Below are 121,896 nucleotides of genomic sequence, written 5' to 3'. Positions count from 1 at the left end.
AACTCAGCTTCTTCAGTCTTGTCTTCACTGCTGCTACATCTTCATCTAAATTTAGCCTAATGTTCAGAATGACCTACACAGCAAGAAAATAAACTGTTTGAAAAAATATAGGACAAAGCTTATGTCTAAGGAAAAGCTTCCCACAATGTTCTATTTGCGGCACACGATCATACATTTGTGTCACATCATCTTATCCTTTCCTTGATTGAAAAAGAGGCTTTTTAACCTACTGAAAATTCTTCCTCGTACATCTTCACGGCGGAGGGTCACGGTCCCAGTCAGAAACAAGGGCAAGCACCTGCCCGGTGGAGACCAGCACTAACCTCACCCAGCCCGCAGCGCTCCATTAATTTCCATTCCCGCACCTGGGAGGGAGCGGAGCTGTGCGGACCCTCCGGGCTGCGCTAGCCCTGCTGGGGCTCCCCACACGTGTGGGCCCTCACGGCCCGCGCAGCTGCGGCGGGTTCCGCGCGCCATAAGAGCGCGGCCCGCGCCGCCCGCGGAGCCCCTGCGCCGGAGACCCCGCGCCGGAGACCCCGTAGGCGCCCGCGCCACGTGCGGCCGCGCGCCCCCCTCGTGGCGGTCCCGCGGCGGCGGAAGATGCGCGGCCGGAGCGCGGTGAGCGGGGCGGCCTCGCCGCCTTCTCCTTTCTCTATTCTCCTTTCTTCATTCTCCCTTCTCCTTTCTCCCTTCTCCTGGCGGCGAGCGCTCCCGGGGCGCCGAGCTTCAACCCCCTCCCCTCCTTTTCTTCCCCCTTCAGGCGGTGAATCCGCCCCCATGGCGTTGAGCGCCGCCGGGAGTGGGGCCGAGCTTGGGCTGATTTGGGTGGTGCTGCCTGGGTTCGTTCCGCTCTAAACAAAAGGCCTATTTTTTTAAAAAAAAGCAACAAAAAAGTAATTTTGCATTGCATTTCCTGAATTAGGGTTTTTAGAATGAAAACTTATCCATCGGGGGCTTGCGGGCAGCGGGACCGGAGGGGTCGGGCCGCTCCCGGTGGCCGAGGCCGGGCGCTGCCGCTGTCCCTGCCCGGCGGCTGGCTTCTCCCGGTGTCCCTGCCCGTTCCCTTTCCAGGGGCTTCTCCCGCTGTCCCTGCCCGTTCCCCTTCCAGGGGCTTCTCCCGGTGTCCCTGCCCGTTCCCCTTCCAGGGGCTTCTCCCGCTGTCCCTGCCCGTTCCCCTTCCAGGGGCTTCTCCCGCTGTCCCTGCCCGTTCCCCTTCCAGGGGCTTCTCCCGCTGTCCCTGCCCGTTCCCCTTCCAGGGGCTTCTCCCGCTGTCCCTGCCCGTTTCCCTTCCAGGGGCTTCTCCCGCTGTCCCTGCCCGTTCCCCTTCCAGGGGCTTCTCCCGCTGTCCCTGCCCGTTTCCCTTCCAGGGGCTTCTCCCGCTGTCCCTGCCCGTTCCCCTTCCAGGGGCTTCTCCCGCTGTCCCTGCCCGTGAATGACTTCTCCCGGTGTCCCCACCTGATCACCTTCCAGCGTCTTCTTGTTTCTCCACCTGTGTGACGCATATGCGAGTTCCAGGCTCGGTCCCGTTTACTGTGATGAGTACAATTAAGGCGTTTTTAATTAAAGTCATTACCCATGACTGTAGTTTTAATTGCCTAATAGTTATTCTGGAAGTTAGTGCTGTTTTTATGCTGATAGCATTTTTTTTTCCTGCAGCAGGCTGATGGTGTATGAAGTATTCCCAGGTGTTAAAAGGTTGGCATGGATAGAGTTTAGACTTCTGTTCACTTGTTATGCCATGTATAAAGAAAAAAATCCAAAAGAAAATTCTATCATGAACATTTGTGTTAAAGAATATAGATTTCCGTAAATATTTTCTGAGTTCTTTTTCAGTGTGATGGCATGCTTTGAGTAAGACTCACTGGTTGTAGAGGCTGGCTGGCGGTAAGGCTGCCTATGGTGATAAATCATCCTTTAAATTTCACCAAAGCAAGAGCAGGACAGCTCATATTGCATCACTTGCCCAGTTTGTTTATTGGTTCTTAAGTAGGTCTCCCACTGGCGTCATTGGAAGGTCGTTGTAACCAGTGGCACCCTCAGTGCTATTTAAGACTTTTATTATCTCCTTGTATTAATAGAGGACCACTGAATATTATTTAACGGGTCTATTGGAGGTTTGGTTTTGTGCCAGCACTCTGAAGGGCCAGGGAGAGCTGTTGAGAATTATTTTAATAAAAACAAAGCAGTAGTTCCTCTGTTTTTTAATTCAAAAATTCTAGAACAGTATTGGAAACCTTAAACAAGGAAGTTCTAGTGGTTGAGAAGTGGAGCCTGCAGCACATTCAAAGCAAAAATGAAACTGATAGTCTAATTTTACTATCCACACTGAGTGACATCCGAAAGAGTAAGGAAGCCCAAATGATGGAAAGCAAATTAGATTTTTAAATTAGATAATGTTTGAAGATGTTGGAGTATTACTACATTTATTTCCTTGTTAATATTCTGTTTTAGGAAAAAGTAAGAAAAGATAAATCATACCAAAATAATTTAAATGACACTTTAAAAAAATCAATTACAGTGTGAGGCTTATTGCTATGCAGAGGAAGAAGCCTTTGCACAGAAATAAGCCTTTTACTTTATTTCACCTATTGAACAGAAAAGTGTAGACTAGGGAGAAAGTGCTTGTCTAGCTTTGGCAGTAGAGAAGCCTGGAAATAGTCTGAGGAAATGGAGATTGCATTCCATTTCAGCACTGCTGGTGAGTTACCTGGCACAGGCATGTGTATTTTAATCTAAAATTTAAAGGGCTTTTGAAACACAAATAACTTTTTTTAGCCATATGTGGGAAGGACTTGTTCTTTTTGTCTCAATATGGAGGAAACACCTGAAGTTTATAAATTTAAAATTAATGACTTTCAAGGAAGATGTGTACTGTGTCATTAGTTAAGAGTTAGTCATTAGTTAATTAGTTTATGTTTACTGGTTTTGTGAAAGGAGGAAAAGGTGACACCCTACAGCTTTAAGTCAGAACGCTACAGGCAGGACAGCAGTTGTCTGGAACTTTAAATGTGGAATGAGAAAGGTGCTGTTGTGGGCAGCTAATTCTTCCTGGATAGTTAAAGATCACCTGATTAGTGTATTTTAGGAGGCTATAGAATTATCTTAAATGTAAGGGTATATTTTAAAAAAAGTGAAATTTGGCTTCTATGTGGATGCAGAAATAACATGGAAGATGGTCATCACAAAGAGTTAACATACATGTATCCCAATGGAGTGCTGGGTTTTGTGCCAACACTGTAGGGGAGAGGCAAAAGTTGTTAATTGCAAGTCACTTTGCTGTTCATATTCTGGGCTGGGGGGTGGGAATTCCTTTTTTACCCAGGTTTTTTTTTTTTTTTTTTTTTTTTTTTGCCTAGGTATACTTGGGGTTTTTACAGTTGGGAGTCAGCAACTTTTTATTAATTTTCTGGAAATAGATGTGTAGCAAATAAGTTCTTAAATAAGTCCAGGTTGTGTCAGCATTTTTTCTTTGCTTGTTTCTATCCACATTAACTGTTACTGTTCAAATCATCCTAGTAACAATTTTGAAGAATGGCAAAAGTAATGAGAATGGATGTATTTCATGAAAGGGTAGTATATAAGAGGAGAGAAGTAAAACCTTAATATTGCCAGTTAGATTCCTATTATGTGTAACTGCTTTCTGGCTCTAAGGGAAGTAGATACCTCTAACAGTAAAATCTGTGTGAAACAGCATCATATTCTTATACTGGTCTAGCTGCTGGATAAAAGGAAAACATGTGGAGTGTAGCATTATTGATGTGGCAGTTTTATCAGGTTCCATTTGTAGTAACTGTGGATTTGTTCAGGATTAATGGGGGGAGTGTATAATAATTATAATTCTGGCCCTGCAAGAATGATACTGTCTAGGAAGAGAAGAGTGTCTCAAAACTAATGACAAAACATGCCTGCCATACAGAGTTAAAACTCTGTGGTATTTTTGTCACTTTTGCTTAGTTTTTGGATAAATTGATGGAAGAATCCTGCATTCAAACAACAGAGGAGTTCAAACAAGGTGTAGGATTAAAGACCAAGCTGAAAAATCATGACTAAACTCAGTAACAGTGGCAAAATAATGGTGGTCACTTCTAATTAGCCTGTTTACTTCATGGTACCAATTCACATTTTTCTAAGAAAGTATATGTGCTGGTGTTTTTTTTAATTAGCTCTCCTTGATTTTTCTTACATATCTTAATTAAAAGTTTGGTGGTAGTTGTTAATTATGATGTACTTGTTTAGCCTTTTGTTTAGTCTTTGTTCTGTTTATGAATGCTGCTTTCGAACAGCATTGCTCTTACTCAAACATCTTGCACGATAGTTTTCCTTGGGGGTTATGGAAATGATAATCAGCCTTATGCTTGCTCTGTTTCCAGGTGCCAGAAAGACTCTCTGGAAACAGGAGCTCAACAAACAGACATTTTGTGTTGTACCATCACCTAGTCCAGTTTGTCAAAGGTGGAATTTTAAAATCTTAGATTGGGCTATGATGATAAGCAATCTGCTAGTGGATTTTCATGTTTCTGCCTTGGTTGGACTTCAAAGTTTTGGTTTCAGTCACCTTCTTTGTTCCGTTTTGTGTGAAAAGAGGGTTGTAGTGGAGAATCTAAAAGTGTGTTGTCCTTCCTGCAGCCTTTGGATTCTGTTGGGCTTTTTTCCTCTCCAGACTCTGCAATAAGTGTAGCATAGAAGCACAGAAAACTCTTAACCTCTTGCAAAAAGAAATAACATGTCCAATCTTACAGTATATAACTGGATTCAGAAAGCAATTGACTTGTGAACCAGGCTTGGTGAACCATTTTATTCACAATGTCTTTTCATTACTTATTCAGATAATTGATGCAATGTTTGAAGTCCCTGAAGTGCACAGAAGCATCTGCAATTTTCATTGACATAGTAAACTATTTTAGAAAAAAAGTACTTCAGTATCCTTACAATAGACAAAATATGCAGCCTTTGTTTCTGTAAAGATTTAAAGTTAATGCATGGGAGATTTGGTTTAGGATTTCCATAAATTAAGGGGAGTTCTCACCTTTCAACAGTTGGGTTTTTAGTACTGAAAAACAAGTGTAGTTTCTCTGTGGGTTTTGTGTGACTTCATTAAAAATAAGCATTGTGGTGCTTCCCCCTGGTTATAAAAACTACTAATAATAAATGGTGGTATTTGTAAAACTGCTGACACTTCAGCAATCGAAGAACACATTGAACAGATGCCTCCTGTTGCCCTCCACTTCAGTGTGTTTACTGGTGCTTCATTCAGCCTAGGTCATATTCTTGTTTTCGTGTTTCTGAGTGCTCCTGTAGCCTCTTCCCTCTGAATGCAGTCAGCTGCTCCCTGATTTGGTTTACATGCTCTTAGTGTCTCCCTCGGGTTCTCTCCATTCACCCGTCTTTCACAGCAGGCTCTGCAAGCTTTGTTAATCAGCTCATCCATTTGCATTAGAAGGTGGGGGTTTTTTTCCTGCACAAGAAAAATGGTTTTCACCCCTCACTGCTTGCTGTCATTTCTTAGTTTGGAGCTTCCTAGTTTATCATCAAATTTATCACTTGCTGTACTTAGAGCAACTTTTCTGTGGTGTTTTTTTGCATGTGTGTCCATCTATGTTACCTGGCCCCCTTGCCTGCCTTTATAAAAACTTATTTTTTCTTCTTGATTGATTCCTTCCACTTGGTTCCTTTCATTTTCTTCACTGACTAGTAGTTCTATCACTTCTGGGATTTCATGCACTATTTCCAACACAGTTGACTTTATTTGAACCATTGTCCTCCATATTTTCATGCAATATATAGCTAAAGAGTCTTTCTGAAGCTGTTGTTAGTTTGTTTTCCTTTGTTTTTTAGGTCTTTTTCAGTTGGGCACAGGCACTTGCCATAAAATACCTACACGGCAATGTTTTCTTATGTCCAATATATAAGCAGTGGATTTCTTGAGCTTCTCTACTATCATGTCTCCTATATATCCTTTTGTAGTTACTTATGACAAATGCATAATTCTAAATGTCTTTTAATAAGTTGATATCTCAATTCATGCATTTTTTGACACCCTTGCTAGTTTATTTAGTTGCAGTAGCCCATGTAAAGTCACCTTTTGCCAAGCTGTTGCTCATTGCTTATGCAGAACCCCCATTTGTCAAAGGTATAGAAAAGTGGATATTGTATAAAAGAAATAACTTTTATTGGAGGAGCTTTGTATGTCAAAAGAGGAGCTTTCCTATTAAGTTGATGTGATACAAAGGTGATCTGATACAGGCTCTGGTATCCAGGTCTGTCACTTGCCAACAGTTTTAATTGTTCTTCTTCATTCAAGTATTTCTGGTTTTGAATAACTTCTGGTTTGTTAGGCTCCTAGTTTTTCAAGAGAAGTTATTTCTCTACCCTGCTTGTCTGTTGTTCATGTATACCCTGTTTAATAGATTTCTAACCCACTGGCAAGTCTTCAATAGATAGCAGGAAGGTGGAATTATCAAGGATGCTAAACTACCACGGGTTTTGCAAAGTCAAATGTGCTCTCACCTCTTAGGGAATTGCACAGCAAAACTGGATGTTGAAGCCTTAGAAAAGCAGTGTTTCCACAGGACAAGGTTTCTGCTAGCAGCCTTAATGTGTGGGAGATTATTTCTGCCATGCCATGATGAGACGAGATAAAGCATTTTGTGTACCCTTCCTGGCATCCTAGGTAACATCTCACAATCCAGACAATTTACTTTTGCTTAAAGTGAGATGCTTGTTGGTGTTCACAATACCAAGATTTCTGTTAATTTACTCATTGCTGAATTCTACTGCTCTAAAGAAATCAGCTTTAATTATGTCTTGGAAGAGTTGTTCAAACTGCTGTCACTCAGGGCTGCACACTGTGGTTTGTGGAGCTCTTCTTGGGCTCTCTCAGCAGCAGAGAGCATGCAATAGCACCAGGATTGCTCTCTGCAGCTCTCCTTGGATGTGGCACCAGCCAGAGGAAGTTAATAAACACAACAGATGAAAGTGGGGGAGGAGTCAAAGATGAAAAGAGATTGGTAGAGAAGGTAAAAATGGCATGTCCAGAAGTAAGTAGCACATTAAGTAGGCTGGGTCTGATTGGTTTGTTTTGCCTTTTTTCTGTGCTGAGGAGGAAACATGATATTTGTTGGCCACAAAGCAGATTCTGGAAGAATGATGTGCCTAGAAGGAGGACTGAACCTCAGCATGCTTCAAGATGGCTGCTTCATGTTTCACTCAGGGTTGGGATGTATCCTTATTGTCCTGTACTCCTTCTGATCTGCATCAATTTTCTGTGTAGGTTGCTCAAGGATCTGACTTTTGTGAAGGTGGGAAGAACCTCCAGGAATGTCCACCAGGCAGCTTGTCTTAGCAGATAATGTGATAAAGAGGAAGGAGCAGGAAGCAACAAATATTTATATTTGGAATGTAATTCCATGTGATGCTGGGTGCTTTTCAGTCCATGAGATAATTTACACTGACTGAATAATGTCAGGAGATTTAACTGTTTCATGTGATCTGTGAAGTTTCTCTTTCCTAATAAGTCACAGTCCTGTGATACCTAAATTGGGCTTATCCTGTCATAATAGGACAGCCAAATTTCCCACTTCACCGGTGGGACCTTAGGAGGAAGAGCTGTTGCCACTTTGCATTTGCCACAGCTGGCAGAGTGACTGGAGAGGTGAGAAACTTCCTCTCCAGCCCAGATATTTTCCTCTGTCAGCAGTAAAGACAAACTGATGCCAGATTCCTTTCCACTTGTCCTCTGCTGGTATGTGGGGGAAGATATGAAGGTCAGCCCCAGGCTCCGTGTGCTGTGACAGCGTAGGTTGTTCCCTTTACACAGATGGTCTGGCTAATGAGAGTACATTGCTGAACAGTTCTGAATCAGGGTTATTAACACCCAGAACTAACTACACTTCATGGAACCATGGAGTTAAGTCATCTGTAGTACTGGGATGGTCTGTGTGGTATAGACACTCGCTTCTTGTGTGCCTCTCCATTCATCTTGCTAGTCTTACCCTGCAAATGTCTGACTGATGGAAATCCCAGCCTTAGCTACAGTATTGGAGATAAGAGCTGAGGCTATACTACCTATTGTCTGTTTTTCCCATCCACTTCCTCAACGGGGAAAATGGTCTACTTAGAAACTGAAAACCCTCTGTGCCCTAGCCCTGAGCTTAAATGGAGCACCTGGACTGGGGTGGTGGTGGTGGAGGCTGCAAGTGGAACCCATCAAGGCACTCCACCCTTGGAGTACCTGGCAGTGCCATGCTCCCAGCTCTTCTTCCTTGCCTGACCCCCAGAATCTCATGTTGCTCTCTGCAGGTCACTCTACTGGAAACCTGTTTGAAATTTTGCCAGGTTATGTTTGTAGTGTTGAGCAACACATTTGGCATCTTCTTGCAGTATGGGAATGTCAATGGCTGATGTGCTTTTTTTTTCTCCGTCCTGTTAACCTGTCAACTCTGATGCTCAGCAGTTGCAGTCCTCTCACAGAATGGTGAGGCTGAGTTGGTGGGCAGGACAGGAAAATGCTGAGGACCAAATGTGGTACACTGGAGCATCTGGCCTGTTCATCTTAATCTGAATCTTACAAGCAGTCTCTTGTGTAGAAATTGTGAGGGTTTTTTTTTCTGGATTCTTAAATAGATGAATCAAGTGAAGCCTCCATTAAGCTTGATTGCAGTGTTTTTAAAATTATTTCTATCTGGGTCTTGTGGAAGCATTTGGAGCAAGATTTTACTGTATACACTTACATGTTGTTTTTTTCCCAACATTCATTTTTAGTATCTGGTCTTATTTTGGTTTGCATAGTTGATGCGACTGTATCTGTGAGATGTTTTTTTTCCTTCATTCATTACTTAAAAGCTTATGAAATGTGCAATAGCATCTAGTTTTGACAGATTTTTTTAATAAATTACTGTTATGATCCTAATGATACAGAAGGAGAGGTTGGCTCTGCTTTCCACATGGAACAGCAAGTGATGAAATTCAGGGAGTTCATTACTGGAGGGAATTCTGCATCTGTCAGCAGCATGTGCAGAGCTGCAGTCCTTATCACGGCAGTGTTCATACCTGGTGCTGTGGGCACAGGCCCTATGTATGAGGGAATCTTGAACATACTAAGACCTGACGGATGCCAGTGGAAAGAGAAAAGAAAACCTTTGTGTGTGTCAAGTCATCCAGGTTGCTGAGGAATGTTGTGTTAGTAGGAGTTTCATAAGGATCCAAGTCTTTGTGCCCATGTGGCAGCTGAGAAGTGACAACAGCAGAAATGGGTAAAGCCATGTCATCATCCTCCAGCCTGGGATAATCTCCCAACCAGCTGAAGAGGGTGGCTTCCTAAATAGATGATAGCTCCTAAATAATTGGCCTCATTTTCTGTGTTGACAGTCTTCCAGTTAACAGTGAGGTCAGTGGGAGTAATTGGTTAATAGCTTCATTGTGTCTTAAATTTAAATAGCACCATTAACCTCGAAGGTCATGAGCTGAAATTTCCACTACCAAACCACAGAATTTTATTGTGTGCACCTATAGTGCCCTGCTACTTTGGCAGGAAGCAAAAAATTATGGAAGTAGTCTGGAGAAAGACACAGCACCAATATGCTGGAGGGATTTTGCCATTTGTGGCCAGCCGTTGGAATTCTTTGTCAAGTGTTCCACAGCATTGCTGATACCTGGGTTTCCTTTACACACAGAAGTGGGAGCCTCTACCACAGCAGAATAAAATCTTTTCCTTTATTTGGCACCTTTAAAAAAACCAATTTTTTTTTGCACACTAGGTCTATGTTGGTTATCTGTGCTTGCTTGGAACATTTTTTTAAGTGAATTTTTGTAGACATTTGGGCTATGGAAAATGTTAAAAATAGAGGACTGTTTTGTTTATTATGTGAGTATAAAGTTCCTTCATTGTACGATGTCAGAAGAACAATTAAGTTTTATCTGAGCAGAGCAGGGTGTCCCTAGGTGCAGGTTACAACACATCCAGTGATACTATTAAAAGAAAGATTGTTTGTTGTTGCATTAGGGAATCCTTATAAAACATCAGGAAAACTGCCTGGAAGAATATAAATGTGTTCAGGCAATGGAGTGAAATATTCTTAAACTGCAGGGTGATGGCCTGTAGCTGGATAGGTTTTCAGAGCAGCTGTTTTGATGTGATTGTTGCTTTTCCCAACAGTCATAAATTGGATGTACTAGAACCCTTTTTTTTCTTAAGGCTTTGCTGTTTGGAGGTCCAGAATCAAAGCTTCCGTTATGAAAGGGAGATTATCTAGCCTAGAGTTCATGAAATAAACTTTGCTGGTTTTTTTTTTTCCTTTTGATGAGTTGTTTACATGCTTCCAAAGATGTTAGGCTTTTTCTATGTACAGACCAATGTTGTCTTGAAAGATCTGCTTTGTGTAGCTGTTATGGGTGCATTGGGTGTTGGCCTTGGGTGTGGGTCTGTCTGTGCTGAACTTGCCTTGCTTGAATCGCTATTCTCCGAGTACTTATTTGTCTGTATGAACAGCTATCTGAGTTAAATTGAGGATTGCACTGTGGTGTTAAGAGACCCTAGTGTGGCCAAAGTCATTTAGGTGAGGGTCAGCTGGAGACCCATGGTGGGATTGGGCTGACCAAAGGTGGACTTTCTGCCTGGACTTCCCCTGGTGATCATTGGAGAACTCCTTAGTGTGCAACCAGTGAAGAAGAGCATGATTTGTCTTCCTCTCGGAGATTTGTAGAGCAGGACAGATGAACTGTGCCTTGGAAGTGCCCATTTGGTAGAACTTCTGTACAGAGGGCTGGAGAGAGTCGCTGCCCAGCAGATGGGTAACCTCAGTGAGGTAAACTCATCCACATTGGCCTTTAGGACTGGTGAAGCTCATCCTCTCTCACATGCAGCTTTTCTCAACAGACTGGAGAAACCACAAGCAGCCTGGCTGCTGCCTCACCTTTTACCTGCCTGTTCAATGAAAAAACAAATCGGTTGTGGCTGTGGAAGAGGCAGTTCAGCATGGCAGTAAACTCACTTTTGGGTGCCAACCTGCCAGCTTCTCCAGCTGGGCTGTACAAATTCCTTGAAGCCCAAGCACCCAGTATCTATTGCTACTTAATTGTAACATAAAGTTATTTATTAGGAAGGCTAGGCTGCAGAGCAACTTTATACCTACTAGCATATTTTTTTTTTTTTGAAGGACAGTATTAAAAATACCCATTGTTCATCTGCCCTGCTTTAAAGGAAGCTAAAAATCATCTGCTGAGGTATGTCACACTTTGCAAAGAGAAGTTTAAAGAAAACCATAGCTCTGCATGAAAATCTGGGAACTGGGTAGGAAAGCTAGTCATCCTGATCCCAAGAGATGAGCTCCGGGAACTCTAGAGGCAAGAGGAGGAGCTGCAGATAACTTTCAGTTGTGTTTCTTTAGCCTCTCCCTGCTTTTGTGTCAGTATGGAAAGTTCAGTGTTGGCATTGCTCTTCTCTTAAATACTGCATCAGTTCTGGTTTTTATACCCAATACCTTCTCTGTATTTTACCTTGTCTTCCTTGTTATAAAAGTGTAATTTCTGTTGTCTAAATTATACACCAAAGACTTGTGTGAGCCATATTCATGAGGGAGCTGTTTATCCCTGAGATTTGGGTACCTTATTTAGGCTGCTTACCTAACCTTTATTTCTTAAAGGGTAAAATAAAACAGATGTACACAGAAAGCATCTTGCAAGTCCTGGCACTTTTACATACAGGTGTAAGCTTTGGAGCATGAGGTAAGCTTGGTTTCTGTAGTTAAAGCCACTTAAAACTTTTTCTCCTTTCCAGCATCCTTGGTTTGGGGATAGGTTGCATGAAGGGGTTTACCCGGAAATTACTGAGGATTGGTTTTTTTTTAAATGTATGAAATTGTAATACTTATTTACCTTCTGCCTGCTGCTACTAAAATACTCTGTGGAAGTGCCAGCTGCTCTAACGAGAGGTAATTTGTACAATTAATAGCTCTTGATGCTTTCTGTTGTCTTCGTTCTCTTTTGTATCTTCCCTGGTTCTGCATCCTTCCTGTGTAATTGCAAGTTGCAGGAGACATAACCCCTTCTGCATGCTGCTCACAGGTCTCCTTTGATTCCTCCTGTACTTCTGTTCTGATCCAGCCACCTCACACTCGTCCCCAGATCTCTTTCTGATCACTGTCTCAAAGCTTGGAAACATCAGCACATTAATCCCCTTTCAGGTTTTCATCTTTGTTCTTGTTATTGATATTATTTGGCCTGAGTGCAAGGTGTATAGCACACTGTATTACAGATGTGCTTAAAGCAAATCCATCAACTGTTCTAAAATTAGGCAATGCTGGTTGAAAGACCCTGTTCACATTTTTTATGAATGTTTTTGTGCTTATACATAGGCACATTAAAAATGGCTGAACTCATGTAAATCTCCCTGGTAAGTCTGGAGTTCTTCAGTGTCTAGGTCCTTTCATTATTTACAAGTAAATACATTTTAAAAATGCAGTCATAAATCTTTGAAAACATCTTCATTTGTGCTCAGTTGAAACTTTGCTAACTGTATTATACAAAATTGACAGCAATGTAGAAATGTTTTAACTCTCCCTGTAGGTAGGATTGAGTTCTGCTTGTAGTGATAGGAAAGCAAGCTGTAGGATTTAGGATGTCTGTCGCATGCAACTTTTAGTATCTCTGAATTTAAAAGAAGGAAAACAAAATCAGGGGACTGAAGGCATTAAAATCTCTATTCCTGAGGCAAAAGTAAAAGAACTGGAGAGGGGAGAAAGAATTACTGGTACTTCACTGCTGTGTTAACACATTTACCTGCAGTGTATGCTGCCTTTTGTTTTTCAGTCTTGCAGTGCTGACAGTGGGTTCTTTAAAATGTGTTGAAAATTGGCCAGGCAGGACATAACGGGACCAAGTAGATGCTCTGTGTTGCAGAGCAGCAGTTCAGAGCTGGGAGAGGAGTTGTGGGGCCAAGGACGTTGCTGGCCTTCGGACTTGCTGGAAAGGTGCTGAATCATCTTCTCCAAACCCTTCTTGCACTGCAGCAGAGCTGCTGGCCCCCTTCCCTGTCTGGCCTGTGCCCTGACAGTCACAGGAATCCTTTGCTGAGGTTATTCACTGGCACCCATGCATGCCTAAATCTGTGTGGCTGCCCAGCTTCCAGTTGTGGCATTGAGGATGTGGTTTCTATCACTACTAAGGCTTCTCTCACCATCAGAGCTATTTACATCTATTCATTTTGTTACCTCTATGCTCTGCTGTGCCCTGGAGAGTTTTGTTCCAGTCTCCTGGCGTTCAGACATAAGTATCCACAGTGGGGTTTGCAAATACACACATCTTTGGAAAATTGGCATGTGATACTTAGAGCAGCTATGCAGCATCCAAATTACACATCTCATAAGGCATGAAAAAGAAAGTGGGCAAGCAGCATTAAATAGCATATTTGTGCAAAAGCAGCTGAAGTGTGATTTCTGTGGGAACTGTGACTACTTGCCTAAGCTTTGTGCATCTAAATTCCTCACTTAGGGTTGTAAGTATTTAGGAAGACTTTCCATCTTTTGTATCTAGTGTCTAGCTCTTTAAGATAGAGCTTTGACTGCTCTTGATTCTTCTTCTGGGTTGCTTTGGTTTTTTTTTCCCTCCTTTGTTTTTTGGGTTCAGATCCAAAAGGTGATAGTTTTTCCAGGTAGCTGTGTGTTATTTCATCTCCTTGGCATCAGGAGGAATTTCATTGCACCACACAGAACATTGCATCGGCAGCAGAGCTTGTACAGCTTGTCAATGGGTTCCACAGCAGGGGCAGGGTAGGAGGCAGGGACAGGTTCCTGTGTTTCTGAGTGGATCATCAAATAAGCTAATGAAAGCTCAGGACCATGTCAGTTACCTTTTTCAACCAGTGTTTTCTCAGAAATTGTATGGTGTTTCTTTTTTATCATGACTTACATATTTTGCAGTGAAACCTTAGAAATTTGACTCTGTTTCATGAAATACATTAATTCACTAGCCTTTAAGAGCCTGAAAAACATTTTTAGTGACATGCAAGGTTAGTCTCAGTCACCCACTCCTGCTTCATTTCCACAGGGCGGTTGATAAGGTGTTTTATTTTGCTGGTTCTTCTTTAAATTACTGAGTAGATAAACAAATTATGTACATATACACTTAATTGTAAGCTGTTCAAGTAACAGTGGAAAAAAAACCCTTGTTGTGTGAGTAAATAACCTCTTTAGCCATTGTTTTTCCCTCTACCCCCCCAGTCCCTGCCACTTCCTGCACACATGTACAGCAAAGGGCAGTCAGCTTAATTGGGCTGGTTTCTTTTTTCTTTCCTGTTCTTTGCTGAAATCTGGCTTTGGGTTAGATGCCATGAACAATTCAGCTCTGGCTTTCTCATCTGAGTTTGTGACTGTCAGCATCACATGAATTACATGTTTAGCTTTTTAGGTTCTTGTAACTTCATGGCTGGTTTTAAAATAGTTAATTTCTTCTCTGTGTATATTTATAAGGGGTTTGCACACCTTTGTGTTCCCGTTTTCTCCTAGAGCTCTTTTTTAGTTATCATGGGGTTATAGGTGGTGGAGGATATTTTGAATTATTATGAAAACACTGTGTGAGCTCAGTGTTGCTGAAGATGGTGTTGATGTGGTATCTTGAACTGGAGGCTGTTTCCACAGAGGTTCTTGAATTACTGCATAGGACAAACCCGGGTGCTTGCATTGTGTAATGTCCTTTCCCTGCCCGTTATCTTTATTAAATCATTTTGTACACAAGATCCATCTCTTGCTCACACATGCCTCTCCTTGGTTCCTCATCCACCTGCACCCTCCCATCTGTCAAACAACAAAATAACTCTTTGATAAGAATTAAATATTAATTTTATGAGAGGAATGTCTTGGAAAAGAGTAAAAGTGTTCCAGAGATAAATGCTTAGTTCTCCAGAAGAGTAGAAAATGAGGTGATGGAAAATGCCAGGTTGTAGTTCACAGGCAGCAGCATTTAAATGGTTTGCTTTAATCATATTAGGATAGAATTAGATTGAGTTCTTTATTTTGTGCTGCAGTGGAATAGGACTGTTACTGATCATTTTTCCCTCCCTCTTGCTTTGATGATTAGTGTGAAAATTCAAGCAGCAAAAATTACTGGAATTCTGCAGCAGTGCAGGGAGACAGTGGTGTGAGGAGGTCTGACTTGGAGTGTTGTGTCCTTGCACATGAGAGCTCTGGTACTTCCCTAATAGACTGAAAATGAGACCACTGCTGCTTTTTAAGAGGTCTGTTCCAGCCACATTGCTCTACAGCTTGGCAGATGGTGGCATGTGGATGGTTTCATATTGATTGGATGGATTTGCCTCGGGGTAATAGGAGTATGGGTCCTTAAAGATGTAACTCAAGATAGTTCTTTTTATTTGAAAAAAAAAAAAAAAATCCAGGAAAATGTGCATTTGTGAGACACTTCTCTTTGCATGAACAGAGTGTGTGGTAATCAAAGCACTGAAGTTGCGTGGAAATAAAAAGTCCTTAAATAGATTATCACAAAGACCAAAAAGCCAAGAATACTTATTTACTAAGTGATTACGTTTTTACATTAGAAGAAAGTGACACTTTTAATTAGTGTTCAAGGCATATGGTGAATGAGAAAATAAGCTTATTTCATGCAAACAGAAATCGATGCAAATAACCTTTCTCGTATAAAAAGGGATGACTTGAAACTCAATACATATTCAAGAAGGTTAAGTCATTACTGCATCACTTTAATATTAGTTAAAGGCCAGCAAAGAAAATCACTACTCTGCATATACTTACTCAGCATGGATTGCTATAAATGAAAGGAAATATATGGTTCTTTTAGGTGGTAAACCTAAAGAAGCCCTTGTCCATCTAATGCATTTATTCTTTAACCTCAGTAAATAACCTTATGGGCTCTGCCTTAGCACAGGTAGTTGCCATAGATGCCCTGGTTCCTCCAGCGATTTGTCCCAGCTGGCAAAGACATTTTGTGAAGCTCTTTTATTGTTCTTTCTCACACCTCTGCTTTGTGCTTTCAGTATTGTAAATGTTGTTTGTAAATCCTTCAGTATGAAATGACTTTTCAAATGTGTTTGTACAGCACCTAACACAAAGATCCCAGTCTCATTCATGCCTCTGGGTGTTGCTGTAGAGCATTGAGTGAATTGGTATTTTTTTATAGTAATGGAAGTATTTCTTGAGGTATTTGACCTTAAATAAAGTGGAGAAAAAATACTTAAATAGCTTGCAGACATGATGGAATAGGGACAGTTTGATACCTTGGGAGACTTAGGTGCTATTGAACACTGGATCCTTTCCATGTATTTCAATCTTGTGCTCTGATGCATGCAGCAGTGGTTTTCATAAACGAATTTAAGCCTCAGTAAGTCATAGCAGTAGCTCATCAAGTTGTCTTCAATTTGCTTGAAGGTATAGTTCATATTTTTTGCAGAATTATTTGCATGCTGAATTTTGCCTTTCTGTGAAGGAACCCTCTTGTGAACATAATCCTGATTTTTGTTCTTCTGTAGTATAAACCACTTAGTTGGGTGTGTTTTCCCTTATAATTGTACTTTTTTCTCAAAACTGATTGGATTTTACCACTTTTGCTGAATAAAAAACTCCTGTATAAATTTTAAGGTCCCTTTAAAAAAAAAAATCTGTGCTAAAAGCTAAGTGATTTTAGGGTTTTGTTCATGGACTTGCTGCTTGGGAGGAAAGGGCATAAAACAGTGACAATTTTTTTTCCTCCTGCTTGATAAGTGTAGGGGGGATTTACGTTGTATATCAAAACCAGCAGCTATTCCAAGAAAAATCTTTAAGATGGTTACTTGGATCTGTGTACACTGCCCACCTGGTGGTTATGGAGTGAACTGTTACTTTAAAGAATAGTTTAAACAACAGCCATGTTTGGGGCAGGCTAATCTTGCAAAGAGAGCAGTACATATAACAGGAGTCTACAGTGTGATAAGGGGAAAATTCAGCTCACTGACTAGATATTTTAATGTGCGAACTCTAGGGAAATAACATATTGACTATTCTGTTGTGCGCAAGAAAATTGAAGAACCCTTTGCAGACAGAGGGCTTGCAAAGGATTCTTTCTGTTTCTCTTAACCAAAATCTGTGGCAAGATGTTTGAAATCAGCAGGACGCTTAATGCTGCTTTGTTAAATAATGAGGTAATATTTTGTCACTTTTTCTGGGCAGCATCTGTTTTTTCTCCTTTTTCATATGTTGGTGAAGGATTCAGTTTAATCTTATATAAGTAAGATTTTTTTTTTAAAAAAAATATTCTTCAATTTATTATTTTTTTCCTTTTGATGCTTTTGGAGAATTGGGTTGTCTTTTATTTGCGGTTTCAATCGGCTGCTGTTGCCTAGGACATTATGCCACGTAAGGCTTCTAAACTGCACAGAGTAGGTAGTTATTAACGCTGAATTGGCTTCTGGTATAGTCCATCTGGGCTCTGTATGAGAGAGCTTGCTAGCGGCTACTGATGCTAAGATACCCGCAACCTTTGGGATGTATGCGTGGTGGAGAGGGGCTCAGTGATATGAGATCACTTCTTTTAAGGGAAACTGTCATTAATGAGTCAAGAAACTGCTCATTTATGGTAAGGAGAGGGAGGGGGGGGCTGGGAAACAACCCTGTGATTTCATTTTGATATTGGATTAGCTGTTTAAGACAAGTTTCTTTTTGTGGGGATGGAAGATTGCACTAAAAATATGCTTTGCGCTCAGGGGCTTGCTGGCTGATGCTGGAGAGACTGTATAGAGAATCTGATGCTTTACAAATGTCACCACCGTGATGCGGTGGTCAGTCCCTTTCCCCGAAAGATAAATGGTACTATTGGAAACACGAGAATAAGGTTGACTTTTTCAACAATAGGATTCTGCCTTTGTCTTTCCAGAGAGAGGCCTCTGAGGATGTTTGAGCGTTTGTTGTAGTGTTTCTCGGAAAGGCTGCGTGTGTGGGGTGCTTTTTGGGAAAGCGGTCAGTGTGCAGAGTACCTGGATTTATAGATGGATAAGATTAGCAAATTTTTGAGAGAAGCAGTGTGCGATTATTGTTTCAGAAAAATGGCTGAATCTTGATATGCATAACGAATTTATAGTAACAAAGTAGGCTGAAGTTGAAAAGACTTAAAAATAATTTCTGGATGCCTTCTCTAGTGTTATTAACCCCTGAAGAGACCTTAAGCAAAAAATATGCATTACGGATCCAACTTTAATATTAGATGTATGTTTGCACAAGAATCTGTGGTAATATACTAGCTGTTGTAGCATTTTGATGTCTGTGTGTTCAGTCTAATGGTCCACCTAAATTTGAGTTAGGAAATGTATCTTACAGGGTACTTTAATCTATGCTGGTTTTTACTAAGCTACAAATGTGCTCAGAAAGATGTGTGGTGAGAGAAATCCTCTGCAGCCTTTCACATTGTTCATATTTTAATTGAATTCAGTGCTCATTCCACAAATAGATGGTATTATGTTTTTTAAATGTGATTTTTCTCCTTGCTTGGTTTGTGTATAGCTAGATTTTATGATCTTTACTACATTTCCTACATTTTATTGGTGTGTTTAGTCTCTGTGTGTGTTTGAGCGTGTCTATGGTTTAAAGAAATTTAAAATGTACTGAATGTCTGTCCCCAGCTTTAGCAGTGTGTAGGGAATATTTATACTTTTTATAAGATGAAACTTGTAGAACAATGATGATTTGATTTATGTGTTTTGAAAATGGTTTTGGTGGTTTGTAGTCAGATTTTCTTTCTCTAGGAAAGAGCTAAGTGAGCTTATAATGTGGCCCATCCTAGCTTTCTCGGTTTTCAGCTCTTACATTTAAAAATGCTTGCAATGTTTCTTTTCTTTAAAAATAAGAAAAAATTATTTAGTTGTTGAAATGAATCTGTGGATGGTAAAACTAAACGATCCGATGTGTTTTAATAGAGTAATACTCAGTTGCTGTAGTTGAGATTAATGTAAATCCAAGGTTTGTTGTAATTACAGAGTGCTATGCCTTGTTACTTAGTACAGAATATGCTTTAGGAAAATACCGCTCAAGTAAAGAGGAAGAAATGAATGCTTCATAACTTGTGAGAATTCTTACAAAACTTGCTGTGGTCAGAAGGGGGTAAAATATTGCTGTTTGGAAGTGAAGTTTTGTTAGTTTGTCAGTGGCAGCGAGCGGAGGATTAATGAGTGTGCATTGTTAAGTTAAGCACGTTTCTCTAAGGCTGAAAAAGAAAATTCTTTTAAATGCCCAAAGTTCGCTGTTGTTTTATTTCCTGTCGAGCTGAAGAATAATGAAGCGAGGTGGCAAAATAATTCTGAAATACTACTGTTGTTCGGGGGAGTGCCCGATAAAGAGGTCTGCTGTGCCTTAGACATTGTCAAGTGGCAGCAACATCAAATCCACTCCTTTAAAAATACGCATTTTAAAAAACCTCATCGGGCGGAAGGAAGGAGAGATGGGTTGATTATTAAAATCAATAGTACCTGAAAATAAATGCAGCTTTAAATGCACGTCAAAGTGCTTTTGTTGTGCCTTTAAGCCTAGAGGCAGATCATTAAATATGCATTTCTCCGGAAAGCAACTGTCGAAAAAGATAAGGTGGTTAAAATACGCCGGACCTGGGAGCGGGGCGCGCAGGAGGTAAGGAGATGTAGGCACTGGAGCATGGCCGAGGTATGGCACCGCCGGGCCCAGGGGTGGGAACGGGGAACCAAAAAAAAAAAAAAAAAAAAAAAAATTTAAAAAAAAAATAGGGGGCTGCGTGTTGTTTCTTCAACCGGGCCTTAATTACTAGACACAAGCAGCAGTTCAGAAATCTGGTCTCTGTTGTTGTAGAGGTCACCGCATCATTAACATTGTCAATCTGGCAGCGGCTAATTTCAATAGCACCTGATGTCGCAACGCCTCCCCCCCCACACACCACACACACCCTCCCTCCCCCCTCCCCCCGCGCGCGCCGCGCGCTCGGCCAATCAGCGCGCGGCGCCGCTGACAGATGGTCCCATAAATGGCGGTAAAGGGGCGACGGCGGCCGCCAGTCGCAGCAGGGCCCGCGCCGCTCCGCGCGCTCCGCTCCGCGCGTCCCGCCCCGCGCCGCTCCGCGCTCCGCCCGCCGCCGGCGCCGCCGCCCTCCCGCCGCAGCACCACACTGAGACAACGAGATAATATACTTAGCTATTATTATTTATTATTATTATTATCGCTGCCGCTATTATTATTATTATTATTATCGATAATAATTTCTCGCCGCACAAACGTCTAGCAGTGTGCTTTGTGGCTCTTCAAAAAAAAAAAAAGAGAGAATAATAATAATAAAATAATTCCCTGAAACCTTAGCAAAACCGTTAGAAGAGTTGAAGCCTTTCAAGACACCCAATATTTGCCATTAAGAATGGTTATGGTAGGTATTAGTAGTTTTAAAATCTGATTGTAGCGGGTTTATATAGAGGTAGTTATAGAAGCTAACATACAGGTTTTCCCCGAATCTGCATCATTCTCAGTCTGTGTTTTCCCATGAATTTAGTTTTCTGCTACTGATCTGTTTGTACATGATCTCTCCCTTTCCCCCCCTCCCTTTCTCTTTCCCCCTCTCTCTCGCTCGCTCTCTTTCATATTTAATGTCTGCGTATCCTTTAATAAAGGATGTACTTTGTCATTTTAAGGTAATTGCGATTTCTCTCAGAATAAAGAGAAAAGCTCATTTCTAATGCAAGGCTGGTATGTGGCTAACTGAAATGCGAAAGGAAGAAGAGGCTTTTTTTCTTTTAAGGGTGGGGGAGAGTTAATTTCCACATTGACATTTTGGAGATACAAATGCAGAGCAAAATCCTTGGGGAGGGGGGGTGAAATGTTTAAAAAAAAAAAAGCCTCGAGATTGGTAATTTTGTATTTGGTGGACTGCGCAATAGGTATGGTAATTTTAAAAGAGGGTGATTTATATGAGCTTCAGTAAATGCTGCATATTGTATTTCAAAGAGTTTCCTGTCGTGACCTCATAAAAAGAGGAGGAGGCTTGTATGTGTTGCAGTGCCTAGTATATGTCGATTTTGTTGCATCGTTGGGCAGCAGCGCTGTAAGAAGGAATGTCAGCTTTTACATAACGCTCTTTTTGCTTTTGACTCTGTGAGGGGCTGTAAGGGTCCATCTTTGTGATCACAGATGGAGTGGAATGGCTTGAAAATGGTAAGTGAACGGGGAGAGCCTGCTCGTGGGGTTTTGTCTCGTTTCTCGTGTGCCTCGCGAATTTCTTTTGTTCAGGGCGGTGGATCGTGAGTCATAAAATAAAATTAGAGAGCCTTGTTTATTTTCTTTTTTTTTTTTTTGTTTCGGTGGGCTATGTCTGCCTGTGTGTGTGCATATGTATCTGTACATCCATTTACCGTGCCTAGCTGCGATGGCACTCCACAGCGTTTCCATTGAACGTTGCGTTTCAGTTGAGCGCGGATGGTCTCTGCTGACAGTCACGGTGTCATGGTACCGCGTGTGCCTGGCGGAGCGGGCGGCCGATGATGCCTTTTCATCTCCGTTCCTATTACACCAGCCTTAAATACAAACCTAATAATCGCCTCTAAAAATCCAGGTATCGCGTTTCCCATGGAGCCGGTGCTGTCGAGGATGGATGGGTGGATGGATGGATGGAAGCAAGGGTGTGTTTTTTTTGTGTCGGGGTGGGGGCTGGGGTTGGGGGGGTTGGGGGAGAACCGTGTTGTTTTGTGCCTTTTTTTTTAAATGCCGGGAGAAGTCAAAGCCATTTATGTGAAAAATAGTATTTCTATTTTTAGCCCGTATTCTCCTGGCAGAGGAGCCCCGGACGTGCTCATCTCGTCCCCTCTTTTGTGCTTTTCCTTACAGATTGTGCAAAATGGCATGATCAGACACACAACTGCGGGCACCGGGGCTGCGCCGAGCGGGGCGACCCGGGTGGGGGCTGGGGCCGCACAATACCCGGCCCTCCTGCCAGCCCCGGGATGGGGGGCGCCGGGGACCCCCCCTTCCCCCCAATTTAACGTTTTGCAGACTTTTGCCGCGGATATTTATTATAACCGGGGAAACAAAGCGACGGTCTTTTCCCATTCTTACAGGATTGTCTTTGTCTAGCTGCTTGTTTTGATGGGTGTAAAACAAATAAGATTAGACTGAGCAGCCGAACTGAAAGCGATAGCTGGGAGGAAAAGCCAATGAAAGGTTGCCGGGGAAACGAGCATAGGGGAAGCTGAGTGGGGGAGCAGGTGGCAATCATGTGGGAATACTGCAAACAGTGTAAAAAAAAAACTAAAAAAAAAAAAAAAGAAGCAGGGGCTACCTCGATTATCTCTGCTCTTCTTTGTGGCAGTCACAACTTTAATTATTCTTTATAAATAGGTGTTAATTACATTTCTGGCTCAGGCTTACAGTGATTTCTAGAAATCTGGTTTTAAGCATCTGTTCTTTCTCCTTTGCAAAGAGGGTTATCTTTTTTTTTTCTTTCCCCCTCCCTGCTGTGAAATTGTACGTGCAAAAAATTGCAAGGAATCCTGTGAGGCAGTATAAAAAAAAATGTAAATTATATTGAATGAAGTTGACAGAGGTATAATAGTGAACTCCCACAGCTGATAGCTTCTGCAAATCATTTCTTAGAATTTTCCAGCAAATGTCCCTATGAGAACAGTAGGTAGAATGAATTTACCCTAAGCAGTGATTTTGTGTTAAGTGATATTGGTATTTTTACAAAATCAGATGGTTATATGGCAGAATAATCAGTTCAGGGGAGTTCACCATATTTTAGGGTTTAGGCACTGAGAGGAATTTACAAAAATACTGAAATTATTCTCCTCTTCTTCTCCGGCCCCACCTTTAGTCAGTCTGTTTTATATCTGCTGGAGTAACATCCACTTCCAGTGTCTCGGGCTCCTTGTAGCAACTCTTACTTTTTAAACCACAGCTGAATATTTTGTTAATTGTGATGGTCTCTAAATTGTAGTGGCAAACAATAATGGGAAAGAAATGGTGGTGCTAGAAGTGTTAAAAAAGCATAGTAGACTAGTAAGTGATAGACGGTAGCGTAAAAGATATAAAAATGTGGTTGCCCAGAAAATGTTCATCTATCACACATCAGGAGGCATAAGAAGCAAAGCAAGAATATAGAACACGCCTTTCTTTCTGTCTTTGGATTTGCAGATATTTTTACTTTATTCCTTTCTCGGGAGCAGGGTTACTTGGAATGTGAATTCAAGCAGGGATAGTAGTGCTTGGTTGAAATAGGAATAAAAAATTAAATGCCCTTTTAATTTGCTTTTTAAGCATTGCTTCTGCTGCAGTCCTTTCTGCGAAAAAGTGATTGAATGACCCTCTGAAAACTGCACTGCTTTACAATGTAGAGGGGGAGAAAAAAATCCTGAGGGGGTGTGTGCGTGTGTAAAATTCCGTATTTTACAGTCTGTGCATGTGCAGAGATGCATTCTGACATGCATTGTAGTTGTACGTGAGAGTAAAATAATTTTTCTTCTGTCCAAAACAGAGATACTGTGTTCTAGATCTGTTAACTTAGTCATGACAATAAATAAGGGTGTCTTTTATTATACACAGCTGCATTGTTTGTTTTAAGAGTCATCAGCTAGTAGTTACATTTTCATTTTCTGTTCAGTTTCGTGTTTCTACAAAGATTTAAAAATAATGAAATCCTTGTTTTACGGTGCACGTGTTCCTGCCCTGATCTTCCTCTTTTCTTTGTTTTAAGATTATATTAATGAATGCAGCCTGCATGTACATAGTGACATTTTCTTTCTGCATGTAAAAGATTGCATTGTAAATCTTCCTATAGAAAAATAGTTATTAAGTTAGTGAAATAGAATTAAGATTGCTAGTGATACTAAATTATGAAAACGTAAAACCTTTCTGTTGAGACAAAAAGATACAGAAAATGTAGTTGCCCTTAGACATGACATTTTTCTTTTTTAAAAAAACTGTTGTCTTAGTCTACTAGTCAGAAAGAAGGCAATCTTACAATTGGATATTGATGCAATGTGAATACCAGCCATCAGTTGAAAATCCTGTCCCCATGTACTCTGCTAATCAAGTTCCCATGTTAGATAGAGGGATGCCTCTGCACTGGTGACTGGCTTGGTTGCCTTCTTTGCTTTCTTCCTCTATATTAATTTTACCTTTTTGAGTTCTCTCAAAGTGAGCCCAAGCTGTTGTGACAAAGGATGGTTACAATGAGCTAGAAAGGGTATACTTAAAAATCCCATTTGAATGGGTTTGAAACAGTCTTCATCATCTTTATTTGGTCCTGTTAAATATTGTGACTCTATTGAGAGAAAATCTAGTTGCAATAATCTTACATATATTTAAGGGATTATTTTTTTTTTAATAATATCTTCTAACTTACAGGGAATGTTTTTTTCCTCAGCCTTCCTACTTGGTATGCTGGGAGTGTACTAATTAAATGAAGGTTATTTTCTGTGAATAATTGTCGTACTGTTGGTACATAATCTAGAGCCACTCTACACCCTGAGGTTTTTCAAAAGAAATAAGGTATGATTGCGTCCCATATTCTGACATTGGAATTTGTTGTCTTCTTTAGGAGCTTGGACTTTGAAAATAATTTCAGCAAACAGCCCAGGCAAGAAATGGACAGTGGAAGGGAATATTATGGTGAGAGGGAGAGAGATGCAGATAACTTGACAAATCCACTTGTCCATTTTGGCAATCTGTGTTCTCTGGACACCTCATTTACATGCCTGGACACATTAAAATGTACATTTGTTTGTCTGTGGGACAGCTAACTGGATACACTCCGATGCACTGGCAAATACTGCAATGCAGTATTTTTTCAATGTCATTGGGGTTTTGGGGGAGAAGTGGGCGCAAACAGTTTTCTTGCAAGTGAGGTGATGTTAAAAAGCATGGTACCTCTGTAAGGGATAGGCCAGATTTTGCAAAATTTGCTAATCTGTGATGGAAAGTCACCCCTCCCCCTTGCACTCCTCTCTGTCTCTTGCTCTTTTCCTTTCTGTGTAGGGTGGAGAAGGAGATGGGTACGCATGTATTTGTGTGTGTGCATGTGTATCTTCCCTTGCCATTTAAATGGATGTTAAGGAAAACACTGGGATTTGGATGAGGAGGGAAAGGGTGTTTGTGTAATGTAACACTTCCCAACTGTTTCTGTAAATGTCCAGTTACCAGCAGTGTAGGACTTGGAGCAACTTTAAAAGAAGGAACATTTTAATTTTCTAAGGAACTTTTTGAAGAGGAGGGCAGTATTGCAATTCAACAAGTATGATAGATTAAATCCTAATAAAACATGTTTAAAGGGTAACTGTACCTTGCTTTAGCCTTTGGATATGTTTAACCATTTGAGATCATGTGAAGGGAAGATGTTGGAGAAACTGATACTTAGAGACTGCTTGCTTGCTTTTTCCCTTAAATGATCAGTCTTTACTTTTTAAATACTGGACTATTTTAGGTGCAAGGGGCTTTTGTAGGTCACTAGCTTTACAGCAAGAAGAATAAAGGGGGAGAAAAGGTCTCAGTGTGTCAGAGGCAGTAATTGTATAAAATTAGCCATCTAGAAAAGACAGGAAAGGCTCGGAGGAAAGAAGGAGGCACTAATATGTGAAACGGCACTGTGCTAGTCGGGGAGATAATGAGTGATAAATTTGAACTGGTGCAGTGGTGTGATGCCCATTAATTTCTCAGAACCTTGACTTTGCAGGTTTGTTACTCTGTTGTTCACACCTTTAATTATAACTAGTTTTGGATGATAGCTTGGGGCACTGAAGATGAGACCTTTTGTTTGTTGTTTACTCATTTAAATATTCAGAGTTTGCAATAGCCTTGTAACATCAGTATTAGAAATTAAACACTCTCAGATGAGATTATAGTAAGAATGCAGTTCTTGGAATTGCCGAACATTGTCTTATTTGTAGCATTTACATTGCTTGCATGAATTCATTAAGAATTAGCTCAGCAATGTTAGGTTGAGCTTTATTTTCTGTAGTGAAAATCCATGTTCCCTAATGGAGCTCCTGCTGCATTATTGCTTCTTTATAGCCCCAAAAAAGTAGGGAGGAAGCGGGGAGCACATCTTACCTATTGTTCTACCCTTGATAATATCTTGCATGAGGACTTTCACCTCCATGGCTAAGAAAATCTGTACAAGTCAGGAAATGTTGAGAACCAGTTAGGAATTGTTCATTAAATGGGGAGAAAAGACAGAATATTAAGAAAATAATTAAAATGAAGGATAGCTAAATCTTTGTGTGTCCTCTGGAAATGAGATGTAGTTGCACAGTGTAAGATACAAACCTGGCTTTGACAGTATTTAGAGGCATGATGTATAGAAAATGCTGTAGTATGCCTTCGTTGCTAAGGCACGCACAGTTGCGTCAGCAGCGCTGTTGTGATGGGAAATTATTTGTCCTTGAATTCTGGGGGAAAAATAAGCTTTCATTTATTTTATTCATTTAAAAATTAAACTTCTCTAATTGCCATAAAATTCCGTGTACGTTGCTGCTGGTAGTTTTCCCAGTCTGGAGACATGCGCCAGTATTTTTCGGCATTAGGGCGGTGACGCTTGGTGGCTTTGGAGCATTGGGAGCCCTTGGAGGTGAAGGCGGTGCGATAACGTGTGTTTGTTTCAAAGCAGACGCCCGTGACTATGGGAGGTGGCTCTCGCTTGCAGTGCTTCGAGAAGGTTCCACATGTAACGCGGCTGTGCCCACGTAAGTGATGTTGGTGTTGGCAGAGGGCAGCAACGCCACTGGAGCCTTTCCAGTAGCGCCAGTCCTTCAGATCCAGCTGCTCCGCCGTGCACCTGGCGGCGCTCGCCGAGCCGCGGATGAAAACCTAAACCGCTTCCCCGGGTTTTTGCTTCCTGAGGGACGCTTGGTGAGAAGGTCCCACCTGATCTCCATGTAGAGGCCCCAAAAGGTTGCTGCTGGAGCAGGTAACTGTGCCTCGGATCTACCTGTTGGCCTGTAGTTGCATGCGCTCCCCTTTGGAGGGGCTGAGTGGTTTCCTGAGCACTTCCAAGTGTTTTCTCCCAGGCTGAGTGCTGTTGAAAAGCCTTTGTAGAGACATGAGGGATGAAGGACGCGTGTCCTTCTTGCTTTTCTTCCTCTTAAGAATCTCTTGTGGTTGCATTCTAGAAAACTAGCAAAGACAACAATTTACTCTCAATTTATAATTGAAGGCAGAACTGCCTTCTCTTTTAATGTTATGTCTAATTGCCTAGCAAGGACATGGAATTTCTGCTACTCCTGGTCAAGACAGTTGCCAGAAGTCCTTGTTTCCCTACTGTTCTTAACAGCAAAACTGGTATTTGTGAGTTTAAGAATTATTATTGCTAGACTGATCGTTGTTGTAAGGTTTGACGTTGAGGATTTTTTTTTTTTTGTTTAATACATGGATTGAGATCCTTGATGTCTATGAAGTGTTTGGTGTGTGTGGAAGTCAACCTGGTTCTTGTAGTTCTGATTAGAGAGGGCCATAAACTACATGGGCAAAATACTAACAAAGATTTTTAAGGAGTTGAATGCTAATCTGGAGGGGAGGCCAGGCCTTTTTTCAGTCCCCTTCAGCTGATACGTAGATGCCTGTAGTCAGCAGCAGTTGAATGTTAGATAATGTGAAATTCATGACTCAACGGCATGAAATAACCTATATTTAAGTCACTACACTGTGGTGGAGTGTTAACGCGTTCTGCTTTGGGGATCAGAGGTATTTGGGGTGTTTGGCTTTCCTGCCTGCTTGAAGGGTTTATAAATGTGACTGTTCATTGCAGTACTTGTAGTATGAATCTTCTGTTGGTCCTTCTTGATCTTCAAATGGTGATCAGTGACTTTTTGCTTTACTATGTGCAGAAGATCTTGTGGGCAAAGATGTTATTTCTGTAAAGCAGAAGGCACAGTCACGACTCTGTAGAAGTAATAATGTATGTAAATAAATGCTTCTTAAATAAAAATAGTTCTAATATATCTTTGTTCCAAATGAAGTTACTGGCAGTAGATGAGTAGGGGGAAGTTGTTTTTTAGCAGAAAGCATGAATGCTGGAAATTCTTCCTAATATGCCTGTGCCAGCTATACTGTGACAATGTTGCTGTCGATTCCCTTCCTGTGAGAGCAGCTGTTCAGGGAATTAAACTCTTTGCCTGATGCGGAGGGTCCTGAAAAATTCAGTATGCAGCTACAGTGGTGGCTGTGGCCATTTTTAGTGTGGCCGTTGATAGGAACTAACTCTGTGATCCAGCACAGTAGCATATTGTTCTTTAGCCTAACTGGGCCAGGACAGAATTATCATTCTGTATTTTGTGTGCTCTGTGAGAGATTCCGGAGAGCACTTCAGAATTTGACATTGTGTTTGATAATTTATAGAGCACAGTTTATATTTAACTGTAGACATACTAATCCAGGGAAAAAGAGTAGTGTATTTTTAGAATCCTTTTTTTATTGTCTGTGCTTGTCATCACCCAACTACTGAAAGAAGCGCTTGCAAATGTAAATGCTCGGATAGAAATTGAGTTTAATTTCCATCGTTAGTCTTTGCTAAGTGCAAAAGTGAATATTACTTGTGTGATGTTCTATGTGGTGATCAAGGAGCTTTGCAGCTGTATGTAGCCATAGCGAATGTGGCTGCTGGAGGAGCCACGTTGTCCTCCAGCATTTCAGCACCAGGCTGGACCAGGACACTTGGGCTGAGTGCCTCCATGGGCAAGGTGCTTAGGTGATGTCGTTTTAATAGAGACAGCATCACTTCTGTCACCAACCTGTTTACAGTGAAATGGGTGGAAGTGGATCCAGCTCCAGGTTTAAAGCGCCTGCCTGTGGCTGCTGTGCGTTTTAAGGAAAGCATAGCCAATAGAGGACAGTAACTTGGTTGGTTTGACTTTTTTAATACTCAGGCATTAGTTTGTGTGTTTAGGCTCTTAAGACATGTCTCCCTGCTGATGTCTAGTAGTGGCTGTTCTATTGCCAGTTGCCTTTTTACATCTGAGTGAAATGTAATTTGTGGGGCTTGGAATCAGGACAGCTGGGGTGGTCTGTGTTCCCCCTTGTCCCCAAGCACCTGAACAGGCACTGAGCTTGGCAGGACTCCCATTGAGTGCTTGAGTAGAATTGTTTTAACCAGAGAATTGTTATCCGTGAGATCTGTTCACCTTTTTAAGAGGTGTTTTGGTGCATTTTTAATTTCTTGCTGCTCAGGGTATGTTTGTTAATTTACATTTATTAAGGGAGGTGTTTAGTTTGGCCCGTGGCATGCTTCTCTTCTGTAGTACAGAGATTAATAGTTAGTCTAGGATAAAACATAAGGATCTATTAGCCTGATGTATGACTGATATTTTGTCCTTTATTGATGGATAATGCATTCCTAATCTCTAATATGTGACTGAATTTAGCATAGATGCTTTCATGCATGAGATTGTTTGAATTTAGGCATTACTGAGATTTGTCCCATGCAGTACTTTAAGACTTGGCCTCATTTAAGCCATTTTGTTAGTACTTTTGTGAGACTATCAGAGTAAACAGGTACTTCTGTTCTTTCAAAGGTGATTTCTGATTATTTTGCTCCCAGAAGTTTCTCAAGTTTAGAATTTCTATTATCTGCTTGCTGCTTTTAAGATGGTAATGGCATCTTATTTTCAGTAATTCATTGTAGCTTTGTCTACCATAGGTATGCTACAGAAGTTAAGAATGCTTATGTTCTATGAGAAGGTTATTTCTATAAGCAATGCTAGTGTGGTACAGAGTTAGAGACTAGCAGGTGAATTGTGGAAAAGATGTAAACTTTTTGTTTTTAATCTAGTTAAGTTTTAAGAGAAATACTGATAGCTTGCAGCAGGCAAACATTTCTAATGATGGAGATAGGACTTAGCTGAACATCATAGTTTCTATTTTGGGGTCTGTTTCACTTAGACCTGCAAGCTGCAGTATCCATAGAGATGCTGTTGCCAGCAGTTGAGATGTACACATGTTGATTAGTGTTTCCTAATTGCATTTAGCAGTGTGTCTTCATTAACATCCTGTTGTGGACAGAGCCTTAAAACATCTTGGTTGGGTCTTGTGTTTCATTAAGCCATCCATTCCTGCCTAATGTAAGCCTGGCTTTGCATGAAAAATATATGGGCAACATTTTCAGAAGAGCTTAGGGCTTAGGAGCTGAAATCCTATTGCAGTGAACTTTAATGAATATTAAATTGCTGAAGGGCTACTAAAAATTGTAGCTTTTTGTTTCTAGAATTTCAGTAGAAATAACAGTAGTGGGGGGTCGGATGGTCCTAGGCTTCACAGAGAGCCTGCACTGGCCTTGCTTTGCCTTCTGGTAAGTAGATGTTTTTAGGTTTCAGTATGGCTTGTAACACAGGTTTCACTGTCTAAACTCTGGGGTTGCAGATGATTCTAGATTATTTTCTTAAAGCGGGGGGAAAAAAAAACCATAAAGTGGAATTGTGACAGGTCTACAGCAGCTGAAGACTTGCAGCTGTCTACTTCTTTCATGAACATGTACGTCCCCGTGGGAATCTGTGCGTCAGTACACAGTGCTACATACATATTCCTAAGTCAGTAATAGAATTCAGTTACTGATTAGCAATATATAACTGAGTAATGGAGTCAGTAAACCAAACAAGTAAGTAGTGATTAGGAAACAAAACTGAGCTAAAAATAAAATTCAGAAAGTAACCAGAAATATAAAAAGACTCAATTTCCTTTGCTTTCATTTCAGTGTATTTTTAGGCTGCATGTCCTTTAGACTGAGGATCTGTCTTAAATGCTGATCTCTGCCATGTTCTTACTGTCTAATATGTAGGCTTTTGAGAGAACCTCTTCAGTCTTTCAGAGTTTTCCTCATGTACTTAATGTTTTTGGTCATATACCTGTTTTTTTTTAATCACCCTGTTAATACAGATTTCAAATATGGTTTCTGTTAGTCAGTCTCTTTTTCCAAGAGGGACAATGCAGTCACTGGGAGACCTCTTGCCTTTGTGGTATCTTAATAAGCTGCAGCCCATGGAGAAAGAAGATGGTTTCATCAAATTTTGGCTTGGAATGTCAATCAAGGAGTTCTTTTTGCTGAGACTTGATTTTTTTTTTTTTATTATTCCTTTAGCCTTCGTATGCATCTTGAGAAAGCAAGTAGTAACCTCGGCGAAAAGACAGGAGGGAATAAGAAGCAATCTGGAATGATGAAATTACTAAAATAAAGCCCTTGTAAAATTTTAGGCACAAGGTTGCCTGATATGAATTTGGCAGAAGTAGAAGTGTGATTAAAGAAGAAATAGATGTTCCTTCAGAACTGATGTCTGACCATGTTGTCTTTATTTCAGTTCAAAAATAGTGCAGACCTTTGAGCAGAGGCGGTGGGTGACCCCAGAGACGCAGGTGGGCAGAAGCCACTGATGGCCGTGTCCCAGGACAGAAGTAGGACACATCCCTGCCACCAGCCTCTGTTGCAGTCTGTGGTCTGTGGGTTCCAAGTGGTTGGAAGGGTTTTTTAACCCAAGCTGGTTGGGTTCCCCCATCTAGTAGACGGGACATATCCATTTTCCTCTCCTGGTGTTTTTGGTGATGCCTTTTTCCAAAGCTGTGTTCCAGAGTGGTGTTTGAATGCTGTGAAATCAAGGCTGTGTTTTCCCATCTCTTCGTGTAGGAATTGCGTTTAATGGTAGAAATTATAATAAATTTGGGTGAAACCACTCTATATAAAGTAGGGGATAACTGGCTGGCATTCCAGAAGTCATTTTGTCTTAATGAAGAGGACAACTCTGATCACCTATTGCACCGCTTTCTTCTTTACCATTTCCCAAGTGCTGTTGCTGTAGACTTCATTAAGATACCAGGAGGACACTGAAGAATAGAGCCAAACACCTTTGAGGTTTCCAACAGGCATAGTTACTTGATAATCTTCGCAAGAGACAAAAGAAAAGCTGGAAATAGTTGAAAGTAAAGCTCAGTAGAAGATGATAAAGCATCTCACATTTTGTGAGCTGAGGTAATACACAACAGAGAACTAGAACTATATTCTGCTTGTGGACAAACGTTGTTGTCCTTACGAATGTGCCGTGCTTCCCAGAAACTGCTGTACATGGAGTGCTTGTCGTGCACCTGCTCCCCAGTCCTGTGTGCCTCCTCTGAGCTTTGCAGAGTGCTGAGCTGTATGAATGATAATTGTAGTTCTCCTCCTCCAATTCCTTACCCCCAGAGTACCTGCAGCAAGAGTAAGAGATTATGCAAAGCATGTGATATGGTGCCTTTGTTCCTATCTTTAGTGTAGTTATTGGATGTGTAGTTCCAAGAGTGTCTTCCCCTACTGCTCAACTAGTAGCTATTGATGTTGAAATAGTTGCGACTTGTTTTGGCGTCTACTTTTTTCCCCCCTACTTGTTCCCTTTTGTCCTTAAAATCAAATGCAAACCTGTAGAGCCTATACTTTGTGGGAACAGAAGACATCTATCTGAAACCCTCAAAAAGCCTTCTGTTTGGTGTATCATTATTATACTGGCTTTCTTTTTGGTAAGGTTGTTCGGAGTTGTGCCTTATCAGTGGGCCAGGTTTAAGGGTAGGGTGGTACATTACAGGGCTGTCACAACTTCCTTCATAACTTCAGCAATTTGCCTAGATACTTTCATCTGGTTTGACTTTTTTTTTTTTAATTTCACTTCTGTGAAATCTGGAATAAAAAGTAACAGGTTTTGCCTGCTTTTTGTCACTGGTAGTAGAGCAGCAGTCCCTGCTTTACTGCCTATTCGGACAGCACGAGTTGGTGCTGTCATGGGTTATGTCCTTCAGGCACTGCTATGATAACAAGTAATATTGCCAATAAACTTTGCATTTGTTTCACTGCTAGACCGGGGACAGAATATTTTGGTTTAGCATATTCATGCAAAAGCTTATAATGGACTGGTTCAGAATAAATTTAGCTATTAAAGAAAATAATTTTCTCCTTTATTTGAACTGAGGCTTGCATCTTAAAATGAATGCATTTGTTGTCTTCTCTGTTTGGATCATTTGTGTGCTCTGTGCAATTATTGTGGCACCCATAAATGTGAAATTGCTGGAAATGCTTGAAGGCCATTTCAACCTGAATGCAGCACACTCTGAAAGCAAGTTAAGACTGCTGTATCTGTGCCATGAGAGCCAGAGATTGCCAGTTTTCTGAGCTGAGACTTTGAGCTATATCTATATTTAAAATATTAAATGTGACTTTTACTCCAAGGAAGGTAAAGATGTAACATGTAGAAGTGTGTGTGAGTGGGGAACATGTCAAAATATGGAGGGTTAGATAATGATTTCTTTCTGAGGTATTGGATTTGCCTCCAGGCAGATAGACTAAAAAGCTTAATTTTCCTCCTTTATTTCATGTTCATGTTGTATTTATTAGATAAATAATAGCAAAGTCTAGTTGTGCAGTGCGTAAGCTTTAATAAAAATGTAATTGACAGTGAAATTTGACATTTGTTACAGTTTAGGGAGTCTGTACTGGAGCTGCACACAGAGCATCATTTCCTGCTCCTGAGGTCACTTTAGAAAAGCCCACGTGTGGTCTAGGTGCACCTGCTTCTTGCTCTGGCTGCAGTTGTGATTTTGAACCAAGGAAGGCTTCAAATCACTTTGTTCTTTTCCTTTAATGCTCCGAGGGGAAGGTGGCATGGTGTGTCCTGAACGTTCTGTGATCCAGTGCCTCAATCTGCAGAAATGCTAAATCCCCATGGAGCGAGCAGCAGTGGGTACATTTTAAACTGGGGTGGGTTCCTGGGCTGGAGCAGGGCTGAGGGACCTGGATGTGTTTGTGTGTTCTGCTCCCTGCCCATGGACCGACCTCCTGGCTTTGGCATGGCTCAGCAGATGGCAAGGCTGTGCATGGACTGGTCAGGCAGCCCCTGTAAATGGGATTTTCTCACCCACATTGAAGTTCTAGGGGAACAGAGACTTGTACTGTGTTGACTTCCATTCATAAGAGCAGATATGCAGGGAGTTAAAGCCTGTTCCTCATTGTATGAGGGAAACCTTTGTGAATCTACATTTATTTTCTTTGAGATTTTTTTTTTTGTTTCTTCTTTTGTCATCATTTTTCACGAGATGGCTGTGGGACCTCTGCCATGGCACCATTTGTTTTCACTTGTAAAAGCAAACAACTTGCAATGCTAATTAAAGAGCTTTTTTAGATAAAGTAAGAGCTTTGCATTATTTATCTAAACTCTTTTTTTTATGGGAGAATGTTCTGAGTTTGTTCATTAATGAACACTTAGAAATAATATAAAATTAGACCTCATGAATTCTTCATGAGGTGTAATTTGCCATGATCTTTTTTCTTGGCATTTAGGTGCTGTGAACAGTTCATTATTCATAGCTAACTTTTTTGACTTCTGAGTACTCAAAATGGATAGGACTGCATGAATTTTTCCAGAGTTTAGAATTTTTTTCAGATTTTGATTTTAGGAGAGGTTTGTTTCTAGTATGTTTAAAACCACTTCTCTTTTGTGTCTATAAATAGCACTTAAGATTCTTAATTGTGATTTTTTTTATACATACCAAATTAGTTTCTGTTTATTGTGGATTATGGTCAGTGGAGAATATATAATTCAGATAACAGGAATGGGTGCTGAATACTTGCTAAATGCAAGCTTCTTTCACTGTGCATATGTGGCAGCCTCAGTTCAACATGCAGACCTTCTTTTAGACTGCTGAGAACAAATTTTGTAAATATAAAATGTATATTTACATTTATTGAGCCATTGGCTATTGCTTATGCATGCAATAGGGAGATAAGGCTGTCTTAGTCTGTGGGTAGTTTTCCAAATGATTCATTAACTGTGCTTTGTAATGGTAGATGGATGTCATACATTTACTGTAATAAGTGAAGATTAGTGTCAGTTACTCCAGCTTGTAATAGTTGGTAATTGTAATAGTTCTGTTTATACATACAGGTATTTTTTGCTTTATTGTTGGAGCTAATATTTTAGCAGGAATAAATTGAAATTAGTTGATTTAATTGAAAAAACAATGAAGATGTGATGGAAGTATTTCTGAAACATTACTAATGTAGGAGTAGCTCTAATGGGTATTTGTGGCAGATACTCTGTAGGAGAAGTTTATACCAAGCCTTTTGGTAAGCAGTGTTTTGCAAAACACTGGCAAAGCTTATGTTGTCTTCCTCAAAGCATTTATTTGTGGAATCTGTCAAACAAAAATACCTCATACTTTGCTGATGCATTACCATAGTGAGAAAAGTAGTACACCAGGAAATGGTCATTTTTTTAAAAGCAGCAGTCTGATTAAATGCATGCACAATTTGAAACATGTAACTTACAAAATCAGTGAAATTCTATCAGTATTTGCCAGGGTTAGAATGTTCAGATTATTAGTGGCTAAGTGATCAAATGTCTATTAGCAGAAACTGCAATTTATGCTTCAAAGATGCTATTACCCTATATACAGAGTATCATATTGCTGTATTGGGAATTTGGCAAGTTACTGCCCCCAAAAAATTAAAATGTATAAAATGTCAGCATGCATGACATTTGCACTGTAATATTTCAGGACCGGTAGTAACTGCCTAAATTGGGTCAGAAAAAGTCTACAAAAAGATGTTGCTTGGAGCACAGATATTGCTAAATTTACTTGCTTATGGAGGTTTAAGAACACCTTCAGGGATAGCAGTATATTTTGTTTTTAAAAAATTAACATAGGTGTTAAGTCACTCTTGAGTTTTCGACATTTGTTTCGCCTATATCCAGATAAGCCCTTGATGAGTTAGGCAGACTAGAGCTTTCTTTGATATTTTGGTAGAATTTAATTTCCGCCCTATACTTTTCTGTATTTAAAAAGGTTATTACCAGTAATTAAAACACAGTAAGTTAACTGTGTTCCCTGGGAATTGGAGTATTGATTTTAAAAATATTCATATTGTGTTACAGGTATTGAATTAAAAATTTAAATCTTAGTGTTGTGGATAGAGAGGAAAAAAAACATACAGCGACTGTCATGTTGAAATCTATTTGAATAAATAATGTTCCTCTTATGTAATGTGCTGACTGATGTGGAATCAACAGCTACTTAATATTAAAAACAATGCTTGACAATAAACATCCCAGTACATGCATGCTGAACTCTGCCCGGGGTTTGAGCTTCAGGCATGCCAGAGACAGGACCAAATGTCTGGGAAGGAGAGCCAGGGCTTACCTTTTGGTTACCATTAATAATGTGAGTTTCTGCTCATGGCAGGAGTCAGTATGCACACCTAAAGTAAGTGTTATTCCTTTGTGCCTGTGAGAACTTCAAATGCAAGCTCTGCTACAGAACTGCTTTTGCACCGAAATCACTCTGTAAATTGAAGCTTAAAATTATGCAGTAAAAGAAATAAATCTAAAGTCCTTTATTAGAAATGCTTTTAATAATTCTTCAACCTTTCTCTATCCATTATCTCTTTTTTAATATGTATATAGCAAATGGATTTTCAGTAACCTATGACTTGGCAATAATTTGAAGGGCAAGTAAGTGCCTTGGTTTTCCCTTCTACTATTAAAAAATCAGAAAAACCTAAATGGATTTGAGAGTAACTAGGAAGAAAACCTGGCACCTGGTGCAAAATTAGTTAATGCCAAGATACTTTGAAGTATATGAGGAAATGTACTTGTTCAGGAACAGATTTTTACTCTTAATGTTCTGAATGTGTTAAATGTCTTGGGTTGAATTCTGTTCCTTTGCTTGGTGGGGAAGGTACGAATGCTGAAAATTTTAACTATAAAGCATTTGCAAAATGCCTAAGTAGGACACCAACCAGTTTGGAATTTTGTTTTCTTTCACAGATTTTAAAAGATCCAGGATTATTGTCTACTGCGGGGAACTATAGATAGCTTTTGAGTCTGTTGCTAATAATAGAGGATGTACCTTTCTCGGTGTGTTGTGCTGAAGTCCTGCTTCTGCTGAAACTGAAACCAGAGGTGTGGTATCCCTGCCGGCTCCAGAGGGGCAGGATCAGTCCCTAAAACTGCAGCTTATCTCGTGGGGTTCTGTGTTGGGAAGAATATGGTCCAGTGAGGTAAAGGCGCACGGGAAGCTGCTGTTAACCATGTCAGCTGCTTCACTCATCCTCTGACTGTGCCTTGGCGTCGGAAGTGGGATTTTTTCCCCCAAATTTCGGTCGAGTGGCTGCGGGTGCAGGCTGTAGGAGCAGGCTGTGCTGAGCTGGAGCGCGGCCGCCTTGGGGTGCGCGCCCCGGCCCCGCGGCAGCTGCTGGCGGAGCTCGGAGCCGTGGGGTCGCGGAGGTGCGGAGATCAAAGGATGATCCTCCAGCTGGAGTCTCGAGCTAAACAGATTTAGCAGCATCTGAAGCTTTTAAGTAGTACGTGTGAGTAAATACATGGATGGAATTAACTTGGAGAAGGGAAGGAAGTATGGCTGATGCCGGGTAGAAGGGGGATTCTTGAAGGGAAGAGTCTGTGGGGCTGGCACAGCTTGGCCAAGGATGCCAGCAGTACTTGGTGCCACGTGGCTGGTAAAATTGGCAGGGGGATTCTGGTTTGGATGTGCCCGTGTCTTTCAAGAAGTGACTATTTTTGTGCGGTTTATTTTCAAAATGATTCTGCTGTATGGTTTTAAGGCATTTCTGTTCAGCACAATGTGGCAAGGCTTCTTTTTATTTAAAAGCTGTTAAACCAAGAAGCTATTCCTGGGCTTGATAATAAAAATAATGGTAATTCAAAACTTATTTCCATTGATAAAAAAGAGGGTTATTTCCTAAATGAGGCATTAAACTAACACTGAAGCGTTTCAATTAAAAAAAAAGACATGACCAGAATATAACCTATTTAGACTCTGAGCCACCCTCATGCAGTTAATTTTAGAATAGAAACCCTTTTTTGGGGAGGTGTATGTCCCTATCCTCCTGAATTACAGTCCTAATTTGTCACAACATGTACCTCCCTGGATTTAAAAAAGAAAGCAGATTAAGTCTCAAGTAATTATAACAATTACAGGATCGGCAGAATACCAGGTTCAGAGTGTGTGGTGCCTTAGCCCTCTGTTCTCCTGTGTTTGTCACTGTCCCTGGACAGTGGAATCTCCTGCCTGGGGCAGCAGTTTGCATCACTGACTCTCTGGTGGAGGGAGGGTGAACCCATCTGAGGGATGATCTTCGATTCCAGTGAAGCTGCGCATCACAAACCTCACAGCAGGCAGCAAAAGCCACCATTTGTGTTGCTTTAATTTATCCAGAATTAAGACCAAGACAATGCCCTTCCTTTGGCAGCAGTGGTGACAGTGAAGACGGACTAGAAGTTGTAGTAGAGGCAAATTGCAAATCTCTAAGTACCCAGGTTTTTCTGCTTCCTTTGTCTGCCTGTGCAGTTTTGGGATGAAAACTTGTGTTTTGCAGATAAACATGCAGGCAGCTTTGCTCATGTGATGGGTGGCACTAGTGACAATGGGGCTACTGTCCTGCAGCACACTTTGCTAAGCTGGATTCTTTTATTAGTCGTTTTTTTTGGAAAGGTCTATTTAAGTCTCTTCTGTGAAAACTGGAGATTTGTGTTACAAGATAGGTGTGCTTGTTATAATTGCAGCCTTCACCTGTGCTGATAAGGCTTTCTTTGATTAAACCTTTTTTATTCTAGTAAATATCTGAAGACCTTTGTATCTGTGAAGATTGCAAATCTAGGGCTTTATTATTTAAAGAGGTGTCATTTCATTAGTGGAAAATATAGGTGGGGAATATAGGTCATCACTGGAACCAGTCAATGGTATGTCTTGGGACACCAAGTTTATTAATTGAAGGCAGGCTGAGTGATGACAGTACAGGTTGACTGTGCCTGGTTAATGTTGTTGTCATTGCACTCTGTGATACAGTTATTAAATAGGTAAAATATTTTACCTTTTCATATAGAGCCATACACTTACTTCATCTGATTTAATGGAACTATAATTTTAATTATGATTATTACCTTAAATTATAATTAAATTTGTGGTTTAAATTTACATTTGTGAAAATGGCTGCGTGATGAAAGTAGAAATCAGCTTTGCATTAACAAAAAAAGGGGTTTTTTTTAACTGCATCTTAGTATATGCTCACAGCCAAAGACTAGCATGACCTACTTTGCAACAATAACAGAGGAATCAAGCCGGGTTTTTTTGTTGAAGTATCTAAATTGGCCATGAATGCTACCTACTCATTCGTTTGTGAGTATCTTTAAAAATAGCTATTGTATCTATGAAACTTAAGGGTGTTTTTTTTTCTCCTTTCTCTTATTTTGCTATAGATAATTAGCACCATGGAGCCTCAGGTGTCGAATGGCCCTACTTCCAATACAACCAATGGACCCTCCAGCAACAGTAGAAACTGCCCTTCCCCCATGCAGACAGGGGCTGCTACAGATGACAGCAAAACCAACCTCATAGTCAACTATTTACCCCAGAACATGACCCAGGAGGAGTTCAGGAGTCTCTTCGGGAGCATTGGTGAAATTGAATCCTGCAAGCTCGTGAGAGACAAAATCACAGGTAAGCTTTGTGTTGTGGGTTTTGCCTGCGTAAGGGTCAGTTTGCGTTTGGGGTCAGCAGAACCCTGGTGCTTTTGTATTGCAAGTGCTAACACAGGGAATGCAGCAAATGAGTGCTAAACTTCAGGGGCAAGCCTTTAGTTTTAGTGCTGCACACTGTATCTAGAGCAGCCAAGATGCCCCCTGTCTCTCAGCCTCTACAGATCTGGGGGAGAAATCTGAACATTGCCAGTCTGCGTGTGTGTTACACACTGTGCAGCTTCTTGCACAAGAGCTTAGACAGTGGCCTTGCTTTCCTGCTCATTCTCATTTTTATTTAACCGTGGACTTACCTGAATGTCTTGAGCCATCTGATGGTTCTGAGTTCTGATTCTGCCGTTTGAGCTTTACCAAACCCCCATTAAATGTCAGCCTGTTTAAGAACACCATAAAGTGAGGTGGTTCTGTATGTCCATCACAGTGTATAGACCGTGGTGTTCTGGAACAGCAGTGGGCTGTAGTTGAGATATGCTGCTCTGGATTTTGTTCAGGCATCTGTAGATAATAGTTAATTAACTCTGGTCCCCAAAAACATTTTAGTTTGCAGTGATCCTTTTTCATATGAAGTAGCATCTGTTGGTAGGTGCCTTCAGAAAAAGAGGCTTCCATGGCAGATGCTGCCTCAACAAGGAGAGGTCTGCAGTCTCACTAGAGGAGGTGTGGATGGGTGCAGATGCACCTGGCCTAATCCACATCCTTGTTGCTGTAGCCAAAAATCCACTGGTGCACAAGATGGGATGAACAATCAGCTTTTATAGCTTGCTTTATAGGTTAGTTTTCTAGGTTGTGTGTCTACTCACACCGTAGGTGGGAGCAGCTGAAATTTCACTGCTGTTCAGTGCATCACCAGTGCTGTTATGTTTAGCACAGAGCAGCAGCCTTGGGAGGGAAAGGGTTCCAAAAAAGGACTCAGCTCCCCTCAGAGGCTCTCCTGGCAACTTGGGTGTGTGCTCTGTGGGAAGAGGCACCATGGGAAGATGAGGAATTAAAATGCAAATCTTCATACCTGCTTCTATAACATCCTGGAAGCCATTCTATTGGCAGTGTTAGCATGATCTGCTTAGTGCTTTTCAAACATGCAATGCTTCTTTTTTTACTTCCTGACACACAGCAATGCTGATTGAACACAAGGCACATAACAAATGGCAGTAGCTGCAGGGCAGCTTGAGTCCTCACAAGTGTAGTCCAGCAGAGCTTTCTTTAGCACGTTGACCATGATGTATCTATTGCAGTAAATCTTCTGATTTGGCCACAGCTTCAGGTGTTCTAGAAAGAAGATGGAAAAATAGAATTGACTTTTATTTACTTTTGTTTTTTCTACAGGCCTTTGTTTTTTTGCTAGGCTGAAAATAATCTGAAAAATTTAACTGCAGGTTAGTTCAGTTATTTCAGGTAGAAGTGAAGCCCTCCTCTATAGGAGTCTAGGGTGTCTAGCTTGAATTTTTATCTTTTCATGAGCTTTTACTACTTTATCCCTCAAATTCATGATGATGCACTTACAATATATTTTCAAGACTTAAGATATTCAGTGTTGTTTTCATAGGGAGTAGATTGTCTTTGGACAGTGAGCTGTTACTTCATCAGCAAGGAACAGTATTATTTTTGTTTCATTCCATCTCCAGGCTTTTGTCTTTCTGTTCGAAGATATGAGGAATATATGGTCTTCTGACATATTCTTGGGTAGTTTTTTTGCCTATGGTTTTTCTTTCCATACAAAGTGCATAAATCTTTGATCACTAAAATACTTTCAAGGAACCATTCTTTAAAAAAACTGGCACAGATGCCTTGAGGACATCACCCCTACATGTTGTTTTAAGAGGTGATACAACTGCAAAAGAGCCATATTTGCAGGAAAAAAATTATTATCCAAATTATCTCTGCTGTTTTTGAAAACAATTTCATCTGCCAAGGTTTTTAGGCCTGTTATCAAGGCATTGTGCAACATTACTGAATTTGAGGATGCATATTCATTCCTTGCATTGAATTCAGAGTTAGCAAATCAGATGCAGTCCTCCTGCTAGAAGCAGTTCATGTTTTTAAGACTCTTAGAACATGGAGAGGAACAAAATGGAAATGCACTGAGGTCATACCCAGCTCATCTTTCTGGATTATCATGTGAGCATGTTCTTAATTAGGGCCCAAGACTGGTTTTTTGGGAGGGGAGGGGTGGAGATATGCAAGTAGGCTGCAAGAGGAATGATTGTCTTTTCAGGGGTTCTTTGCTTTTTCCTTATTAAAAATCAATAGAAGTATTTTTCTGACAGTGAAAAAGCTGTATTGCAAAGAAATCCAGTGAATTCTTAAACTATTGCTGAAGCAGTGAAGGTGTGAAACAGTTTAGATTGTCACTGCTTTTGGATTCTTAATTGTTTCTGTTGAAAATTTTGTGGCTTTAATAAAAATCTAAGCTAAGCATGCTCTGTTTTGTTATGCCTTTAAATTAATGTGTTCTTTCTGTTAAAAGTCTGGTTTGTCTTCATATATTGTAAGTTTGCTTACTTCTTGCTGGGCTGAATTACTAGGCAAATAAAAAAAAATTTAGAATAGACAGCTGTAGAGAGAGCTTGCTTCAAGAAAAATAGAAAAGGTCATAAACCAAATAATGATTAAATAGTTATCCTGGCAAAACCATAGTAGAAAATCTCAAATGTGTTTCTGAAGCTAGGTAGCATTGAATTGGCTTATGTAAAAGATTGTTTTCCTTGTCAAGGAGCTGCAAAGTTGGTTTGATTTGTTTTTGGTTTTGTTTTTTTTTTTTGAATAATGGTGAGGTTTCTGAAATGTTTTTTTTTGAAGGAGTTAAAAGGTATAGAAAGTCTTTTTAAACATACAGGATCTCTCCAATAAAATTCATGACCTGGACTCTTTTATTAATTTTAAATTTGGTTAAACAATGACAGGAACAGTCATCTGCTCCGAGTTTTTTTGCAGTCTTAGAACACTAGTAGGAGTTTTTAATAAAATTGATTTATGAAGTTGCCCCCTCGCTTTGGAAAGGCACATGTTAAAACAAGCATATTCCTTTACTAAAAAACTATGCTAATTTGGTAGTACACCGCACTGAGTTGAATAGGAATGACAGCTTCTAAGACAGCCTTTAATTTGGTATTCAAAACCAAAATCGTAAACTTGGGTTTTGTTTGGTAGCTTCTCAGAAGAGGCAGGATATACAGTAGCATTTTTCAAAGATGCTAATGACTTGAAAGAGGAGATGGAAGTCAGGCATACATTTTAATTATGGGGGAGGGGATGTAATAGGAAAAATGGTTTGGGTTTTTTTCACTGCAGAGATTTTAAGGGAATGAGACAAGGAAAACCAGACTGAAGATAGCTGCCTTCATTTGGCAGGGGTGTTTAATAAAAGCAGAACTTGTGGTTGTAAAGTGTGCTTATTAAACTCTTCATTTACACTACCTAATTAATTCTAGCATTTTAAATTAACAGTGAAACTGGTCCCTGCTGTACCATTTCATAGCTACAGCATATTTCGTCCAACAACCCAGTTGTTCAGGTTTAATCAGCTGTGCTCAAAAAATGAGAAGGAACTTGGGTTAAAAAAAAACCCAGCTAAGTGGCATAAACATTTTAGAACAGCATTAGATGAGAGGAGATAACTTCGGGGAGGAAACCTATGGCTTCAGATGGTTGTAAGCGAGGCTCAGCATGAACCAGAAATGCTAAGCTAGAGAGTGTTGCCGATGCTGTTTATTTCTTTTTTTGTTTGAAGAAAACCAGTGGCAAATATCTTCATTTGAGGGGAGAGGGCTTGAATTCATGAGACTTTTGAGAGAAGAAATGCTGAACTTGTTTTGTCCTGTGTTTGCAAACAAAAGAGCCAGTCAGTGTAGCATCCGTCAGACACTGTAAGTGCTGCTGACCCTCTCAGTTGTCCTTGTTGACATAGTTTGTGTGTGGGAGAAGGGGATGTTTGTTACTAATTTTTTAATTCATTTGGTAGCTTTTTTATTTGTTTCTTTTTATCTTGACCAGGAACTTAGATCTTTGAATCTTCGGATGATTGGTATCCAAAAGTCTTTGGCTTGCAAATCTTTCGCATCTTCAAATGATCCAGGAGCACTGTAAAGCAGAATATTTATTGATACCAGCTTTCTGTGCCTCCCTTAAGTTATGGCAGGGTTTGCATAATTCTACTGTGTGGTACATTTTGATGTTCTTTGCATGTATAATCAGGAACTTTTCTGTTCCTCTACCCAGAATGTAACTTTGTTTTTGGGTTTATTTAATTGTTCCTTTTTGAATTTGCAATTCCTTTAAAATTATGTACAAAGACCAAAGCCTTCCACTTTAGTTTCAGGTATTTATAATAGCACTGATGCAAGTTTAGATTAAAACTGCAGTTCACAAATAATCATGACATTTTAAGTATAATTTAAATATCAGTGAGTGAAAAGGAGAGAAGGAAATACTGGCTGCTTTATCTGTAGCCTTCTTTAGGTATGGATTGTCCACTCCTTACTCCTTGAATGTTCAAGGATAAGATCCAAGAACCAAAACCTACCAAAATGGCAGAATCAGAACATGCAGCATTAGGAGAATACAGGAAGGTATTTTTCACATGAGAAGTGTGCAGTGCTCATTCCTCTGTGGAAACCAGTGAATTGTTGGCCTGGGAAGGCTGTTCTGCTCCTTCAGTCCTGAAGTTTGTGCACCCTAAGTTGGTATCATGTGCCCTCTAGGAAAAAATATTTTTTTCCAAATTTTCTGTAAAATGAGAAACCCAAATGGAAAATCTGCTGCTGTGAAAAGCAAAGACCCAGATTTTATTTAACCAAGTGATGGGGAGCTAGTGTGTTTCTATCTAGAACATGCTGTTCAGAGCTGCATGTTTGCAGTTTGCTGAAATTTGGAGCTTAATTAAGCAGCCTTAATTTCAGCATCTGCATTTAGAAAGCAAGGAATGGAGAAGGTCTGTATGCTCAGGAGCAGAATCTATTAATTGCACACTGGTGATGCCCAGGGAGGCAGGAGAAGAAGGCAGGGCAGGGATGCCTCCAGGAGGGAATTTCTGGGGTCTATTGGCAGATGTGCAGTAGCAGGAAAATACTGCTGAAGCTTTCTCTGGTAAGCAGACATCACCTAGTATTGGCCCACTGTTGGCAGCAGCCAAGTTTTTTGTATTAATTGGAGGTTTTGAGGCATGATAGCGTGGATAACCAGAAGGTCCCAGTGGGTCCATCTGGGCTGGAGTCAAAGGACAACTCTGGAATCTCATCATAATGTAAAGGCACAAAGCAAAAATGGGACTAATGGCTAAATTTAGTTATAGGGAACAGCCTTTGGTAAGGCAGTTCATGACAATAGGTAACTATAGCATGGTTAAGTCTGCAGGTGAAACGCTTACGCTGGAAATGGCAGAGATATTAGTAAAATTGGGCTGTTTTGTCAAGGGCAGAAAAGATTTATTTTTATTTAAGAGAAATAGTTCACAGCTATTTATGCTTAGAAGCTGCAGATAGAACCTGTATTCACTGAAAAATTCACACACAAAGGCTGGCACTGTTTTGTCTGTAAGAATTTTGTAAAGTGGTGTGCCAAATGTGTCCTGTGGAAAGAAAAATATCCATATGCAGATAAATATAGCTTACAGTGAAACCCAGCATTAGGGTACCTGATCTGAGCTGACTGAAAGTTTAACGTAAACCTAAACTACTTCTGAATTTGATGTCCAGTTCACTGATTGTGCCTTGGAAGTGCCTTCCATTTTGAGATACTACTGGTTCCAGCCATTTTCCTCACGTAAAATACATTAAACAGATAGGATTATAGAATGCAAGGATTATGTTAGATAAGACTTATAAACTCTTCAGAAAGTATGTAAACACTCATGCCTCACAGCATAAGCCCACCTAATAACAGGGTTTAAGAGAAAAATACCTTGTAGAGGTAGTTTATTCCCTTGTTGACTTGGAAGGGGCTTTTAGTAATTCTTTGAAGCAGTGGTAACTAGTCACTGATCTCTGATCCTTTATTTGGCACAGATCTTGTTGCCCTGGACTGAGTGTTAGCAGCAATTTTATTGCTCTGGTAGAAGAGGAGAATTAATACAGTCCTTCAGAACAGGAGGAGAAAAAAAAGCTTTCATGTGGTGGTATTCACCATAAATTGAATATATATTTCTGGCATTTGGCTTGATTACGTTTAAAGGCCATATTTAGTAGTGCCCCTCAAATTGACTGTATAGGGAATCTCTGTAAGAAGCAGTGGAGTTCTTGCATTTGACTTCCTTGAAAGCAAAAGACTTGGTATTTGCTGAAATATGAAAAATATTTATACAGTGAAGTACTCAGCTAGGGTTCTTTTGTCTGAAAAAATAATACCATATTAACTGAATTGCCTTAGGTTTTTCAGGAAGTGACTGTACATTGGCCTCACTGTATTTGTTAGGTAAAGGAGATCTGTGTGGAAGTTACTTCTTTGTGTTGAATAGACAAATGCAGTGAGGAAAGAGTGGTGTGAGCAGTATTAGTGCAGCTCAAAGTCAAGTGCCCAGAGAAGCAGACATCTAAGATAATGTAGTTCGAAACTGAAAAGAAAAAATTTTCTGCTCATCAGATGGAATACAGATTATACTTTATTTTTTCATTTTATGCAGAGAATGAAATATTAAAAGATACGGACAACCAGACATGTTACAAAGTCTTAAATTTGAAATCTAGAATTATTTTTAAGGGACTAAATATATGGCTCTGAATGTTATTAAAGACCTTTGATAAATTGATCTTAATTTCATAGCCTAGTTATTTTTATAGCTTATTTCCTGAAGTATATTCTGTTCTGGAGCAGAGATAAACGTAATTTCCATGTTGCATATCCTATTTTAAGGGCTGCAGATTCAAGACAATCCCCAAATATTGATTATTTTAGTGAACATTTGCATTAAGTATCTGAACTTAGCACTGTGGGGGAGGAGATGCAGAAATGTTAGCGAGTGTCTCAGTGCTGGATCTCTAAAATGTTTTTGGTGTGATTTGATGTCTGTGCTGAACGCTGAGGAAAATGGTCAAATTAGCATCCATCATTTTCTTTATCACTTCTCTGCAGTCACTTGGTGCAGACTCTGTGCCGGTGAACAAAAGAATTTTGATTTCTTGATTATTGGAAAAAAGCAATTGAAATGAGTGTTGGGGCAAATAGGCAGAAAGCAAGCAGGCATGGCCTTTGTGCTGCAAAAGAGCTTTCTAATTAACTTTACTGGTTTCAATTCTGAGCTGCTTCTGAAGTGTATTAAATGCTTCTAATGCATATTTAGAGTATTCTTCAATTTTTGCTGCTTGGTTTGAGTAAATACCATCACCTTCCAATCAAGCCCAGTGTGGAAGGACTACCAGGGCAATTTTCCTCAATAGCACAAGCATGCCTACACCTCTGAGCTCATGACCTCTGGATACAGGGTTACCTGTGAGACTTTCTGGTGTGTGTGCTGACCTTTTACTCTGAGCCTTTTTTTCCACCCTTCATATCACCTGCATTGAAGATAGCTGTCTGCCAGGCAGCAGCCTGTGAAATGGTTCTGGTGCAGCCCTCTGGTGCACTCCACCCTTCACTTCTAGTGTTCTCTCTCCTTTTTGGATCATTCTGTTTTCTCCTCAAGAAGCCCATACCCTGTGCTTCAGCACTTGTACACAGCTGCTTCTCTCCGTAACTTTTCCTTTTCTTTGCTTTTAGCCCAAGGAGAGAAGGGGAGGAAAGGAATGTGAGTGCCTGGAAAGCTGTGAGACTGTCAGCCACTAGCAAGGCACACACTCCCAGCTGAGGCAGGGTCCTGTGGGGCAGCAGCAGACAGCATACCCAGGTACCTGTCAGGGCTCCAAGGCTGACTTTCCCAGCATTTCTCCATTCCATGCTGCTCAAGGAGCTCTGTCTTTCAGCCACACCTATGAGCAGTTCTATGGCTGTCACCTCTGCCTGGTTCCCCTGTGCTTTTGCTGCACAACTTGTCTAGGAACAGAAACAACCCATGTAAAACCAGTCCAAATGCTTTGGAAAGTGCCTCCTGCTCTTCCTTTTTAGAAGGCTTAATTTTCACCAACACTGGATTTGGAGTTTCTTCTTGACTTCAGATGGTGTTCAGTAAACTTGTGACTGGGGTTACTTGACCTGCCTGTGGTAGCTGATTCTCTGAATCAGTGAGCCGAAAAGTCCTTGTCCCTTCTGTCTTACAGAGCTGATCCATCATCAGTTGACTTCCCCCTAGCAAGTTGTTTGTTTTCTCTTCAGCCAAAAGAGTTCTGCCAAGGTTATCTTCATCTTGGCTTCTGGGAGTGGTCAACATGAGACCTTTGGATGGGTATTGGGAATTGCTGCTCCCAGGAGTGTGAATGTCCTCAGCATTCCTGCCTCCCCTCTGTTTTCTGCTACCTTAGTTCATGTGCATCCCTAAACTGATCAAAGTCATCATTCAGTTTTCATCCCCTCAGAGTACGTCCTTCAGATTTTTGCTTTTGGAGTTACTCTAGCTGTGACTTGAGGAGAGACCCATTTACATGATCAAGCCAACCTCTTTTCTATTTGTCAACTGAGATGCAATTTGTCAAGAGCAAAGTTCCTTTTAAAATGTTTACTGCATGGAGGTCTTGCCTGGCCTTAAATCCTTTTTCTCTTTTGCTTCCAGAAAACTTCAAAAGTTCAGTCTCAGTGCTTGGAAACTTAGGCGATCATTTTAAACTGACTTACAGTTAAAACTTCTTAACTTCTAATTTTGCTGTTACATGCAAGGATATATGGAGAGGGTGTTTTCTACACCCTTAACACTGCTCACCACCTCTTTTCTCCTGCTTAAAGCATGGTTTCTCTTGCTGCCTGAACTGGGAGTCCAGCAGCCTTTGTGTGCAGCTCACTGGCAGTCCTGTGCTTAGAGTCAGCACAGATAACTATCTCGGGAATCTGGGCTATGGGAAGTATTGATGCACAGTCTTTGCCAGTAAATCTCTGGATTTCATCAGCATTCTCTTCATGTCCTGTGCTTCATTCCTGGAATAGTCATTGACAGGGTACTGCAGCCTCTGACTTTTCAAACCATTTGTGATGCAGCCTGAGTTTTGTTTGGGCTCTTCCAAATCTCTCCACATATATCAAGAAAGGTTTTGCTTGTGTTTCCCATTTCTATGATGCCACAATCTTGTGATCATTCTCCACGCTCATTTCTGTGAAATTCTCATTTTGTAAAAAGAGAGGGAAAGCATCATGGCCAGTTCATTTATTTGGCTTTGCTCGCTGGCAGTGCTTTGGCACTGCTGCATGTTGTTGGATTCCTGAGCAGAATCCATCACTGGCTTTGCAGATGTTGCTGCTTGTCCCTGCTAGGAATTTCAGTGCAAGTAACTGACTTGCAGGTGCTGCTGGGGGCAGGATATTGGACCAGGCAGACCTCTGCTCTGACACAGGACTGATGTTCTTATGACTCTCAGCATCTGTTTAATCAGTGGAATATATCAGCTTGAGGGGGTAAAAAGGCCGAACACGTACTACTTTTATTCACAAGAGCCTAAACAGCCTTTTTTTCCAGTTAGGTGGTTTTCAAGGGGTGTTGCAAAAGCAGATGGACAAAAAGCTGCGTCATACTCACCTGCAAGCAAACAAATGGCAGCATTGCCAGTGTGATTAATTGTTGCTATACTAGAAGGGCTGCTGTTCTGCAGTACAAGCTCTAATCTCCCTGCTGCCCTATTCAGTTAATTGTGCTCACACACATTTGGAAACACCTTAAGTTGAGTATCAACAAGCTTCTTTTTTCTTGCTGCAGAATTCTAGGACCCAAAAAAATGAGGCTGCCTCCTCCTTCCTTGGGAAGCTGTTGGCTGGATGGAGGGGGTGTATTGACTCTCCTGGCTGAGGATGGTAGGTAGGGCACAGGAAGATAGGACATGCAGCAAGAAGTATTCTCCAGCAGTTCCTTTTTTAGACTCCTCTGTTCCCCTGCTTGCTCTATCTGTGTCATTTCTATTTACCACTGCATATCTTTGCCCAGTTCTCTGTTTCTTTAAAAATTTTCCTGCTCTGGAAGCCACTTTGTGTTAACCAAAAAAACTAAAACCAAAAACCCAGCCCCAAACATGAACAGCTTGTGAGCTTGACTGGTAACATATTTTTCCCTTATGCTTTCTGCTGCATTGGAATAGCTGCTCTGGTACCTTCCTTTTGGTTGTTGGTAGTATTGTGGTACTCACTTGCTCCAGGTTAAGTATTTTGTCAAACTGGAAACAAAAGGAACAAGTTTATTTACCACTTCCCTGTTTAATATTGTGAAAAGCCTTTATGACTTGTGTATCACAGAAACTACATTGTTTTTAGTGGTGATCAGCAAAAAATGGCAGAAATCTGCCATCTTGAACAGAATTTTTATGCTGGAGAAAATTTACTGAGGAGCATATTCATGCTAATATTTTTCTCAAAAAAAAACTACCAAGTTTACATGATAGAACTAAGTAGTATTTCCACACAAAGTCGTGATATTTTTCTCCTTGAAGTTGTTTTCATTACTTTTGTTACCTGCAGGTACCTAAAAGGAATGTTACAAACATTTGAAACCCAACTTAAATTCCTGCTCTTGTGTTAAAATTCTTGCAAGTTCTGTCTTAAAGCTGAAGCAAAATTTATGGTGAGGTGCCCTGCAGTCTATATATCAGTGCATAGCAAAATTTTTATGGGTAGCATGTTTTGGAATATGATGAAGTAGCTTTACCTTTCTCAGCATCTTTCCAGATGCTGTGTAATGTCATCTACGTAAATCTAACTCTTACAGATTAACCTTCTTAGCTGTCAGGTTGCAGCTTTTATTTATGTTTCTGCTGATCAGATTAAAAATGCTGCAGTCACGAGTTGTGTTGTTAATATTAAATTTTGTATTTCAGTTTGTAATAAATTACTTTCCTCTGTGCATTGGAAAAAGTGGTTAGTAGAGCTCAGAGTTTAATTAGTAAGCCGTTGCTGAGACAGAACAGGTATTGAGAGTCATTGTTCTGAATTACTGTGAAATTTGTTAGTATTGTTGTGGCTTTTTTTTTCTATTTGACAGAGGCTGAGGTACAAAACCTTAAATGCTGCTGAATTAAATCATTTAATGACAAAATTACTAGGGCTTTTTGAGTTTGCAGTCAAACAGGTTTCAGATATTGATGCTGCAGTATAATATTATGTCCTACTTAATATACTTGTTTTACAAAACATACTCTTGTTTTTCTGCAGTTTTATGTTCATCTGCCATTTCCTTTAGACTGGAAGCATTACTGCCACCATTTCTAGAAGAAATTATTCCAAGTCTGCTGATACTCTGGCTTTTTCAGATCTTAACTGAGTCTTTCCCATGTCCTCTGCTTGCTTCCTTCTTATTGACAGAGTATGTTTTTGGCCTTTTAATAAAAAATCTCTAGCCTATGAACCAAGAGTTTTGTTGAGCCAGGACTCTTTCCACTCTGCAGTTCTCTGACACTTCATGAAAGTAGGAGCCTTCGTCTGTGTGCAGGCTCTGTCCTGGTTCTGTCCTTTTGCCTTGCTTCTACCACTTTACTGCTATCACTTTCTAGTGGAGCTTCTCATAGGCTTTGATCTGGGTGTCTGCCATTGCCCTTTTTCATACAAGTTTGGTACCAAAACTGTGTATGTGGTATGGTATGGGGTCACTGTATTCTGAACTTACTATGCCTTTGGTTGGAGCTGGACCAGTGAATAATCGCTCTGTTTCTTTTGGTGTGTCTTCAGCTTCTGGTCCACTCTTCAGTATTAAATTTTTAGTTGCATTCTACTTTTCATCTAAATTTCAAATGTGCCAGCATTTGGGATGGTGTGCAGGAGGGAAGATACATCTGCTGAAATGAAGAGTGTGCTGTGCCTCTTCTGTGACCTGCTGGCTTGTGCTCTTGGAGTGCCTTTTCTCTTTGGCTTTCTACCCTCTTGTAATTTCATCTTTTTTTGAGTAACAATATTAAAAGCAGTACACTTCTAATATTTCATCTCCAGTTACAGTCTTTATACATTTGAAATATCTGTAGGCTTTTGTATTTCACTTTGGTCATATTTTAGTGTTTTAACACTGAGCACTTCTAAGCTTGTATCTTAAGTCATTAGGTCTTATTTTTAAAATTTTGTGACTGCAGAAATTTGCCTTCAGTTTGTTGCCTTTCTTTTCTCTGGTACATACCTTCCTTGTTGGAGTTGTGTGGTCTTTACCATTCTTTCTGTACTGCTTGTCCAGTCATGCTGTGTCCTTTCTCCTCAGTGTGACATCCCCTGCTTGGGATGAGAACTGCTTCCCACAGCATAGTGCATGCTTAGTATACTGAGGTGGCTTCTTTAATTCCTTTTGCAGATATTTTTTCCACACTGCTGATAACCATTTTTATGTGCTGCTACATCCTTCAGGGTTTTTTTCCCCTGGTTCCATTTGTTTTCACTTTTTCTCACTAAATCTTGTTTTTACTTAGCCTGCTTGTTTCTAATATCTGCATGCTTGTGTTTAAGTCGTCTCTTAAGCATTGAATTTACAGTTCAGGATAGACAAGTCATAGCTGTTTCTTGTCCATTCATGCCTGTCTCCAGAACACTGGATTTTTATAGTACAGTCCCTGTTCTGTTCTGGGACAAAGCAGGGAGGAGTGCAGCCTTGCTCTTCTCAGAACAGCTGCTAATTCAGTGGCTGTGTGCTCCTTGGAGGAAGGGGGAGGAGAAGATGAAAAGAAGTGGAAGCAAGAGATGTCAACTGAGGGGAGCAAAATCCAAATATTTGTTCAGAAATGGAACTCACTTGTCTTGTGTATGTCAGGAGCAGTAGCTTTTCAAAACCTATTTAATCAGTTGCTTGCAGTAGTACGAACACACGCATGCTGAAAATCCAGTTTTGCATTTATAGAAACTTGATAAAAGCAAGCAAACAAAAAAGAAAAAAGAGGATAATATATTCTACAGAACATGAAATGTGTGTGTTTACGAGATAGCTCTATCCCAGCACAGCTCTCAATGGGCCAGTGATAAGGTTCCAGTCTTAGAGGGGGGGAGCTGCAATTTTAGCTCCCTGTTTTAGTGGCTGTGTTAGTCTGTCCAAGTTCACCCTGGAAATTGTAGTGCCTTTCAGTTTTTCTTCTGCATAACAGGAATCAAAGTGCTTTCCTCAATGGTGTTGTGAAGAAAGGTGTGTTTCAGAGGTAAAATGCTTCCATGCTATGGTAATGGGAACCACAGAAGACTCCAGCCAAGTCAGCAGCATCTGTCTCAAACTGCCACTTAAATTTGCAGGCAGATTAGTCCATGTCCTCAAGCACAGCAGTGGCACAGCTGACTTGGTTGAACTCTGTAGTCTGCAGGTAAGAGCAAAGCCTTGTTTCAGGTGACATGCAATCTCATCTGAAATGATAGAAGCCTTTAGGAGTCTGTAAGGCACGATTTTCAAGATCAGGTGTGTCTTACCTTGCTGGTGTGGTCACCACACCAGTAGTTGCATGGTTTTGGAAGCACTCTTGAAGTTTCTGTGGGAGTAGGGTTTTTGGAAGGATCTGGTGGTGCTGGGCAGCAGCAGGCTGTCAAAGGGTGCTCCATCTTCTGTGTTTGGGAGTTGGATATATGGGGCTGTCCGAAAGTGAAAATAATTATTGTATCTAATTTTGAAACATGACAGTTACTATCAATTGGTATTTAATTTAGACAAAAAACTGCTACTGCTTCAGCATCTCTGAAAATCAAGACATGAAACTACACCATCTTGCATTAAGAGATCTGTCAGAACTACAGAAAAGGACAAAACTCGTGTAATCTCTGGCACTGCTTGGCAAAGTCAAGCTTTCTAACTCAAGGTGCTGGATCAGTGATACTCCTTTCTGCTGTGGAGAGCTTGCAGATGGGTTTGGGGAGTCTTGCTTTGATTTTGAGGTCACTGTGTCCAGGTCCTCGTGGCTCCCTTACAGTGACATGTGAAGATCTTGGACTTGCAGTTACCTCACCAGCACTAATAATTTGCTTTAGGTACATTTATAGGATTTGTTTCACATTTTGGGCAACGCTTCTTTTTATTCCCCTTTTATTTTTCTAGGCTTGTTGTCATGGTATCTGGCACTTCCCATTCAGATATTAAAATTGAGTGAGTGGTGTCTGTATGTCTGCTTCATTTTCCCTCTCTTCTCCTCTCCCTGAGGGAGAGTTTTACGTGGGATGTAGCACACTGTTTGCAAGGGCTTCCTTTGGGGGATTTTTTAATCACGCAGCAGCGTCTCTGTGGGGGAAGGCCTGGTGCAAAGGAGCCCCTTCCACTTGGGCTGGAGTTTATTAAATCCAGTGTGCACAGGGCTCCCATGGGACCTCATTGTACAACTCGTGTCTCCCCTCGAGCTCCCCAAAAAAAGCCTCTCTCCTGCATGTGTGAGCTTTTAGCTGAGTCTCTCTGGCATTAAGGCAGTGATAGGAATTTTCTCTGTGCAGATACCTTGATGGGGAGTGCCATAGCTGTTTGGGTATCGGAGTTCTGATGCCTTAGGAGGGGAGTTTGCTTGAGGGATCTTGTCCCATCTGAGGATCTTTGTGTCATTGTGTAGCTTCTGTAGGTGCTCTAGCTGTGGAACGTAGAGGACTTTTCCCAGAGATTTGGCGTTAGCTTTACTTTTTTTTTTTTTTGGTGAAATTATAGGCATGTTTCTGAGGAGGGAATCTGTTAAAAACACATTTCATTGCTAGTCTGTAATAGGGCTTTGCTCTGCAGTAGTATTTTAAGAAGGATATTCTGAACTCTGGTAATGCTGGTGGCTGTTTTTAACCAAGGATAAGTCAGGCTTTTTAATTGCAGGTGCACTGCAGCATCACAACGTATCTGGGGCTCTAGATTGGATTGCATTTAAATACAAGTGACCTTTCCTAATGTAGAGAGGTGGGACCTTCTCAAAAAAACAAAGGATAATCCAAGTATAGTGATTTGATGGAAGGTTCCAAAACAAAGCTTGTACCCAGACACCTTCCTGTAAAAAGCAAAAATCAAGTGATTTATCACTCATGCTTGTCTGGTTTTTGCTTTGAGAAAGATTGTATGGTTTTCCCTTAACTCTCGCTTCTGCAAGAATTAATAGGGAGAGAATGTTTTCTTGCTGTTCATGGACAACATGTATTAAATGAATCCTAGTTTGTGCAAACATAAGGAGTCTGTATTGTAAATAAGCTATAGACTAAATGGATGCTGTGATAAAGCTGCACTAAGCACAGAACAAGTTACCCTTCATAGATGGGCTGTAGTGAATTGTGACAGTGACAGCCTTAGCTTAATTGTTTGGTCTTAGGAGCACTGTGTGCAGAAGATGCTTCCGTTCTGGTTTGGTTCTCCCGAGACTGCAGTGTGCATTGCTGGGGTGACAGCAGGTGATTCTCCTTGGTAAAGAGGTAGAGGATGAATGAGATTGACATTGCTGGTATAAAAAAAGTGTCAGACAAGGATCAGGTTTTGAACTGGTCTCATGATCAGATCTCATTTTCCCTTGATTTGAATTTTCTCTCTATAGCTTACCTCCTTTTTACAGTGAGCAGCTCTATTTGTTGGTAACTGTTGTGGAAACAACAGCAGGGAAAAAAAATGCAAGTCATTTCACTTGACCCTCTTTATACATTGTGAATATATCATCTCAATGATATTTATGTAGCCTTCTCCAAATCCTCTACTTCATCTAGCTTTTCATATGAGTTGCAGTCATTCCTTTTCATCCCAGGAGTGTGTTTTAAAAGACTTCTGAAGGCTCACAGAGTGGTGTTCTGAAATAGACCTGCCTGCTGGAGTAGGGAGTGCCTTGAATGTCAGAATTCTTTGGTTACTCTTGCTTAAAAGACAGACAGCAATCTCCCTGCCATCCATCTATAGGTTCTATTTATTGCAAACATCTCAATCTTGAGGAACGCTGGGAAAAGTGGAAGAGTATGTGCAGGCTTGCTTGGAAGAGCCACAGGTGGACAGCAAGTTGCACTGAGAAGCAACAGAGAAGCTCACCCCCTAACGAATTCCTTCCCTAAATTTCACCAAGGTTTGAACAGGCAAAAGTGGATGTGGAGAATTGGTGGTGAGCATTATTTATCTCCTGGTCCCAAAGGCAGAGTGACTGAGGGCTGTTACAGTCTGACGGCTGCTGCCTGGCTGATGCGCGCTGAGCTGTCAGACGTGCCCTACTTCCAAGGGAAGGATTGTGTATGGCTGTCAGGAGGGCAGCTTTAATTAGCTTTTACATTTGGGCAGGGGACAACAAAACCACAATTTGAGACAGTTCACATCGCTGCTGTCCCATTCTGTGCTTGTTCTCATGACTGACTACTTATAGTGGGGATCGTAGTTCTTTGATGTGGTGTTATATTCTGCAGTAATTCATTTCCAAATAAAAAGGATTTTTCTAACCATTTTTTAATTTACTTGGTCACAGGTGGACAATTAAAAGTTGTACTGATCTCTAAGTTGCTGCTAGAATAGTTTCCTGCAATAGACTTTGAGAAAGTAGTTTGCTTCTGCTTTGCTTGTGGCAATGATTGTTCTTCATAGAACCAGCAGGAATTGTGTATCTGTAGAGCTTCAGAGTAGAAGAGATTATAGAGCACTTAACACATCCTGCCAAAACGTTCCCTGGATTAATTTCCGCTTGAGCTAGAGCATAGCTTTCAGAAAAAAAAATCAAGCCTTCAGAATTTCCAGTGGTAGAACTGACAAAATGGTTGGTAGATAGATACTTAAATTTGTGTTACCTTCAATGTCAAAAACACAGAGTAAATGGCTTCCACAGGAAAACAGCATTTGCTGTATTATTTCTACTCTGGTTTCACTTGCCAAGCAGTAGGACTTGGGATACATAACTCCATGGACAGACATTAGTAAGAAAAAACAATTAAAATTGTACTTCAGGTGAATATTAATGTAGTAGTGTTCAGGTTCAGCTTCATTCAAATTACTATCACTACTTCTTTGATCATCAGGTAGGCAGAGTGACCCCTGTATATCAACTGAAGGAGTTCTTGTGCTGTCGTCAGTTCTCACAGCCCCATCACCAAGGCAATGTCTTGCTCAGAGCACTTGCACCAGGACTGGGCTCTGCCTCAGTAAAGCACAGGCAGATCAGAAGTAGCAATTTTTCTTTGTTTCTGATTCTGTGACTTTTATGGCAGCAATAGTTTTAACTCTTGTGTCAGTGTTGCAAGCTTGGTGTAGCCTGTGTCAGTCTTTCATTTCAGCATTCCTAAAGCATGGCACAGTTAAATTGGTTTGTCAGGACATAATCTTTGTGCTGTGCAAATGTGTGTATTTGTGGTTTACTGAGGAACTTGAATTGCTTTGTGCTTTCCCTCTGTCTTTTGTACTTATCCTTTCCTCCTGTCTTTCTGCAGTCAATTTTCTCAAGTGAGGAGTTTGGGTTTTTTCCATTTACTAGTGGAAATAAACAATTTAGAGCCAAGAGATAGACCTGTAGGCGAGCCTCCTGTTCACAATACCCAGTAAGATCCGTTGGCTTTTTTTATCCATTTAATGTGTCCCCTGTTAATTTTGTTTTAGTCAATTAATACAGTACCAAATCAAGTCCTTTAGAGAAGACCAAGTATATCAATGTTGATTTAATGGCATTCTTAAAATTTATAGGTCAACTTGTAATCTCATCAAGAAGGTTGTCAGTTCAGTTTGACAGAATCTAGTTTCCATAAACTTAATTTGATTGACATTGATTTTATTACCCCTCACTAATTGTTTATTATTAAAGTCCAGTATTGAATATACTGTAAATTTGCCTTGCTCACCATTAGACTGCTGGACCTCTAAGTACTTGGGCTGTCCAGTCCTCCCCTTTTGTTCCAGTGCAAACATTTTTCCTCCAGGCTCCTGGAATTTGTTGATCACAAAAGAGAGCCATTAGCCCCTTTTTTTGGAGTCTGTTTTCTGTAAGTAATCCAGATAATTTCATTTAAACATATGTAACTTCAGGAGCTCCTGTTTAGCATTCACCAGGGTATATCTTCACGTACTTGTTCAGGTGTACATAATACCTCTTGTCTCTGTACTGTTACTATTGGTATCTCCTGGTGAGTCAGGATCAGTGTTAAGAGATCTTTTTTCTGTAACTTAAAAAAAAATTATTTTGTTATTCCAGCCTTTACTAGCCACAGGGGTTTTATGCCCTTTTTTTATCGGTTTTCTGTGACATTTCTGTTCTAACTTATAAGAGTTTTTTAATGTGTTTTCCCTTTACCTCTTAATATAAATACAGAATTGGCCAATGACGACTGGCGTACAGAGGCAGGTCTTTTGACACTGCCTTTTTCACAGTTGCAAGTTTTTGGATATATGGATAAAAATGATACAGGGTGAATTGTTTTGGGTTTTTTTTCCACCTATCTTCTTTCTCGTGACTTGTTTTAAGTGTAATTTTCAGCTCTGAAATTGAACTTTCTCAAATGTGAAACATGTACACTTCCAGCTTGGGCTTGGCTTTGCGTGTTTTGTTTGGGGTTTTTTTAGGACTGTCAAGTCCTTGATAACTTTTAACCCTGTTACTGCTCATTTTTAGACCTATTCCTTGCCAGATTCTGGGAGGTCCACTATACATTTTCTGCTGCTAGAGAAAACATTCGGAAAGAGCAGTGGGAACAGCAAGATAACAAGGTGTTGTTTTAGGATCATCTAGAAATATCTCTTGCCTGACCTCCTGAATCACAGCATGTGATGAACTATTGGATTCCAAATCACAGAAAATATTTACTATTTACAGTGCTGTTCCTGGGAAGTGTAGCATGGGAATGAACTACAGTGTCTGTGTGGGATCCCACTGAGAGGTCCAGCTGCTTGCTTTGTGCTGCCAGATTGTGTCCAAAGAAGTGTTACCCTTTTGGAGTAATGCAGGAAGAGCACATGATGAAGAAAATAGGGAAGTTCATACTGTTTACTGTATTCTGGAACAAATCCTTTCCTTTCTTCACCTGTTACAGTTTTTAGTTCTTTCCTATCTGGAGTCTGTTTTGTCTGACATAAGGTACATTGCTCTTGAGAGGAATTTGAAACTCATGTTTTTAGCTGCATGTATAAATTTTTTTGGCTTCTTAACTATAAATGTTTAGCACAGTAAAACTTTATTATGTTTTCCACAGTCATCGTAAAGCTTTTCACAGACAAAAAACTAATCTGAGATTTTATTTTTCTTTTTGACGCTGGAGCGTTTGTCAATTTTTAAACACATGATTATGTTTAGTTGAGATGGTTGAAAATACAAAGTAACAAAAAAAAATACACCCCTGAAGTGGAAAGCTCTAAATGGGAAGTTTTTCTTCCCTTCAGCTTCACTGGTAGAGTAAGGTCTATGCCAGGACGCAGCAGAAGGAATTTGCTGATGGAAACAACTTCACTGAGCTTTCAATGGACTGTGAAGGGTGTGAAGTTTGAGTATTTTTAAGATAAAAGAGGTATTCATTGAATTAACAGAAATTCAGTGCTCAAAATTCTGAGTATTCACCCTTTTTTGTGAGACTACAGTACAGCTAATATAGCAATCAGTGGGATATGAATGCGTAACCAAATGCTTCTGAGTAACAGGCCTGCAGTCCTGTTACAAATCTCATCTATTTCTTGACGTCCAGGAGCATACACACTAACAAAAAGAAATCATGTTTCTTCAGACCTGTTATTTGAAAGAAGATTGGTATGACAGTGTAGTAGTTTTCATTAAGCCAAGTTCTGCAGTCCTGCATGCAGACAAGAGCAACTTTATTTGTTTTGGTATTTGTTATCCTTCACCTTAGAGAACATTTAGACATTGCCACTTGATAGTGAGAATGAGATTATGGTATCCAAATAACTAAAATGCTGCTGGGGGACTCAAAAATAAGGTTGTGTAATTGTGAACTCATTATTTTCTTGTATTGCCATTGATTTCACTTTTCCTACTGCTAGTGCAGTGGGTTTGCTGTCCATGGTCTCGCTTGTGTAAGTGCTTACAGAAGTGAGAATGTCTCCATGGGAGATTGTTGAAAAGTAGAGGTTAGTCAGTCCGTGTGCCTTGAGAATAGTGGTGGCTAGACATGGGAGCCCAGGATCAGACATTGGACATAAATCCCAATCTCATATCAGCTACTCCTGCCCTGTGTACCTCTGAAGTCCAGAGATGATTAACAGAGAAAGGATAGAAACACAGGTTATCCAAGCTCTGGTCCTTGTGTCTCCTTCCCCCCTTAAAAAGATGTTTGTTTCCTAGATAATGTCTTCCCTCTCCCTAGGATTGTTTAGGATTAAATGTATCAAAGATTTGATGTGTTCAGAGGCACAGGGATTGGGGCTGTATAAAATACCTCAGGTAGGCAAACAGAAGAAGGCATGGCAGGGAAAGTATCTTTATTTTGGCTCCAGGCTTTGTGCTCAGCCAGACTTCAGGTCATTCTTGGTTAATGTCATGTAACTTGGGTAAGAATATTTTTGCTGAGATTAGTTCAGCTCTCCAGGAAGACTGAGTATGTTTTTTATACTGTTTTGTGAGGTTAAATTGATGGGATGGAATTGCTCCCTGGCTGTATTGTATGTTAAAACAGCCATTTCTTCTTCTTCGCCTGCATGTGGGCATTTCAGGCAAGAACGGCAGTGTTTCCATGGATTTTTAGAGTCTTCCATTGCATAGTTAGCAGCTTTTAGGGCTTTGATCTGATTTCGTAAGACAGAAGCGCTCCCTGTATTTGCGTTACAGCAAACGCTGTATTTTTGGTGGTGTCTGACTTTGAGAAACACACAGATGCTTTTTTGTAGTCCAGGAGACAAAGAAACAAAGCTTTGTGCTGGGAGGCAGGATCTGTGCCTCCAGGGGACATCAAGGCACTTGGTGTGCAGCTGCCTTCCCAACCTCCCCTTCCTCCTGGTGAGCAGGAGCTGGGTCGCTGCTTGCTGCTCCCGTGGCTAGAAATCTCCACAAATGCTGCTCCTCTCCTTGGGAGGGGTTTTCACATGTTTCTTTTCTCACTGCCTGCGTGAGCAGGAGCATTTTGATTCCCTGCACATCAGTGCCGAGGGACAGGTGGTTTTGTGGCTTGCTGTGCTCCAGATACACAGAAAGGGTGTATGAGAGGGAGCCTGACAGGATGGTTCACCTGCCTGCTTAGGCTTACTGATTCTTGAAATGTGATTATCTGTGTGTTCATGATTATATGTTCCGAGTTCATGTGCCTAAAGAAAAAAAAAGCTGTGTTTTCCAAACATGCAAAATAAGTTCAGTAGGATGCTCGAAGGAAGGGATCTGGAAGCGGCTGTCTGTCACGTTGCATTAATAGAATTGGTGCTGCAAAGCTGCTGCTCGGGAGCTGGGAGAAGATCCTGAGAGTGGGTTCTCCCAGCCCTGTGCATGTCCATGATCCCTGCAGTGCCCACAGCACGGCCTCTCCAGCCCTGTGTCACTTACCCCAGTTATTAACCGTGTCTGTTCTGCTGCAGGCACACACACGGGTCTGGCTGGGCAAACAGGAGCTGTTGAAAGGCTTTTGGCTGCTGAAGTGGGCTCCTGCCATCCCGTGCACAGCAGCAGTTGTTGCACTGTTTGGGTTTGCTGTCATCTCAAATGCTCCGAGGGGAGCTCTAACACGGTTCCTCGCCCAGCTGCAATTTGGGCTGTCCCTTCTTCTGTTTACTGGCTGCTCGGTGAGCAGTAAAAAGAGATGTAAAGGTGGTTTTCTGTTCCTCAGCTCCTTCAAGGTTAGTGTAAAAATGCAATTTCCTAATTTTGCGGTTTAAATATTTCAAGACTTGTTTATAAACAGCATCAAAATTATATGTGTGTGTTTATTTAAGAGGTGGCCTTGTTACTGGCAGGTCAGGCAGTTATATTTATTAGGAGCTCAGCACAAAACTATTACACAGTTCTGTTGCTGTTAAGCCTCATGCATGCTTTGCAGTAAACTCCTGGGGAAGGCAGGGTGAGGGGTTGCAGCTTCTCGTTCTTACAGAAGGATCTTCAGAGCAGCAGTTTAAAGTTATGATGGCTCCCCCTGTATTAAGGAGATAAAGAAATGGTGAAAATAGCAGAGACTGTAAGGGAAAGCAAGGATGGAATAAGCAGTGTAAGAAAATTGTGCTTCCACTCTTGAAAGTCGTTCCTGTGCTGAAAAATACTGAGTCTTTTTTTCTTTATTTTTTGTGTTTCAACAGGGCAGAGTTTAGGGTATGGATTCGTTAACTACATTGATCCAAAGGATGCAGAGAAAGCCATTAACACTTTAAATGGACTCAGACTCCAGACCAAAACCATAAAGGTAAGACAATATAAAATGTCTTTTGCTCAATTCAGGAACAGGAGAAAGTAGTTGGAACTGTTTCTGGCAATTTCATCACTATTTTATTCTCCATTGTAAGGGGGTTAACGAGCTCCTCCTTGGAACAATGAGCGGACATGCAGAAGATGAAATCTCTCTTCTCCGAAATTGCTGCTATTGTTAAAGAGAGGGGAAAGTAACAGGAAGCTTTTTAAAGCATGACAGTGAGGCTTAAATGTAGAATAGAACAGCCAGAGTGATACCATTATCCATAAACAGGTGAAGTACGTGATGGTGTATTCACAAGATACAGGTTTCTTTATGTTTTCTTGGGAAATACTTTGTCACAGAGTTCTCCTTTAGTGGCACTCCTGTCATTATCAGGTGTTGAAAGCATGTTTCTCAAAAGTTAGAATATGTTATTGTAAAAAAAAAAAAAATCTCAATTTCCACATCCTTAATTTTATTTATTCTTTTAAAAGCTGGAGACTTCCCACCGAAGTCTCTTTATTCCATTGTTTGTAATAGACCATTAGTTATTCAATGACCTTCTTAAGTGGTCTCACAAGAAAAGCAAGCTTCTGCACTGTCACAGTTTTTGCTGCATGGCTGAAAAAGCTGTTACGGAACAGCTTACAGAAGATTTCCACATCCCAAATTCTGACAAATATACAGCTTAAGGGATGTGAATCAAAAAATTTAAGAGGAGCAAACAGCAGATCAGATTCAAATTATCCGAAACTGCTTTGATCATTTTTTTTTGAATGCTGGCTTTTGATTTGCACCATTTTCTTAATTTTTCTTCTGCAGATAATTTGTATTTCAAAGCTAAAAGTGTTAATATAAAAATAGAATTTTTACTGTACTGAATATTGGTACAAGTAATGCCAGTGATGTTGTATCTTGCAAAAAAAGGTACAGTGTAATGTGGCCAATACTGTAGGTTTTGGCATTTTGGCTAAAGATTATAGTTTAGACAAAGTGGTATTCCCTGAAGCAAAAATATTTCTTGGATTCTGGTATATTTCTGAGGATTGTGTCAAGCAAGTTTTTCCCCTTATGTTTGATCAGTGAAGAGCAGAAGAGCTGAGCTGAGGGTTATGAAAGTGGTGGAGCAGCTGCATGGATTTCATAGAAAAGGCTGCTTCCAAACCTCCCTCAGACCATCCAGATTCCATCCCACAGATAGGCATGTGGGCCATACTTCAAAATGCTCACAGCATGGTTTTGAAGAGCTAATGGAAACACTTAGAGGAATATGTAAGGCAAGGCAGCAAAATCTACCATCTTATCAACTGCTGCAGGTGGAACTGCAGGCTTGGACTCAGCAGTTTCCACTTACAGTGAAAAGTTGCTCTCCAAATTGCTTTTAAAGGCACATTATCAGGAAAAAAAATTATTTCGAAAATACTTTTTAAAAACTCAGTAGAACCTGAAGAATCTAGATCAGTTTTTCATGCAGCACATGTATATTTTGAACATTATTCAACCGTAGGAAAAAACTGGCTTTCTTGTCCTTGAGTACCTCTGTTGCTTTGCCTCTTCTTCTTTTGTGTTAACCAGAGCAATGCGATTACATTCATAATATTTCAAGGTTACAGGAAAATCATGTGGTAAAAGGAACTGGAACCCATACCAATGATTATTATATATTTCTCATGTGCAAAATTAAACCATTATGCCTTTTTTATCTTCTTAGTAAGACTTTTCTTATCTGGGAACTTCCTGTGTAAAATCTTACTCGTGGTATGTTGTTTTCTTTTTTTTTTAATTCAGTATAAATTTTAGAAATTCAGTAATTTGTTTGGTGTTTTCATGTTTATTAATAGCTCATAGACTAGCATAGAATATAAAAGGAAATTTGGGGGGTTCTTAAAAGCTGTTAAAATTTAATAATAAACAAAGGGATTGATCTAATCTACATGCACAGGAGCTGCATAAGTTCTATGACTGGGAGGAAGCATAGGATTTGGGTTTTTTTAAATAAAGTTGGGTTTATGCAGTTGCCTAAAACCAACCCAAGGGAGCCTTCTATTCCAACAGCCAAAGTTTTGGCCTCGGGGACATCTAATCAGTGGTTTCCAACCCAAATTTTCATTGCAGAATTGCATGTGATTACCTTACCTTTACCTCCTTGGGTTTTTTTGTATTTTTAATTATGTGGCACTTCTGGAAATTCTGATAAATTAGGTCTGCTTTCACTAGTACTGTGCAGTGGGGATGGAGCTTTCCCATTGTTCATGCTGAGGGATAAATCAGGTGTATTTGGTGCTGCCAGTGGCATTTGTGTTGCTGGAGAAATCTCTGGTTTTCCAAGGGTTTCAAGGTGATGATGAGGAACAGGACTCGGCGCTGCTGAATTTCCTCACTTGCCCATTGCCCCCACATACTGATTTAAAGCATCTCACTGACATTCTTTGTAAGGCTGAAGTATTTAAACTTGTTGGAAATACTATATTTAATTATCAGACCCAAATACTTTAGCTACAGATGCCCTTTACAGTTACTAAAAATGCACCATTGCTGCATTAAAAAACCTCCCCCAAGAGAACATCTCGAAAGGAATTTGGTGGCATATAGTTTTGTAGACTAAAAAATATTTAGTAGAACATGGAGCTGGAAGAGCACTGAACATTACTTTGTTCTGCTTTCTTCATGAATGTGGCTGAGTTTTTTGCTTCAGACAATCTGTAAATATCATTGATGGATGGGCTGAACCTTGGCCCCTGTCCATGTGTGTTGGGTAGCTGCAGTCCTCCAGGTAGAATTTCTCTGGCTGTCTTTTGGGAGCTGTTTTGATGGAAGGAAAGTTGAAATGAGTAATCTGTGAAAGCCCTTTTACAGTGGCAAATTACTTCTGCTTGCCAAGGTCACTGTGGTCCTGCTGGCTTTGTCCCATCTGTGTTGTGGGTTCTGCTGTTCCTTGCACCTAGACTGAACATGAGGTGGCTCTGGGGAGTTATTTGCACTCATTTTTTGACCCCACAAGGCTTAATTCCTGTTTAAAAATAATGTATGTATTTTATGCATGTGGCCTGAGATGCTGTCCTTTTCACTTCTGTAACATTTTTGTGGCAGCTTAATGTTCTCTCTCTCCTGATGCCTTGCAAAACAGCCATGCAGTCACAGAAAGAACTGGCTTAATAGCAGGATCAGCAGAACAGCCAGGCACAGTCGGCTCTGATGTGTGGACTAAAATAACTGAAGAAATGTTCTTTTTATTCTGTCATTGTTATGATAAATAATCCCTTTTCACTCTAGCAGCTAAAATATTTATGTGCATTTTATTTAAGTCAATGATGCCCTTTCAAGTCAAAGTTGAGAGGTGATGATTTACAGAATATCTGCTGGGGAAAAGCATTGGAGGGAGTGTTGTGTTTGGTGGTAATAGGTTATACACATTTTGTTCCTCCTCAGCTGATCGTAGTGCATATTTTATTTACGCCATTTCGTAGCAGCATCATCTTGTGAGAGAGAAAAGCTTCACTTTATTTTTACAGCTAAAGCTTGACATAATTCTGCAAAACAGTTTAGAGTGAGGGAAGAGACAGTGTGTGTTGAAATAAATATATATTCCAAAAATTGAATCTATTTTTAGAAATTAAATTTGCCCATCCATAAAAGCATATGAAAGGTCACTGCTGCTGTTGAAGATTGCCTGGCAATTCAGTTGCATCAAATATCAGAAGGAAAATAAGATGTGTGATGCATGGGGTACAGATTGTTTAAACTGCTACTTTGCCCTGAAAAAAGGACAATGCCTGAAAGGATGCGAAGGAAGTGTTTTACAATTTACTTGGGGATTCAGGTGACCTGGCTTCATTGGAACAAGGGCAGAACAGTTTTGAAAGGAAGTTTGAAATCTAAAAAGAGCTAGTGACCCCCTAAAGTGCAGTCTTGTGCACCCTTCCTTTTTCTCTGTTGCCTGAGAAATAGGTTTGCTTCTTCCTTCCCTCACAGGAGCAGGTACATGCTGTGACACTGCTGGAGGTAAGGGAGATGTCCCCAGAAGGGAAGCAGGAATCTGGGTTCTCTGAGCCCTTGATAACCTCCAGTTTTTAAATCCATCATATCTATCGAATGGTGAAATACCAAACGGATAAGATGATTCCTCTGTGCTCAGAGGCTTTTTCTAGTTATTTTAATTTTCAGTTAAATTTAATGAATAGCATGGAATTTTGTATTTCTGCTTTACTCTCCTGTTTTGATCAATAGGTCTGGATGGTCTTAGTTTAAAATACAGTAAATTAAGGCTGTGGGAGAAGGTAATGCTGTTTTTTCTGAAAATAAAGTAGTAACATTACTGCTGAAAGATCTTCCTATTTATCTTGGTTTCTGTGGCATTTTTCAAAATGCCAGCTATTTCCACAAAACTCAGGCTCTAAATCTGTCCATGTTAATTCTTGTAATTGTCCACAAAACTACAAACCATCCTGTCACTGTAGGGTAACCAAATAACAGCAGCCTCAGACTTCTCTGTCCTACAAAGTCATTTGTCAAAATGATTGCCTTCCAGCCGTGCTCGGCGAAGGAGGAATTGCAGCAGGGAGTGCTGGGGAAGAGATTGCATCTCCTGCACCCCATCCTAGACTCCTTGGGAGGTGTGGGTGCAGCCCAACACAGTTTGGGTGGCAGCCAAAAAGTGCTGGGTTGCTGACAGTGATGGTAGCAGAGCTCTGGTGTTGGGTGCCCTTGGTGCAGTGCTTGGCCAAAACCCAGTGTTGTCCACAGTCTCCCCAGGGCCACCAAGCCTGCTGGGCACTGCCTGCAGCCTCCTGTCCCTCGGAAGAAATGGGATGTTGTACAAGCTGGGTGGTAAGGAGAGGGTGTATAGAGAGATCAGGGCAAGGCACAGGAGAAGCTTGGATGCTCTGCAAGGAGGAAGAGATGGCGAAGTGCTGGGAGTAGCTGCATATGTTGGACTGCAACAAGGAGGGATTTGTGGGTTTGTGTCTTGTGTGCAGTTGCATTGTGCCCCCTTTTTTTCCCCTTTCCTGAAAATTCACATTATTGGCACAAACTGCAGGTTTAGGATGTAGCTATTTTATAGTTCCGTCTAAAATGAACTGCTTGTTTTTATATGTAGCTCACAGTTAGTCAAAGAGGGGTTGTCTGCTGTGGCTGCTGCTCCCCAAGACAAAGTCTTGGACCAGAAACTTGAAAGATGCTGCAGACCTGGAAAGCCTCAACTAAGTTGACTCCTGTTTTGCTCTTTAGGAGCCTCTGTCAGTGTAACCCTTTGGACTTTGTAGTGTTTGTTATCAAACCCTCCTCTGCTCTTTTTGCCTGCAGTGATACTGGTGCTCAGAGGACCTTTCAGTGCTGCATTTGAAGGTTCAGCTTTGGTTCTGCTGCTTTCAGCAGGTACCAGAGGGTCTCTGCCTCTTAATTTCATGCATCTTCTCTTAATCACAATTTCTCTTTTTACTGCCTCGGTTTTGCCAGTGAGTCCTTTCCACTCCACAGAGCCAGAGCAATTATTTCCCTTAGCCTTGCTCTTGGTCCAGCCAAGAGTGTTCCTGGTTTATTATCTATGGATGTCTTTTTTGAAACGATGGGATAGACCATTGTACCTGCAATTATAATTAATCTCTGTAAAATGGCATTGAATCGCTCAACAGTAAAGTGCATTGTCACTCCCCTCCATCCTCCAGCCAAGGGCTTAGGGAAGAGGAAGGACAGAGCAGTGAAAGTATTCCAGATCCTGGTCTTCAGCCTCTGGACCAGAGGCCTTTTGTGTTTGCTTGTTCTGACAAAGCACAGAGCTTTCACAGGAGGGTGTCCCAAATCTGGTTTTGCACAAAATGAGGACACAGTTGAAGGTTTGGAAGTGGCTGTGTGGAAATGTCTCTGCCATAGCCCGTTCAGTGGTGCTAAGCAAATTTTACTAGTTCTGAATGTGCATTAAACAAGTGAGACTGTGCTTTATTTACATGTGTGAGGCTTTTGAGTGGTTGTGTTAAAGCTCTTCCAGTTTGTACCAGTGGGATAAGGGGCAGCAAGTGAGGGAAGGGTTGTCCCCCTTTTAAACTGGACTTCAGGCAGAAAAAAGCCAAGTGACTCGCCCCAAAAATTGTACAAGAAATCCTGTATTTCAGAGAGTCTCAAAAAGACAAAGCAAAGTCTCTGTATTAAGGTCACCAAGAAGTCTGGTATTTTTGAATGTTGCACAAACTTTCTGGAAGCCCAGGGAATCACTTAACACTGACTGCCCCTTAGCTGCTTGTGGCTGGAGAGATGTCCTGGGGACTGCAGCTGCCCTGGGTGGGTGACTTGGGTGCCTGTGCTGCACCGTGATTGAAGGCTCCGGCATGCTTTCACATTCTCCAAGTGAGGAATGGTAGATGCAGAGCAAGATAGATCTCAGAGAAGGTTGGTATCTGCAAAATTAGCTGCTTGGCTGCTGCTCACATGTGTCCAGGGCAGCATGGCTATGCTGGCAGTGCATATCATTCCAGGAAAGGATGGTGTAGTTCTTCAGAGGATACCAGAGTTTAATTTTACAAGGAGCCTTCTAGAAATGGACTTGGATGTTTCAGAAGTCCATGTTAGCACAGGAGTTGCACAGGAAGGCATCTCTTACAGGGAGCAGCAGCAGAGTGGTTAAGTGGCAGAGTTCAAATGGCTGCTGCTGTTTGTTCCATAAGACAAATGGGATGCATTCATGCCTCTAGGTGCCTTTGCTGTGGGCTCTGGCTTGGGAAGGCCAAACCGATTCAATTTATGTTCTGAAGAGTCTCGAGGTTAGTAATTCTTCAGAAAGTTTTCTATATGGGAAAGCAGGTAGGAAATCAATAGGGAAGATAATTACTTTGAGATATTTTCTGTGCACCTGAAGAAAAATGTGCTTTGCCATGGAAGATATGAAATGCTGGACCTTGTGATGCTGCAGTGGTGTTGGGAAATAGTGGTGCAGCCTCTGGAGATGGCTTTTTATTATGAAGAGAAGCCCTTAACACAGGCTAATGCTCAGTGTCAGATGAGAAATGTCCTATTAAATGTTTTTCATAGTTATTATATATGTATTTATAGAAACGAACATCTGAGGCCAGCAAGCCATTAAATGAATTGTACAATATTTTATTATCTTCCTTGCAAATTTGACCGCAGAACTCCTAAATGATCTTACGCAGTGAAATCCAGCGCCGGTTCGACCTTCAGCCGTTGTACGAGTGGACAAACATTTTAATGCTGAGAAATGCCTGGGTCAAACAGTAGCTTGGTGTTCTCTAGCTCATTATTTGAATTCCTTGTGGTGGCTAGGATTCCATACTCTTTTCTATTTCAACACTGTTTCATTACAGGGTGCTAACACTGCCGTAAGCAAAGGAAGGGGAAAAAAATTTGAGTGTGAATATAAAGAATTAATGCAGCATCCTCACGCAGCGCTTTGCGGTTTGCAGGGATAAAATGGGAGCTGGTTTTTGCTCCCATTTTAACTCGCACAGCATAAGGAGCTTCTGGTGTGATGGAGGGTCAGGGTGGGCGATTTCTTCCTTTGATAGCTCACACATGGGAAGACATCCCATCCTCAGCACTAACTGAATAATAGCTTAAAAGCAGGATGGCACACTCCAACTGATCGATTTGTCATTGGCTGACCTCAGAGGGAAGATGAAAAAGATTCAAAAGCAGATAAATAATTGACATTACCAGCCTTGAGTCCATTCAGCTCCGCAACCTTTTCTCCTTGATATTAAAGACGGCTGAGTTGCTTTTGGCAGCTTCTTTCTTTGGCTCAGGCTCCCCTGCAGCCTGAATGTTTGATTGCAGGAGGAAATAAAAACTAGACCTGAGCAGCAATAGGTGTTCACATGTGCTGTGAGCAGAGGGTCGGGAGTGTGAGCAGCCTCTCCTTCCTCTGCCTGCCTGCAAGGCCCACGAGAGCAGCGAGCCTTCTGTAAGTAGAAGTGTATATATATAAAATGTCAGGCACTCATTGCTCTGGGAAGTAGTGTTTTTTGCATATCCCAGTACTTTTCATCTTCCCTATAATGTGGCATTTGGTTAATGAATGTGCCAGAGTGAGAAACCCAAAGGAAACCCCTGGCTGTTTGCCCAGGAACTTTTATTCATTTTGCTGTTCTCAGTTTTGAGAAATAGGTAAGATCCCTACCCTCACTCCAGAGAGGCTCCTAAGTGTTTTTTAAGCTGTCATTCCTAAAGTAGGTTAAACTGTAGGTGCCTTAGAGTGCCCTCTCAAGGTGAGGCATTGCAGAGTGGGGAGGGAGAATCTGCTTTTCCAAGTGCCCCAACACCAAAACAAGCTGTAGGTGAAAGCACCATGTGATTATCCCTGGTGTCCCCTAGGGTCTGGATTGAGCCTTGTTACATAAAAGCCTAGTGGTGCCATCCATGTGTCTTCTGGTCCTGGATCCATCAGAGGGGCATTCAGAACCAGCAGGGAAGCGATGGAAATGCTGCACCCCATCAAACTCGTGGGCTGTGGCACAAAATAATTTCTACCCCAATATCCTTCTTCTTTTCAGCACCTGAAGGTTTCTCTGCTCCTCATGTTTTGCTTGAGCCTTTGTGCTGTGTGCCTGAGCTTGCCTCTATTAATGCAAATGTTTTATCTAACCTCTATTTCATATTTCTTTTCCTGAATTTTCCACCTCCTCTCCCCAGCCTTCTCTGTAAATGTTAGATTTAAAAGGTTATGGACAAACATGTAAGTTATAAAGAAATTGCCAAAAACCTTAAAATCTAGAATCCTTAGTGTTTGTCTGCTATTATGCAGAGAAGATTTAGGAAGCAAATATTAGTCATTAACATAATTTTCTGTGTTGAGTCAACATCTATTTTTAGGTGTGGAGCGCACAAAGACAGCTCTTTGACACATAAAACACATAGACATCCACTTGACATCATCTGTGTTCAGGCTGAGGCTCAGGAAGAGGGGAAGACAATTGCTGAATGTATTGTGTTCGTGATGGGAACCCCCCCACTTCCTTCCTCGACACATTTTAAGACATAATGCAGGAGAGTACTGATCTGTTTATATTGAAATAAATCAAAATGAAGTGCAGAATGTTCAGCTTGGGTTCCAATATTTTTTCAGATGTGCTGCAAAGTAATTCATGATCTGTGTTGAATATTTGCCATTAGGCTTTATCCAGGAAGTGTTTTTATTATGTTAAATGTGTTTATTCTAAATGTATATATTATTTTAAAAGTGCAGAAGGCTTTTTATGCACCTATTATAATTATAAATCTGATTCATAGGTAGAAGAGCAGTTAAGAGGCTTGAATTAGTAATTTTCCAACAGCACACATGCAGTGCCACAGCTAGATTTTCTTGTTTGCTTGGTCATAATATTTTATGGTCTGGTTCTGGGCTTTATAATGCAAGGGAACTTCTCATGATAAATTGCAGATCCGACAATGAGTGTCAGTCTACAGCTCCCTGAGCAGATGTTCATTTAGTCTAATTTCACCAGTACTTTACTGTTCATCCAGAACAGATCTTGCCAGCTCAGGATGCAAACACAAAGAGAGGGAGCACAAAAGATCACTCTGCAAATAACCTGATCTGTTTCAGACACTTGGAGGGGAAAAAGAAAAACATGCAGGAACTTCAGCGTGTGGGGCTGGCTGCGGCAAATCATCCACACACCCACACCCGTGGGGGCAAATTTACAGAGCCGTGTGTGGGAAGGTGCACATTAATCCACCTCTGAACAGTGGTTATTTTATCAGTGCACTTCAGAACCCTTGTGTCTGTTTTAAGGTCTCTGCAGCTCTTCCTTTGTTCCTCCAGCCTTTCCTGGCTCTGCTGGTTTCACAGAGCAGGTTCTGTCTGAACTGCAGGGCTATGTCTTGTGAAAGAGCAGAGCATTGTCTGTCCAAAATGCCAAGGGTGGCTGTAGCTCACTAACACTGCTCTCCTTTTCTCTCCGTAGGTGTCATATGCCCGTCCAAGTTCAGCATCCATCCGGGATGCAAACTTGTATGTCAGCGGCCTTCCCAAAACCATGACCCAGAAAGAATTAGAGCAGTTATTCTCACAATATGGGCGCATCATCACCTCACGGATTCTGGTTGATCAAGTCACAGGTTAAAAGAAAACTTTTCTTGATACGTGCATGGTTTTTTTGGAAGTGGCAAAATTGCAAATGTCTGCAGCTGGGTTTTTTTGACTTTTAGTGTAAAATGCAGTGTCCGTTTCCTTATAAATGTAACTAGAGGTATAACTACTGTCTCTTTAATGAGGGACTATCAAAATACAGAATATTGTTTACTTAAAATTACTGAGATTGGGAAGAGGATTTTTTCTTTACAGGACTTTTCTTAATTTGCAAACCACCCATTGTGTGAAGTCGAACCCAACATTCAGTTTGTTCGTTGCATAAATGAGGCTGTTCCTTCGAATATTCATCTCTTTGCATGTTTTTACTTCCCAGGGGTTTCTCGAGGTGTGGGATTTATCCGTTTTGATAAGAGAATAGAGGCAGAAGAAGCCATAAAGGGACTAAATGGCCAGAAGCCTAGTGGTGCTACAGAACCAATTACTGTGAAGTTTGCCAATAACCCCAGCCAGAAAACAAGCCAGGCACTCCTTTCACAGCTGTATCAGTCTCCCAACAGACGCTACCCTGGACCACTTCACCACCAGGCTCAAAGATTCAGGTAATTACCTGGAAAAGAACTGAGTTCCACCAGCGACAACAGTGTGGGGCAGGTGCTGTGCAGGAAAATATGCTTTAGTTGCGTAGGCTGACCTGATTTTGTTTGTAAAATTAAATATTCTTTCCTGGAGAATGGGGAGGAAAATCTGCTGACAGCAGTAGTCATGTTGTATTTACTAAAACAGCTGAAGTACTGTACAATCAGATCTCATGAAGGCTCGTAGAAAAAGGAAGGACAGAATAGAGTTACTCTGGTAATCAAATGAGCAGTGACTGTCCTGTTCTCTCTCTCTTTTTGGGTAATGCTTTTATTTTCTGCTGTATTACTAGAGTTTTGATGCAGCTTAGACTTTGATGTTAATGACAGTGGATTGGTAGCAGGAAAAAAGCTGAGTCTGTCCCAGTCAGCAGGAGTATCATTAAATTTATTAGCCTGAGATATCTGCTCTTAGTATAAAGAGCCCTTGTATTAGTCTTTGGTGTGAGTCTTCAGATGCTTTTGGGGATGTTTTATGCTTTGCATTCTGAATACACTGTTTCCATCTGATGCATAAGGCAGAGTTAGCAATATGTGATGTTCCTATTACTTTCATACTTAATAGTTCTCAGGCAACCAAGCTTTCAAATAAAAAAGTCTGCCTTGAAGAAAGAAAGCTTGGACATATTTGCATAACTGAGTTGCACACTGGCTTTAGAGAATTATTCAGAAGTAATTTTAGTTTGTCAGTGATGAAAAGTGCTAATGAATTAAAGATCATAAAAAGTCAGTCATTGGATACATTAAATTTACACTTGTTTTTGTGTCTTTGGCATGCAGCTGTGTCCATTGAGGTTATCACTGAATCATTCCATGGACAGAAGGACTTTATTGTGCTGCCATGGAAAGCCGATGATTATATTCTGCAAAATTTGGTGGTCAATTTAGATTGACATGTTATAAAGGATTAATGCTAAGTGATATATAATAAAATGGGGATAATGTGTTATATTATAGCAGATTATCAGGAAGTTTTCCTGCTCCAGCAGTTTTGGACTTAATATTTTATTTTGAAGTTAACTGCAAATATAAAGCGAGCAGTTGAATTACCAAAAAAAAAAGTTGAATTATAAATTAAAAAAAAGACAAATCCTAAGCGCATTTTTTAAAACCAACCTCTGTAGGTTAAGCTTTTCTCTAAACTGTAGACAAGTTTAAAAAAGGCTTTTAAATGCTCTGGTGGACATTTAAGCACAACCTCAGACTTAACAAAGCAGGCCGGGAGTTGTTAGGCTCCTTAGATGTGTGGGAAACTTGTTGAACGTTTCTTCTTTGAAAATGGAACACTATTAATAATAGTTCCATTGAGCGATCTTGCCATCTGTGAGACATTAACCCAAAGACCCTCCTTCTCTTTTCAGGCTGGACAATTTGCTTAATATGGCCTATGGCGTAAAGAGGTAATTAGAATTCCACAGATTGCCAGATGTCCGTGTTGGCACAGATTGGTGCTACAATTTATTTTTTTTTAATTCACTAACTTTATTTTTTTTATCCCTTCTTTTCTTCCACCAGCATGTCAAATTCTTTTTAAGTTTGGACTTCAGTTGGTTTTGTTACTTTAAAGGCCTCACGCGTGAGTTCTGTGGGGTTTTTCAACCTTTTTTTATTTACAGGTGGGCTTCTCAAATGGTTTAGGTGCCACAGCTACAAGTATTGAAATTGCAGTTGCTCTGCTAAGCGGTGCTTTTTCCAGAACCAAAACTATTAACTTGAGTTTTTAACAAATCTCTGATCTGATAATGGAAAATTTAAGTCAAAAATCAGAATTAGGCTGCTGTTGTCTCTCACAATTAAGACTACTTTTCTCCCACATCTGACATCATAAGTTTGACTTGAAAATACAGCTGTGTGCACCTCAATCAGCCCAAAGTTTCTTTTGTTACAGGTTTAATACTTTGAATTTTTTTTCAGTCCTTGAAATTTATTTTTTTGTTTGTTTAAAATAGCTGTGTGTTTGTATGTGCACGCATGTATGAAAGTTCAGCTGATCTGTCAACATTTCTGCTGTTCCATGAGTATGTTTGGTAGCTAAAATGAGATTGTGTTGTTAGTGTTTCTTTTAATGGCAACATCAGAGTAAGCAATCCTTGCAGCAAAACAAAGATGTAGTCTTATTCCTGATGTTACTCTAAGATGTCCAGATTAAGATGAGAAAGTACTACTTAATCTTCTGAAATGGTCTACTCAGCACACTCGAAAATTACTTGAGCTTTTGTTTGAAGCTCATCCTCTAAAAAAGTATGGTAAGTATATCTTTACAGTAGCTAGTAGCAGACAGCAAGGTGGGGTTTAACCCCTCAGTAACTCAGCACAGATCTGAACTCTTGAGTACTCACAAGAGGAAGTCCAGATTAGAGCTTCTCCCCAGCAGCACCAGTGCTGGTGTTCATGGGCACGTTGGTTGTGTTGGGACACCCTTAGTGCTGATGGGGATACGGTGAGTCAGACTCCCCTGCCTGATTTTATCACACACCCCTTCTCCTGTGTTCTCCCACCCTATTTGTTCCTTGATATCTTGTCAGAAACATGGAAACACTCCCAGTTGAGTGTCTGTCCAGGTGCAAGTCAGTGTCAGAAGGGTGGATTTGTTCTGGGAGGTTTCCTTGGGTCTTTGCTGCTGCTCCTTTGCTGGAATTGGGCTGGCATGGGGTGCAGGATAGGCTTAGCTGAACAGAGGAAAAGAGCAATTACCTGCCTTTATGGGTTATACATCTGCTTTCTCAACATTGTCTGCAGTGTTACTCTAAAAACACAGCAGTGTTCAAAGTCATTTTTCAGGCATCTTAAATTAGTTCTTATCTCCTCTCAGCAAACCTTGGCAATTGTACCTGCACTAGCAAAACCTGAATTTATAGGTGCAGGGTCACAAAAAATACCACACTGGTAATTTCTGAAGCTGCTTCAGAAACAGGAGATTGGCTCTCCCTGTTCTAACTGTGTGGTACTGATGGAAAATGAGACATGCTGATGTGGAAAAAAGGTTTTATTGAGGCTAATTTCAGATTGCTTGCTAGAAGCAAAGCTCCTTATGCGATAGGTGATCTTGTATTTGTGTCATACACTTGCACCAGTTTTGTGCATGTTTTGTTGGATTTACAGCAGCTGCTGTGCTCATGGCACATAAATAGTTGAAAGCTGCATAGCTCCTAAAGGTTTCCAGGGAAAAGCTGCTCTCCAGTGAACTGTAGGAAACTTTAACCCTTTGCATCAGTGCAGCATTTCTTTAAAATGCAAAGCCTTGCAATGCTTTGTGACACACATAGCTTTGCATTGTGCAGGTTTTACACCATCCTTACTTAGAGCATGGTGTATCCCTCAGTGTTGTATTTCACGTTAAATGTAAACATTCCAGAAAAGCAGTGTTTGCTGGCTTATGTATGTTACTGGCACAGTCAGCACTGGCAAGTGATGGACTTGAAGTCCCATCTTCCAGATTTCAAAATGAGCTGAAGCTGTTGGCATGTACAAGCCCTGACTGTGCCTTATTTCCAATCCTTATTTCCACCTGCGATGGAAGGAGCAGTAGAAATTGGCCTTGTCCAGCCTTTCTGTGCTGAACTGTTGTGATAATGTCACTGGTTTCACTGTGCAGGAGAGAAACTAAAATGTGTTGAGATAAGAATTTGCAAAAGTGAAGTTGAGTTGGAAAATTGCCATGGATTTTTAATAGACTGTCTGCAAACCTTCCTGAGGATCTGATGCTGTGAGCATTTGTGAACTGCTCATTTACAGCACAGCTACACCCCAGTGATGATCCTCAGCTTAAGATGTATATTCCAAGTGTCTTCTTTTTCCCTGAATATACATAAAAAGTGCCGTCAGGCGTCAACAGAACAGTGAGCAACCATCAAGTGTGTAGTTCCCTTTATGGTTATTTAATATACACTGCATAATATTGTGCAGATTGTGAAATGTGGAAATTATTACAAGTGTAAAAAGTTTTAGAGAGCACAAGAACTTGCTCAGCAGCAGAGTCTCTCCCTCTGCTCCCTCAATCATTGCTCAGAAAATCCTGAGGAATTATTATTCCATTTTGGTATTGAAACTCATCATATTGAAGGTACACGTGAAACTGGATTTTTAAGACATTTCCTCTGAGCAGTTGTTATTTTAAAACATATCCCAAAGTGTAGCTTCAGAAAGCATGTCAATTTTTTTTCCACCCTGATGAAAGGAAAATTATGTTGATCCTGAGGGCTGATACTGCTTAACATCTTCATTAATAACCTGAGTCATGGGCTGCGCTGCGCCCTCCTCGCATTAGCGGGTGACACTGAATTGGTGAGGAGCAGGGGCTGTCACTGCTGCTGGCCATGGCTGCCACTGGGGAGACCTTGGAAAGCTGCAGGAACACGCTGAAGTTTGGGAAAGGCAAATGTAGAGTTTAGCCCCTGACTGCTGCTACAAGGGGCTTTAGAAAGAAGGTGAAGCCAAGTTTTTTGCAGAGATCAGATGCAGGAGGACAACAATCAGCAGTGACAGGCTGCAGCAGGGGAAATTCCACTTGAGGATAAGGGGAGCTCATTCGCAGTGAGGATGGAGCCCTGCAGCAGAGGCTGCAGGAGCGGAGTTCCTGTCCTTGGAGATTTCCTAAGCTTCCCTCTGCAGGGCCATGAGCAGCAGATCTCATTTGAGAAGTTTGCCTTGCTTTTGGAGCAGGAGGCTGATCAGATGATCGCCAAAGATCCTGCCCAGCTTTTGTTATCCTGTGATGGATCTGTGTTCAAGAACACCTGGCTTTACCTCAAATATCTGAAGACAGCAGATGAAGTCCCAAAGGACAGCAAGGGAGAGAACAGTAGGGTGCTCTATTGAATTCTGGGAGTTAGTCCCTGCACTGACTTTTTGAAGGACCTTGAAGCCTGTCGTGGAAATGAAGCCTCACAATATGAAGGTATTAGTTGATGTGCTCATTAATTATATTTATGTTCTACTTATCCTACAATTGCTGCATAAGCCTTCTTTCATATGTGGCTGGCTTTAGGATGCTTTATTACCTGGATTTTTTCTCCAGTGTATGTCAATTAAGGACCATGTTAGGAAGACAAATAAAATCTACCACTTAGAGACATCTCTCTAATAGTATTTTTAGCTGAAGAAGCTACCATTATTGCTGAATCTTGACAAAGGCATTTCTTATTAATCTTTAAAATAGGTCTTGAAGTTTGCTTGGGTTTTTTCACAGCAGACTAGTAGGAGATGAAGCATTAGATCTCTGTCCTGAAACTTATATCAGTGCTGGAAATAAGTGGCAAATTTTTGCAGGCCCTTTTTACACGAGCTGTTGTTTATCACAGTGTGTGTAGGCCCTCTCTGACTCAGATTGTCCTCAAGCATTTATTTTCTGAGGTCTTTGTACACATCTAAGTGGGGCTCATCCTCAGAGGGAGATGCATTTATGCCCAGATTTGGCAATTTTATTTAGCACAGCTCCCCTCCACTTCAGCAGGAGCTAGAGAGGAAGGGTGGCTCTGTGGTCATCTTCCAGGGACAGGATCCAGAACCTTCATTGGCTTATTGACTTTAAAGTCTTGGACCCCTATAGCTCCTGCCAAGAGATGTATTTAGAATAGACCCCTCTTTTTGCTCGGTAGGTTTTCTCCGATCACAATTGATGGTATGACGAGCCTTGTGGGAATGAACATCCCTGGTCACACCGGGACTGGATGGTGCATCTTCGTCTACAACTTGTCTCCTGACTCGGATGAGAGCGTGCTGTGGCAGTTGTTTGGTCCCTTTGGAGCGGTCAATAATGTCAAGGTGATCCGTGATTTCAACACCAACAAGTGCAAGGGATTTGGCTTTGTCACCATGACCAACTACGACGAAGCTGCCATGGCGATTGCCAGCCTTAATGGATACCGTTTAGGAGACAGAGTATTGCAAGTTTCCTTTAAAACCAATAAAACCCACAAATCCTGAATTTCATATCCTTACTTACTAAAATATATATATATAAATATATATACGAACAAAACAAAACAAAAAAAAAAACTCTTCAAGGCTTATATTCAACCATGGACTTTATAAGCCAGTGTTGCCTAAGTATTAAAACATTGGATATCCTGTGAGGAACAGGAAAGGATTTTATAATGCTTAGAAAAAAAAAAAACCTTTGATGCATTGAATGTTCTTTCATAGCTGTCGTTGTTGAATATAATATACATAGATAACAATGTGCAGGGATTTTTACCCGGCCAGCTAGTTTTACTACCTTCCTTGAAGGTGGGTCTTTTTAAGATGACCATTCACTCATTTGAAAAAATAATAAAACAAAAAACAATTTTTACGAACTAATGGGATTAAAAGCGAGAAAAAAAAGATTTTTTTGTTTTCTTTTCTGTTTTTTCAAAACATTGATTGAATCAGATTGGTAAACCCCCCACGCAAATTAAAGAGGAACAATAAAAATTGCAAAAAGAAGAACATAATTTTGCAACTTTTTTTATTTTTCCTTTTTTCTTTTGTATCATGTGAACTAAACAGTCTTCTGTTAGGGAATGGGGTAACGGGGGATACCTGATGACATAACAATTTAAATAACATTAACAATGTTGCCAAAGAGGTGGTCTCTTTGCTGAAAATGGGTTTCAAGAAAAATCTATTTTTATAAAATATAAAGAATTTTTACAAGAGAATCTGGATTTGAGAAAAAATATTTTGACTGGCTAATTTAGGGGAAATTGACAACTTTGTCATGTTCATACTGCACTGGTAACTTTTTAGAGATCAAGATGTGTGTTTTAAACTGGATTAGTAGATTGTTTTTTGAAGGATGGGCTACAAACAGATGATCTTCGTATCTTTTCATAGCATGTAATAAAAATATTAAATACAGTACGGGAGAGTGTTCTTCCCAGGCACGCAGTTACCCACAGTCAAAACCCAAAAGCAAGGAGATGAGTTGCAAGACGGTTTTTCTTTAAGTCATCAGTATGGGATATCAGCAGAACAAAAGTTAAAAAAATTAATTTTTTGATCAAAAACTTCCTTGGTTTGAGCAGTAGGTGCTACAAAATTATTTACATATCTTAGTATCATAGTTAAATGTAATGTGTTTAGAAAAAAATACATTTGCTTTAAATTTGTTAAGAATTTTCAAATTCACTTTATAGCCCAAGCTAATATAATTGGGCTGTGTTGGCACATTTGGAACACTGTTTATGTTGCTTGAAACACTTATTTATTTAATTGCCGATGTGATGCATATGGCCAAAATCAAATATAGCTAGTTTGGCTAGTCTACTTATTTGTTTACTTAAACTATGGGAAGAAGCATATTATTGTGTCATTTTGTTGTGTGTGTATGTGTATATATAATATAAATATATATATATATAAAGTTATTTTTTCTTTTGGTTAATTTATTATAAGTTGTAACACTTTGCTAGTTTTGTTTGTATATGTCTTAAAATGTTTTCTTATGATACTTAAGTGACAGAGGTATCAAGGTAACTTGTGTAGAAATATTGTTTGATATATTGTCATGTTTGTTGTGAATATTTTTTCTTACTGCACAGTAGAAAAGAAAACAACTGGGTCTTTATTTTAATGTAATTCAGATTGGGGAAAACAGAGCTAAGGGAACAAAATGACTGAGGGGGTGCTCTCCCATGTCCAGTGCACTGATCATTTTAGTATGTTTGTGCTTTGTACGGTTATATATTTAAAACAAAAAAGGGTCATGCTCTTCCCTGAGTACTAGAAACAGTTACTCGCTATGCATAATCTAGTTGATAGTTAAATTTGCTATTGCTTTTCTTGTCTTGTTATATAAAATCTTTTCAATACAAGTTTAGTCTTAATGGTAATAAAACGTTATGGTTATTTATAACTTGTGCTTATTTTGTGCATTTTTTCCATGCTATACCCACTAACTGCATGTAGACTAAGTATTGATTTTTCACACTGAAGAGGCAAACTTTTGTAGTAGACAAATAACTAAAAGCAAAGGCTGCATCATAATTTTATCAGTTTTTTACTTTAACAATGTTAGATTTTAGTTTAAAGGAACACTCATTCAATGTTCAGGGAAACCTTTATACATCATCTGCTATGAATGAGCGCAGTTTGCTGGGAAAGTTTTGATGCATTTGCTAAGCATTAGTGGGGAAGGCATGTCAGAATCTTTTCTCTACGATGTGTTTTACTATCTGAATAATAATAATAATTTAAAAAATCTTTCTTAGGACCAGGCAGTTGTATACTTTAGTTATAATGAATGACTTCATGTTAACCTTGCTAGTTTAGATCATTTCTGAGGGAAAGTATTGTAAATGTTTTTTTCATAACCTTGTTGTGTTTGAATTATTTGTACTTTAATTGTCCAGACAATAAATGAAAGTGTGTAGAATGGCTATGGACTTTCCACCTTTTTAAGTGTGTTCAGATGTTTTAGTGTTCCCAGCCGCACCTCAGCCGAGGTCGAGGTTTAGTCTCTGATTCCAGAAGCAAGGTCTTCAAGAGAGAAACGTTCTAGTCAAACCAGATTGAGCATATTCATGATTTGTTTTTCCTTCCGAAGGCCAGAAAGAATCGGCCGTTTAATTTAAGATGTTGAACACCAAATACCAAACTGTAACTTTCATTTATTTGAATGTGGAAGATGCTGAAGGGTTTCTACTATATACAGTATTTTTACACAATGAAAATATTAACTCAGTCAATAACAACACTTTAAATCATAGTGAGCAAATTTCAGTGATAATAGTTTTTAAGCCATCATTTAGTTTGACTTTTCTATGAATATGCTATGAATGTCATGCAATATGAAAGTGTACATATTGTCTGATGTACAACAGTATATATGATCACATTCCAAATTTGATTCTTTTCACCATGTGTTATAACTAGAGTTGATACTTCTTTCAGTTGACTTGTTTGAATCTCATTAATACAAATATTCACTTCATGTTTATGTTCTGTAACATTCACTAATTGAGAATATGTACCTTGTAAAACTGCAGCATTGAATTTCGTAACTGAGATTAGGAAACTATCAGAGGGCTGGATGGACTGTGTGGTTCTTCAGCTCCTTCACCTATTAATAAACTCGTGTTTTTGTGAGATTAAGTTACCATGTTGGTTATAATAATTAATTTCAAGCCACAGAATGAGTTTGTTCTTAAGTTTACAGCTTGCTTAATTCATCCTTAAATCCACCTCACCATGCCATAGTAAAAAGCAGAAATGGTTAATTTGGTCTGTTTAAAGACTCGGCTCTGAAAAACATCATCCTTCCATCTGCCTATATATGTATATACACATATTTTGATCATATACATATATATACACTTTACAACATACATCAGCCCATTTAAAAGAAAACCCTGCACTTTCCATTTAAGAAAGTGCTATTTTATAACCAGCACTATTTACTATGGTTCTAGCTGCTTTAGAGCATTTGTTAGGGTTGTCACCTAATTTTTCTGCTGTCCTTTCTTCAGAAAGTAACCAAAATCACGGCATGGTCTGGGTGCTCTTAAGTCAGAACACAACTGGCACTGGGGCCAGTTTTGATTATCTCCACACTTCCACTTACGGGTTGGCTCCTTGTCTTTACATCTCATATGGAATCCGTTTCCCCATTCAGCAGCTTGGTGAGCTCCTGTGAGCTGAAGCACACCAGTAACATGAGGGAAAGGACTCTGCTGGCTTTAGAGACCTGGGGTGCAAAGTTCATTCTCCTTTTGAGGGTATCACAAATGGGAACAGGGTAAAAACATCTCAGACATGTTGCCCATGCTGCTCCTATGGGAGCATTTTGAGAAACTTTTACTGAAACACAGTTTCTGCCCAGCTGGGATCAGAACCACATTTCACTAACACACATTCAAAGTAATCAAGGTTTATATTTCCTTCTTGAAAGGCTAATCACTCTTTCTGCAATTAGTGAGCCTGCTGCATAAATGGAAAACCACCTGGGGGAGGGTGTTTGAAGTGCACTCACTTTGTGTTCCACTTCAGCTTACCTTAGACACGGAGCTGGGCTTGGAATGCACTGAGATGGGAGTTGTGTTGGGAAATAACAGCTGACAGCTCCAAGGGAGCAGTGAGCTACCCTTAAATTCACACTGAGGCCATTCAGCTTTCCTGGAGCCCCTGAGCTTGTAGTTGCTTTGGTGTTCCTCCTTTCCAGTGGGAAGGGGGGTCTGGATGCACTGCATCAGGCAGAGGCAGCTGCCTGGGTACTTGGATCAGCTTCAGAATCATTGGGACAGGGACACCCAGGGCTGTTCCAGGGAAGCCTTTCTCCATCACCAGAAGCCAGGCAGGGTTGTTGCCTTGCATGGCTAGAGAGAGGTGAGGTCAAAGTGTGGTGACAGCAAAGGTTTGCTCCCTGCCCTGGAGATCTTGCAGATTGAGCTCCCTGCACAGAAGTAATTCATTGTGCATACAGAGCAAAATGAAAAGAGATCAAATCCAGCATAACTTCACAAAAGTTCTGACATCTCAGACTAATGCAGTGTCTCTCTTCTGAAAATACCTGACTTCCTACACCAAGGAGCCACTCCAGCTGAGCCTCAGTAGCTCACAAGGGACACATCACCTGGGCACAAACAGGGAGTGCTGCAGGAGGGAGGCACGAGGCACCACGAGCACACATGGACACAAATCCTGTGGGATGCAGCTCCAGGGCATTGCTGCAGTGCAGGGCCTGCAGCCCAGGTGCTTTGGGGGTACCTTCAGTGCCCAGGGGAGTGGTACTGCTGGTGCAAGAGGCACTTCTGAGGTGTCTCCAAGAAACACTGTGTGCCACTGGTGTGCTTGAGAAATTCCAGTGGGATCGTGTGCAGGACAGCACCAGGGTGATCAGGAGAACAGAAACTGAAGAGTCACCAAGCTTGAATTGTTTCTACCTCCTATAAACACAAAACCTGTGTTTTAAAAAGCCTGTTCCTATAAATCTGCCAGAGCTGAGCATTGGAAAGGGCAGTAAGAAGGAAAGTTCCCAAAGGGGGGGTTCATGCAAAGGGTAATTTAACTCACCCATAGTTAAAGACAAGAAATCAGACTGGTTCTTCCAGATTAACAATTTTCTGAAATACTCTTTCTCCTCACAGTAGGAATAACTGGGAAGATGGATGCACACACACACGCAACAGCTGCTTTTCAGACACAGTTGGAAGCTTTGCTTGCCACACTCCTAAGGTATCACTGATATTTTTAAATGCCAGTCCAGCATATTTTAAAATATTTCATCTAAAATTTCATTGAGATTTTAAATATTACAGAGCTGCAAATTTTTTCTTGTGCAGTAGCAAAAAACAAAATCCTAAAACCTCTGTTTTATTCATTCCACAATAAACCTTCTGTTTCACATCATTGGGGCTTGGAGCTGTCAGCAAGCGAGATCCAGCTACTGCTGCTTACAGTCAGACACAATCTGAAGCAGGCTCATATTCCCTGTCCCAGAGAGCAAGTAAACCCACGCATTGCTCTGCCAGGAAGTCCAGAAGCTTGTTTTTGTCACCAGAAGCACGTGTCTTGTCCCCAAGGCCTCCAGCCTCGTGCTGCTGAGCCCCCCGGGCCCTTGTCAGGTGTGACATCCTCGTCCTGCCCTCCTGATCCTTGGGTCAGCCCAGCCTTGCTCTGGAGCCTCAGGGACAGAGGGGACAGGATTTACTTCTCTGTCCATCCACCCATGGCACAGGGTGCCCTGCACTGGAGACTCTCCCTGCAGGCCCACAGCACCCACTGCATCATTTAACCAAATCCCCTAAATTCCATTTCTGATAAGCCAGCCACAGTGGCCCAGTAGCCATCACACAGGAGGAGGAGCAGGTGAACCATCACCATCACCTCTGGCCTGATTTTGTCCTCCTGAACACCTGTTTAACACCACAATCGTTCAGGCCCTGGGTGCCCCCCTTTCCAAGGCCACCAGTGTGACCCTGTCCTAGACAAAGCCACATTTTTGGTGCCACCTAAGGCTGCCCAAGCACATGGTGCCATGGGGCTGGTGAGTGCCTAACCTCCCCTGAAATGCTCCCAAGTTCTCTTTCTCCTCCAAGACCCAGACAGGAGCCTGAGATGCTGCATGGCCAGAGCACTGGTGTTTCTTAATGACACAAAAGTTTATCAAATTAGAGGGAACAAAAATCCCCTAAACTCTAAAAATGAATGTAAGCAATGCCATTGAAAAAGCAATCATTTACAAATCCCTGCTGAGGAAAAAACCCTTCCAAAGGAAAAGGGTTTCAGTTTGGAGCCTTGGCTGTGCTGGGGTGTCACTGTGTGTGTCACTGAGTGTGGCTGAACTGCCACAGAAACTTTCCCAAGCAACATCGAGGCAACCTGGCAGTCCCAAAATACTAAATTTTATTTAGTTACTTTTAAACGAACACAGTAATTGCCTCCTCAGTCTGAACATCAGGACTGACTAGAGGTGCCACAATCCATTTGTTTTAAAGCAGCACTTGGACTTTTCCTCCTTGCATTTTGTTGGAATTGCACAGGTCCCAGCAAATTGATATGCAAGAATTAGCTTTTTACAAACAATACAATTCTGATTTTAAATCAGCACATGAGACAATTAATTTTGTAAGATAAGGAATCTGTTGCAAATATACAGCAGTACACCCACACATCACCATCTGCTGTGGAGAATTAAATGTACAACTCACAAATTAAATCCTGCAAAGTTGGTGCAAAAAGGTCCTTGCCTTGAATTTAAACAAGGCTGTGGAAACCTGCAAACACATTGCAAAAGATCATGAAAACAATAACAAATTTGTCCATCTGTGAGTCAATTCTAGCAGGGTTGGGGTTTTGTTTTGTTTTTTTATATTGGTGCATTTGCAATAAATGTTGCAGCTCACAATGCAAGTTGTATAAACTATATATGAGCTCTCCTGGTCAGGAAAAGTCACTCTTTGAGGTGCTCCTTACAGGTTCCAGATCTTTACCCCAGGTCTTCTATTCTTACAGGGAAGAAAAACAAAGCAAAACAAAACAAAACAGAAAACAAAATTCCTTTTTTTCATGCTCAGTTTATTGAAGAAAAAAAAATTGGCAAATCTGGCAATTGTTGTGGATGTTTTATTATTAGATTTATTAACAAACACTGCTCCACTGAAGTGAGGAAAAATAAATATCAACAATTACTGCTGCCATGAAAAAATTCTGACAATCACAAATATCTGCATGCCTTTGAGTCCGCTGGAGCCAAACCTTCATTCTCTGATTTTGCCTCCCATGTTCTTCTAACACACTGCTCTTATTTTTTTGTTTACACCTGGCAGAACCACCTGAGAGTAAGCCACATTTCCTGATCTGCCCTGAGGAAGTGGCTGTGAAACCTTGCTTGCCAAGACAGGCAGTGAAGCCTCTGGACCTGGACACACCACTGAAACCCAGGGTTGGGTGTGAGGAGGAGGCTGGAGCAGCCTGGAAGCCAAACTCTTTGCACCTCTGCCTTTTGCATGTTTGGCTTTGACCCCCAGGTCTGCTGGGCACTCACTGGCAGCCACAGGCTGTCAATGAGCCTGGGACCTGCTCCTCACACTCCCACCAGCTGTGCACCTCAAAAAAGTTGTCTTTTGCAGCATTAGGATGACCAAAGCTGTGCCACTGATCTCTGAAATGCAGGTGCCCTTCTCTTTTCTTTTTTAATGGGATGCCAGGAAAACACAGTGGCATTTTCCCTGTTACTACTTGATGGTACCAATAAAAGAGCTACAAACGCTGGCTCAAAGCACACGCTTCTGCCACCAAGCCCATCAGCATCTGCACTTCTACCTGCACATCCCCAAACCACAGGGTAGGAAATACAAGATACAGCATTCCCCTCCACAGAAGAAAATTGCTCTGGGTTGGTGTTCTCAGGGATTTTAGCAGGGTGGGTTTTTTTTTTTTTTTTTGAAAATGAAAAGGTTTCCTAAACCTTTTCTGAGATTCACGCTGCTTTAGCACACACTTATCCTCTCACACACCTGGGAAGTGCTCTCAGTACACACACCCCGGGTGTAATTTATGCTGAGGGGCCTGGGACATGTTTAACTCAGATAAAGTGTATCCGTAATTAAGAAATGCAGCAGCAGAGGTACAACGCGTGGGGAAATTTGCGGAAAGGATTCTATCAACGGAGCGAACGAACGCTGCCGAAGACTATTTCAAACCACAGCCTAATCAGAATACTACGCCTCTCTATATATTTATATCAATATCAGCAACCCTTTGACATCCCCAGCACTGCTAACACTCTGCCTGGAAGCCGACTTATCGCAGCTGCCTTGGGCACGCTCGCATGCATAAAAAATCAAGTGGCTTGATTAATCAGGGAAGTTGCTGAATCATGGGCTTGCAGCCCTGCCTGCCCAGCCCTGGCTATCGATGGGAAACTGCCAGCCTGGGACTGGGATTAATCCCTATCAGCTGGTGCACAGACCTGTGTGGCCCTTTGCCAGCATTTTTATGAGAAATCGAATCTTAAACATTTCAGGCCAGAAAAATAGCCGTGTCAAAGGGGTGGGAGTGTGTGTACGGGAAGAGACTCCAACCATGAGTGGCAAAAGGGAAGTGGAGCTCAGGAGAAGAGAGAGGAAAGCTGTGAGCGAGAAAATCCTGACTCCACCTGGTAGCACAGCCAGAGGCAGCAGCTGCAGGTGTATCCCAGCTCGAGCAACCCTGAAATTCAGCAACCCCACCAAGGGAAGAGCAGGAAAAAGTGAGGGATGTGTGATAAGAGTGGGGATGGACAGCAAGGGCAGCCAGGCTGTAGCACCAGTGCAACCATACCAGGAAAATGGGAGCACTTTTGGGTCTCCTGGGCATGAGCTACCTCGCCTTGGGCTTTCAGAAGTCAGAGCAGCTGGGGAAAACAAATTTTTCCTTAATTTATAAAGAGCAATTTGTCCAGAAGTAAAGAAGATAAATGTCTAGGGGATGTGTTTTATTTGACACTCCTTGTGGAGGCTCCTGTCAAGCTTACCCTGCCCAGTGTCTAGCGAGCTTCACCTGCTCTCAGGACGGCTGGAGGCTTTGGGAGAAGGAGCTTCCTTTCTGTGCCAGCCTGTGTCTGGGGAAAAAAAAAAAAATTGGTAACAATTCACTAAGCCCCACAGGGAGCATGTGCAGCAGCCCTGCTGTCTGGCCATGTGCCTCAGATGGGAATGGTGCTTTTTGTCTTGGAGTTCAAACCCTCCCATCCAAAGACATTATCCTTTCATTGGATCTTCAGGTGAGACAAACAGCCACTGCTCCTCTGAAGGACCCTGCCCCAGCTGCTTTCTGCTAGGAAATCAAGAAACTTTTTGTTTAAAGAAATACATTTGCCAAATCTTTACTGCCAGGCAGCTGGTCGAGGCTTTTGCTTTGCTTTTTCAGAGGGAAAGTTAAGTGTCCTTGAATGAGTGTCTGGAATAAAAAGAAAAGGAGGGCAAGCACCCTTTGTGCCAAACCTCTTATGCTTCCTCCAGTGTGACTCTGCTGCACTTGTGAATAATCATATTAACATATATTAGAGGCGTTGTGTGCCAGTAATGGAAGAGATTGTGAAACCACAGTACCTTATCTATTAAAATAGCCAGAGCAATAATATCATGTCAGCTAAATTAAAAAGCAGAGAAGACATCAGTCAGGTTGATCACTGCCTAAACCCAGGGTATCTTTGGCTACACACATATATACTTCAATATGAACTGACTCTGTGTGTATTTTCAATATTAAGAGATAAAATACTGCTCTTTGCCATGTTATAAACTAAGTTTGTGCAATGGAACAGATTTTTAAAGCTAAGTTAAAACCTCTTGAGACTAAGAGGTTTATAATGGAAATGCTGACAGACTCTTAACTGGAGCACTGGGATCTCTCTTTCTATTATGACTAGATAAACCAACAAGGTAATTCAATGTAGTGTTCCAGCTCCAAGACACTAACACACTCCTTCTGGTCCCAGGTGCTGAGGGGAAGTTAAATATAAAACTTAATGAAACTGCTGTGACTGACTACAGGGCTGGCTTGTTGCCCCTGCACCAGGGAAAGGTGAATTTCCCTCCTGGGAAGGTGTCTGAAAGGCAGGCAGTGACCAGCTGGTTCAAGTGCAAGCTCTGGCTGGAGCCTTCTAAACTTCCCAGAAGTGAAATGGCTTTCTGAAGCCTAATGGGTGGCTAAAGTTGGAAAGCTGTGAGAATCAAACCCAGTCTCTGCACACACAGCAGACCAGGAATTGAGTGGAAACACTGAGCAGGTCCAACACTCCCCACACACCACACAAGGTTGCTGGGGGCAGGATCTCTGCTCACAGGGGCTGGGGGACACAGAGCTGCCCTCCCTCCCTGCAAAATATCCCCAGAAGCCTTCAGTTTAGCAACTCAAATGCCAGGGAATCCAGCTCTGCTCTCAAAGAACCAGTTTCAGGGAAGATGAGGCATGGATGGGTGCCACCCCTGGCCCCGGAGGCAGGAGATAGCAGTGGGGTTGTGCTAAGCTGGCACAGCAGTTCTCCAGCTTCTGTCCAAACAGATGGCAAAGCTGCCAGCATCAGGAATGCCATTCATGCCATGCTTTGACACCCAGAAAACTTTTCTACTCCTTTTTGTGCCACTTCTATTACTAAGACTACTGGGAGGTGCACACACTGCCTCTACCTACACATGAAATCCTGAGCAAACGTCCCGAGGTTGGAGGGCTGGTAGCACTGCCTACTGTCAGAAGCATCTGACATTTCCAATTACAAGGCTCTATTTTCAGCTGCTTATAACTGTCATATTTTGACCAGTAACTTGTCATTTTTCCATCCTGGGCATCTGCCGCAGGCTGAATTTTTTTGGAAAGCTTCAGCCAAAACAATATAGCTATTCCCAAGGGCAAGGCCAGGGAACAATGCACTGTTTTGTAATGGTAAAAGAGAAAAAGAACTGACATCCTCTTCTTTAAGATGCACCACGACGCCTCACGGTTTGGATAGGGGAGTAGAAATTTAGTCGATCTGTGACCTTTGTGTTAAGGATGTGCCATTTTGTTACTGCCATGAAAATCTATGCAAGTGTGGCCAAGTGAAAGCATTTGGAAAAATTCCAACCTGACTTCTTCAGCAAATACTTTTCTTTCATTGAGAATCCTAAAAGCTCTGAGGATCCTGTTCTGCTGGGCTCATCTCGTCCTCCAGCTTGTGCAGAAGGGAATAGCCTCATCACAAAGGCAAAGAGATGGGGAGAGAAAAGGCAGAACCAGAACAAGGAGGAGATGGAGGCAGAATGATTTGCGCCCACCAGAGCTGCTGGCTTTCCAGGGCTGGGAATGGGATCCAGGATCCTGAGTCTCAGCATCAGGAGGCTGCCAGGAGGTGCTGTGAGATCCCACTGTGCCCGCTCGGAAGCGGCAGCTTTTACAGCTCCGAGCTCGGCGTGGCTTTTCCTGGGCTCACGGCTCACCAGCAGGAGCTGCAGCTGGAAGTGCTCCACACTCTGGAAATCAGGTGCCAAAATGAGCAGCAAACATTTAGCAGCCCCCTGCGAAACGCTGGGTTAAATGCCCTTCCCAGGCCCACAGAGCTTTTGGCAGGTCCATGCAGGCAGCTGAACCAGGACAGCCTCCCGTGCCCAGCTGCACTCCCACACCCTCCCAGCCTCCCAGCACACAGAGCAGGCACCTGTGGGAAAGGCATCCCTGACCCACCTGTGCTCCCAAAAACATCCTGGGCACCAGCAGCTCCTGCAGCCAGGCTGGCAGAGGGGATGTGTGACACCAAAACCACGCACAAGTGGTACAGACAGCTTCTGTTTGTGGATTCCCTAATTTTTTACTCCAGGAATACAATCCTTCATTATGCCCTTTGAATATGGGAATCCAGGAGAGACAAAATGGAGGGTGCTTTCTTTCTTGAGAGTTGTCTTTGACTGGCACCTCCTTCCTTTACTGAAAGCTGATGTTTACTACTGCAATGTATTTATTTTGAAAATCAGTTCATCTGCTGTAAGAAATTACTCAGACCATTAATTTTGGAAGCCAATGCTGAGAGATCATGAATGTTAAGAATTCTAATTATGTTTGGTCTGGAAAATTTAATGAATAAAAGAGACTTTCCATAAGAATCTCAAGCCATAATATTTAAATGCTATTGGCATTAATTAAAATATCTGGAATTTTTAAAGGAGCCCTCTCCGTCTCCCTTTAAATATTTTACTCCTACCATTAGAACAGAAACAGAATTTTGCTAAAGCCACAAAATAAAGTGCTCTCTGTGTCTGATCATCTCATTTATAATCGTGTCATGGTGGGAACAACCTTTTGCTGAAATTTTGTTTATGCTTCAAAAATTTTTCTCCTAATAACATCTTCCCCACCCCCCTTCCCAAGCACTAGCAGGCCTGGATTTGTCTTCTGTGCAGGGCTAGGGAGATAAAAGTCCAGATGATTTGGCATCCTACAAGGGACTGAACTCTCAGTGCCTGATTAATGATACTATCCATCTCAAAAGGTAGTGATTCCCTCCTTTAGAGCTTAGGGGCAAAAAACAGCCTAACCTTTGAATTCATACTTCATCATCTTCCTCTGGCATTTGTGCCTTTCTGCAGGACACAGGGCTTGGTGCTGCTCTGCTCCCCACACCAACCAGCACAGCAAACACCCTGGGAAACAGGGGGCACCTTCTTCTTTGCAGGCACCCGGGTTCCCATGGGTTTGGTGCCGTGTCCTGGGTGCTCAGCAAAAGCAAATTTCCAGGGGACAGCCTTGCACTGCAGGGTGTCCCTGCTGCTTGTGCTGTGACCAGTGGCAGCAATGCTGAATGCAGAGGTTAGAGACAGCTCTGGCCCTGAGGTCTTGGGAAGTGGGCTCATTCCCTGACTTGAGAGCTCAAATGAGCTCAGAAAGATAAAAGGGTTTTTTTTGTCTCTGATCTTAAGCTCATGGGTTTTTACTTGGATTTTTCTTAGTATCTAAATATACAGTCACTTGCTAGTTAGTAATAGTGGGACCTCACCTTGTTTGATGGTGTTCTCAGTTTTTAGAGTGTCTAATTAAAGGAAGGACACAGGAACTGCCAGCGCTCAGCCATTGAGAAAATGGAGCCAGTGGGTTTTCCAGGCACTGAACATGCCAGGAACTGCCTCAGATGGAACCAGCATTGTGCCATTGAATGGTGAATGGGGGGCAGGTGAATGGAACATTAGGGGCAGTGAAGAAGCTGCCATGCCCTCAGACACATTTAAAAAGGCATTTTCTCTTGAAAAGGTCACAACTGTAGTTGTGAAATTGGAAAAGTGAAAACGGCGAAACAGCATTTTGCAGTGGATCAGGGGAAGCAGTTTCCACAAGAACAGGAAATAACAGAAGGAGGAGGTTGAGCTTTATTTCTACCAAATTGGGCACAGCCTCCTCTGTCTCAGAGGTGCTTGGCACACGACAAGGCTGTTCCTGTTGGGACTCTGCACATCACCATTGTGGAGAGGCAGGTCACTGCCTCCTGGCAGAACTTTCTCCTCCACACAAACATGCAGATTCAGCAGGCTGCCAAGCCTGCCTGTGCTTATTTCTGTGCTGGGCACAGCCAGGTGTCACACAGGTGAGGCTGCACATAGACACACAGGAGACCCAGAGGGCTTTTATCTATTTTCTCCATGTGGCTGAGAGAGCACTCAAAGGCACCTGCTGATTTTGTATGTTCGGTGCCGCGGAGAGGAAAATCGATGTGGGAACTACAGATGGCTTCAGTGGTACAGGATATTCCAGCCTGGTCTGATGGAAACAGAACTGATTTACTTTTAGTGGCTTAACTTCACTGACCAGTATATTTTGTTTCGTTATTCAAAGGCAAACACTGAAGAAGCATGTTGTGAACATGCCTGGTTCTTTCAGGTGGAAGGAGGTGAGAACCATTTGTGTTGAAGCATTTCACAGACTAGTTTTAGTGACTTCACGTGGTTTCAGAAAGCTTTACTTAAGCTGCCTTTTACAGGTGTTTTTTTTTTCCTACACCTTGGGATCCAGTATCATTTCCTTGTCTTTTCAGCACTCCAGTGCTATCAGCCATCCTCAAGTGTTTGTCTCATCACTTTCAAGACTGCACCCCTACCCAGGAAAACAGTGAGGGACAAACTTTCTGCTCTCTGCAGGCTTTTCTCCCAATAAGCTGGAAAATAATGTTTGTTTGGCTCATACTCTTAGCTAGCTGCGGACTCCCCACTGATACCCCCTGCCCTGTCAATTGCTAACTAATCGTGCCTGCAGTAAAAGTAATCCGAACTGGGGAGTTATTCAGCAGCAGCAGAAGGATACATTAAAACAGATTATGCTCTGTGCTCCATTTCTGTCCTCATCCTCTGGGATCACCCTGCCTGGGCTGGCCCCAGGGCACACCCACGCTCTGCAGTCACCCTGCAGTGTCCCTCCAAAGGGCTGCCAGGCTCCTCTCGGAGGGACAGGGCAGATCCTGGCCAGGGCTGTGTCCCTGCAGGACCTGCTGCCAGGGGATGCTAAAAGGGAGGCTCTCCAGGGATGCTCAGGGGCAGGAAGCTGCCCAGGAGGCTGCTGAGATGGTTTTTCAGCTTTCTTATCCTTGACACACAGGCAGCAAAGCAGCTCTGAATTTGGTTTGATTGAGACTTCAAGGGGAGCAAACCCCTACATTATTCAGGCCCTAGGGAGGCAAAAATAATGCACAGTAGTGATGTCCTGAAGTCAATTTGGCCTTGAAACTCAGTGGCTGCCTGGCATCAGGAGATACCCCGGCCTGCAGGGAGGAGCAGGGTTTCTGAAGGCCTTTGGAAGAAGCCTGTGGTATTTCACAAAATCATAAACTCACAGAACAGTTTGGGTTAGAAGGGACCTTAGAAATCATCTCATTCTACCCCCCTGCCCTGGGCGGGGACACCTTCCACTGTCCCAGGTTGCTCAGAGCCACATCCATCCTGGCCCTGGACACTTCCAGGGATGGCCCAGCCACAGCTTCTCTGGGGAACCTGTGCACCTCACCGGGAACAATTCCTTCCTAACAGATAATCTGTCCCTGCTCTCTAGCACTGTAAAGCCATTCCCCCTTGTGAAAAGCCTCAATCCATATTTACATCCCTTCCCCTGAGAGTGGATTTGCTACAAGGCCTTTATGTCCATCCCTGTGGGCTTCGTGGCCCCTCTGAAGCCCAGCTCAGGCTCAGCACCTTGCTCCCAGCATCAGCTCTCTGGAGATCCTTCTGTACAAATCCAGTCCTGTTACACCCGTGAGTTAATTCAGCCACCTGCAGCTGGGGTGGAGCCACTGCTGACAGCACCTGAGGTGTCCCGTGGGGCCAGGAGGCCCCTGGAGCTGGAAGATGAGGGACACTGATGGAATGGAGTCACCTCAGCTGGGCACTGCCTCAGCACCGCTCCTGCTCCAGAGACGCTGAGCACATGGCTGGACCTCGCTGGGCTCCCTCTCCCCACTCTCTTTAATTGTGTGACATTAAAGCTGCCCCTAAGCCAGTAGGACAGGCGTGTGCAGAATGTACCTATTTACCTTGCAGGTTTTTAAATTCAAATGGGTTATGTAAAGCAGCACAGTCTACACAATTTAAATTGGCCTGACTTCTGAAAGCTGCAGGTTCCAGGACCTGAAAGAAAGCCTGCAGCTAGGCTGAGTATCCAAGGGAGGTCCTCTTGGCATACAAAGATCAAGCACAATCTGAAATTCAAACATACCTTTACGCTTAGTTTTTATCTTATTTCAGTTTCACGCAAAATAATGTTGCCCTAGAAATGAAATTTCCCCGTATGTCTGGCACAGCTCCACAATGGCCATTTAGTGGAGCAGTAAAGCAAAGCACCAGGTACTTGACAGCTCTTTTTGTGTCACTCCCACCATGCCTTCTAATTCCAGAGAGCTACTGCCATGTACTCCAACAGGGTTCCTTTGCTTTCCTGAAGCAGTTACATGACTTAAGAGTTTGGTCATCTTTCCTGCTAATAGGAATTGAGGAATTGTACATAAGAAGAGCACACAGGTAGAAAGCCCTGCACATTGAAATCAAGCTTGCTCAGGACACTACTAATGTGATCCACACAGCTCTGAAAAATGAATTTTTATTATTTTCCCAGCTTAACATGTTAGCATTAATATTTCATTACTAGATTTCACTATGATTTTGGTCCTGTTACTGTCTCAACCAATTTATTGCTTGAGAAAATTATTTTTAATCTTCAGCAGTAACTGAGAATATACCCTCAGAAAACCTTTCCCAATGTGGAATTTCTTTGCTGTTTCATTATAATTGAGGTGATGCTGTATCCAACAGCTCTTTATGAGAACAAAATATATTTTAAGAGAAGAGGGAGGTTTATCAGTTTCTAGCTGAAAGTTGGTATTGCCCACTTGCATTATAGAATACGAATGAGGAGAATGAGCTAAAAAGATGGGATTTGATACAGAAAGGCTGGGTTTAGCTCAGAGCACTCAGGCCACTGGCTTCTGAGGTGCTCCAGCAGTTTCCCCTTAAAAAATGAAGGCATTTATTTGGGTTCTGATTCAAATAAGGTCGAGGATATTAAAAAAAAACCCACAAGCAGTGTTAGGCCAGGTTTGTTCCTCTCTAGGTTTGTAATTTAGGGCCATGTCTCAGAGACAGTCCTGGCAGCCAGAGAATGAGAAAGGACCAAAGACTGCACAGAGAGTCTGGTCTTGACCCCATCTCCCATCAGCCTCAAGGCACCAGAACAGGGTTTAGCACACAGGCTGTGCACTAACTGTAAGAGGAAAAAAACAGGTCTCAAAAAAAGGTCTCTCAAAATCTGCTTCAGAGTTACAAAATGTTTCTCGGTGTCAAACACAAGCAATTAGTGTTATTTATTCATCCCCCTAAAACATCTCACTCCCCAGTTCCAATTCCCTCCAGCCAGGTACTGCCAGTGATATTGCACCTCCCCTTAATTCCAGCCTGATGGATTTAGGACAGGATGTGCCATTTTGGTCCCTTATCCTACCCTGAGGAGTCTGCTCTCTTTGCTTTGTGGACAACTTCTTTGTCCTAAGTGCAGGGTTATTTTCCCAACTGCTGTGGGGATGGGGCAGGGATGCAAGCAGTTCTCTACCAACCACTGGCATAAAGAATAACTGACCCTTCACCAGCTAGGAAAATCAGACTATACCCAAATGTAGAAAGGTACAGGCATGCTGGCCTAGACACATAACAAGCAGATGATTTTCCTTTTTTTCCCCTTGGACATAAACTCAGAATGTCCCCTTGTATGTTGTCACATCTCCTAAGGGGATCTTCCTTCCTCAGCTGCACAAACTCTCCCCTAAATTCTACCTGGGGTAATACCACCCTCCATATGTACCAAACCAGCCATGCAAGGTTCCCCTGGGCTGCCCTGTGCCCCTCCAGGGCGTGTCCCCAGCAGTTCAGTCCAAAGGAAATCATGGATCTGAGCGTGTCTGTGCAGCCTGGGCCAGCATTAACCTTCATGGGCTCCTGCAAGGGTCACTGAGGCACAGATCCCCACATCCTGGTGCAGTCTGTTTAGGGACAGTGACACATCAACAGCTCTCAGCAGACCTCAGGTACCTGCATTTCAAGGGTTTTACTGCTCAAGTGCTTATTCTAAAACCTCTTCTGGGGTAATCATAGCATTATCAGCTAATTTGGGGAACTTAAAACCAATTCAGAGCAGAACCAAAGGACACAACATTTTCACTCTTGAGTTTTTATGGTTCTCAAAGCCTGCTGGCAAGTGGCCCAAACAGAAGAGATTGAATGAGTTCATCAGTACTTGGGCAAGTAGGTTTTGGGGAGAAACCAGGAGATGGGCTCATACTTACCCCTTTAACAGACTCCAGGAATGAAGCTAATCCAAATCAAATGGTCTGTCTTTGACACAGCATCAAGCAACTCATAAAAGCTTTCCTGGATTCTAAATATTGGGTACGTTCTTCACAGGGAAGATGAGCAGCAGACCATATTTTCCATTGCAAACATTTTCTTCTGTAATTTTTCCCGATCTGAGAATTGTAACAAGTGCATGGAAATTACAAGCTGCTATAAAAATTACAGAGACTAAAACTACAATTTTATCCTCTTGCATTAGAACAATTTTAACATTGTTAGAAGAATATATCTCTGCAATTTTAAAATTATTTCAGTCATGGCAGAAAGACTCACAACTGCAATATTTATCTTTCAGATTCATCTTAGGATGTTCCTGAAGACTTGTGAGATGTCACATTATATAGCATTTTGTGGGGACTGGAGAATGTCACTTTGACAAGCAACACATGTAAATTGGAGCCATTGATTATGGGGAATTTAATTTTATCTATTCTGTATTCATGGTACAATAAATAAAAAGACTTCAGTGGTCACTGTAGGACTGCAACAACTTCTACAGAAATGCAATTTATAGTTGCATATTTTTAACAGCAAGCTTCAGCATACATTTGATTAAATTCTGCTTTCCAGTGCACTTAATGAGAATTCTAATTCTCTAGAGATTTCTATAGGCATGCCAGGTAAAGAGGAGTCTATCAAGTCAGAGCTGTGGTTGTTAGTACAAGGAGCTGGTTCCTTTGAAGAGAAATAAAATTCATAAGCATGCATGCATATATTTTAATATTGCCAAGATACATATTGGCAGAGCAATAAATAGTGAGAAGATTTATTACCCACTCTCTTTCTCAGTGTATACAGATGCAAGTGATACTTGTGAGGTATAACATCTTATGGGCATGAGTTTGAACTGAGTGGCTGGAACAAAGCTTATTTATTTTGTGTTCTCCGAAAATCTGAGGTTGATTCAGCCTCTGAATTTCTTCAGGCTATCCCATTGATTTCCATGCCTGCCTAATGAGGAAGGTGAAGGACTTCACTTCCTCTAAGGGATGCAATGTCAAGTCCTGACTGAAGGCCATCCATTTCTTTAAATAAACAGGGTCAAAAAATATAAAAACTTTTTCTTACCTGCTCCTACTTGATATCTCTCTGCTCCATCTCTCAGATCATGATTATTTTTATAAGGACTGTCTCACTACCACAATCATCTTCCTGCAACTTGGAAAACACATTTAGCTTCTGGGCAGGAATTTTGGGGGTGTCCAGACAGGACAGCTCCTTCCTATATCAATCTGTAGCCACCTCAGATAGGTAAATTCTACAAGAGATATTTTTGTTTTGGCAAATGTTTTTCCCTGGGCTGCAGAGCTGGGAGAAGGACAAACCCTGTTGAGCACAGGGACAAGTTTGCCTTGTTCCAGTCTGCCTTGTTCAAGCCTGGGTGCTGGAGAATTCATGACACATTCACCTCAGTGCAAAAGCCCTGTCATGGGAATGGGATGGAAGGTCTGCCAGGTCTGTAACAATTAGGATGGCTGTTTGTCTCCAAACTTGTTCTGCATTCACTGCAGAGTTTATTGATTACTGGGTGTTTAAGTCATTTTTTGGTGTGAAAGTATGAACAAGACTATCTAGCCTTATATCACTTTTAATATGTGTCTTTCAAATTAACCGAGGAGTTCAGCAAATTTGCACCCACCTTTCTGATGGGAACCCAGTGAGAGTTGCTGTTCAGGGTAGCAGAAGGGGAACACTGGCAAGAGAGCAGAGAGTGTAAAGCTGTTCCTCACACTGCAGTCATCAGGTCCCAGTGTTATCCTTCAGGTGACTTTTCTTGCTGTCACTACTCTTAGTCCTGGAATTAAACTAAAGTCAGTCTCCCCTAAAGAATATAAAAAATATGATAAGCCTTACTTTTTGTCCTCTCAGCTGTTACACTCTGAAACAGTGAGTTATTGTAACACTGATCAATGCTCAATTTCTCATTCTTACACTGGAATCAAAGAAAAACACATTGCGAGGGGAAAAAAAAACACAACCAAACAAAAAACAACCAAACCTAAACCACAAGAAAAGAACAAATTAAATATAGCTTGTGCTTATGCTGATTTTCAGAAATAGGTTAATAAACATTGCTTAGACGAAAGGAGCTTCAAGCGTTAAAGAAAGAAATCAGAAGGTCTCACTTAAGTGATTTTTTGGCAGGAATCAAATTAACGAATATAATATGGATTGCTGACAAGGTGCTTGATCATTCTCAGCAGCAAGGAATTTTTTTATGCATATATTATATTTATTTATATAGATATATATGCATGGGTTTGCATTTGAGTTGATTCCATTAACACTTCATCTGATAATGATAAATAGCATTTTTATTGAAAAGGAAAATATCATGAAGTTCTGATTTGCAAGAGCAAGTTAGAATGCATGACATTATTACATCCTACTGCTTTTTCTTCTTTAAAAAACATAAGCCTTCAATGCTAGCACAAAAGAATGCAAACATTTTATTTAATGCATAGACAATTTCCCTCTAATTCAATCTGCAAATAACAAAAAGTACTTTTTTTTTTTTTTTTTTTTAGAGGGTGGAGGATAAACCAGAAAGGGAGACATAAAAGAGACTTAATTAGATCATGGAACTCTTTCTTAAGCAATTCAGCATCTTAATTTCTGGTAAATTCAAGCAGCATCCATCTGGGGGTTGATTCTGTCAGGCTGTATCTGTGTCTGTGTGCCTTTATCCATCTCTGGGCATCCATGGCAGCCCGAGCATCCCGAGCTGTGCAGCGAGCTGCAGCATCCAGCCCCTCTTTGACAATGATTGCGGCTGACACTGACGAGCGCTTACACCCCATGCTCGAGCTCTTTTTGTTTGGCCTCACATACACGTGTCGTCTGGCCAAAGTTAAAAATAAAACATTTAGGGCTAGGCTGTGGTCACTTTTCCTGTGCCTCCGCAGTGCGAGGGGGAGGAAGGGGAGGGGAAGGCGCCGCGTTCTGCACCACTCGCATCAAGGTCAGGCAGAACTGCTGCGAGAGCAGAGCCGGAGCCACCCAGAGCACGAGGTGTGCTAGAAAAGAGCTTTTCCTCCCAGAAAAATCGCCTAAAAATTTCCTCCCAATCACCTGCAGGTCCGCAGGGGCTGAGAGATGCTCAGGCGTTGCCCCCGCTGGTTCAGGCAGCAGATTTCGCTGGCCACACCCCGATGCGAGCAGCTCCTGAGCCTCAGGGCTCTTTGAAAATTTTCCATCAAAACTTTCAGGGCAAGTATCTGATTTCCTTGAAAATGTCAGCATGTTTTTATTTCATTCTGCCAGACAAATTAAATATGGACAATGGAAAATATATTAGCAGAAACCCAGAAAACCTGATGGCAGGGGAAGGGGACAGTATTTTGTCAATGAGAAGCTGATATTTCCAGTTGAACATTTTGGATTAAAATAGTGATGGCCTGACTAGGCAAAATAATAACTGAACAAACCCACCTCTTATTTATGAGGAGCTCTATTTCAGAAATTTATGCAGTAAAGTTGACTGCTTCCCACCCTCCCAGCTCCCACATTTCTCATTGCCAAAGAGATGGATACAGGCAAAACATTTACCTTTCCCCAATTTCCTAAGGCTGTAGAATCTCCTTGCTACCCCTGTGTGCTAAAGCTGCAGAGCTGTTGTAACCCTGCTCTGTATCAAAAGTGCTGGGGCTCACCTGAGGGGATTCAGGGGTAAAAGCTGAGTTGGGTTTCTGTGACTATGGGACCAGAATGAATGAGAACAGGAGAATGGGACAGAGTCCAGTGATCACAAAACCCAGTGTGCTGCTGCAGCAGACAGACATCAGCTGCATCCCTCAGAAACACACCCATCTCCCTCACAGAAATACCAACCGGGGTTCTCCCACTGCTGCTGTGGAAGGCTTTTCCAGAAACTCTCATCTTTCATTAGAAACCTTCTGCTAAAATACAGACTCACTTACTGATGACTAGCTTAAAGTTATTTATGTATCAATATTTTCTAATCTTAAAACAATCCCCTTCATTACTGTCATATTTATGGATTATTCTCTGCAGGCTTTAATCTGCTAAAGCACAATCCCTCTTCTCCCATTGAATTATTCACCATTCCCTGCTCTTCCCTTAGGTTGAATTTCTTTCTTTTGAACACAGGTGGTTACAACTGGTCACTACATTCCTGAAAAAGAATTACTATGGCCTTCTAAAGGGTATTCATTTTTTCCCACCTTGACTGGAAATTCTTCTTTTGATATAGTGCCAAATATATGCCCCGTTCTTCTGTATCTGTCCAACCAACAAGCCTTACCTTATATTAGAAATTGTCATTAGTTCCCAGCTACCTGACCTTGCCACTTGAACTGTTCAGTGTAATCCCATTTATATCTTCCTGGTCCCTGAGGATATTCTGTTTTTCTGTGTGCTGCCAGCCTCCTTGCTATTGACAAACCCTCCTACCTCCTGCCATCAGCACATTTCTCTAGCAGGTTCTTTTTGTGTCTAATTGATTAATGAAAATATTAAGTGATATTGGTCCCCAGACTGTGCCTTCAGAAACTCCACTTTTAGCTCTCTCCAGCTTGGTATTTCCTCTTTCAGCATCATCTGTTATTATCTCCTTTAGCCAGTTTCTATTTATTTTACAATCCTGGGCCTAATCTTCATCATTCCCTATCAAACCATTCTCCATGTAGCTCTGTGTCAGATGTTTCTCTCACAGTGTATACACTGTATCACATCTATTGCCCTTTTCTTTGTCTAAAAAGATCAGGATAATCTAAAGATTATCAAGTTAATCTCGTAAATCTGCTTTCAGTAAACCTATTCTGTGTGTTATCCTACTTCTGCCATTTGCTATGCTCTCTATTCCTCTGCTTTCCAAAAGCACTCTGATGCCTTGTGTACTACTGATGTCATGTTAATACGCCTACATTTAACTAGAACAGTTTTTTTCCTATTTGGAATACAGGAATCATATTTAAAATTTCTCTTGCCACTCCTACTTTAACACAGTTCTAAATACCCTTCAAGCAGAAGTGCAGTTTTGAATGCCAGTTCCTTCAGACAGCTGGGACACAGATGCTTGGAAACCACTCCTTGAATTTTACTTCTGCCTCAAAGGCATCATTTTCACCCTTCCAAACTCACTCCCATCAAGCCAGTTTTCTCCCATCCAAGCTCAGAGCCTTTGTCCAAATTGAACACGGAGTCACAAAACCATCTCAGTTTTGGAAAGCAGTTATGCCAATCTTAAACCCATCCTCCCTCAAGCCAACCTCACTGTTATTTTCCTTACTGTCATCTAATTTCGATGGCTGAAAACTCCACTCTTTTTTTTTTTTTTTTTTAAATTTCTTTTGCTACTTTTGAATTTACTTTAATTCCTATTTTACCTCTGTGATTCTGGATCTTACTTCCTATTGATCACTCTTTCCATTCCTGGGAGACTTTACCATTTTGAAATTTCATCATTTCCCCTCAGTAAAAATACCTGCAGTGGAACAATATCAGAAGAACATTACATTCTAAGGCATTGCCAAAATTTGTTATTATCCTTTTTACAGTGTAACACAATTTCTTTATATTTATTGACTTCAATAATGTCATATTTGAAAGCATTGCTCCACACATTCAGAAGAGCAGATTCACTGAAACTGAATGTCTGATTGGAAAGCAAACTTCTGGTGCTGTGAGCAGTTGGACCAGGGTTCTATATATATATAGCCCATCCATCAAGCTAAACCCACCCATGCAAAGTGTCATTGCAGCTGGGAATGTCCCCCCATCAGAACAAAGCTCCTGGATTTAATCTTTCTCTGACTCTGTGTTAAGTTTGCAAGTCAAAAGAGGGTTTCTCTATTGTCACCTTTGAAATCTCACTTGCAGGTCTGCAGTCAAAACCTGCCTTTATTTCCTCCTCCCTAATCACCAGCACCAGGCTGCATGATTAGCAAAGGAATGACAGCTCAGGACCCACTGCAAAGCTCAAAGTGTGAGCTTGTTTGAGGATCAGGCCCTTTAACTGGAACAGCAGAAGGGATATGGCAATCCTTCCACTTCTCCATGGTGATTTTGACTTTGCAGGGCTTTGAGCTTAAAACTGTGTTGTGGTATCTAATGGAGGTTGTGTTGACAGAGGGATAAATGGCTCTCTAGAATATGCACTTGTCAGACTTCCAGGTTAAACTCAAGGCTCCACATATGCAGAGCCCTTTCTCTGGGCATAAGCACCCCTAGCAAGGTGCACAGCTCTGGAGCTTTGCAGCTTTGGGGAGTGGAAATGTCTCTGCAATGCACAAAGAACCATGCTGCTGTTCCCACCACACAGTTTAGTCTCCAAAGCAATCCCATGAATCCATAGCTTATTTCTATCAAATCAAAAGCTACAATAAAAAGTTCTGAGTGCTCTTTGCCACAGTAGTGATCTTGTTTTATAAAGAAGCAGATGTATTTCAAATACTTTTTTTGTAATATTCCTAGTATTTGGTATATTAGATATGCTCAGGAATGCTTGATTGTAACTGTTAGTACCTTCTGGCAGGTTTCATGTATAGGAATGGAAACATATAGATCAATGATTTATCTAATGACAGGACTGAGATATAGCTGCCAAGTCAAAACTGAATTCAGCATTTCAGCCTCATGCACATGGTCAGCTCACTTTAATGTGAGATATGTCTGTAACTCATTTCAAAACTAACTGAAATCCTACCCTGCTTCATAAATCAGATTATAGTTTCTCTGTGAAGTAGGAATTAATTATTAAACATGGCTCCAATCTTAATTTCAAGTATCTCCTATTAGTACACAGCTATATCCTGGACTTGGTACCACTGAAAAGGCTATTCTTGTCTTAACATCTAAAAAAGATGATTAATGTCCTATACCTCTGGTCCTGTGGTATTGATTTGCTGCCCCACTTAACAGGAATATGTTGCTAAGGTAAGGGACTTATTTCTATCTCTTTCTTTATTGAATTGTCCTCTAAGTGAAGAAAGCTGATTCCCCTATACAGAAAGTTATCTTGCTTCCATTAGCAAGATGGTAAAAAATAATATATTATTTCATGCTTCAACATTTCAAGTAAACCTTTCCATTTTGTTCACTGGCACACAAAGAATATTTATTCAGATAACCACAAGGCCATATATAATAAATGGATAATGTGACTTTTAGCAGTAACTTTTTTCTATCATGAATTTTGCTTTGATACTTGTCTTCTGTTTCATTTAGAATTCCCAGCCCTTCATTATTAAATTATAGCCTACAAACTATTAAAATTTACCAATTAGAACTGGCAGATACTTTTTTCAAAGTGAAGATTTAAGTGTTGATCTATTGCAAGAAAATATTCACATCCTTCATGCACAAGCAGCATTTTCCCAGCTTGCTCACAGTAGCTGCTGGATTTACCAGCCCAGACTCCCCCATGACTGCAGGTGAAAGGAAAAGAAAGAGAGGTGAACAGTTTAACATGGAAAAAAGCCTTAGACATTAAAAAAAAAAATTTAAAAATCTCTGCTAAAGTAGAAATGGGATAAATTAAGGAGAAAATTTCTAATCATGAGAGTGAAGTTTTTCTAGAAGAGACTTCCATAAGAGTAGTGCAACAAAAGAAAGCCCAACTACCTGCAAGATGGAACTCAATATAAATGTACAGGATTATGTGATTTGAGCACCAGTAACAACTGGGCTCTGACTTCCTGCTTGTTTCCATTGTGAATTAACAATGCAACAATCAGACTTTTGCTTGAACTGTATTAGCAATAACAATTTGTAATTTTATGGTTTGTGTATTGCTGGAGCGCAGATCATCTTCCAAACTCCCCAAAGGAAATGCAATGAGTGCAAAAGCAGCTAACAAGCTGGTGAGTTTGAAAATGTGGTTGAAGTGGAACCTGTTAAAAAGGAATGAGGTGGAAAGTGACTGGATCACAGCTCAGTCCAGGTCCAGGTCCAAAGTTGTCTAGAAAAGCAAAGGTGTCAAACCACAGCAAAGCAAAATCTGAGATTTAAAGAGAGCAAAGAAAACTGTCCTCACACATAACCAAGAAGGAAGACAGAGCCCTGCAGAGGAACTACCCCAGAACTGGGCTGAGAAGGAGGGAAGTCCCTGGTCACAAAACACTCACCTGCACGTGAAGCCCACAGGTACAATCAGGAACCTGAGAGGGAGAAAGGGAGGCAAAGGAATCCTGAAATTAGGTTTGCTTCTACAAATCAGTATAGGTTTGCAGGCTGAGGGAGAATGGAAGCAAGAGTTTTAACATCAAGATCCTTGCTGGGGGCTCTTTATCTTGGGTAGCAGCACAGTCACCTAAACACAAGTGGAGCTTTGAAGAATAAGCACATGATAACTCTGAAAAGGAGTCAGCACCTGTATTTACTTTCAACATTTACAGCTGAATATTTTGAAATCCTGAAAGTGACCCATTAAGATCCTTCTAGTTCTAGCCTTATTTCTATGATAAGATTCTTTTGACATGTTCTGAAACCTAGAGGCAAGTGAGTAAATATATTTCCATACAATTTAACACCTGGTTGCATTAACCTACATTCCCATCTATAGTTTACTTATTCTTTTAAATAATAATTTTCAACACTTTTAAAAACATAATTTCTAAGTGAAATGTGACACAAATCAATATTTTTTTTCAGTGTTATACATACAGAAGGCTACAGCTACCTAAATCCATGGAAAAGACACTGCTTCTCTCATTATATATATATGGAAAATAAGGAAGTTTGTCACTGGGATCATGTTGTATTTTAGCCACTACAATGTGGTAGCAGGATAATTAGGAGGGGTGTATTGTTGTGACAGCCTCATGGTAATGATCACCATCATCTGCCATTGTTGATGACACCAAAAATTCAAAAGTGAATTCAAATTCAGCCAATAAGGCTGCCAGATGCTTCTGGATGCTTTTTCCTGTGATCAAGCTTCATATCCATCCTCGTATCAAATTAAAGGAGTCAGTTTTTAGGTCTTTCACATATTCATAGCATTTTGTTTTCCCTAGAAAACTGTGTCTGATGTCAGTCTCTGCATTTAGTGTAAATGAAAAGCCATTTCCTAGAGGAAGGTCACTTCTGTAGATATGTCCATGCAGGAATTAAAAGTTTCCTCTTGTTTCAGACAGATATTGCAGCCCACCTAACAACTATAGCCAGAGAAACCTTCTAGATTAGTTGAATCTTGGCAAAATTTCCAGCTATAAGCTTGTTGGTAATTAATTATTTTGAGAAAGTTTATGAGGAAAAATTAGAATCTGTATAGAAAATTATCTTATGCAAGGTGTGAATTGTAACTAAAAGTGGAAATCCTTATACTTCACAAAAAATATGCACAGAGGTAATAAATCCAGCATTAAATAATAATTTCACTATGCCTTTGGCTATACAATAATTTTAACTACTTTTCTTTTCCACATTATAACCAGTCACTGATATGTGTTCTTTAGATCCATAATGATGGCAAAGAATTAAATTCAGGAAATATAAGGAGTGGTTCTTCATGGCACTTTTTTTGACCAGAAGAACACCATAAGGAAACTTATCTTGCATTTCACTGTGACAATGTTTTCCTATCATTTCACTCAAATTATCATTCGTGTACAGTATTTATTTTTAATTTAAAATTAAAATGCTGAATAATTAAGTACCATAGAGAATACTGATGTGTGGAACAAAGTGGGACAAATAGACTCTGTCTACAAGATTTCTATGATCTTCTCTCCATTAACATAAGCATGAGTTCTACTGGGTATTTACATATTAGATTTGGCAAGCAATAATAAAATGAGAAGTAATTTCTGCATTAATATTTTTCTTTCAAATAAGACAAGTTCCTGAACTTGTCAAACATAAATGCAAAATTATGAAAAACAATCTTAACCAAAAATTCTTGTTATTAAAATGCATGGCAACTAATTATTGATCTGATGCTATTCTGCATAAAGAAGACATGCTTGACTGAACAGAAATATTTTTAAATCATTAATATACATGTGTTTATTTTACTGAGTCTAAATTGGAAGTGGTAGATTATTCTTATTGTCTAACAAATTAGGAAGTGTGACAATACTTCTGTACAGCACTGATGTATGATATCTTTCTCCTTAAACTTATTAATTTCTGTCAAATTAAAACTAAAACACTACTGCAAACCTTGAACAGCCACAGTATGAAAATCAAATGTGAATTGCTATTAGAAAAGCCTTAGTACCTTAGATTGCTCCAGGCAAACACACAGAGATACAATACTAAACACTGTCTTTGTATAAGAAAGGAAAGGAAAAAATCTCTTGTGGGACGTGCTGCCAGTTGAAGCTGAAGCCCTGTCAAAACTGCAGCTCTTCTGTGGGAACATGGTGAAATCGAAAATCTTTGTGCAGCTGGGGTTTCTCTTCCCTTCAGTTTTCCACTTAAAACAAAAACCTAAGTGAAATTCAGTTCACTGCAGATTTGCCAATGCATCATTTCACTCTAAGGACAGATTAATAATTTCTGAACTTATTTCAACTGAATTTCATGGTCAAGATATCCAGTAATTTTACACCTCCCCACAATGACCTTTATACTGCACTTATTTTACAAAATACCACTGGTAACGTTTTTTCCATTCCAACAAGCTTCAGGATACATATATCTTGATATTACTTTGCAATTACTATGGTGTGGAGTGCTCTGTAAATAATCAATGACATGTAGCTCGTTCCCTATAAAATTCTGAGGAGCATAGTACTGAAGACTGTTCATCTTTAATGCATTTTTACAAGTCAAAGTTAACCTTTATGGAAGGTACAAGCTCATTTCAATGGATTCCTAAATCAGCCCTGCTAATCCAACTCTGGATAATCAGAAAATATCATATAACAATAGCGACACACCTGCTGCACAATGTGACTTCCTCACAGAAAGTGCTGTGACAGAACAACTCCTCTCCATAGCCTGAACACCCCAAAAAGCTCTTTGATAATTTCTCTAGAAGCAGGTTCTGACAACCTTGGCATATTTCCTTTCAGTTATTCATGGGGGCAAAGTAGCAAATGCTGCTGTCACAGCTGAAAGTTTCTCTGAGTTTCTATCCCACTGCCAGAACACACAAATGGTACGTGATGCACCCAGAGGCATCAAGTAGTTAAACAAATCCCCCAGAGCCTTCTCTTCCAGAGAATATTAACACGTTGATACACTGCCTGCATAGAGATATCCTGTCTGAATGTGCAGTGGCACATTTCTGTGAAAAGATCCCAACATTCTGACTCCTGTACGTCCCTGATTTTAGGAAGAACTGGTTACCACCTGGTTGTAGCTGTTGTACAGCTGGGGACAATTAGGAAAGTTTTTCTAGAAGGTGGAATAGACTCTAGGTTATTCTGGTGATCCAGGGGGTGAAGGACTGTCCACAGTGTCCACAAGCCCTTGATTTCCAAGCCTTTCCTTTGCCTGCATGAGGTGCTGCCCTGGAGAGCACGAGCAATGAGTACCCTGCAGAAAACACACAGCTCATGTCATTCATTAACTCCTAGTTTAACAACTCTTTTGGCAAGGTATTAATTGCTCTAGAACTGTCTTCTCTTTGCAACCAGGCCTCTTACCCTTCCCTGTGCCCTGTTCCTGCTGTGTCAGTGCTGGGTGTGGGACGCTGTGCTGCTGTGATCCACTGCTCCTCACCAAGCTTCCCACTGCCCAAGGCTCTCCTGGCAGGGCCAAATTGCTCTTGAATTGCTCTTGCTGTCCTTCTGCTGGGATGTTTTATTGCTTTTGTAGATATTGATCTGCTTTTGGAAATGCTGGAACCAAAAATCTCTTTCCATGAAATGTCCAAGAGAAGAATTTCTTCGGGAATGATAAACTCCAAAACTATTCTCTGACAAGCCCTCTATAAGCCATGGTTTTCAGAAGCACAGGAATGATTCACATGGAACAGGCTACTAATAAAGACTGGAACAAGGCATAGTTGCTCAGTATGACATGCTATGAAAAGGGATATACAGAGTTCTAATCCAATACCTTCACAGCCTGGAGCCTCTAGGCTATCTCTGGGACTGGTATCTCCCATCTGCTCTCTGACAGGAAGGCTCTATTAGAGTAGAGGTGTGACAGGCAGTACAGTGATCGTGTTACTTTGGTGAAGTCACTTCGCCATGTCAAACATAAAATCAGATTTCTCTGAAAACTGCTCACTAGATCTGAGCACAATTTTCTAACTTTCTGTTTAACAGGAGGCTCAGTGCAATAGGAAACACCATTTTGAAGGGAATTGTTTAATTTCATTTACAAAAAAAGACTATACTAAGATTTTCCCACTGTTTACTCAGTAGAATATACTTTTGATTTTGGCAAATACAGTTCCTTCCAACTACATCAAAACTCCATTACAAATACAAAGTAATCAACAAAAAAGGGCTGATGCAAGCACATCACCACAGTACTGAGGATTTGGGTAAGCAATTCTCCAAACCCTTTGCTTGCCTTCTCCCCTGTACAGTTATTCTTTCACCTTTATTACCTGCCACTGCTAGATGAGAAAAGCAAGGGTTTTATTTGTGTTGTGGTGGCACATAAGAGCTCATCTCATAAATGGACCCCACTGTTTTATGTTATATAAACTTCACAGTAACACATTATTTCTACAAATGAACACAGTTAAAATTTTAACAATTGGTCTCACATTGATCTACTCCCTCATCTCAACCTTTCCCATCACCGAAAATTGACTAGGATATAAACATGCAAAAGCAGAAATAAAGATTTTTAATAGGTCAGATCTCTATGAACTGGAGTAGCTTGGAGGAGGTCAATAGAGCTGTACTGATTTACAGCAACTGAATATGCATCTGCCATGGCATAGTAGCCCCATATGTGTGTATGGGAAGAAAAATTGCTACAAAAGAAAAGGAAAAAAATCAGCAATACTTTTATAATGTTTTACGTTAATCCCTAATGTAAGCAGCTCAATAAATGTTTTGAATCTCTACTGTTAGAATATAATGAATAGTGAAAATTGTGATGTTATTTTCATGTACTAAGTTGAGAGCTTTTAGTAAATCAACTTTATAATTAATTTTTTCAGATACTGATGGTTTACTTACCAAAGAACTTAGCTTGATTTTGAAATTAATGTAGTAATTTAAAACTACTTTGGTAAAAAAGTTTAATGACAGCTGAAAACTGAGAAGTATAGAAGATGGAGGTTCAATGAATAAAGCATTTTCTCCTTCTGCTTTCCAGGTTCAGCTGATGGCTAAACAAGTGCTGTTTTCCAGGACTATTAGTTATTATCCCATAAGAAATTGGTTGAGTTCAGCTCCTCATATGGTGGAAAGAAAAACTACATAAAAACCCCCAAATAAACTCTGGCTATGATGAAAGTGGTGGCAGAGCTCCATTATTTCCATGTTCTCAGCTTGCTTCCAATCTTCATAAACTCATGATAATGGCAAAAACTGAGCAACAAAAATAGTGGTAAACTGTGGACTGCCAATTCTATGTTATCTCATATCCTAAAGTCACACAAAACTGCAGTATTCACTCCTGATGTCTAACATTAGCAGCAACAGGAATATGATACATTGTGAGAGATGAGGACAAGCAAAGGATTATTTTCAGAGGTTTGGATTTGGTCATCAGTGAAAAACTGCTCACATGACCACTAACAATCTAATCTTATTTTCTCAACACATGAGGAAATGATTCATTATCTAATCTTATTTACATCATGAGCATCCAAGTCATTCTCTTACTCTCTTTTTTAATCCTTAAATCCCAGCTAAATGGATTATGCCAGTACAATTTGTGTTTTGAAATCCTACCTCTGATTGCCTTCTGGGCAGAAATAAATACCATCATATGTATTCAGTCTAAACTGAAGTCCTCGTGTGAGCTAAATTAGCAGAGTTTTGTCAGATGTATAGCAAGTTACCTCTACTTTATTTGTTTACAGCTATTGAAATATTGGGTCCTGCTGTAGGCAGAGAGAAATTCAGGACTCCTCAGATATTTTCTTTACCACTTGAATGTAGTTAAACATCATATTTCAACAATTTGTTCAACTATTAAATATCTATAACAAAAATCTGTAACTATTAAATGTACATTAAAAATAGCTCTCAATGGCATCCTGTTGGTACCCAGATTGAAATAAAGACAGAATGTGAAATCTGAATAGCAAAACAGAGTAGAGGAAGACTCTAGATGGTTACTGAAAATCTTTATATGTATATCTTCTCTATTTTTCTAAGTGACCAAGTTATCCAATCAACCTGGAATATTTCCAGTCAAAAGGCATGCTTTCTCCTGAAAGTCTTCATAGTAGTTTTGTTCTCAGAGGACGCAGAATATTTTTTCAGAATACAATGTCTAGCTACAATAGAAAATCTCCAGGGAACTCTGGCCCATGTTTTTAGCCCTTGTAAATCCTTTCCATACCTTTCTGGCTGCACTTGTTTACAAGGATTCATAAGAAATGTGGAAGTCACATTTTTTTCCAGTAAGTGCAGGAGGCAAACTGGTTTAATGCTCCTGAAATCTCCTCTGTTCTTCCCTCCAGCTTATTTAAACCAAGGCAGGTCTCCTGGCCATGTCTTAGGATTTGGTCATCAGCAACTTAAGTCTAATTGCTGCATAAAAGCATTGCCTTGCTTCCAGTAAAATGGAATTACAATGAGCTTGTCATCTGAGCCCTTTATTTTGTTATATGGTCTCTATGACCGTAGTATCCAGTGCACTCAGCATTTACAGGGAACCTGTCATCAGGGAGAAACTGAGGCAAAGATAAATTACATTACTTGCCCTGAAACTGAACTCAATTGAACTCAAACTGAACTCAAATTTCCTAAGTCCCAACCTGACAACTACTGGAATCATCTGTCACTAAAATAATAAGAAATTTAGAAGAAAATGGTATGCTCTACTCATCTTCCTCTCTACTTACCTAGTATGGTGTTTGATTCTGTTTCTTTACTCTGGTTCAATATCTTATAAATTTTTAAGAACAAAGTGTCTCAATTTATGATAAGGTTCATAATTCTGAATCTGTCTAAATACAAGGTTCCATGAAATCCTAGGAAGATTACATGACAAAATGTTTGAGGGAAGAAAATTAGGCTTGGCTTTGTCCAGAAAATAGGATCACCCATTTTTACCTGGACAGAGACTTTGTCCCCATTGCACATGAACTGTGGGGGTTGTTGGTTGGTTGGTTTGTTATGGTAGTATTTTCTTTGGGTATTTTAGGAAAAATAAGAGCTTGTACCTCATAGAAAATCAGGTCAGAAATTTAGTCAGGATTTTTGACATTCCCTATATCCCTACTCTGCAGTCCTCCGACTGTCCCTTTCAATAATTTTCTCTGTATTTATTAAATAATACAAATGATGCTAAAATAGGGCTGGTCATTGAAACTCTGAGAGATTTATGTTTATAGAATAGTTTTGATAGCACTAATATAAATGCAAAGGGCATAAAGTAAGCACAAAATATAAAGCAGAAAAGAAGACAAATTCCAATTAAATCATCCAGGTTTCTAAAAAAAATTTCACTGATTAGTTTCAATATCTCACTTACTTCTTATAATGTCCTCTTCTTTTCTCTTCACAGAAAACTAGTGCATACACAGTAAATAATGTTGGCATTAACAGAGATGCACTAAATTAAAAAAAAAAAAAAAGATGAGGTTATATTTGGCTGATCCAGCTCATGCTCTCAGTTCAACAGGCAGCAGCAGTTAAGGTTGGTAAGATGCTAGCACACATTAAGAAAGAGGTATATCTGTAACAAAGCCAGTAAAATTACATTTTTACTATGTAAGACCCTGTGGTGGTAGACCAAATCTGGAATATAATGTCCAATTTTGGTCATGAGAGTGGAAGACAGATGTAAATAAAATGGAGAAAGTACAGCAGAGGGCAACCAACATGATTAATGTACTGGAGAATGCTGGCAGAGTAGCTGAGAGAATGATGAAATGGGAATTATTTAGCCTCAAGGAAAGGTGATTAGGAGGTGAACTGACTGAAATATTTAAACTACCTATGGGTTATTATAAAATTAAGCTTGAAGGTGAATTTGAAATTTTTTGACAGACCAGAATAAGGGAGGCAGGATTAAATACACATTAAATTAATGTCCTCACAGGCCACTGGGGTACACACGTTGGCTGCATGAGATGCCAACATGTGGAAAATGCAGTCCAGGCTTTGTGCTCCAACGTGTGGGCACACAGGGTCTTTGAACAACCTGGCATTACTGGTAGGAGCTGAAGGCTCAGTCAGTGACAGCATCAGCAGCAAAATCCCTTCTGGGCAGTGAGATTGCTCAGTCCATGTGGAGTGGGGCTGCCTGCTCCTTTCCACACCTGCAGAGTGGCTAAAAGCCTGGATCCCAAATGGAGCAGCCAGTTGCCTGCCAGCAGGAGTGGTTTGTGGGGTAACACATTCTGCATCACTGGATGCTCTGAACCTGAGGGGGGGATTCATCCCAGCTGCCTTTGGCCACCCAAGGAAAGGCTCTGACTTTGAGCTCCCACTGCAGGCACTGGAGAGAGGAAGAGCAACTGAGGGGCTTGGAACACGAACCCTGTGAGGAACCACTGAGGGAGCTAGGGTTGTTTAACCTGGAGAAAAGGAGACTCAGAGGTGACCGTATCACTCTCTATAGCTCCTGGTTGTAGCCAGGCGCTCTCTTTGTCAAGTAACAACTGACAGAACAAGAAGACACAGTCTTAAACTGTGCCAAGGGAAATAGAGGTTGGATATTAGGAAAAAGTTTTTCACTGAAAGAATGACAAAGTACTGGAATGGTCTGCCCAGAGAGGTGGTAGAGTCACCATCCCTGGATGTCTTTTAAAAAAGCCTGGATGTGGCTCTTGGTGCCATGGTTTAGTTGAGGTCTTGGGGCTGGGTTGGACTCAATGATCTTGAAGGTCTCTTCCAACTCCGTGATTCTGTGAATTCTGTGAATTCTGTGATTCTGTGAATCCTGTGAATTCTGTGAACTGCCAATGCAGAGCTTCCTGCCTGTCCTACGGCAGGTACCTAAGATAGGTAACATTAATTGCTCTCTGGAGGTCTCTTTTCTCCTTCCATTGTCTCTGCTGGCAGCCTCACATGGAATCAGACTGGAATCCCAGAGCTAGGTACCTTTTTTGCCAACTACTGCCATGATGTCTCTGAGCTGACATGAAGAGGAGAGTCCATGAGCACATGGAAAAAACAGAGACTACTGAGAAATGAGGGCCAGAATTTAGACCAGGTAGATGCCATTGAAAACAAGATTTAAGTCCCCAGAGAGAAGTGAGGTAGATGATGAGGAGAGGTAAAGAGTTCAAGCTCACTTATAGTCATTCAAGAATCTGGGAGTTAAGCAAAAATTTTTGATGAACAAACAGTTCAGTTTGTCACTGATGGATGAAGGCTCTGGATCTGCATTGAGGCAGCCCTGACATGGTACTTAAACAATGCAGACAAAGAAAAATAAACTGCACATGAACAAAGAAATGAAGAGGACACAGTGGCTATTAACAGTGAAATATGGTGGTTTTAATTAGCAAATGCTAATTGTAGAACTGGATATACAGTGGAATGGAAACACTGAATCTCAGGTGGAAGTAGGTGATAGCAAAATACTATTAATCTGAAAAGGTGTAATGAGAAAAACAAACTAAGAGAAAATGGAAAGGCTGATTGTCCCTTCCAGCAAGAAAATGTTATTATCAATAAAAAAATTAAGTGAAGCCTATTTTTTCTGTATTGGAACAAATTTTATACAGTATGTATAATGGTTGAATTATATTTTTTGCATTAAGAAGCCTAAAAATGGATAATATTAATTTCCAAAATAATAGAGGGTTGAGTAAATCATGGAAATCCAGTAATACATTAAAAAAATTCTGGTAGATTTCACAGCAATGGTATAAGCAGGAGAAGGGGAGCATAAGGAAGAACTAGAAAGTGAGTTATATGTATAGCTTCAAAACAGAACATAAGTGTGTAGATAGATTTAAAGATAACAAAAAAATGTATCAAGCATAATTACCAATTTTCACCATTTGAAAACTATGTTAGCAATAACTGGGAGGGGAAAAAACAGTAGCAAAACCATAATTTCTTATTTCTAATTCTCTCTATTTCAGACTCTGTTGGGTTTATACCCCACCTGCATGGGATGCAAGAGGATCATAATTGCCCTGGACTTTGTTTCCAAAAATGAACAAAGCTGAGCAATAAAACACAGAATTAAAATTCAGTGATCATATCATTAGACCTGAAATATTTGTAAGGGAAAGGCAGTGACATCATGTAAAGCTGTTATTACAGTCAGACACTAAAGGAACATAGAATAAATTTTTAAAATGTCTTGAACAAAGTGTTGGACAGAAAAGAGATTACAGTGTACTGGTAAATATTTAAGAGCAGTAAAGATGATAAAATCAAAATTAATTCCATCAGAGCCCACCAGATTGCAGCTGAAGAGTTTGGAAGCTGCATACAGTTTTGTTGAAGCATAAAATCATAGATAAACGGGAGTAGTCACAAATACTGGGAAAAAAAACATTAACATTAGTGTCTGCACCATACCAAATCTATTGATTTTTTTAAGGTAACATAAAATGGTTTTATTTTACTGGGTGGAAACATAAACTGAATGTGAAGAGAAATTGCAGATATTGGGTCTATTTACACTAAAAAAAGACAGAGAGGTTATGATAAAAGTCAAAAAAGTAGTTTAACACCCCTGCTCAGTTCCTTATGATTGTTTTATCCTTCCAGAAATACAAGGAAAACACAATGAGACTGAACAGTTGCAAATTCAAAAACATTAACTTGATAACTCTGGTACTGCTACCTCACCAAGATTCTGAAGGTAAACTGCAGCAAATAGGCAGTATGCACAAGATGATTCTCTTTTTTTCCTTCTTTTAAATGGTTTTAAGCACTTTGCTTCAGAATCTGCACCATCCTTCACCTATCAGGACTGGTAGTAAAGGATGATGGCCACAGTTATCCCATAATTGCACCTTTGCCTGCAGAGCTGTCATAGATTGTTGTTAAAGGATTGGACAATGCAAATCCTTGTGAGTCAAATTGGGCAGTCAAATCTTCTTCTTTGTGTGTATTTTTTAGAACAGAATAAAGGACCTCTTAGAGAAGAGTGAAAGAATCCATCCATATTTCAAGCACTAAAATTGCACATACGTGTGTGTTTGCACAATGCATGCACAAAACCCCATGGGTTTGCTGTGGAAACATAATCATTATGAACTTTAAAACATCTAGACAGAAAGATATGACTCCTATCCTTACTTTCACCTTCCTTTCAGAGAAGAAGGATGATGAACTGGCTCCTTTTAATAGCTCCAGAAAAATGGCAGCATGTTTCTGCTCACACACTGACAGGGAAGGACTTGACTGCTTGAAAAAATAGTGGTTGCCAGCTGTGCTCTGAGTAAAGCTAGGGTTGGTCTGATAAAACTGCCAGTCCAAGTGCAATATAGAAAATGAAGCCTTGGCAATATCACATATATTTTATCAAAACTGAACTCTGAATATGGAAGGTGTCTTCAGAAAGTGGAGGCCAATAACAGGGTGCTTCAAAAACACAGACTCATGGCTGCATGGCCCCTGGGACAGTCTCTCTCTTTCATCTTTCACAGGACAATGTGAACAAGGTGTTGGTGTAGCAGCAGTGCAGCTTTTTGCTGCTCAGCCCATTTTCTCTGCGTCCTCAGGAGAAGCATGCAAGGGGACATCGATACCGGGGGCATGGTCTGAAATGCTGCTGAGAGCTGCAAGGCTCTGCAGCTCACTCACACACACACTGGTGCAGGCAGGGATGGAGGCCCTTGGGTCTGTGAGCAGAGTTTTGGAGATTCTCCACCCTCCTGTGCCATTAACCTACAGCACGATGGGAAGGATGCCAGCTAAACTCTGTGCCTCAATTTCCCTCTTACAAATGAGGACAGCAAAGCATTTCTGTCGTGTAGTGTAGGATAACCCTCACCATTACAGCCTGTAATTACAGCATGTTCTGATATCTCAAGTAGGTAAACACAGATGAACTGCTCAGCATTATCAGTCTCAAAATGGCAAAGCAGAACTTAGGCTGTTACAAGGCCTCAGCCTTTTCCTTCCACTTTGCTCTCCACTCACAATGCCCCAAACACATGGCGAGGACATGACGCTGTGATGGCAGCTAAGGAAGGGCCAGTGGGTACTGAAGTGTGGCTTTGTCAGTTTAATAAGCTGCTGCTCTTGCAAAAATGGCTGCAGTCTCTAAACTTAACCCCTGAGAACTTCAATTATTTTATCTAACAATCTTCTGGATTACTGACACCCTCCAAGGGAAAAGCTGTTGTCTTGGATCAGCCAAAGCAGCTACAACGCTGTCTTCCTTAGAGACGGAGGATGACTTAGCTGTCTTATCCCTGGAAAATCTATATAATCCAAAGATTAATCCAGAAGACCCTGATCTCTTTGCAGCAAAAGACCATTCCTAACAAACTGCTTTCTCTCTAGCAAAGCTAGCTCTTCACTTTCTCTTTCAGCCTAGAGTAAAAAGAGCTGTAATTGTCCTAATAAAAGCATTTTAGTGTCACGGATAGCAACTGTCATAACACAATTTCTTGCCTAGATAAAATTTATCCAGAGAATAAAATGGTTCCTATGTTCCTCGCTGTGGGGAAAAAAAAAAAAAAAAAAAAAAAAAAAAAAAAAAAAAAAAGAGAGAGAGAGTTAATTGCTATCAGTTAAATGAAAGCATGGAGGAAGCTGGATGAACAGCTTTCTCTTGGATCTCCTACAGGTGTCTTAGGCTACAAAATACTCGGTACTGTATGTGTGTTGACTTTAAAATCATTGTGGGATACAAAATAATGCACATTGCCTCTCTGAGCTGCTTCATTAGCCTGATTTACTCCAATGATCCTGTTTCAGGCAAGTCTGCTAGTCTTGCATACAAAAGGATCAGCCACAGAACTCTGCAGCACGAGCCGAGCCTTTTGTCCTCCCAGTAAAAGGGAATAAAGTACAAAACAAAAACAAACCTTCCCTGCAAAAGTAACCTGTCAAATTAGCAGGGCATTTCAAATACAAAGATCTTCAAATCCTCACTTCTGCTCTATTTTAGAGACAGAGGAGAAAAGCCTTATTTAGCAACAAAACACAGTCCTTGAGACACAGGGCTTTTAAATGCCTAATCGATCAATCTCTCCCTTCCTCTATCCTTCATTTAAGAGAGAAGATTGAATGTAGTTTGAAAAGAAATGGCCAAGAAAGCTCACCTGTGTGACAAAGCAAAAGCCAGACCTAAAGCAAACAGGAAAAGCTGGAAATGTCTCTGCTCCTCTGGAAAATGTAGGAAAAGAGGCAGAGCTGGGGCAGGGTGTGGGAGCTCCACGGGCTGCCAAGGTGCACGGCAAACGAAGCCACATGAAGTGTCTCAGCTGCCCCTGCCAGTGACTGTGGGACATTTCAGAGTGCGACCTTTGGAAATGTACATAAAATACCGCAGATCGCCTCCTCTCCTGAGGGCATCTGTAGCATGAAACTGAAGGTGGCCTCACAGTTGGCAGAAAGTGTGCGGGGCTCTCTGTTTACATTTATTTGTGTACAGACACTGGCTTGTTTGCTGCTTTCTTCTAAATTACTGCCCTCTGCATTTCCTTCGTTTTACATGCACTGCTGTTAAATCACTTTTTCTGATAAATATGGAAACATGATGAGTTGAAAAAATCCTTCCATGTCAATTCTGCAGTTCATATTCATGCTGAGATTGTATCTAATTTTGAAAATCTTCACACTTGTGCCCTGCCATCATGTGTAATCTTTTATGCATGGCTACCTCCACTGCTGCTGAAGCAGTTGCTATGCGACAGATGAACCTGCTCCGTGGGGCCCTGACATTAGTAAAAGCAAATTGACCACAGGAGCACTAATCTAGCATGAAAAGCAGTTGGTGCCGTGCATTTCCTAGAGAAGGATTACCTAATCAACAAGCAAAACCTCCTTTTAAACGTGAGCTGAATTACCTGGGTCTGGATTCCCCCGTTTCGCACCTTTTTGCTCCACCAAATCATCCTGAAGAGCGAAGCCTGCAAAGGTGCATTGCTCAAGAGGAACGGGGACTCACCCGGATCACATTCTTCAGCTCTCACCCTGGCCTGCTGGCAAATTTGTCACCTGGGCTGATAGTTCCTGTAACTTCTTTCTCCAAGGTTACCAAAAACAGGTAATGAAGACAAATAAAGACAAAAGATGGTCAGACTACAGTGAATGTCACCCTCTTATCGCCTCCCTGATAAGCCACATGAACTTTAAGTGTCAGAAAAGGGTTAGATGAGAAAGTGGTCACCTAATCTACATGGAACCCAGGGTATTATGCCTGCTCAAAAAGCACCACAGCACACTGCTGCAATTTTTTGAGAGAGTGATCTCAAGGGAATTATACTTTGCCAGCCAGATCACTACTAACATCATTATTAGTGATTTAACCCTGCATGTACTGGGCAATTTTCTTCAAATCCGTCACCAAACATATGATTATATTAGAGACAATGAGTCCTGGCTCACATAAAGGTTCAGCTGACCTCTATCTAGATGTTTCTGAGGAGGATAAGGCTGATAATCTACTGTTTTCTCCTAGAGGTAGAAAGGCTTTTTAACCTTTATCTTACCATAGGAGAACAGAGTTGTTGGAAAAGTTGACTTCAAAAGCCACTTTTGAAGAGGCAAAGGTTTTACCTGTGAAACATTTTCAGGAAAATTACAGGCACTCCTGGAGGGATCCTCCAGGTTTGGGGGATCCAAATTTGCCCAACTGAGGTGTCTGCAACTTCATTACATCCCAGTGAGAATTTTTTTTTTTTAATAAAAGAGCTTCCCTCTGCCCTCCTGTTTCTACTGTGGTGCACCACAAAGAAATTCAACAACCCAGAGTGCAGTGCTCCAACATTTAGGAATCATGCTCCTGGATATTACAGAAACAACATTTCAGGTGGAAGACATGGGAATGCTACAGCCAAGGCCAAAATTTTGTCTTGACTGCATTTTGACTGCACCCAGTTTGTACCAACAGCTCAACATGCTTACCTCTAAGTGTAGATAGAGAGAATTTGGTGACATCTTCACAGGGATAAATCTGAAAACTGTTGCATCATAAGCCTCAGAAAAGGATGTTACATAGGAAAACAGAAATCACCTCCTACAAAATATTAATCTCTTTCTTAACTTTTTGTTTTCCTCAGCTTCTGAACACAACAGCAACTACAACAATACTTGCTGTTCTTAAATTAATAGTTTCATTTAGTTCATCCAATGAGTTTTATTTCTAGTTCTGCTACTGCTTGTGACTCTTGTTCTGCTCATGATACAAGGGTTCCTGACTATTCACTGAGTGAAGGGACTTAGTGAAGGTACAAGTTCCATTAACCTTGATAGGATCCACACAGCTAAATCTCCACCCTGAATGTTTGACCTCCATTGTCTCTGTCTCTTCTGGTCTGTACAAATTGCCTTGAAGAGGCAAATAAATAAATGCATCTATGCTGCTTTGGTGCAGTGTTTAAGCACACAGAGCAGAGATTCAGCACACCTGCATCTGTGCTCAGGTGGGTCCTGCCCCCCAGCCCCTCATTGCCCCACACACACCAGCACAAGAGAATTCTTCCTACCATCTGAGCTTCTCTTCTGTGCAGTGCCAGCAGCCTCCTGTGCAGGGCTGACTCCTGGCACAGGCAAGGAGCCATGGTGTTCTGTGTTGTGGGACTTTTATTTGGACCCATCACAAACAAATCAGGATTGCATGCAGGACTGGTGAGAGCCTGGGAGGTGGGAGGCCAGCTCACATTCATGCAGGAGTTATTTAATTCATAGAAACCAGTGCTCCAGAACAGATCTCAGGGCACCAGCAGACATCAGCCAGTGGCAGCATCATGCACTGAGTAGTCCAACAAAGAATTCACACTGTACTTTTTGACACATGCATTGACTGTGAAGCAACCTCTGTACCATGGAGCCCCAACCTGCTGACTGGAACCTGGTGTCCAAAACACTCTGTAGTTTCAGGCAAATCTTCACTTCCCATGTCCAGGCTTTGCTGAGGTTGCCATGTGCTGTAAATATGTTGCCACCTGAATTTTCATTCACAAGGGGCCGAACAACTTCAGGTGGTAACACTGTGGTGTCCTTTAACTTGCAAGGCAAAGCAACAAACAACTCCTATGAACCAGGTTCAGTATTCCTAAAGAAAAGCTGCTGCAAAACTGCTCCTCTGCCAGTTGGAGCTCCTACTGTTTTCATGACCAGTTTAAGTACATCTTTTCATGCCTTGGGTTTAACTAGTTCTTTTCCTTCTTCACTCATCCTTCCCACAGTAAGCATGCAAACAATTCAGTGTCTATCCTTATGAAGACAAAAATAATACTCATCTGACTTGACTTGAGCAGGCTCAGCAAGATTTTAGGCTGGGTGTTATGGCCCAAGGAGAAGAGCTGTGTAAGCCAACTCCAATTCTAGAAAGCTGTAAAGGTGCTTCAGCACATCATTCCACCTGAGCAAAGTATTTATGCATTGCAGGGTGCTTCAGTGAAGCTTCAGGGCTACACGGAGGCTGCTATTTCCAGATTTGAGTGCACCATCTGCATGTAGGAGCTTGGGCAGGTGCTAGCTCAAGGCTTTCTTTGCTGCACATCAATACACAGAATAGACACATCCCCACTTGTCAGGCAGGCTCTCCAGTTCCCCCTTGTCACCCACTGTCCTTTCCAGCACCTGTTTCAGCTTGATTTTGTTTTCCCTGAAGGAAAATTATGAGAATTATAAGGGTGAGATTGTTCTGAACTCATCAGTGTTTTGTACAATGGTCCTAATAATTCCCTCTTTCTCCTGGAAATACCTGTCTTAATGGATCCTGTGACCACATATGGGGCTTCTGCCCATTCATGTTAATTTAATCTCTCCCATTGTTCATCAGAGCTTTTTTTCCTGCCCTAAGAGCCACTTCTTTTTTGGAGCAGTGACACAAATTATCATTAAGCAGGGCAATGCTCAAACCCTCAAGGGCTACAATTAGGTTTCAGGGTTCCGTGTGGGAGGACTGCACCAGAATACTATAATCCTTTCTTTATTCTTTAATGATCATTACACTCTCTATGTATTAATAAAACTCATTTGCTATCCTTCTGTATATGCAAGACAAAAGTAATTAAAACAAAAATTAAGAAGCTCTTGTTGTATATAATAACAACAAGGGTCCAAATTCAGTTTTCAGTAGAGCTCAAACAGCTTGATTCTGTGCCCAAAAATCATAGAAACACAGAAAGGTTTGAGTTTGAAGGGAGCTTAAAAGTCATTTGGTTCCAACCCCTCTGCCCCAGGTAGGAACACCTTCCTCTAGACCAGGTTGCTGAGAGCCCCATCCAACCTGGCAGTGAACATTTCCAGGGATGGGGAATCTACAACTTCCCTGGGCAGCCTGTGCCAGGGCCTCCCCACCCTCACAGGGAAGAATTTATTCCCAATATCTAATGTAAGCCTACCATTTTCAATTTAAAGCCATTGCCACTTGTCTCTCCAGACCTTTGTCCAAAGCCCCTCTCCAGGTCTCTTGCAGCCACTTTAGGCACAGGAAGGTGCTCTAAGATCTCCCTGGAGCTTTCCCTTCTCCAGACTGAGCAATTCCAACTCAGCCTGACTCCACAGGAGAGGTGCTCCAGCCCTCTGGTGATCTTTGTGGCTCCTCTGGGCTCACTCCAGCAGG

General features: G+C 41.0%; 1 protein-coding gene across 9 annotated transcripts; it reads left to right on the top strand.

Annotated features, from left to right (window-relative positions):
* The first annotated feature begins 594 nt into the window (after positions 1-594).
* On the top strand, positions 595-80,733 carry ELAVL4 (ELAV like RNA binding protein 4). Of its 9 annotated transcripts, none has more exons than XM_085585673.1 (7): positions 595-618; positions 39,203-39,443; positions 61,605-61,708; positions 71,611-71,764; positions 72,112-72,337; positions 73,735-73,773; positions 77,971-80,733. In XM_085585673.1, exons 1-7 carry the CDS (start codon positions 601-603, stop codon positions 78,296-78,298), a joined length of 1,110 nt encoding a protein of 369 aa, XP_085441799.1. In that variant the 5' UTR covers positions 595-600; the 3' UTR covers positions 78,299-80,733. The 9 variants fall into 9 exon arrangements, with proteins under 9 accessions (XP_085441799.1, XP_021384827.1, XP_021384820.1 ...); XM_021529152.4 differs by lacking the exon at positions 595-618 and adding an exon at positions 16,897-17,140; XM_021529145.4 differs by lacking the exon at positions 595-618 and adding an exon at positions 17,413-17,574.
* The last annotated feature ends 41,163 nt before the right edge of the window (positions 80,734-121,896 follow it).

The sequence above is a fragment of the Lonchura striata genome, chromosome 8, assembly GCF_050655825.1.
Source record: "Lonchura striata isolate lonStrDom1 chromosome 8, ASM5065582v1, whole genome shotgun sequence".
NCBI classification, from domain to species: domain Eukaryota; kingdom Metazoa; phylum Chordata; class Aves; order Passeriformes; family Estrildidae; genus Lonchura; species Lonchura striata.
This window is presented reverse-complemented; position numbering and strand designations above follow the sequence as displayed.

Coding starts and splice junctions, on each gene's coding strand:
- ELAVL4 (XM_021529145.4), top strand. CDS start 17,458: ATGCTAAGATACCCGCAACCTTTGGGATGTATGCGTGGTGGAGAGGGG. Junction 61,709..71,610: donor TCCAGACCAAAACCATAAAG/GTAAGACAATAT, acceptor TTCTCTCCGTAG/GTGTCATATGCCCGTCCAAG. Junction 73,774..77,970: donor ATGGCCTATGGCGTAAAGAG/GTAATTAGAATT, acceptor TTTGCTCGGTAG/GTTTTCTCCGATCACAATTG.